This window comes from Thermobia domestica, chromosome 9 (genome assembly GCF_964235325.1).
Source record: "Thermobia domestica chromosome 9, izTheDome1.hap1.1, whole genome shotgun sequence".
Lineage (NCBI taxonomy): Eukaryota > Metazoa > Arthropoda > Insecta > Zygentoma > Lepismatidae > Thermobia > Thermobia domestica.
Window position 1 is genome coordinate 102,082,365 of NC_137462.1, and position 112,429 is coordinate 102,194,793.

Consider the following 112,429-nt stretch of genomic DNA (forward strand, 5'->3'; position numbering starts at 1 on the left):
TCGTCCGTACTTGCTTCTTCTGTTGGCGCGTACACACTGAATATTGTCGTATTGAAAAATTTTCCTCTTATTCTTAGACTACACATTCTGTCGTTGATTGGTGAGAATTTAATGACTTGTGGTTGAAGCGACTTTTGTAGCAAAAACCCTGTGCTTTTGGTATTCTTATTTCCTCCACTGTACATCAGTATATGATTCCCGGTCCTAATTATTCCATTTTCTTGCCAACGTACTTCCTGTAATGCAGTTATGTTCACTCTGTATTTATCCAGCTCTTCTCTTATTACTTTGAGTTTTCCGGGTTTGTTTAAGGTTCTAATGTTCCATGTGGCTAGTATTATATCCTTTTTCCTTCTCATTCTCCTCTTCCTCTTCCGTTCCGATTCCGAATTTCCATTCCAATTCCGAGGCTGGGTTAGGGTATCCGCAACAATATTCTTTTTACGAGGTAAGGTTGTTAGCCTTACGCTCAACCCCCAACCTGGAGGACCAGGATTTTCTGTCAGGGTTTTCTCCCTTAACCGTATTGTCCGCGACTGCTTATTCGTCAGGTCATTCCTGCTTATTTCGCAGCTAACCCCCATATCTGAGGGCCTTTCCACTATCCGCAACCCGTGGACACGCCCGTTCGCATCCGGCATGCGTGGACCTTTTTGGTCCCGGGCATTATTGGAACTACTTACTGTTAATCAATAGTTCTTAGAATTATTTTATTTCAACTGAAGTATAACACTGCTTCGTAACATGATATAAACTTGTTAAATAACCTTGAAGATGGATACTCAATAAATTTGCTCGAAATATTGGTGATCATTTGATGAATTACGGTCGTCACAGGAATATTTGAAGGTTAGTAATTTTGTTGTAAAATTAAAAATGTGTTTATTACATTTAATTAATAATTACATGTATAAATGTTTTGAGCTCTGTGAGCACGGCAGTTATAATCTTGAAAGATGGCAGTGTCTACTACATGTTCATCATGGAGATGTTAGATATGTTCAAATAAACATGTAGGTCCATGTTCACACTTACTTGTATAGTCATGGTACGAAAAACACTCCCACATCACCACAGCATTTCCCCAGTTTGAACCATATCCTCCATACATTACGCTGAATTGCTTCATTGGGCTTTCAGTGTAGTCAGCGCCTTGCATCATTGAAATAAAGATAAAAACATAACTTGTCGGACCACGCTATACGTTTTCGGTCCACTACAGCCTAGCATTCTTGAGCCCATTACAGACCTTCAGCCTTACATGCCTCAGTGAGAAGCGGTCTTTTCCAGGGTATATGACTCCAAATGCACATTGTGTAAAATTCCTTTTGCAATGTTCTCCCACATATAGGTTGAAAATTGTCCTGCATTCACGAATTGAAGCAATTCCTGTGTACTTTGGACTATCTTCCTTGACTAAAGAACTCATCGTCGGTCCCTCTGGATTAAGATCTTTGTGCGGCCAATTCTGACCTCATTTTGCGTTCTTTCGCACTTGTGGTAGACCAGTTCTTGTAGACACATTGATCAGTTCTCTTTGATACATCACCAAATTGGACAGTGTTTACTGTGTGCTCATGGAACGCCATAACATAATGGTCCCTTTTTGACAGTCTGTCCATCTTAGCTTCGACTCATCTTGAAAAGTTGTTTGCACACAACTGACTAGTATATTCACTCCAGTTAACTTGAATGGTTATGTGCAGTGGTCGAAGTAAGATGGTATGCAGTGATATGCCATACTGCCTCTGATTTTCAGTGATGAAGCCATACCGCCTCTGGTTTTTTAGTGATTAAGACATACCGTCACTGGAGAGTAGATGCTAAATACAGTACCTTTAATAAATCCATTTTTATACACAGTAATTGGCGAATTGCTTTGCACGTAAAAAGATTGTATTTCTTATGTAGAAATAATTTCTAAGTTGACAACACCGACATTTTTGTTATCATTTTCTTACCTTTTGTGTTTAAAATGAGGTGTCTTCAAAGAAATTCATCTAGTTTATATTTTGATGTGCCATATTGAATTTTCTTTCTTTTATATGTGTGTCGTTTTGCCTAAATGCATATTGTAATGCTTTGTAGGTAGAGACAAATAATGGTCCGAGTGTGTATTTCCCCTTCACCAATTTTATTACAAAATTCTAAATGCAAAATATCTTTGAATTACAAAGATTACTCTACTAATGTCTTTCCTTCCAAATGACCTGGATGAAGGAAAAAGGTGTTTTGCACGGTGCTCCTTCACTCAAAGCAGTCTCCAAAGCACTGCAGGGTTTTGGTGAATCTTGCAGGAAAACCCCCTCAGCCCAAAGTGGCTTCGTGAGATTTAGTTGTGGTGAGGATCAATAGTCCAAAGTGACCTCGGGTTAAGGTAAAGGTGTACTCCTAGTCCAAAGCGACCTCGGAGCAGGTGTAGGTTATTTGATCAGAGGTCAGACTGATAGCTGGTTCTCTTCAGGCTGCGCTTTTATAGGAGACCTCTTGGTGGTTCGTTTCTCCTTGGGCTCCGCCGTCCTGGTTTCGTGTCTTCCGTGTTGTGATTTCTCATCTGCTTTATTGTTTGTAATCAATAACACGTGTTGTATTGACATGTGCTTCTGCTGAAGGTGGGGATCCTTACAATATAAATGTCATGTTTCCAGCATGGGCGGATTTAAGGGTTGTCTGCTGTGGGGAGTCGGATCCTCCGGGGGTTTGGTTACTCCTCAGTTGAGTGAGAGATCCGGGAGTTTTTCCACAGGAAATTGTTAATATAAAACTCGGTTTTTGAGCCTTTTCGTGTATATAATACAGGAGATTTTTTTTTATTTTTGCCAGAAAGTTGTTGGCGAGGGATCAAAGTCTCTCCATGCCCCCTCCCCCATAACTAAGAAGCTCTCCAGTGGTTTTTAATTATTAAGTAAATAGAAATACAATCTTATAGGCAACATACCCTCATTGTATTTCAACGTTTAGATAGCCGGTATGTCGAGTCAAAATCGTAATAAAACATACAGCCCCTGTTTTTTTCTCTTCGAACACTGGTTATGCGTGAGAACTGATGTGTTCTTCCACTGATATGTCATATCATAACGATAGATATGGACCAATGTTAGACTATAATGTCCTTAAATTTGTTCTTACACACTTAAGTGATGAAGTATTACCATCCATAAACTTCGATATTTTTAAAAATATGCTTTATTTATTATCACAATGGAAATAATTAACTGTTTGATCTTTAGTTAATCCATTCTTAATAATTTTGTGATATAGGAAAGTATTGGAAAAAGTAGGAAAAGAGGTGAAATAAAGTTATATGTATATATGGAAACAGAAAAGAAAGATGGATAAATAATACATACTTTACAATTGAGGTTTTTCTCACTAATTTTCTTGTATCAGTGACATATAACATACAACTGCTTAAATTGAATGTCAGTGAAGAAAATACGGAACACAGTGAATTTAGCAAAGGCCTAAGGAAAATAAACACACTTTTGTGCTTCCCAGATAGCAACGAGCGGTGAATTTCAAAGTGGCATCATAATGGTGCTTCTTAGCAATTTTAGGAATGTGTCATGATTTTATTTTGTCACGTGGATAGAACCTGTTAAAGGTGTCTTCCCATCTATAGCCAAGCAGTGCTTGCATCATTCATATCACTAATCAACAAGGCTGCTCCTAAAGACAATCAGAAACTACCATAACAGAATAAAAATATACGTAGCAGTCGATCCTATCCTAATCAATGTAGCTTTTAATAGCAAATAAATATTCCATTCACCTCTTCATCTACCATTGTAAGTGACTTTTCAATATTGAATATTCATATTTCAAATTTATGTTGGATATGTTTTGCTACCCTTAATTTTAAAAATGTAACTGAAGAAGACAAAGTTATACTGTAAATGCTTGATTTGTACATCTTCTACTTCTAAATTATCCTTCATTTATCATTAGAGAAAGAAAATATGTAAGTAATAATTACAATGCTACCAAATATAAGAATTCGTAAAATTTTATTCAAATCATATAAAATATTCATTTAAATGTATTTTCTATTAAGCAGATTTAAAGGCATTTCCTCGAAAATGATGCTAAACTTTCGTTTTATATCCTTGAGAACTTCCGAGTGAGAAATGGCATCACCCGAGATACAGTATAAATGCAATTATCGCGTGCTAGTTGATTTAAATAAGTAGTTGCATCTTTCGGCGACATAAAGGTCATATGTTTATTTTGTTAAAAAATCAGTTCTGTGAAACAGTAAATGATAAAAAGTGATTCAGTAAACAGACAAATTAAGTAGCGAAGTTACCAACCATGCAGGTTTTCGAGTTTTGAATGGTGTTCTCCCACTACATCGCTTTCCATCTCATCGCTTCTTGAAAAGGGGTAGTGGTTTGGTCCACCTCATCGCTCGAAGGGAAGAAACCAGCTCGAGACAAATAAGGAGTTGCAAATAGAAAAACAAAGAAAAACAAATCAGCAGGTTCTCTGGAAACTAGTCCCGAACCTATGGAGCGATGACGTAGAATAGACCTGGAAACTTGTAAAGGATGATATCCTATCCAAGACAAACTCCTAGGCAGCTCCTACGTGAACCGTCGTCATGGTTTTACCATTGTCATGAAGTAAATCGTGATTGGAGGGGAAAAAAATGAGCACTCATTTACCGAAGGTATCTAAGAACTAGGTCTGTATGTTGTTTAAATTTATTCATGCGGCTACTATTCTTCTATCGTATATACTCATTGTTCTTCATGTTTACTTTTGCTCCTAATTGCAGTGTGTTGTAATGTAAAGCATCTTTCCTTAACACAGTAGCGAGTTCGACATCGTTCGGATGGCATTTTGGAACTTTGCGGATTAATCTATTGTGTCACCCTCCTGTCATATTTGTGGTCCTGTACTTCCGGCCAAACCAATTCCAAATGTCTTTAACAGTGTCATTTTCAAACTATTGCTGCACGAAATAGTCATTAAACTTTTGCACTAATTCTATAGCCGAGGACGTTTTCATTATTTTTAATCATCGATTATCGACACCCATAGAAATCAAAAATGCTAAAACTGTCGTCATCCATACATACTGCCTCACCTCCTGATTATCTTCGTGTGGCACAAGCACTTTTCTGCACTTTCCTCCACAAACATAAATTAAAGTAGAAGTTAAAACCTTGCAATTTACAAGCGGGAAATATTTCTCAAACAGCCGTTATCGTAGCAGTTTCAAAACCTATCATCATGACCTTGGGATCTCATGGAGGCAGAATCGATAAAATAATAATGTAGGAGCACAACCCGTAATGGTTACGTTTTTATAAAAGAAATGAAATCTCTCAGACGTACGAGCTATGATGTATACGAGCTATAATGGAAATATTTTTCATGTAATCAGTTTATTTGTGAATGTAGATTAAGATAGTGTGTTATTTCTATGTAAATATGTATCGTATGAGGAAAACAGTGACCTAATGAAAAAAATTGTTGATTTTCTCAGCAAATACGAATCGGGCTGGAACTTTATAAACGTGATATTAGAACCCAAAATTTTGTAAAGATTGCAAATACAATATGTAGTACGTTGTTTGTCACTAGCCATCCCTGGTACTGATTGTAATGACGGAGGCCAGGTGTAGCTTTAACGAAAGTTATCGCATAGGTACTCTACAAGATCTGTGATATACAGTACATGTAGTTAGGTAAATAACAGAAAATGCGAAATGTTAGTGGCTCTTAAGACAGTTTGTTAAGTTTTGTAGTATTTGACTCCAGCTTTGTTTTAAAAAAAATGAAACAACAAATTCAAAATATCAATCTATTTTACTTGTGCAAACCGTATAGTCATTTATGGAGCTATCTTCTACATAGAATTTGATTTGCATATAAGTATAGTAGTGTGAGATAGAGAAGCTAATCATTATTTAATCTGGAAATGAGATGTGATCAAACGAAGTAGATCTCGGTTGATCTACGGTTAGTGTGGCCATACATAAATGTCAACGTTCTTCTTTCTTTAGCTGTTTTTTTTTATTACGCTGCCATTTTTTTTATCCCTTTGATATTCAAAATTCCCCGAAAACTTTGGTTTCTTTTTCTTTCCTGGCGCAAACACTCTATCTTCAGATGGGATGTACATACGTCTTGAGTTCATATTTCTGGCTTCTGCTCGGTCTGCAGACTGAAGTTGAATATCAGGGGATGAGCTGGAGGTGTGACCACCTGCTACTGAGAAATAAGGGAGTTAGTGTCTCGTGTTTCCCTTTGAGCTTGTTTGAATTTTTTCTTCAACAATTTTCTGAAGGTTCAAGTACCAAGTCTGATTTGTACTTCGGTGTCAGTAATGGTCAATCTGGTTCGAAATGTAAATTAGACTAAAGAGTAGTATCATCATTACCATAATCGTTTCCCCGTAACCTATTATTATTAATATGTTCATTTTTATTTACTCGTGACGGAGTCAAATAGCCTCAATGTTGATGTCCTCATTGAACCCTAATCAATCAATCAATCAATCAATTTTATTTACCAAACACCATAGCAAATAATAATTACATTATTAACTAACATGAATGATCCATCCAAATTCTACAACCGTTATGATCAAACATTCTGAGATTCTAGTAAGGAGATCGATCAGGGGTGACCTATAGAGAAAAACAATTTAAACATATACTAGCAGTACTCATCTAAAAATGAGAAAAATCAAAAGAAAGGATATCAAAACAACTGAATAACAAGTTATCCTTTTAATTATGAGATTTAATTAGAATAACATGCTTCCGTTATTGATTATTTTCTGCTGCTAACAGAAGCTTATTTAATTGCCCTGATACTATGATGAGACGATTGATGTAAAATTCAAGTTCCATAATTTGAGTTTGATAGCGCTCTACTTTCAATGTTAACTCTGAAATTATTTTCTGATCAATTGAGTTTCCTATATGCAACTTGTTCTTCACGATTATTTGTACCATGGCTTCAACTTGGCTTGATCTTTTATGTAAAAAGTGAAGGGAATGTTCAACCAGTATTATTGCTGTGTCACGGAAGATAATAAGTAATGCAATTTTTTTAGGCAGTGATGGTTTCTTCTGCTTTCGCCAACAACTGGCTGTGATCTTTATTTCCGCCAATTTAGCATACAAAGTGTACAGACAAACAGCATACGTAAATGAGAAGAAAAGTATCTCACTCTTGCTAACATAGTTCCTTCTACATCCCAGGAGACATTTCGGGAACAAATAATAGCTCACATACTGAAACATCCAAGTAGGCGTATAGTCATTAATCCAGCTGAATGGAGCATCATTGAGCTGGAATAACGGTTTTCTAAAAGTTTGAAGCAATGTAACAGACACCAGAAGAAACATCGGAAGAAGAAGTGCACAAATAATTAAGTTGCCACTGAATGGATATTCTTTATTCACGTCAGTCAATATTATTTTCCCATTATGAACCGCTGAAATAATGTTTCTACGAATGTTAATCAATTGATGTCTTGCCTTGTACCTTGCTGCACAAACTTTGTCATGAATTCCCTCAGGTAATTCACCTGCTTTCTTTTCATCTGATGGTACTTGGTTATAAACATTAATCAGAAATTCTTTCACTTCATGCATATATTTCATTACGGTGTTGCTCAAATTAAGCCTTGCATCATTGTTTGTGGAATATACTTTATCATAAATTTCCTGAAGTGATTCATCTATTTCCTTTTCATCTGCAGATAGTTTGTTATGAACACCAATCAGAATTTGTTTGACTCTACGTATACATTTCTTTAATGTGCTCTTGACAAAGGAATTAATTAGTTTTAAGATAAGAAAGACTGATTTTACATATACATTAATAACAGTCATAATAGTGGCTTCAGATTTAGATTACTTTCGATAGACTATCCTTTAAAATTCTTTTAGAAATTTAGTCTCGAATTTACACGATAGCGACAAGTCTGTATATAGTATACAATAATGAAATTTATTATAAATGGGAAACCATGAAAATACTCATAATGCATTGTTATTGTTGATAAGAACATTCTAGCAATAATAAATAAGAGAGCCATCAGGAAAATGAAGACCGTTTAGTCATACAAAATGTAAAACACAATATTTATTTTAAAAAAAAGTATGTTACATACCCAAAGCTTCCTTTGCTTCTCTACTTAATCATCACCTTCATTTAAACATTTGTCGCAACTGTTTATGAGCTTCAGAATTCCAATGTTATACTCTTTCCCCGCCAGCTTATTTACATTCTTGACACGATATCATACAAATGGAGACGCCTTTCTTGATCGAATTTTTACTGGTGATATGACCTGATGTCTCACATTACCCCAAAGAGCAATAACCAATCACTTGAGTGGCATCATCCCTCATCAGCCAAAAAGCCAAGAAAATTCAAATAGGGTCTCTTACTACGAAAGATGGCAACCGTCTTTTCGAGTCGTAAAGGTGTTCTTTAGGTAGATTTCAAACTAAAAGGCATTACGATCAACGCAAATCGTTATTGTGAGACTTTAAGAAAACTAAGCCTGGTGATCCAAAACAGGAGGCTTTCTGGAGAAATTGTGCGTCTTCATGATAATGCCTACCTCCACACTGCTGCTGCAACTCAAAAAGTGCTGGATCAATTCGAGTGGGAAATTTTTGATCTCCACCCTATAATCCGGACCTTGCTGCTAGCGATTTCCATCTATTCCCTAAGCTGGAAAAGTTTCTGGGCGATAAACGTTTTGGAAGTGATGAAGAGTTGGGGAATGCAGTGACTGCCTGGCTTGAACTGGCGGCAGAAGAGTATAACATAGGAATCCTGAACTCATGACTAGATACGACAAATATTTAAAAATAGGAAGTGATTATGTAGAGAAATGAAGAAAGCTTCAGGTATGTAACAGAATTCTGCCATGTAACAGATGATAAACTGCTGACAAGAGTAAATGTAATTTGAGATATACAATAAAAGGTGTTTATGAAGATAAATTCTAAGTTTTAATGAAAGAAATACATGTATGTGAAACTAGACATTACAAAAACATCATTTACAAACTTATGTGTATATTGTTATTACGAATTCACATACAGGATGTTCCGGAAAAACTGACAAACTTCGCATATGTGTTACGGAGATAGGGATAATAAAAGGGTAAGAGGAATGACCAATTCCAGTAATTACTTTTAATTAGCTCTCTCTCCGTAATTAAGCCTTTCCGACCAAAATCGAAGAAAAACATTTTTCTTGTATTGAGATCCTGAACACATATGATAAGTTTGTCAGTTTATCCCTGTAACACTCTGCGTATTTACTTATAAGCTTGATTAAGGAAAATGATTAACGACAAAGACAGTTTCGAAAGATTTTCCTGTCTCTATGTTGTGGAGTTCTCTTCAAGGAGTTACTAACACTAATATCTCATCATGGACGGGTCCTACTTCTCTTTATAAGTTTTTCCATCTGTAAAATGTTCTGCTGAAAACGTGCATTCTGTTCATTACTTATAGTAGCTAATTTTTCAGAGATATAACTTAAATAGAAATGCAGACAGTTAATGAATTTTAAAATACATATTTCACCCTTGTGCTTCGCAGTTTTTCAGGAAGGTTCTGTACCAGTATTTTATAGTTTTCTACTCTTACAAGTAAACCTATCTATGTCGAAATATAGTTTATTGATCAAATTTGGCGGAGAAGTGTGGAATATCAACAAACGAGAGTAAGCAAAATTTAAAATGCTTCCGTCCATACAGACGGCCACAGTGGCCAAAAACCTGACTGATCAGAATAAGCAATAACAATGTGGTTCAAGTTGGAAAATTTCATTTTATTTGTAAAACGGATAAAGGGATAAAAAACCAAAGCACATTAACCGACACCGGGAGGAAATAGACATCTATTTGAGGGTATGCTTATCATGTCCGCCGTCTTGAAGTCGGTCGTCTTGTACCTCGCTCGACATTTTTATATAGGAAAGGAGTCAAAGGAATCATGTAATATACCAAATTGGACTAGGATTTTACGAGAAATAGAATGATGAAGTTTCCGTAAGTTTATGTGTGTAGGACATAATGAAATGTACATTGATATGAATTCGTTGGTTCAAATATTTCTTAATAGCTGTATCTTTTTGAGAAGAATTCAAGTCAAGAAAGCCTAATGTACGTTAGTGAGAACATCGTAGGTAGCTATTTATGAAAGGTATAATCAGCTTGAAATCGTTATCGACTGCAAACAAAATGAAATGGTGATGAGAGGATCACAAACCTTAAGGAACTGATGGAAGATGGATGACATATTTTCCATTGGATTATTCGAGTTAGAAAACAAACCTTCTTAAGCAGCCACCTATTCAGTACGCACTAGTATACATTCGGTTTTCCTGACTTGATTTAAAAAAATACAATCACGGGACTTTTCGCAGGAGAGGGCAAAATTTGTCCTCTGGTTTTATATTTTTAATGTAGTTATAATAAGAGAAAGGATATGTAAAAAAGTCGCACTGAACCTCATTTATGTGATACCAAACATACGGTAGTATCACAATAAGTAAAAACGTTAGGAACTTACTTAGTGGGGTGTTCAAAACAAAAGAGGGTGCGCACCCAGAATATTGATATACATTTTTACACTAACTCAAAGAAAACAATACTTTTACGCCCAGGGGTGTGTGTGCAAAATACTCCCTGGACATAACATATATATATATATTTACAACAGAAGTTGTAAACTAAAAACAAAAAAAAAAAAAAGAAAGAAAGAAAGAAAAAAAGAAAAAAGAAACTATTGCAGCATTAAATTCAGAAAATATTAGCTTATGCCCGGAAGCTTAATACAAACTATTCATTTACTTGTTAGGGAGAGGGCATATCCTCCCTTGTGGAATCCATGGATGTACCTGTATTGCAATATGTTGTTGCGTGTACTTGACAACCGAGAGTAGCAGAGCCATCTTAACAGTGCAATAGCCACTTGGCTGGGGACCCCGGGAGCAAAATGGCATGTATTAATTGTAGTAGGAGCAAAATTTAGTGATAGAGACCACAATACACTTGTTTGCTCTGCGGTCTAATATGCTGTTAAAACGGCACTGAAGAGTAGATTAGACTGGACAGTAGAATAGACGGCACTAGCACGGGGCCCTCTTAGGCGCGGGGCCCGATTGGGAGCAATCGGTTCAATAGGCTTAAGGCTGGTCCTGACAATGTGAGGTGAGAAATATGTTTATAGCTTCTTTGTTCTTATGATAGAAAACTGGATTTTTTTCGCACAATCTTATGTTTATTGTTTTCATTATTTCGTGTACCCTACTTACCTTGTGTATCTTTTACATTTTGCATAGTTCACTGAATTGCTTTTCTTTTTCTTGCCGTTATGAATGTTAATGGCATTTTTAATGGCAGCATTGCTAGGTAGTTAATTTTATCTGTTGGAATGTTCGAACCTTCGACCTATGGTTTAACACTTCCATTTCCACACATTTTGGCACTGGACTATTTTTTTTTTTTTTCGGTGAATAAAATCGTTCTATTGATAGTTCAAGTAGATAGACTGTAAGTAAAGCTTGCAGTTCTTTAATATCGGGTTCCATTTTTCCTTAGTTACTTTATTATGCAAATCCATGCTTAAATAGAACTATTCAGATTAAGAAGACACTGTATATATTTATGAGAGATGTTTAAGAACTCGTGAAAGAATGTTAAAATATTTTTCTGATTTATCTGTGAGCACAGGGTTGGAAATTATTAATAACACCAACTTCATACTGGAGAATGTATTGCATAAAGAAGTGCACACATGAATCCCGTGGGGCTTACATTAAACTTTCTGTATGAGCCGCAAATAAAAATGATTTACAAAAAATACAAATATATGCTTTCAGAAAACCTTTCCTCGGAGTCCCGTCGTTTTATTCTATTGGGAAAATTCACCAAGATCGACTAATGATCTTTTACAAAAATAGCAACATGTGGTAGATATGCAGGTCCCATGGGATATATGCGACCTTTAGTAGGTGGCTATTTGAAACGTTCGCAAAGCTTTTTTTTTATTGCTCATGCGTACGCTTGGAATACGCTGACCCGGTATTTAAATGTGGATGGCTAATCGCAGTGCGCTGCAAACGCGAAAGCAATAAAAGCGCGGAGAAAACGTCAGCTCGAGCGTATTTGGTGCGTTTCGGAACAATAGACCGCCTGCTGTTTAAAAGATATCTAAAGGAAGGAAAAAAAGAAAAGACGTGTTGCCAGGCAAGGGGATTTTAGCAAGAAACAGCTGCTTGGAAGATGCTTTGTACAGAGCATTGGAACTCTGCTATTATAGACCTGGATCTGTCAAAAGATACCTGGAAACCCTGACTGGCTCACAGTATGATTTATAACTCTGGCGAAAGTAAAATTACCGAGTAGCCACCTAGGTCGCGTTCGCTGCGGGGGGTAACGCTTCGAAAACGCATTCTTAAATAGCCACAGACCTATAGATATTTTGCTGTAGAACCCGGCTGTTCTCTTGTTAAAAAGAAAAAGAAAGTACACAGGGGTGGGTCCTCGAGCCTAAACCCTCCGAAATACCGACTTTTCTGCAAATTTTGGCTACTTGTAAGGGCGATTATACAAAGTTTAATACAATTTGACCTCATATTGCATTTGATCTCCCCGGAGAAGCTTTCGATCCCCCGAAATAAATTCCTGCGTACATCCATGGATAAGACGAATCACATGTTATCAGGAAAGAGCAGAATCTTTTCAAATATTCTTGCTTTTATCCTGCTGATTTCGACAGATATTTCATAAATTGCTCCTTAGTTTGGTTTCAATTAAGCTAACTGGGCAAGGTCATGCTTTCGGGAAACTCGAATTGGCGGTGAAACAAGAAACAAATCACGTGAAATAGATGGTTAATGATTGTAGTCTATTTGAAGATATTATGTTATCTCTATTTCTATGTCGCTCTTTTAATAGTTGTAGATTAAAAATATAAAGCATATATTAAATTTGCAACTTAACATAACTTAATATTTTCCTATATGGTAGTTATTTGTTATCTTCATATACAAGAAAGAAAATTACGTTCTGCGTTCAGTAATATTATCTTTCAATTTCCATCCTGTCTGCTACAGTAATCCTAAGCCAGTGATAGACAACTGGACTTTTTTCGCACAATCTTGTGTTTACTGTTTTCAATATTCCGTGTACCCTTCTTACCTTGTATATCCTTCCATTTTGTATAGTTCACCGGATTGCTTTTCTTTTTGCATGAAGGGAATTGTAAGGATTTAGGTTTATCTTTTGGACTTACGTTTTTATTGGCCTAGGTTTCTATGACTAAGATTGTACCAAATGGAATTATTGTATGTCAGTATACGAAATGGGAATATAGAAACATCAGTTTACCGATAAAAGTAGCGAAGATATTTAGGAAGAAGAAAAATATATTATAAAATAAGTTTCGAAAAAAATCGCCATATGTATATTGTGTTATATTGAACAGAGTAGAAACAGACATTTCGAAAGGGCGACGAGAAAGACTAAAATTTGTCCAAAACTTTTGTATCGAGAACAATATAGTCGTAACTGGGTGGAACGATAAACCAAATTGGGACATTGGAAACAATGGAGAAGAAAAGAACATAATTGAAGATAATTAAAATTAGTTTAGGATATTGTTGGGGAAGAAATTCTATTCTGAAAGATATAGTAGAAGTTATAGTGGAAGACAAACTAGAGACAGAGGAGAAAATACAAACGAACAAAATGGAATTTCTAGTTTAATTTCACAATTATAGATCAAGGCTAAAGGATGCTGTGATGAAGATAATGAATGAAATGGAAAAAGTGTGAGGTGTGAGAAAACCGGAGAACCCAGGGAATCCCCAAGTTCACGGTATTTGTGCACTACAATGTCTACTTGGTGGGAGTTGAGATCGAGCCAAGATCCCTTCACGCACTAGAAGTGACTTGGTCTGTGGGTCAATCAGAATTGTAGTTTAATAAGTCTTAATTCACTGTGGCATGGTCAAATGAGGAAATCAATAGTTACCTAAATATGATTAATTCTTGATCAACTGTTGTAGGTAAGTATCAGTTTATAACTTACTGCAATTTGGGCTTCTCAGACATCAAGCCATTGCTGTCGAGCTATTCCTCTGAGTCACGGCGGCGTCTCAATCCCAAAGCAGATAATTCATAACGTGTAAAATTCTTACATGTAATGATTTGTCCATTCGTTCATGCTATCGGACGGTTTCTATTTAGAAAAGAATAAAACCGAATCTTCAGCAATTTTTATGGAGTTTTGTTTACCAATACTCCTTAATATGTACACCTCCGGTGCTTGGGGTCCAGCTCTCGCCGTGTGGACTTTGTGGTGGACAAACATCGTACTCGTGGGTTTTCTCGGGGTTCTCTCGTTTCCTCCCACTTTCTTCATTCCACCATTTCACTCATCTCTCATCATCACCGCCTCCTTTAGCCTAACCGGCATAACGTGGGACGTAAAACTTAAAGATTTCATTTTTTAATTTTTTTCCTTTATATGTATAATCTGTCCGCGTGTTCGTCCGCCTGTCCAAAAGACAAAAACAAATCTCAAAAACTACTAAATGAAACACCGTCAATTTTGGCCAGGATTTAGGAATTAGATAAAAACATTTCAAAACTTCTGTACTAAATAGAACACCGCCAATTTTGGCCAGGATTTAGGAATTATACCAAAAATCTCAAAACTTCTGTACTAAATGAAACACCGTCAATTTTGGCCAGGATTTAGGAATTAGACAAAAAATCTCAAAAACTACTAAATGGAACACCGTCAATTTTGGCCAACATTTAGAAATTAGACAAAAAATCTCAAAAACTACTAAATGGAATACCGTCAATTTTGACCAGGATTTAGGAATTAGACAAAAAATCTCAAAAACTACTAAATGGAGCACCATTAATTTTTTCCAACATTTTGGAATTAGACAAAAAATCTCAAAAACTACTAAATGGAACACCGTCAATTTTGGCCAAGATTTAGAGATTTTACAAAAAATTCAAAACCTACTCAATTGAACAGCGTCAATTTTGGCCAGGATTTAGGAAGTTAAAAGTTATTACCGAATTTGTTCATGGAGGTGATATTCAAACCGGAAGTGGTGGAAATCAAACATTTCCAGTTTATACATTTGTTGGGTAAAGAGCAAAAGCGATATAGATGGGGAATCGATTGAGCGCCCTAAAAATACATTTAATCTCTACCCTTAACTCTCTACTAATGTCAGTTGTGGTAACGCATTACAACCTCCAGTTTCAATGTTGATTTACATAGAACAAAATCTATAAGCGATAGCGAGAGTTTTTTAAAATCAATTTAGCATTTAGAAAATATATCACATCTGTCTCTACCCTCTATTCAAACCGGAAATGCACAAATTAACCATTTCCGGTTTTAACGTTGATCACTATACAGTAAAAACTGTAATAAAGAGAGAAAAGCGGTTTCTTGCAATCAATTAAGCACCGCAATAATACATTCTACTTCCACTTAAATATTTCTATTAAAACTGGTAGTAGTAGAAATCTATCATCACTTGAGGTCTCAGTAATGATTGAGAAATTATTAAGTTATACTAACCAAACTTCTTCATACTCCATCCAAAAGGTAACTGTGCTACTTGTAAAGTATATCTCCCAAAATATTTTTGTGATAGGTGGTATAGACGTTTTTTTTTTTTTTTTTTTTTTTTTTTTTTTTTTTTTTTTTTTTTTTTTTTTAAGGAGGCTTTAGAATTGTGAATGTCGATAACCATAGAGCATTTTGTAAAAGATGGAACTTCATTTACCTTAACTTAAGTCATATACAAGGAAGGGAGACGGGGAAATATGAGGTCAGTCAAATCATTGAGTAAGTTTAAGAGTGCTGCTGATTTTAAGTGAGATGCGTAAGCAGAAGAATTTTGGATGTGTGTGATGGAGTATGGAAGAACGACTACATTTGTTCCATCATAATCTATACTAGAGTTGCTCATAGCCGGTTTTATGGAGGAGGTTGAAGCAATGTGATTATTTGGAAAGACATAATGTTTCATTAAAAATGGTACTGGAGAATGATCAATTTGGGTGGAAGAGAAATTAATTTGCGGAAAAATGGAAAATTTGAAGGGAAGAAAAATAAATCTGGGGAAGAAAGGTTAATTTGGGGGAAGAATAGTAAATTTAGAGGGAAGAAAAATATACTTGGGGAAGGAAGATTAATTTGAGGAAAGAATAGTAAATTTAGAGGGAAGAAAAATATATCTGGGGAAGAAAAGTTAATTTGGGGGAAGGATAGTAAATTTAGAGGGAAGAAAAATAAATCTGAGGAAGTCAGGTTAATTTGGGGGAAGAATAGTAAATTTAGAGGGAAGAAAAATATACTTGGGGAAGGAAGATTAATTTGAGGAAAGAATAGTAAATTTAGAGGGAAGAAAAGTAAATCTGGGAAAAAAGGTTAATTTGGGGGAAGAATAGTAAATTTAGAGGGAAGAAAATAAATATGGGAATAAAGATTAATTTGCGGGAAGAATAGTAAATTTAGAGGGAAGTAAAATATACGTGGGGAAGAAGGGTTAATTTTGGAGGAAGAATAGTAAATTTAGAGGAAAGAAAAATATACCTGGGACAGAAAAGTTAATTTGGAGGAAGAATAGTAAGTTGAAAGGGAAGAAAAATAAATCTTGGGAAGGATTAGTGAATTTAGAGGGAAGAAGAATATACTTGGGGAAGAAAGGTTGATTTGAGGGAAGAATAATAAAGTGAGGGGAAGAAAAATACATCTGGAGAAGAAAAGTTAATTTTGGGTGAAGACTAGTAAATTTGGAGGGAAGAAAAATAAATTTGGGGTAGAATGATAAGTTGAAGTGAAGACAAATACATTTCAAATATAATGGTAAATTCCGAGAAAAGGAAAATAAACTTGAAAAAATTATAAACTTTGGGGGAGAATGGTAAATTTCGAGAAAAAATAAATTTGAGAAAATTATAAATTTTGGGGAGAATGGTATGATATATGGAGGTAAGAATAATACATTTGGGAGGAAGGATGAAAAATTTGGGGGCTGCTCCTCAACTCTTGAGGGATAGGAAGTATTGATATATACTGTTATAGTATGTAACACACTTGTTCGTACAGTGTGAATATACTGGGAAAATTGCTCTGTAAACGCCAAAAAGTGAACTTTATGTACTAGCTTTGTTTTAGTTTGTTGTAAGGAAACATCACAGCACCACTATATGAAAACCACGAACCAAATGTAAAATGCAAACCCCAAAAATAATGAAAAGAATAAAAAGCTACCTTTTCATACAACATACTTTTTCGTACACCTACTATGCTTTCAGAACGGTTGCATCTTTTCTTGGCCTCTAGAGGCACAGGGTACATAACGAAAGTCGAGAGTGCACGGTAGTTTACGCTCTGAATCTGTTTTGAAGAAAATGGGACGTCGAAAGGAGTTAAATAGTGATTTGAAGAAAATGATTGCAAACCTTGTCTTAAAAGGTAAGTCACTTAGAAACATAGGAAAAATTGTAAACAAATCCCATTCAACTATTCAGTATATTGTGAACAAATTTAAATACACCTGAATGACAATCAGGAATTTTGGGATAGTGTCATCTGGTCAGATGAGACAAAAATAACTTCATTTGCCTCTGATGACATCACAAGAGTGTGGAGAAAAGCGATCTCCACACACGGGTCACTCAGATGCCTCTTAGGAAGCTCACGTCTAAGAGCACGATTTTTCTTGCTAACATATGGAATTTTCCTTTCTATTCTACCATGGCCATCATTTTCATGGTAGCCGTTTTTCCACAGCACTCTACGGATCGTCTGGTTGGATATTACTTTCCCACGCACACTTTCAACTACTGGATGAAGTTGTGGTACACTGATTTTAGGATTTCTTTTGATTTCATTCACAATCATTCGTTCATCTACAAAAGTGAAATTTGGACAGAAGCCTTCCTTTGCCACGAAAACAAAGCTTATAGAAGTTTTTTTTTTTTAATGCATGTCCTAAGTCGAGATAAAGGAGGATTCAACTTTTTTTTTGGCCAAAAATAGAGTATCTCACGAATCATTAATATTAGGAAGATATGACTAAAAACATTTTTGAAAATTCCTTCCTAAGAGGGAATAGTGTGGCTATTTCTATAGAAAATAAAATTTATCTTCCTTTATTCAGAAAGTGTCTAATTTGATGTCTTGCGTAAGTTGGAGATATGAAATTCATTGGAATAAGTGTTTCAGCGTTGAAAGAAAAAAAAAAAAAAAAAAAACAAGGTGTAAAAGGAATAAAAAGTACCTATAATTTTCAAATTTCCAATTGTTAATGCAGATGCCTAACAGGAGTATTCGCTTAAGTTTAATGTGGAGAATTCTATAAAAATTAAAACTGAGAGAACACATGCATTATCGCTTTCAAACATTCTACTTCTAAAGGGAGAAACGGAAAAAAATCTACATTATTCAAATGTGTAGTTTTATGTACATCAGGTCGCAAAATTTCTGGTCGCCAGATCGCCATTGGCGACTAGAAAATTAGAGCTGGCGACCAGTGTTCAGTAGGAATATTTTTTGCTTAAACTCACAGGGCTGCCAGTTTCTGTTTCACACGAAAATAATTGCCATTGAGTGAGATAAAACACGGAATGTGAAGTCTTCACAAGGGGCATGGGAAGTGAAGTATTGATAACGTTGTAATTCGTCCCTTCTTTCCCACCCTCAATCGAAAACTTCATTACGTGATTCCCAAATTTGCTTTCAATTGTCACATTTTGTAGTTTTACCTGTGAGTACTGGTTCAAGTGAGAGAGACTTCAGCAGTCTCAACAGATTTAAAACTGCCTACAGGAATTCACTGAAGACTGATACACTGGATGATTTGCTGACAATTTACATCAAAGGTTTTAGTACTTTGATCCGAAAACTGCAATCAACTGGTACTTCAGTGCAAAGAGAGCGCGTTACACAAACGTGAAGTCTTAAGGTAAGATATTTTTTACCATGTATTTTATATGAATTGTTCAATTCAAAATTGATTATCCTGAATCTAATCGTCTAGTTTTGAAATTTTAGGCTTTGATACAATAACTTTATTTGTCAAACCAATGGCCGTGTGTGTGTGTGGGGGGGGGGAAGGATCTCTCATAATTTGATGATACTGGCGAGGTGAAAGTTACTGGCGACCATCATTTTTGGGTAAGTGTCTGCGTCTGACTGAAATTTTGCGCCCTGATGTACAGTACATATTAAATACAATTCTTCCTGTGTAAAGATGGACTCTTCTGCCAGTCTTTTATAAAGCAATTTCAATACGTACATCGCACGTGTTAATAAGTTTAAGGATTATACTAATTATGCATAATATTGTTTCTTATATTTTCAGAAGGGCTTGAGTCTAATATTTGGCAATAACAGGATCAATCTCTGCGCGATTCACTATGAACCAAGGAGAGAGTGAGTATTTTAAAAACCTCCGTTAGTACATAGAGGATTAAGTGAAACTTCCTACGGAATAATATATATATATATATTTTTTTTTTCAGAGATGTAGAGCTTTTCGAGATACAATATAGGCCTTTGTGTTTTGGACTAATATATGATGCTGTTGTATTGACTTTTGCATTTGCTGCACTAAATGACAAAAAGTAGTAATATGCGATTTGGCCTTACATTATGGATTTAAAACATATAATCAGCTGGAATAATTTATATTTTTTGAAAATTATAACTTCGCATTATATTGATAACATAGTTTACCCAATGATATTACAAAATATATTGCACGCACCCCTTACTCATTTGTAGTAAGTATAAGCTTTTAATTCGCTTTCTTTATTGGTTCAGTAGACATAAAGGATGAACATCAAGGCTAAAAGGCCATAGTCAGAAAAGTAATGTCGGTGACTTCTTTTATAAGAATAAGGCCTTAGCTAAGATAAGGGCAAAATTCCTTTAGATGTTTTCAATAAAGGTTTGGTTTTGGACATTAGGTGGCAGATCTGTACCGAGCATAGATCGAAAAGATTGCGTCTCTAGACGCACTCCCGGCGATGATGCGAATTTGTTTTTATTATAGGTCTACGCATTTGTAGACTTTCTTCCCGATTTAACGTCATTTTATCCTTTATAAATTTGAGAATTCCAAAATAAAATGAATTTCCTAGTTTTATCCATAGGCGGCGCCAGGATTTTGGTAATATGGGTGCAGGCTAGGATGGGATAGGGTTGCCAGACGTCCCGGATTTCCGGGACAATCCCGGTTTTCAATGAAAGAATTAACTTTCCCGAAAAAGGCTTTCGGGACGCCTGTTTGTCCCGGTTTTCGTTTTTCAGATTGAGGAAAAAAAATCAACCTTCAAGCACTAGTATGTCTCACCTAAAAACGGAAGATTTGTGTAGCCAATTAGTTTTACTAAACAAACAAGGAATTTGAAAATCACATCCATTCTTTCGTCCTAGGGCTGTTTAGCTTCCAGAGGAGGAAATAAGTAGGTCTATTTAAAAAAATATTCAAGAGGAGGCATATGTTATGGTAAAAATTTCATTAATATCACTTTCAATAGAAAAGAATGTTTTTTTCCCAGTGACGGGCTTTAAAGAGATTTACTTTCCGTTTATCGTTCTAAATTTAGTGTAAGTGTACTTTTTCGTGCTACATGCTAAATTTGTATTTCTTTTAGGATAACGTTTCTGATTCAGATGATGACAGAACAAAGAAAAAACTATCTCTTCAATCATAAATGAAAGGATGTGTCATAATTGGTGCAATATTTACGACCTATTAAACACAAGTCGAAATTCGGATTAAACGACGTCAGGCAGCTCTTCTTATATTATGTTTTCACATTCTTTATACATCCCTTGTGGGGCTTCATTTGTGTTAACTATGTAGCTATAGAAAAAAATGGAAAATAATGAGCAGTAACTTGGAAAAGACAGGTAATTAATTGATTCTGACCAAATAAGTAGGAGCCCTGACCTTACATATAGCCTGAGATTGGTGTCCCGGTTTTTTGTTTACAAAATCTAGTAACCGTAGGATGGGACAACACATCCTAACATTATTACCAGAATGATCTCCACTACTGAGCCTTGAGATCTCAAAAATAATCCCTAAGTTTTACTCAAAAAAAAAAAAAAAAACTAGAAAAACACGGTATAATAACAAGTAACTTACAAGTATGAGAGACTTAAGACGTCACTCAAATATATCCAAACATAGGAAACAAGAAATATACAAAATAGAAAAGATTATTGTAGGAAATCTGAAAATCGAAGTTAATGTGGGTCCAGCTGCACCCACTGCACCCACTGTGGCGCCGCCTATGGTTTTATCTCCTACGATTTTGCTTTGTAGTCTAAAAGAGGTGGAAGATTAATGACAATGAATGACTGTGAAAGAATTGTTTGAATAAGAGTGTGGGAGAGCCTTGAGAAAACCCACAGATACGATGTTGGATACAAGCTTACCACCTGGTATCGAACGAGGAACCCATCGCAACATAGGTGATAACCAAGAAATTTTTGTTGGGGGGGGGTCAAGCTTTGGGAGGGTCCAATACTAGAAGCTGCTATGCGTATGTAGCACTGAATGGGTATTATTCTGCATGCGAAAAGACAATAAATAACTATAAAATACTTCCACCTATATTTTCAGAGAAAAATGAAAGAATCTAGATTGATTTTAAAAGAAGAATACTACAGATGAAATGTAAAATCAAATGTTCATTTTACATTAATCATTTCCCTGTTAAACAAATATAGTTTTATTAGACAAAGTGTACAAATGTATGTTGTGTTAGGCATTTGGAAGGGGGGGTACAGACCCGATGGACCCCACGTGGGTGCGCCCCTGGTGAGAGCTCTATTACGTAGCCACCATGCTTTTCATTGAAAATTTCGAGATGACGGCTCTGATGCCTCATATTCTTCCTACAAATGTTTTACAAATTACGATTTCTTTAGTTACCAGGAGGAATGCGAGCCTTTATGGGTGCACCACTACTCAATTTGTTTGTTAATTGAAGTTTAGTGTCCTTGATCAGCACCGAGTATGTGAGACGTTGACATGCAATTGTAGGTGGTATTTGAACCTCCGTAATTTGTTTAATATTCTCCCACCGAGAATCGAACCCGGGATCGTGTGTCAGTGGATATGAACACAACAGAAAAATTGAAGAAAAATTATGACACACAAAATATCCTGTCTGAAGTACTATATGTTATCAAATATTTCAACACTTTCTCGAACAAACGATTTCGATTCGTTTGATTTTCTCTAGGTTTTAAGAGCAATTGTCTTCGCTGATGGTTTGTAGAAATACGGATAAATGACCGACCAACCCACAACAATATTTTACGTCAGAACACGGAATAATCAATGTATGCTATTAGGCAAAAATATGCATTTCATATATATATACTTCGAACGTGTGTTGGTTGACCAGGCATGGAACACCAACTAGCAGCACAGCGCCTCCTTGTGGAAGACCGTGAACTTCGTGTAACGGAAACCTAGATTCCCGTTACCTCCATGATGTGGTTTCTCCAGTATTCGACACGGAACTAACTTTGTAAATACTGCGAACAGCGAGCTCAATAATCTTACATTCTCTTCGAAGAAACGCTGAATGAATCTACATTTGCAGTTAATTTTATTGTCTTCCTAAAACATTATATACGAGAAATTCACAAATTTGTATTCATTTTAAAGATAAAGTTCGTGGCACTTAATAAAGGAATGTTTTAATAGGCCTATAATATTCTTGCTTTCTTTCTATGAGGTCTCTATCTCCCTTTTTCTTCGTCCCTGCAATGATACATGAAGTACAGTTTCTTTATTTTAAATTATAAAAATTATTTTCAACCACATTCGGGGGGAGGGGGGGGGACTTTCAAATAGAGGTAAGATGAAAGTTGTACTGTGAAACTCCTGGTAATTCACGTTGAGTACAATCGGAAATTTGGCCCTGGAAGAATTTTCCTCTGGACTTCCCTGAAATCAGCACTGATATCCATGATAAGACCTGTCTTTTCATTTTATTTATTTTTTTAAGTGAGCGCACGGATATTTTTTTTGAGTATGAGTGATATTTTGATTGATCTGATTTGATTTTTTTTCAGTTTAGCATCCCTTTCAACAGTGAGGCTGTATGAAACGTGGACCTACAATTTAATGTGAAATCCGAACCACATAAGGTCCCTCCGGGAATCGAACCTCGCCTCCCACGAAAAGGCTTTTACGCTAACCGTTTAGCCACGAGGGAGCTCATGAGTGATATTTTACACTTGTTTTTATCATAGAGTTTCTCGTCAGAGAACCTAACACTATTTAATATAGTTATATAGTAATATGACTAAAGTGCACTGCCCTAGAGTGTAAAGTTTCATGTTTTTAGAGTATACTTTAGGCCATATTTGGAGATTTTAACGAATAAATGCATGTATATTTTCTAAGATTTCTAGCCCAGATCATGGAAATCTGAGCTACATTACCTATGTATCTTAGAAATCCATACAATGTTGTGTGAGCTTAGTCGTGAATTGGAAGCCCAATCGATGTCGGCTATTGAGAACTCTGAAGGTAGGATATATATATACTATATTATTAACTTTCAGGAAAACATAACTGAAACTGACACACTACATGACATGGCTATTTGTTGGGCTATCGTAGAAAAGATATGAAACTCCAATGGGTAAGATTTTACTTCAATACTGGCTTTTGGTTAGCTGAGGACTTAGTGCCCAGACCCAGCATTTGTTCGGCCTACGGCCTGGCACCAGTCTAAATACGAAATTTCAATTTCGTGTCTCTAACCATAAGGTATTCCGAGATATGCCCATCTAACTTTAACAATTACAACCCGCAATGTATTTTTCTACTCTTGTAGGAACAATATCTAAAAACGCTGAAACACAACTTTAATTGTTTTAAATAAAAAGTCTAAATACCAAATTTCATGTCCATAACCTTGAGGGATTTCGAGATAAGGCAATGTCTATAATCTTAAGAGATTCCGAGATATAGCCATCTTATTATAACAATTTCAACCCCATTCTTTTTTCTTCCCGCCTTTTTTCTTCCTTCTCGGTGAAACATTAAAAAAAAAAAAAAACGGTGAAACACATGTCCAGTTATTTTAAGTGAAAAGTCCATATAGCAAATTTTATATCTCTACCCTTCAGAGATTTGGAGAGATGGTCATTTTGCTATAATAATTGCCAATCTATTTCCCCTCTTACTCATCGAATTTCGGAAAATCCTTTCTTAGTGATACCTTACTAACAAATCCTATGCATTGTCAGAATTTCATACTTCTTCGTTAAGAGGTTTGGTGTGGTCATTGATCAGTCAGTTATGACTTCTTTTATGTATAAAGATTTCGAGCTATCTCAGAAGTGAAGACAGTTTTGTAATGGTAAAAAATATAAATTCAAAATTTCACACATTTACACGTTTTATGATCCCCTACATGACTTTTTTTTTTTTTTTTTAAATATGCTTTCCGATTTATGTTTTTCAAATCAATATTTCAGTAACAATCCTTCAAAATACAGAATTTATGTCTGTGGAAAAATAAAGATCATGAATTTTATTGACATTGCTACTCAGGCCGTATCCAAAGGGGTCTAGACCCCCTAACTTTTTACCAGCCCCCTAAAATTTTCATGGTAGGCTTGCAAATGAACTATAATATGGTGATGAACTATAGTATGGTTGGATCGGGAACCTCTAACTTCTACCGCCCCCCCCCCCTAAATTTTTGGGCTCGCTACCGGCCTGTGCTACTTCGGTTTGTTTTTCGTTTTTTTTAACAGTTAGGTTCTTTTCGTATTCCAAAAGCCATCTTCGTAAGTTTTCTGCCAACATTGAGAAGGATGGCTCAGTTGTTGCAAATCTAAGAATTTCCATGTTCATCAATCTCTTCGTTTTGACATAAGTATTGTGGTACTCACTATAATATCGTCCATCAATTGCAAACTTCTTTCCTGTCCGATCGTTTTTCTTTTTTCCCTAACTACCTATACTATTCTTTGTCTCGTCCCAAATTTTCATTGGCTTTTAGTTCCACCTAATTAAGTAATTTGTTTTCTCTATATATCTGTTCAGTTCGACACTTTCAATTGTTTTTAATCTGATTTTCGTAATGTTCATGCTTCTGCTTCCATACACTGAAATAGTTCACTCGAAGCTTCTAGTGAGTTAGTCCGTAACGCCAATATCTAATAGTAAACAGTCACTAATTGTAGGTGTTGCTACCCGTGCTGCCTACCTATCTTACGTCAAAAGATATCGCTAACGTGCACACCATTTGTCGATTTAAAATTTTGTGATGATTTAATTGGAACTCAAAAACAGTAATGTTTTAATTTAATTATTTTGAAATAGAATAATGGCCATCATCATGTTTTCATTTGAAAGCGTTATAATATTTATATCATTACATGTCGGTTGGAAGGCAAATTGTAAAAAAAAAAAAAAAAAAAAAAAAAAAGTAAAACGTAAACAATTAGTTTTTAATTAGGCACAATTATAACTTCTAATGTTCAGCGGGCCGAAGGCTGGGACGCAACAACTAATATTTCGTAATTGACTTTACCATCGATTACCCTGCCAATGCGTCATTATTCATCCGCATTTTTTAAATGTGAGTTGGTTTCGATTCAAAGTTGATTTGAATTGAATATCTAGTGTAGTCAGTGAGAAATTGGTGCAGAAGCCCCTACCTATTATGCATTACACAAATAAATGTAGAAAAACTGACAAGTTCTCGTATAAGATATAGTATTTACTGTTGATAGGGCTTTATTATATCTTCATTACTGAAAAAATTGATAACCAAAGTGCAAGCAACTTGTACGTTGTATTTGAGATTTAGACTACAAAGTTTACTTGCATTTAGGTAGTTAACGCATGGTTCGTTAATATTTTTAATAATTATCCAAAAATCTTTGTAATTTCATCTTGATATCTTGATGGTAAATATTATGCTTGTTTACAATAATTTGGAGAACTATGAACTAAATTCTAATATGAAATCATTGAAAAGAAATAAGACAATTTACATTTTACATTAGAAAATAATTTATTACGAACTTCAATTAGAATAACACACACATTTATTTACAAATCCTACAAATCAATATTGTCTCCGGTTAACATGAGAAGAACTATTCACACAAACAACGTAACCAAGAGAAAATAGATTTCCTACTTCTTCATTTATTTCTCATTTAAATGCTCTTTTCCAGTATTATAGCGTAAAAAATAATCTAATACTAGAAACGCAGGCAAACAACAATTGCCACCCTTAAGTTTGTCCTATTTCCGTGCCCGCTACTTTTTGTAATACCCAATATGTCGTTCTTCGACCAAAATATGTTTGAGAAGAAGTATAGATAATATCTTCTCATTCCCATCTAAAGATTATGACTACTGCATTTTTTTCCATATGATTTATACCTTGTACTGGCATGTGATAAAATTTTATTTAAAAATTTGTTAAGTATTAAGACTTAATAGCAGAATAAGTCTACAAAATGATGAAATTATTGAAACTTTCAAGATTCAGCTAACCTGGAATGAAACTTGTCTCTACGTTTCCAACGAACTTGTTCAAAAATTAATAGAATTTTGTAATTTTTGCGTACTTAAGATGTCACACTACTGTACAAAATTATTTTACAGTGGCTATCCAAAGTAAGAACACACCTAATTCAATGAATAAGCAGGTATCAGTCTAACTCAATATGAAAATTCAGGTATCAGGTTTGTGAAGTATACATGAAATTCTTTTGCTATTTGGAGCTACTTTTAGAGACTAAAATACATTTCTTAAAATAAACTTTTACTCCCCAGAAATTATTCTCTATATAATTCTGCACTGTCTTAAACCCTTGTACTTAAATATACCTCTTGCAACTTATCTTGAAATTCTCATAACTGAGCGATGCATCAAATGACGTCAGACAATGTTTTCACTTGTTCATAAACTGAAGACATTTGCATGCAATGTCACTACGAGTTTACACATTAAATTTTATTTGTTAAAATGCAGATAATATTATACATATAAAACAATATTTTCTGTGACTTTATTCAGAAATGTCTTAACGAAATTCTGCAATTATCCGGGTTTTATGCTGCAATTTTGTCCCTTTACTTAAGTAACTTAAAAAAATTTTATGACTATTTTCTTATGTTTTTTCGGTAATAAACGCTTTTCCAAGCTGTCACTTCATTTTTTATCTGACATCAAGTTTTATCGCGTCTAGTAAAGATTCGTTTACAAGTCAAAGACCTAACTATGCTGAGCTTTGGAAAATGAGGATTGGTACAATGATTAATTAGAGGGCACAAATGAAGACCCAACCTTTGTCAAAATAAAATTAAAATCCTAATTACTAGGAGAAGAAGAAGAAGATAAAATAACTACAATTTATTTTTGCTTACATACTACACGGAAAAGAAAAGAATCAGATATCAAAATGCCTGCTTATAACCAGAACAAAGTCACAGTTGTAGGCAACGGTACTCAGTTTCTGCATATCATGAAACACTAAAGAGTAAAGAAAGACGATAGATTTGTAACCTTTTTAATCAAGGAACAATTGCATCGACAACATTATCTCAATCTAAATTAAAATAAAAGCATTGCGTGGAAAATGAAAGCATTGCGTTTCATCAGCTTTATATTTACTTACTTAAGTTAAAAAAAAAAAAAAAAAAAAAAAATTAAGATAGACTGTGTTGTCAGAGTGGACTAACGCGGGAAGACACTAAGACACTTGTTTTTTTGTCATTTAAGTTTCACTTAATTACAAAGACAATTAACAGCATAATGTTGAAAATAACTTAAAATAATAACTTAATAAATAAATACGTTTTCTTTATCTAACAACTCATTTAGCGACGATATTTTCGTTACTATCAAAATTGAACAAATAAATTACGTAATTAGAATAAACATTAATATTTCTACGCAGTTGAGCAAGAAATAATTATCTGGTGGGGTTTTTATATAAAGTCTTTACGTGTATATTCAGCCTGTGAGAAAAAAGTCGAAAACTTAGGCAAAACTTCGTGATTTTGGTAGTTCATACTTATACATTTGGAATGCGACTTCCAAAAGTAATTGCCTGATAGTTTAATTCCAGAATCACGAAGCTATATATATTTGTATTTTTTTTCTTTTTTTTTTACCATATCACTTTCATCTTCATTTTAAGTGAAGTTTTATACATTGTCCTGAAATTCGAAAATATGAAGGAATAAATATTTCAACGCACATTGAAAGCTTTCTGATGTTTTCGTCTCTTTTTACTGACTTCACTAACGGGTATTGTTTCTTTGTGTCGTTGTTCTTTACTACGAGAGCTTCGTCTCCTTAAACGAGAACCTGCTTGATGAAACGATATAGGTATCGGTGGAACGTAACTTAGGTCCACAGATCGTTTGTGTACCTCATGCAGGTCTGGTTTGTCTGGCTGCAAGGCTTCTCTCACCTCTTTGACCTTCTCCAAATACCGGGAGAGAACGTCAGAGGTTGATCTGAGTAAACCAAGTCCAAATCTCAGCTTCATCTCAGCTAGTCTTGTGACAAGGCCGAAAAGAGAGAATTGCTGATTGGATGTCTGCGAAACATTATTATTGTTTAGAACTTCTGTTTTCATTGTAGATGTAGAAATTTGTGGCAATTCGCTCGTTGACATTTCAGGATATTGTTGTGAAGGCGATAAATCATGTTCAGGTACTTTACTATTTTCTTTGTTACTTTCTTCCGTGGGAGTTTCTTCAAATTGCGATAAAGACAGGTTTTCAGGAGCTATTTGTGGGGTTGACGTTGGAATCTCTTCTTGTTGGTTGCTAACTGGACTTTTCAGTTCCATTTTCACTTGTGATGGTTGGAAATCTGACATCTTGTTTGATAAATAAGGAGAAACTCCATAATCCAGAACTTCGTTACTAATTTCATTTTCGTCTTCATTTACAATGCTTCGTCTTGTTCGTTGAAGCGTTCTCGGTCCACGCTCGTACTGTGTTTGTCCGGTTAAAATTGCGGTTAACACTTTCTGAGCAAGAGAGAGGAAATCATTTTCTTGTTCTTCTTCTACATCGCTTCTTCTTCGTTTGAGACTCGGGAACGGATATAGGAACAAACCAGCTAATCCAGCAGTAACTACCAATCCTAGTAAACCTACCCCAAAATTAGGCATTACTTCTCGTGCTATAAAGTTGTATATTCTTGTGGAAAGATTAGAAGGGACAGTGGTATTGGCGATAGGCTCTTCAATCGTATCTGGCTCAGGAGTTGTAGTAATGGGGACAGTGGCGTTATTAGCTTTCGTAGAAGGTTTTGGCCTCCTTCGTCTTTTATTTTTCTTCTTTTTGCTTCCTGATGATGATGATGATGATGATGACCCTGGTCTTCTGTTTGGCCTTGGCCTTTTCCTTCTGCGCTTGACGGTGGTCGATGACGGGGCTGGAGCTTGTGTGACTGTTGTGGATGTGTCTTGTTCTATATCTGTCGATGTAGATACCTCTGGTTTTCGTGTTACTTTAGTTGTGGTTGCCACAGTGGTCGTAGACGTCTGAGACGGTTTAGCACTGGATGACGTCTTCTGGGAAGTACTTGATGCAGATTGAGGCCGAGTTCGAGGTGGATTTTGGGGTCTTCTCTTATTACCAGAAGGTCTGCGAGTAGGACGAATTGATGATGTCGAATTTCGTTTGGAAGTAGACCTTATAGTTGTAGTAGACGTAGTTTCAAGGGGAATGGGTGTATGGACTACTGTCACTGGTATAGGTGATGGTGTTTTCTTAACGGAAGTTGGTCTGGGTGTTTCTGTAGTAATTTTCTTGTTCGTAGTTGTAGTAGGTTGCTTTGTTGAGGCTACAGAACTTGTTGTTGAAGGCTTACGAGAAGGTAATTTTGTCTGAGGGTTTTTAGTTGATGCTGTTATGATCGGTGACACTGTAGTGCTTTTAACGATTGGCAATGCTTGTACCGTTGAAGGCTTTTTCTTTATTGTGGTCGTGAGAACTGAAGATGGTTTTGGTGTAGTAGTAGTAGTAGTTGTTGTTGTTGTTGTGGTGGTGGTGCTAGTTGTGGTGGGGGTTGTAGGTACAGATAAAGCTACTTCAGTAGGTGAAACAGATTTGGTACTCATCTCAGCAACAACTTCTACAGGAGTAGTTCCCCATATGGAGGTTGAAGGTCCTTTCGAAGATGCCTGATTTGATAGCATAGTCCAAGTTGAAAGACCACTTACAGTAGTAGGAGCACCTCCATTTGTTGAATGTGCGTTTGATATTAGTGCAGCTGCTGTTGGTGGATGTCTTCGAGAAGGAAATAAGGTGGCTGCTGGCATAGTACCAGTAACAGGCATTGCTGTACCGTGGTTCATTTTTGTGGTCGAAATACTCGGTTGAGGAGTAACTGAGTTTATTCTTTGAGTGGTGGAACTTACAGCAGCTATTGAAGATAGTGGTGCTGACGATATTTCTGTTTTTTGTGGTACTTGAATACTTATAGGTTCATAAATTATAGATTCTTCTGAACTAGACGCGCTTTCGTCATGATATGGCATATCTGATGTCACGTAATTAGCGTCAATGTCATCAAATGTTGTTGTTTCGTCATTAGAAACAACATCTGGCACTGAATTGAGCAATTGATTAGTAACAAGTGCTATTGAATCTCCCAAAGGAGGATCATTCTTAGTTTCTGAAGGTGTAAACTCTTCTGTATTTTGAGCTGCTGGATCGCGTGTTCTGGAATCATCTGCCCATCTGTGATACCAGACGGGTTGCCAAAGTCTGCGGCCGCTGTCCGAAACACCCATATCTCTTATAGTCCTTGGTTCGCTTGACAAGCGCGCTTGTTGACTTCTGAAAGGAGACAATGAGTAAAGAACAAAATCCTTAGTAATATTTGTATTGTCTTCCATTTTATTAACAATTAGGTTAGTTGAATAAAGATACTCATTTATTACCAATTAGTAATACATATACTCTTTTTTTGTTAACTCACATTTACGGACACATGATTATTACAATATATTAAGTTAGTATCAGAACATATTTAAAACAACAATTTAAGATTTTGGATACCAAAGCGAAAAGCTGTGATAAAGAAACAACACCTATCGGAATGACAAAGACATAAATAATTAATTATCCCACTGTTGTTGACTTTACGATACAATTTCTCCTCCCATGCTGTTTAAAGCTTTGTTTTGGTTTGTGCTACTACTTATCGTCTGTTGGCTGAAAATATTAGTCAAAATGCTGATATTATGCAATAAATAAAGGTGAAATTGTATCACGCCATACAGTAATATACAAAGCCCTTGTACCTCGTATATATACATAAATACCCTGTTTCCAAACCACCATCTTCAAAGCTCTATTATTTTAAATTTACTTGTAACTTTCAGTATATTATTACTAGAATACAACATTCAAGTATTAACATTCAATTTGTTAAGTTTATTTCTAATAGGAAATTGGGGCTACAATAAATTTTCCTCTTTTTTCTTCCTCCTTTTCCATACAGTCTGGAAACTTCTGTGCTTGTCTTCAAACGCCGCAATGGCATGAAGAGTTAACGTTGATCTTTCTAATTCTTCACCAACATTATATTCTCTAATATTCCTACGCCTTCTTCCGAAAATATTATTATTATTTCGCCTTGGGAATAGGGTCATCGCAACAGCTGCACCACCTGCCACAATAGCAGCCATTGGCACAATAAACAATGCCCAAAACCAAGGGTTAGTTACTGACATGGGTATCGACATAGTCATTTGAGGAGCAACCATACTAACTCCTCCGTTAGCAGTTAAAGCAGGGTTGGTAGGCACAGGTGGAGCTGTTACAATCTGTGACTGACTAATAGACGGTCGATTAGGACGATTGTTTACTAATGGTGTTCTAATTGTTGTTGGTACTTGAACTGGAGGATCTGTTACTGCCTCGTAATCGTCTTCGAAAGGAGGAGTTGATTCGCTTGTTCCATCAGAGTTAGATACAGTAGCTACTGCAGCATTGTTGATATTTATTGTCAGGTTAGAACAAGGCTGTTTGTCATCATCATTGTTATCATTACTATTACTATTAATATAAATTATAGTTGGTGGTGGCGTAGTTGTAGCGGGTGGTTGCGGAGTATATATTGGTCGTGGTGGAGGGAGATAATTCTGATTGGGTTTTACGTTTGTGACTGACGATCCATAACTTGGTGTTGGTTTTGAAACATAATCAGGCTTCACAGTAACAACTGAGCCATAGCTAGGGGAGGGATGTGAAACATATTCAGGTTTTGTTGTAGTCACTGAGCCATAGCTGGGTGAGGAATGTGAAACATATTCTGGTCTTACGGTAACAACTGAACCATAACTAGGATGAGGGTGTGAAATATGTTCTGGTGCTATGGTAACACTTGAGCCGTGAGTAGGAGGTGGATTTGACACATATTCAGGTTGTACATTAATGATTGGTCTTTTGTTAGGCGGTTTTATAGTAACGACAGATCCCTCATATCCCGGTTGATAGGTAGGTTTAGCGATAACAGAAACGTGTATAGGCTGTTGTTCCGGGCGATATTCAGGCTGTATAGGAGGAACGGAACCTGGATCTGGAGTGGGAGTTGGGGCCCGTATTGGTTTTATAGTAGATATTGTAACAGGGCTACCTTCGAAAGAGGACCACGTACTGACATAAGTATTTGGTGGACGTGGTGTTGGACGCGGTGTTGAAACTATCGGCCTTTGATTGAAGGGAGGGTGCTCAGGGAATTCTTGATAAGTCGATGTATATTGGGAGGATGATTGTGGTTTCTGAATTGAAATAGCTACCTTGGGAGGTTGAAGATTTGGATTATGATAACTAGGTGAAGCAATTATTACTGTTGGTTTATTTATCGACCAAGGGGTTGAAGAATAGGTGTTATCACCCCATTCAACTGAATAAGTAGGTTTTTTCATGATAGTAACGTGGCCCTGGGTAGATATGGGTCGTCTAGTTGCAAACCAGTTATTTCCTACTGAGGTGGGCTGTTCGTTTATGTAATAATTTTCGCTTCCAAACTTTTCCTCAAAGATCCTGTCTATAGTGTCAGTATGGAGATGTATTGATCCACCATTTAAATCTGAAATCGAAGTCATTACAGATGGTTTAGATTCAAAATCGAAATTTGTAACAATTGTTGATGGATTCCAGCTTGATTCTCTTTCGGTACTGGAATAACTTAGAGTGGGTATTTTTAAATCTTTTATTATGTTTGAAATGGAATGTTTGACAGGATCTATAGCATTATGTGAAAATTTGTTTTTGTGAGCTAGAAACCTATTTCCTATATCTATGATTGAGGTTCTTTTATTGGTGGAGGCCTCCAATGAGGAAGTCTTTTGAGGTGGAGACAAACGAACTGGTGTCCAGTTTTTTGTTTTGGAATTTGGTTTATAATTAATTAGACTATCACTTAATGAAGTATATAATCGATTTGCTAGTTCTTCAGCTGAGTCTGTACGGAGTTCGGAATTTTTACGCATGTTCTTCTCCGTACTTGAAACTACTTTCGGAATTTCTTTAATATGTTTATTTTTGGTTAATAACCTTTCAGTAACATTGCTATTTCCACTTAAATTCTTCCTATTTTCTGTACTAGATACCAGAATTAACTGTCTGCCATTGTTAAATCTATCTTTTACTATTTCTTTAAAACTTTCTAAAGATCTATGGCGTCGTTTCTTACGTTTTCTAGCTCCTATAGGATATGGTGGACTCCTAGGCCACAAAGGATCATATTGTGATGTGGAGAATGGTGTATCTGGTACTAATGATTCATTCAAATTTATTTTATTAACAAAGAAATGGTCAATTGTATTATTTCGTACCGTGGTAATTGTAGGAGAAGTGTTAAGTTCGATCACTTCGATCACCGAACTTGTTTCTTTAGATTCCTCAGCAAGTTGATCTGGTTCAGTGTTTTTGGTTTTATTAATACTATCTGAAGATAACAATTTTCGGTCTTCCCTTGTTGGAGAAATGGAAGGAACTAATGTTGTAAAGTGTTCTTGTTGTACTATCCAAGGGACTATAGAAGACATGGGTATTTTTGGATCCATGAGTATAGTATCTTTAAATTTGTTACTATACATATTGGAAATATGGTACATAGGTATTATACCAGTTTTTAAGGAATTGTTTGGGTTGATAGCTTTGTAGAATTTAGTGTTGTTATGATGAAGAAAAATGTGTTGTAGATGTTGTGGTGTGTGATGAAACTTATTGAATATTTGTGGAATTTGGGCATTGTTCTGTAAAATCGGTTTGGCTTGTTTCACATAATTAGAATGTACAAATCTAAGAAATTTATTTGAAGGTGGTGCACTAATATGACCACTAGGTCTTTTATTCTGGCTTTCTTTGAGAGAACTTAAAAACTTCAAAAATCCATGCGTTTTTTCCAAGAATCTTCTAAGTTTCTTGGCTTTCATGTCGGTTGTGGTCTCATTTTGCACTAGAGCGTCGTTGTATGGCATCACCGATAGTGTATGCAACTTTTGCTTTAAGAAGGCGTCCAGTAAAATCTGCCTTAGTATAGCTTTATGAGAATTTGGAGGATGTTTAAGCGGGAAGTTAGACTGGTGGATTTTGAAGACTTCATTTCCAAGAGCTTCTTGTGGTGTCAGAATTTTGTACGGATTCTGGAAAGAAGGTGACACTGGAAGAGGAGGAAACTGAGGTATAATAACGGTTGTTTCCGACATTTTCCTGAACCTTGGTTTTGTCGCCGCTGGTATGGCGAACTGGTTTGTTTCAAAAGCATTATTTGCCGGACCGTACACAGACTGCGGATGTACAAAATTAAGATAACTACTCCCTCCATACCTGTTTTGTTGAGTGATTTGTCGGGGACCTGGAGGTGGATCCCAGACGGGACGCCATGCTCCAGGTTGGAAGTAAGTATCCCTGTTGATCCACCCTCGATCGTCTGTTCTTCTCTCTGTCGGTGTCAATCGCACTTTATCATCCTGCGCCCTATATCGAGGGATAGAATCTGCAAAGGAAACGAAAGGACAAGTTATAGATAAATTATATTTACCCTGGTATTAACAACAACATCAAGATCACAAATAGAGTAAAAAATTCTTCTGAAAATATAATAATCCCACTGCTAGCTATGTGAGTCAAGTAAATACTCAGTAGATAGGAAAATAAAATAAGTAAATATCCTATGTCTTTTTAATTACCTCAAAATTGGATATTTTAGGAATGTTTACGATTAAGTTGAATACACTTTTAGTTGTATAAACGTTTCTTTATAGTATAAAAAGATAAAATCTTGTTTGCCATTCATACTATCTTCAAGTTAGTTGAGAAGTACATATGCAATCGAATACTTTCCACACTCTACCACATGTTTTTCACGAATGCATTTTAAGTTACTGGAACCACTGTCGTATGCCTCGAAGAAATACTGATTGTAATGTTATCCAGTAAATTATTTTTAGTCGGCACTGATACCAACAGCATGAGGAAAGAAATAAACTTGGAAAATTCAGTTTAACGTGCAATCGACTATACTTCATCAGAAGTATACAAGGTCTGTATGATAAGTAATGAGACTCGCCGCGCCGCGGCGCGCGTGTCGCTGGAGCGGGTTTGTCGGTGATGGAGGATGTAGGGGGGGGGTCCGAGCAAAGCAACGCACCGCGCGTCAGTTGGCTCCGAGCCTTAGTGGAGCGCGGACAAGCCTTGGACAAAGCCCTTGTGAACATTCTTGTCACGGCGGAAAATCAACAAACATGGAGGGTTCCATCGAACAGCGTTATGCGATCAAATTTTGCGTTCGTCTGGGGAAAACGGCTACTCAGACGCTTTCTCTCATCACGGAGGCCTACAAAGAGGAAGCCCTATCCAAAGCCCAGGTGTTTCGTTGGCACAGTGCGTTCCGGAACGGCCGGGAAAGCGTTGAGGATCTGGAGAGGGCTGGACGCCCGACAACAGTGACTACGGTCGAAACTGTGGCAAAAGTGAGGGATCTCCTGAACTCAGACCGTCGATTATCGTTGAGATTGATTGCTGATGAACTCGATATGAACCACACAACAGTGCACAAGATTGTGACGGAACAATTGGGAATGAGAAAAATCTGTGCGAAACTGGTGCCGCGAGTGTTGACTGACGAACAAAAGCAACGACGTGTTGATTGTTGTCAGGAACTGTTGAACCTCATGAACAGTGACCCTAACTTTGAAGATGACGTCATAACAGGTGACGAGTCGTGGGTGTTCCAGTACGACCCTGAAACGAAAAGTCAAAGCGCGGAGTGGCACACTCCTGCGTCCCCGCGCCCCAAGAAGGCCAGAATGTCGAAGTCAAAGGTGAAAACAATGTTGATTGTTTTTTTTGACAATGTGGGGGTGGTCCACAAGGAGTTTGTACCCCAAGGACAAGCCGTCAACGCCGCCTTCTACAAACAAGTCCTTGAGAGACTGCACAGGAGCGTCAAGCGGAAAAGACCGGCGATCGCTAGCCGGTGGAAGTTGCATCACGACAATGCCCCTGCCCACACCGCCTTCTTAGTGACCTCCTTTTTGACCCGGATTGGGGTGGAAGTCCTTCCACAACCACCCTACAGCCCAGATGTGAGCCCGGCCGACTTCTTCCTCTTCCCGAAGCTGAAGCCACGCTTGAAAGGAACCCGTTTTGCAGACGTCACAGCCATCCAAGCAGCCGTGACCACATTTCTAAAGGACATGCCGGCTGCTGACTTCCAGGGGGCGTTTGCAGCGTGGAAACATCAATTGCAGAAGTGCATCGACGCAAGAGGAGAGTACTTCGAAAGCTTTTAAGTCCCTGTACAGATCAGATCAATAAAACAATGTTTCCAGACCTGGTCTCATTACTTATCATACAAACCCTGTATATCATGATTTCAAATAAGAGTGTAACACACTGGCTGTTAGAAAGGCTAGAACAAAAGCGTTTTGAACAAAAGATTGCACTATTACATTTTACAGTATTTAATTAGTATATGAACTTACATAAATGAATATCGTAAAATGGGGTGGCTTAGATCAGTTTTTAAGTTTTTTTTCTGAAGGCAGAAATTAAGCTACTGACCGAAACATTTCAAAGTTGGTAATTTAAAAACATCTATTTCTCACCCTTCGCTATATGTGTTATATAAATTTAGGGGTTAAATTTATGGGAGTATCAAAATTCTGGGGCCAACAACCAACTCCGTTATAAGTAAAAATACGAAAAACGTGGAAAGAGAAGCAAGTTTGGGGAAACAGACGGTTTTTAACTTAAAATGGTTGAAATTTTCCAATCGCTCTAACCGCTTGGTCTTCATATTGGTAAGCACTCAATGTTAAATGGCAAAGTGAACAGTTGAAGTGAACGTTCTATTTACTTCAACTTGTGAAAGTTTCGTAATTATTTTCAATATATTTTATTGATATTTGATAAGCTACGTTCTTGATATGTCTTTTGGAGGGACAGAATTTACGTCTAAAAGGAAAGAAACTGTTTTGAGATTTCTGGAAGAAAGCTTTGTGAGTGAGAGAAGCCAGTCTGACAGGTACGTGTTAATAACAGCCCTTTCCCATGATATATAATCACACAAATTTTATTTAACATTTTTTAAAACTCCAAAATAACAGAGAATAAACTTTTGGTACATTTTAATATTTTTAAACAAATTTTTCTACTATTTGTTTTCGTGGATTCGTTTATGATTAAAGAAGAACGCATTCGATTTTTCATTCTCTGTTTAATTTTCTATTGCATTCCTGATATTTCAAAAGCAATGCTTCCAATTGTACTTTGAGGATATAGAGCAAAAATATTGTGTTTGACATATTAGAAAGGAAACAATACCGTAGTTGAAATATATTTTTTAAATCTACAATGAAATTTTTCACTTTATGACTTACAAGTACACACACACACACACACACACACACACACACATATATATATATATATATATATATATATATATATATATATATATATATATATATATATATATATATATATATATATATATATATATATATATATATATATATATATAGCGTGAGGCAGCTAAAAGTACCACCTGAAATAGCAAATAACTAAAAACACTAGCGATGTAAGGTTTGTGAGAAACAATAATAGCAGTATGGGGTGGTTCAAAAAAGAGCGGCGAATGGGGCATCTAGAGCAAAGTTATATTTTGTTAAACGGAACGATATACATTAATATGCATAATATAAAAGAGCACACGCAGAGAAACACAACGCCGTTGGTCCCATGTGTGTACTGCACATAGGAACGAAGATATGGCCATGTGAATAGGTGTAAACAAAATAACAAGTGGCCCACTTGACTGTCAGTACCACGGCATGTAAGACGTCTCAAGTGCCTGAGAGAACTGTCTTGACGCAGAGCAAGTTTTGATTGAAAGCCACGAGATCGTGTTAGTTCATAGCAGGCAGTGGTAATGGTAAGAGCGAAGAGTATGGTGTTTACGAACATATGTACCGTGTTATGCAAAAGTGAACTAAGCGCCAAATTTTGAAAATCCACGTAAATACGACGATTGGTTCCTGATAAGCATTAGAACGTTTTGCACAATCGAAAAGAGAGGAAAACCAACACCTTTCCAAAAAAAAAAAAAAAAAAAAAAGAAAAGAAAAAAAAAGAAAAAGAAAAAGAAACATAATTTCACTTTTGATTACGGCTACGGTTGGACAGCAACCTTTAAACGTAAATTTCTTAAAAGTATGAAAGTGGCGCTTAGTTCGTTTTCGCAGGACACGGTGTTCTGTCAGGCACCTGAGACATCTTACATGCCGTGGTACTGACGGTCAAGTAGGTCACTTGTTATTTTGTTTACACCTATTCACATGGCCATATCTTCGTTCTTATGTGCAGTACACACATGGGACTAACGGCATTGTGTTTCTCTTTTATATTATGCATGTTAATGTATATCGTTCCATTTAACAAAATATAACTTTGCTTCAGATGCCTAATTTGTCGCTCTTTTTCGAACCACCCCATACCTCCTCCATTTTACGAGCCCCTACTGCTATTATTGTTTCTCACAAACCTTACATCGCTAGTGTTTCTAGTTTCTTCGCTATTTCAGGTGGTACTTTTAGCTGCCTCACGCTCATATACTATGGTGTCCCTTATTTTGGGTAATTTAGTGTTGCGATACGCACACCCCCTAAATGTATTCTATGTGACCGTAAATACGCATTAGTGAAATAGCAGCTCTCTACGAGAATGTTAACCCTGCCGACATGACGGCAGAGAGACGAAATGACGTTTCCACATTATAATATAATTTAGAATTTCCAACCACGATAACGGAGAAACTAAACGAGACAGAGAAACGAAACTTTGCACGAGGCAACTAGATGTAGGGCGACATCTGCTCGTGTATTGAAGAACATCACTGGATGAATTGTGTTGCCAACCCAAGGTAAATTTATGTTTTTGTAAATTAAATTACCCAAATTGGATATCATCATTTGAAGCAACAATGAAAATAAAGACAAAAGAGATTCAGGTTCAGGTTCAGGTTCAGGTTCAAGGTATTTTCCTTCCTTCTCTACGCAGATCAGTGTTGCAAACTTTTCGAGAAATAACGAGAAACATGTGCAAATGCTGTTGCCGCATAAAGAGAGTCTAAGTCTAGAAGGGTCAGCTGAACAGTGTTGCTATCAACAGAAGAGAAAAGTTGAGTTTCGAAAAGGTACAATAACTCGAAAAAAGGTCACCAGTGCTGTATGGTTTAAAACCTATAATGCAAGCCGGTAGAGCATGAGGAGTAATACCGCTCGTACTGACAGAGATATTCGGTATCTTGTTAAAGCTGAGAAGTAAGATTTGTTAAAGGTGGCAACGCTGCACAGCTGCGGTTGTTCACTCTTGACGTCATCATCGTTATCAGCGACCTCAAAAACCTACGAGTACATAAACCCATGCAAATTGCATACTGTTTTCATATTTTAACCAGGTTGTTCGGATTCTAACCCACTGTGCAGCGTTGCCACCTCTTATAAACCTTACTTCTCAGCTTTAATAAGACACCGAATATCTCTGTCAGTACGTGACTTATCGATCTCACATAACCACGGTAGTACTCCTCATGTTTTAACGCCTTACATTATAGGTTTTAAACCATACAGCACTTGTGACCTTTCCTGAGTTATTGTACCTCTTCCAAACTCAACTTTTCTCTTCTGTTGATGGCAACACTGTTCAGCTGACCCATCTTGACTTAAACAGTTCTTGTCAGTATTTAATTTAAGGTACAAAATGTTAGTACCTCCCTCCCTGTATGGGCCAACGGCGTTTGCACATGTTTCATGTTATTTTTCGAAAAGTTAGCAACACTGATCTGCGTTTACCATCTCCTTTGCCTTTACTTTTATTGTTGCTTCCAATGATGATGCCCAATTTAGGTCATTTAATTTACAAAAAAAAAAAAACATAAGTTTCTCTTGGGTTGGCAACACTATTCGTCCGGTGATATTCTTCAATACACGGGCAGAAGATGTCGTCCTGTCTCTCGTTGCCTCGTGCAAAGTTTCGTTTCTCTAACTCTTTTAGTTTCTCCGTTATCACAGTTGGAAATTCTAAATTATATTATAATGTGGAAACGTTATTTCATAACTTTGTCGTCAAGTCGGCACGGGTTAACGTTCTCGTAGAGAGCTGCTATTTCACTAATGCTTGCTTACGGTCACATAGAATACATTTTGGAAGTGTGCGTATCGGAACACGAAATTACCCAAAATAAGGGACACTCTAAACCCTGCCTGTTAGAGTGTCCGTCCGTCTGGGAGACTGACCAGGATGTAGAGGGGTTAAAAATTAAGAACAGATTTCATTAATGGAGATAATATTCACACCGGAAGTGGCACAAATAAACCATTTCCGATTTTAACGTTGATCTCTAGAAAGCAAAAGAGAAAAAGTAATAGATAATAAGAAGCTGTTTCCAGCAGTTGATTAAATGTGCAAAGAATATGCTTCGTTTCTATCCTAAACTCTCTACTAAAACCGGGAGAGATAGAAACCTATTACAACTTCCGGTTTCAGTATTGATCTACATAGAGTAAATATTTATTTATTTAGTTAGTTTTATTTTACGTAGTGAAGGTACTTCCCACTTAACCTTCAAAGTATATAAATTATACAGTTACAAATACTAAAAACAAAATCAAATAATACACATCCACAGCGACACATACGTAAAAGATACATAATCAAATAATGACAGAATAGTAGTACTAATGCAATATAATCATAATACACATGCGCAACATACAAATAACTACAAATATGCATATAATGTATTAAGATACAATTGAATGGTTACAAAAACAAAGAAGAGGGAAGAGAGAGAGAGAAAGAAGGAAATTAACATTTTTGTCTTCAAGTTTCAATAAGTCTCGACTGAATCATGAAAAATTTGCTTAACTGACTTTTTAAATAGACGTTTGGAAGGTGATTGTCGTGTGTTAGGTGAAATACCATTCCATGCCTGGATAGTGGATGAAAAGAAAGATTTAGAATAATAATTTGACGAGTGTGAGGGAAAATAATTTTATTCATATCTGATATTCTATTGTGATCTTGACAAGTATTTAGTGGTTGCAACCGTTGAAATAGGTAGGAAGGTTGCTGAAATAATAAAGTCTTGAAGAGAAGTGTGAGTCTGTGCAAATAACGTCTGTATGAAGGTTTTTTTTTTTTTTTTTTTAGAAGAGCCAGTTTTTTTTTTTAATATGGAGATAAATGATTTGATTGTTAAAACCGAATAAGGTATTTTGTACACATTGCAAACGAAACACTAACTCTTCTTTTAATTCAGTTAAAGCGACACTGATGTTAGGGACTTTACAATAAGGAAATAGACCCTATTAGGGATTTTAGAAGTAGTAGCTTTTCTTTCTGTAGATAGAATTTTCTTTAATGTTGCAAGAGAGTACAATGACCAAAAATATTTCTTACAGATAGCTTTAATATGAGGTTTCTATTATCTCAAGAAACGTAACTGTTACCGAAAATGGTGTACCCTAATTGTTTAGTTTATCTACACGGATAGGTGTTGATTTATACGCGTTAAGAAGCTCTTTTTCGCCTGTAGCTAGTACTCAGACAAGGGAACCGAGATCATATTTGGTGGAGTTGACTTTTGATCTTACACTTCACATACCTACCAAATAACAACTAAAAATTTCAGGCGGGCTGAATGTGGTCATAGGGGATACGGGCTTGGGCCTTTGACCACCTTGCTCTACGCTGTGCATGCTTTCTCTTGAATGTATGGCACAAGGCTTATTAGTGCCATAGTTTACAACAGTGATGGTCAATTTCTATCACACCACGGGCAAGAACAAAATAAGAATCAAACTTGATGGCTATTTTTCGGATTACTCTCCCAATCTGAGGCCAGGGTTTGCTGAATGTGCGTAAGTTGGCTTGGCAAAACGCGAAAGAAAAAAAAAAAGTTTCTGCTCTGAAATCGAGCTTGCAACTTTCCAATAACAAGACATTATTTTTATCCGTGTATTAAATAAGCAGATAGGCTAAAGGGTTATAAAATATAGGACCTGCCCTTATGTATCTTCATCCTATTAAATCAATGAAGCCAAAAAACAACCGAGCATCGGCACTTCTGATTGGCTACTATCGTTTCCGCCTTCATCTAATTGGCTACTTTCGTTTCAACCATGATTGTTGGCTCAAAACATCGCGATCTTATTGGATGGAGTGGGCAGAGTAGGGGTGGCGAAACTGTGACGTATGGCTTCAAGATTTTGTTGTAAGGGCAGATCCTCTATTTTATAACATCCTTGGATAGGCTATCTATTTTCATTTTATTTGTCTTAAAGGGTACGTTATAAACAAGTAAGCGTTAAAAATTTAATATCTTCACTTCTTACAAATCTAATTTTAAAACAATTAGTGCTGAAATTAAAAAATGGATTTACTCTGAATTCATTTTTATGTATTTGTGTCTACAACCTTCATACTTTGTTGATTTTATTGTGTTTATGTGTGCCAGATCTTCGTTTTAAACCTACATGCTATCGGCATTGTCACACAAAGTAGCCCTCTTTTATTTGTTAGTCCATATCCTCGTTTTCTGAAAGCTTTTTTCAAGTTGGCCGGATGTTAAAAGGTTCTTCTTTAATAACATCTTGTAAAGAAACAGCATCATTTAGTATGTAAATTAGAAAAGAATAAACCAAAGAGAATGCCCTCTTCTTCAGGCGGCATTCTTCCTTTGAAAGAGAAGGAAGACTTCCTTGTTTACAGTCTGAATTACATCCTCATAGTCGTACAGGCCACTTCCCTCTAAAACATGATTTTGCTCGATATAGATGTGTGCATAGCATTCGACTGAATTTTAAGTTATAACTTGGCATTCTATGTTTTAAGGCCTCATCCTGTCTTGTTTGAAGGAACATTATCAGGAAGATACGCTTGGTTCGATAGAGTTTGACCCCCCCATTTTAGTAACGAGGCTATATGAGATATGAACTTACAGTTTAAGGTGTAATCAGAAGCACCATGAAGCGTTTAAGTTTCTCTTACAGGGAATCGAACCCGGGATCTCTAATTCTACCACCGGGAATCAAAGGTGCGCGCTAGTCACTAGCTGGCAGAAGGGGCAAGAAGATATGACAGTGTAGACCACACGGCTCAAAATCCTTGAAAAAAAGGCTACACCAAATGCTGGTCAATAAAATATTGTTTTATTGCAATGGTTCCCAACCGATGTGTCGCGACACTCTGGTGGTTCGCGCAGTCCGATAGAGTATATCGTGAAATTTTAGAAGTTAAAAAATTTTTGAAGCATTTAATAATTAATTAAAATTAATTTTGAAACAGACTATACTAGTCAATGCTTCCTTCGGGAGCTACAATGATCAGTGCTGCATAATCACTACTTTATAGATACTTATATTCTTATACTACAATATTATCAATTATATTATTATTAATAAAAATTAAAGTGTGTCGTAATATTGTGGGAGTTCAAGTATAAAGTGTGTCGTCAGTGAAAAAAGGTTGGGAACCACTGTTCTATTGATTAAAGCAGATATTTATTATTTTAAAAAATCTGTTAAGAAAATAATAAGTCCCCTTTTAGTCAACACTTGTAGATAGAGGTGTTATAAAGTATCAGTTCAGGAGTGTGTGTATTCTTCACGCGAGAATCAAGAACATATAATTGTATAACAGAATTGATTTCTTTCAATTACATATTTTCTGCGAATTGAATGCGATTCGATTCTGTACATTTAAATTAAGTTTTCTCCTCCAAGACATTGAAATTGATTTGCTAGTGAATATAAATAGTGTCCAGTATGTTCCACTGATTTCTATAGGGTTCAATCCCATCTCGCTTCAAATGATGAAGAGGGATTTTTTTTGTACTACAATAATAATTATCAGCACTACGGAATTGTGAAATCATAAACATATTTGAAAAATCCATCTACACTATTTATTTGTCTATATTAGAGATCATGCACATGAAAATCAATAACCTAATTTTAATATGTATTGGTATTTTCTGTCAGCTCAATTATCAGTATGAAAGATTGATTTCTAAAATGTAAATGAGGCTATTAGAGTGGATTTTGAGAAAAATCGAATCTGATTTTCATTTTACGATATGTTACCCTTATTTTGGGAGAAAGTGCTTAAAAGTCGAAATAAACACCCTATAGAATCTCATGAAGGTTTTAAAATTTAACATCTAGTCTTGTTAGCGTACCAATGGATGAACGGAAAAATAGATGGAAAATCTAGGGAAGTTTCGTAGGTAAATTTAGCAAAACGGAAAAAGGGAATTTTTCGGTAAAACACTGAAAATCCAGAGAAATTCTTCCCTGACTCTGCTTAAATTTTTCTTTGGTTTTCAGAAATAAACCAATACAATAGCAATAGTTTGTGTGTGTGTGTGTGAGAGTGCTCAAAGTAGCATAATTTCCACCCATTATTGACTTGGTGTATTTGTGTGTGTATTTTTTATAGAAAAAAGTAAAAAGTAAAAAAGAAATATAAGCAAAAAATAAATAAATAAAACAAATGTGGTTGGCACTTCCTTTAATATAGTTCAATTGATCTTATCACATAACTTTTGTCATAGGAATGGTACACTCAACAAACTAAGAACATTTTGATAAGAAAAGGGAAAATTGTGAGTAATTTGAGGGAAATTTTCATAAGGAAACCTACAAACACTGCTTATAACAGAGACGATGGACAAACCGTTCAAGACAGTCTTTCACTGTCTTTTAGCACTTATTAACTCTTTCTTGTTTTTTGTAACCTTTTGATTTTTTTAAATGATTGTTTTACCACTAGTGATGCGGTGCATTGCAGAAGCGAGCGATAGTTAAATTATTATTATTATTATTATTATTATTATTATTATTATTATTATTATTATTATTATTATTATTATTATTATTATTACTGGAGATTTTCATCACCTCACTCTTTACCAACCTCACTATGTTTCATATATGAAAGGGAGGGTAAATTCACTCACTCATTATTAACTAATTTTAAGTTCAAATAGGAATTGTGCGAAAGCGAATAAAACCATATTCTACCATATGCGCCATATGCTACCAAAGTTTATTTTTTTCGAAAGTTATTGAGAAAGATTTCCTAGATCGCGAGAGGGAGGGGTGAATTTGCTCTTATTTTCAACCGGTTTTAAACCCAAGCTGTAGGCATGGCTGAGAAGCCTCAGAGAAATATCATATAGCTATGCTATATTAAACAAATCGAATTTTATTTACGAAAACCAGTTATATTCTAGTTTATTTAGTCATATTTTGTTTTTGAGTTACGAAAATAGATTAAGTATATTAAGATGTTAGTATTAATGCAAGCTTTAGACGCAGGGGCGGATCCAGGAGGGATCGGGGCGATTACCCCCCCAAAAGAATAAAACTCCAAAGTTTGGAGCCCTTAAAAGTAACAGTATGACAAACCATCGCCCCCCTTCCCCCAGAAGTCAGTCTTGGATCTGCCCCTACTTAGACGTGGCCTTGAGGGTCTGTAGAATATAATCAGGACAATAAAAGAATGCCGTCCTGGGAGACATTCAATGGCTGGACACATAAGGTACAATGCAGAATAAGTTGGAACGCACCACCTCTTGAGTAACTCTACACGTTATAGGTTGTGAAGTTCATATCCTGGGGTATAACCTATTTAATATTTATGAAGTACTGATACTGGCAAAGGTTTTCGAAACTGAAACTTTGACCAAGAAAACAAGTGTTTCGAAAGAACAATATTGTTACAACGGTTTTGTTAGGTTAATTTTCGTCACTCATTGATTGTTTCCTGAAACTTCAAGGACAGCATTGTACAAATTTAGCCAAACTGATCCGATCTGTATCAAACTTGGCATGGTTGTAGAGTTTGACAAGCTAGTACGAATAATAAACATTGCGGTATGCAGGCCTTTAGTTCCATATAGAGTTATGGAAAATCATATTTGAAGTTTTACATTTTAAAAAAGTTCAGCCTAACTAATTCGATGTGGATCAAACTAAGAATGGTAATAGATTTTGACTTGTTGTGCAGGTGAGTGAAATATTATAATGTGTAGGCTTTTAGCTCCCGAGTTATGAGCCTTCAAATGTAGGGTTGAATATAGTCAAATTTTCGCAAAACTATTTTATTAAATATTTGCTTAAATATCACTGAATAACAATTTTTTCCGTCTTTGGGAAACTCACACTAATCTGTTTGTTTTTTGTTTGTTAGAGGTAAATCTTGTAACTTAAATTTCACGCACTTCTATAACTAGCTAGAGCTGTGAAATTTTGTACACATAGGTAAAACCGATGCCAATATAATATTTTCACATTATTTTTGCTCTACTTATTGGTTTACTGCAAAAATTATTCGTTACAAGTGAATTTAGATTGTGTTTAGGCAACGCGAGTTAATTAAATATTACTTCAATAGATAGAAGAGTGATTTAGTATTTATTCGACACCTTTATGTTGTGTCGTTAACGGAAAAGTTAAGAACTATTACCTTCTACAATTGAATTTTTTAAGGAGTAAATTACTGTAAAACTTGTAAAATATTCTTTGGAAATAAATTGCGGCACTGTGTGTCAGTGGTAGAGCGCTTACCTCTGGTGCGTGGGGTCTCTGGTTCGATGTCCGCCCAAGTAAGTTTGTGGTGAGTTTTCTAGGGGTACTCCCACTTTCTCATTCCACCAATTCTTCCATTATCATTCAGTTGCTTTAATCATCGTCTCCCTTAGTCTAACGGCATAATCGTGGGACGTTAACATCAAAAAATTCATTTTATTTCATTTTCTTTGGAAATAAACTATGCTCACTCACACATTAAAATATTTTTAGCATTTTCAAATTAAAGACTTTAGGAGTAAAGAATAGTTCGCTGGATATTGAGTAAAGTCTAGACTAGAAAATAAACATTTTTTAAAAAAATAATTGCCATGCTTTTATAAAATGGGCTAAAAAGGATATTTTGGGGAGGAGGTAAAATTAAGAAATGGAACCAAGACTACAACCATTGGGTACTTTTCCTAAGATTGAGGGCTACAGTTTTTATGGATATTAAGGGCATCATATCATCATCATCATCATAGGTATCCTGCCATTATTGGCAGGTCATTTGCCACAACTGAGAAGCTTCCATTCTTCATGGTCTTCCATTAACCTCTTCGTCTCCACGTACGATTTTTCTGTTTTGATATCGTCCATCAATTGTAGCCTCCTTCGCCCCCTCCCTCTTTTTCCTAATACCATACCCTCTAGCACGTCGCTCCCATGGTACTTGTTGATCTGTCTTACTCCCGTTCCTTCATATTACTCCTTTGAAAAAAGTATTTTCTTTCTTTCAGTATATTTTATAGAATCATGTTTTTAAAAATAAATAAATAAATAAATAGTAGTCAACTACTATTTCTAAATGGGGCAGGAGAAGAAAATAGCAAAAAAGAGACTGAGATACAGTATCTGTGGTCGCTTGATTATGAAATTTCCAGCTTAGCAAATCAAACACTATTTGGGTATTATAAATGTGAACAACGTATGACAAAGAACTGTTATAAAGGATATTGCTTACGTTATATTGGAAGATCGAAGGAACTAAAAAAAAAAAAAAAAAAAAAAAAAAGCTGAGACACGTGTTATTTCTTATTTGACCTTGAATTGCTTCGGTCAGTGACGATTTCAAATCTGTGTTTCATCGTCAAATGTTACCGTGTTATCTTCGAATCCAGTATTATAATCATTGTTTTACGTTTTGTTCATCATCTGAAATGATCCACTCTGGCAAGCTTCTAATCTCAATGAAAATTATACTGTTCCTCTGTATAATCTTCTTGCATGGTAGAGTCTCCTAATGTTACAATTATCTTCACTGCAATAGTTTCGTTGCCAACTGTGGCCACGATACATAGTGGAGGGTCGCATATATTTGCTTTCTACACAGATAGTGGTTACAAACTTCAAAATGCGTAAGAGTAATTCAAAAACAGATTGTTAAAATATTTAGAAACGTAATAACAATTTTATTTGATCATATGGATCGCTTGGATCCCAAGTGGTGTAGCTCCAAAATGGATTTTGTTTTCTAAACCTAAAAAGTAATGGTATTCGATAACCACACCACATATTTAGATCAAGCAAACAGTGTAGTATACCCATATCAAGTCTTTCATTATGACCCTAGCAACATTTTAGTGCATAGCATAGGTAATCATATATAGTCCAAAATTATAATTAAGTCTTAAACTTAAAATTTCTGTATAATTATAATGCTGTTCAAAGATGAATCAATACAGAAATCACATCAAGTTGAGCAAATGGCTTGGTTGAAGGTAAATTCTAATTATGTATGTTTTTAAGAAAATCAAGGGGGAAAAAGGTATATCGTACGTTCCCAATGACAATTAATGGTTTTATTATATTGGGATAGGTTATTTATTTGTTGTACTATTTATATGAAAATTATTATTATCATTAAGTATTCTGTCTTTTGGCAAGTTCTGGGACTCGTGAGTTTTTTTTTTTTTTTTTTTTTTTTTTTAATTTTAGGTTTGGGCCGGGAAATAATTCTTCCATGTTTCTCGATATTCAGCTTCCTCTTTTAATTCCGAAAGTAACATCTTTTAACTCCAAGAGTAACATCTTGGTTTGTTACTCTCTCTCTCTCTCTCTGTCATTTTATCTTCTCCATCTTCCTCCAACACCACATTTCGAAGCTCTCCAAATATTTCTTCTCTAACTTCCGTAATGTCCAAGTCTCTGATCCATATAGTCCAATGCTCCATATATAGCACTTGACCAACTTCTTCCTCAATATTGAGCCTGCTAGTTAAGAATGATCTTTCCTTGTTAAACGCTTCTTTGGCTATGGCAATTCTTGACTTGATTTCTTTGGTTCAGTAAGCGTCTCTCGTCAAAACACTTCCCAGATACTTGAAATTATCGACCTCCTCAAGTTTTCCTTGTTCTACTCTGATCCGTAAGGGTGTGTTTCCACAGGATATTCTCATGACTTTCGACTTTTCGATGTTAATTTCCATTCCATACAGTTTCCCAGTGTCAACTATTTTGTCAATCATCTCCTGTAGTCCTTTTCCGGTTCTACCTATAATAACCGTATCATCTACTCTACATATTTGATGTTGTTAATGATCTGCTCTCCAATCTTGAAATCCTCAATTTCCATTAATGGAGTATTGAATGAATATGAAAATGAGATGAAATATTTCAGTTCAACGTCTCTCGATTATGCCCTTTTAGACAAAGGAAATTTGATGATTGAAGCAAGTGAATGGCGAAGGAAGATTTGGTGAAATGAGAATGTGGGAGGAAACGAGAATATCTTGATAAACCCACGGACACAATGTTGTCCAGCACAAACTTACTTAGCCGGAGATCGAACCAGAGGTAAGCGTTCTACCACGAGCCACCGTGCCCCCACTAAAAATGCAGTGCTAATTAGCAGATTGTATTTAATGTTATCTTCTTCTAAGGATGGCACACATTAATCCTTACAACTTGAAATATTTCGTACATTTTATTTATTTTCATCAAAATAAGAAAATAATAATAAAACATTTGTGATTTTTTTTTATTTTTTGCTACACAGTGCAGTAATACCGTAGTAGTTGCATAAGCCTGACAGAAAATGGTTCTTATTTTTCAGGGTTTTCCTTAATACTAATGTATTACAATTTATTTTATAAACAGGGAGATAGGGAGTAGTAATATATATATATATATATATATATATATATATATATATATATATATATATATATATTACCAAGATTGTTAACGATAACGGAAGTGATAGGCGAAAATGAATTTCGGTTTCGGTTCCAGTTCCGTTTCCGATAAAATTATTCCGGAGATGGAATCTAAAGACATTTGGTTATCAATTTTTTTTTTCTGAAACGGTACCGAAAATGATTTTCTGAACCGAAACCGATATTTAAGTGAAAGTCAAATGATATTTAAGTGAGAAAAAGGTTTTGTAATAAACCCGCTCTAAGTAGTTCCCTCGACCTATCTATTTGACATTTTGTTCAATATTTGTTTCCAGCTTCAAAACAATGTTTAACTAAAGATGTTTGCAAATAATGATGTCAAAACGTACGTTACTTTTCTTTTCTGGAAACTCATTGAATTATGGTTTTCAGTTGTATGAACAGAATCAACATATCGAAACATATTTCGGTTTTCTTGACCTAAGCACACTGAATTAAAACGTTTATTGAGGTTCCGGGATCGAAACCCAAAACATTCTCGCGTCCGTTAACATTAACAATTATAATTTTGTCATTATATCAATACTCTGCTGTTGTGAACATTCCAACACACACACACACACACACACACACAAACACACACAATCTGAGTGAAATTAATTTTACACCACATACTCATTTGCAATACATTGGACATTTTCTCAATAAAGAAAGGGGAATTTGGATGTTACAGAAATTATCTCCCTTTTTGCTTCCTTCGAAGCGGAATTTCCTAAAAGCTTGAAAGAACTGTTAAGTTTTATTTATTAAGAGTTTATATGCCGAATTTCAGGTCTCAATTTAAGCGAATTCTCATTTTTGGTACATTGTGATTAAACAAAGGGAAATTCGAGTATTTCAGATATGTCTCCCTTTCCTCCTTTAAGGACAGAATTTTCGAAAATGCTGAAATTGCTTTCACGACAAAAGAAGCATTCTGTCCAAACTTCACGTTTCTATCTATAGTATTATAACCTTGGCGATAATGAGCCAGTCACGTCTACACTTTTATATGTATAATCGATTAATATTGATCTCTAATAAAACTATATATCCTATTTCGTTATGCAACCAAAAATACTTTGAATGTTGCATGTGCAGTATAACACACAGGGATCTCCGTAAATTACATTTCAGATTGTGAAAGTACGATACGATAGACTTCAAGAATTGATTAAATGTGAAAACATCTCATAACATAAAGTAAATAAATACGTATTAAGTGTAAAAAATAAATAATTTATGCTATTATAAAATACAGAAGAAGAAAGATTCTTTTGTGAATAGAATGAAGAAATGGATTTGAGACTATAAAATAAGTATTGGGCGCAGTTGATTATAATGGTTTATAGGGAACAAATAATTTAGGGTGCATAATAGTTTTCAACGAACTTTAAAAGTTCGTTACTGAATTCTCTATCTCTGTGTGTCTATTTGCGAATTTTTCAATTTTGAATTCTTCATTCGATAGAGCACCAAAAACTATCTGAAAGAAGCCATGGAATTTTTCACGTTACTCTTCCCGTTCCCGAGATATTGCCCAAAAAAGTTCCGATTTTGGGAGATTTAAGGAGCTATATCTCGGGAACCGAAAGTCATAGAGAGATGATATTTTGCCAATTTTTCAATTTTGAGTCCTCCATTTTGAGCATATGTCTTCGCAAAACAAGATATCGTAGAACGTTTTACAGAAATCTTACACAAAACGTGTAGAAAAAATGTAGTACTCAAGGAAATGATAAATGGATAGATCATTGTTTAATGAGTACAAAACAAAAATTGTTTAATGAGTATAATAAAAAAGTACATAGAGAATAAAGTACAGTAGAGCGTCGATTATCCGAAGTAATTGGGGGACATGGGTGTTCGGAAAACTGGTTTGTTCGGATAATCGAACTGTACATGTTTATTTGCCAAAAAGAAGTACTATACAGTAAATTTATTCATAAAAACAAGCATCTCTTTAAGTATTACAAAGTAACGTACAAAGGCAACTTTAGTAGGAATATATACTATGTGGTACAGTTTATTAAACAAAAATATGTACATATTACATACACATTTTGCATGAACAATACACACAGTACACAAAGTGTGCTGATTGTTGAAACACAGCGACTGGCGGCTTGGCCGGTCAGCAGCGCCTTATGAAGGCCCCATTAGAAGCAATGTTCCTCCAGCGGAGGCTCAGTGCGGCGACTACTGTGGGAAACTTGGTTTGGGAGTGAGGGGGATGATGGACGGTAGGGTGGGAGAGTAACAGGTGCGAGCGAGTACACAGTTCGGTTAAGCAGTCGTTCGGTTGACCGACGTTCGGATAATCGACGCTCTACTGTACATAAAAAAAGTTTTGTATAACTTTTGAATCTCTTCCTCAGATACACTATAATGTCGAAAGACTATAGATACTCCGAACTTTCAGATGATTAGTTATTCAGTACCTCATCTTATTCTTAATTTCATTCTCATCTTTTTCTCTTCAGTATTATTTCAAAGTTACATAATTGTTGAATTGTTGTATTTTCCTGTTCGGCAGACATGGCCAAATATTGATATCCCTGAATAAAGCAATGCACTAGGAATTACCTTTATTTTGTTTATTGAAGTTTAACATTTCTTTTCAGCACTGGGTAATATGACCTAGAGTCGAAGATGGAATTCGAACCACTGTAATGCATTCAAGGCTTTCTCACTGGGAATTGAACCCAGGACTTCGAGCACGAAAGACGTGTGGACTAGTCACAGACCAGTCCGGGGGTTATTCACTGCAAGAATACTACAATAAAACTCTCTTGGAAAATCTATTTATTTTCCACAATCATGGAATAATTCAATTCTTTTTTTCTGATATTATATTGATAAGAAATAACAATGTTATATATTGACATTTTGAATTGGGCTTTATCAGTTTACGTAGGACTCCTATTTATAATTTTCATTTGCTTGCTTACTTGATTGCGTGGAGTCTAACATTCGTCTTCAACATCGAGACTATATGAGACGCAATCTACTGTTCAAAATGGAATTCAAACCACTATTCGGGTGTATACCCGAGATAAATACCCCACTTTGAATCAAACCTGATATCATGTCACAGAAATTATGTGCATCAGCCAGTTAGTACAAAGTGGTACCTTTATTTATAATTATAATGCTAACGATGTCAGAAACAAGAAATACTCTTATACTTTGATCGCTCTTTTATATATATATATATATATATATATATATATATATATATATATATATATATATATATAATTCTCGTCTTTCATTGACTTTTTCCTAAAAAGTTAAGGACAGTATACATGATATATTGTGCGGATCTAGTCAGGATCAAACTTAGCATGGCGATAAATCTTGACAACCTTAGTACGAGTATGAAATATTATGATGTGCAAGATTTTGGTTTCCAAGATAAGGACCATCAAATTTGGATATTTTTTTAATAAGCCGAACTCGACCGCTCTAAATCAAATTTGCATGCTGGTAGACTTTGACCTGGTATGTAAACCTGTGAAATACTATTGTGTGCAGACTTCTAGTTTCTGACATCGAGTATAAGGCATGGCATAAGTGAAATTTGCGCTAAGCAATTTTAATAAAGACATGCTTAAAAACTCAATAAAGAACGTCTTTTTTTTAACGTAATTAAGAACTTTATAATAGTTAAAATGTCATATGAAATATAAAAATAAATTGAAACTTTAATTTGTTTAATTCCGTTATTAAAAAAAAACTTCAGTGTTACTATGTAATTTTAAGAAAGAAGTAATGATACTATTAAAAATCACCTAAGACTAATAACATTTCGCTAATGAAGAAGCTAAAATGAAACCTAAGGGGAAAAGTCCTGCCAAGTTCATTGTACTGTGTAAAAACTATAGAGCGTAACTTCTTTTAACAGGAAAAGTTACGCTATCGGTGTAAAGAAATGAATGAAAAAAAAAATCAAATGAACGTTATTTTCGTTCAAGATCAACAGGAACCAGAAAGCGATTTCTACTGAATGAAATGACAACAACGGAAAGTATTTTAATTATTTCACGGATATCAGTCGCTAATTTTTATGCGGGCGTCGTCATTCCGTTATACAAATAAAAGTTGTAACGTGAATTCCATCATATTTTTTTTTTGCAATGTTTTTGTTTTTATCTACTTTCTATAAATTGGGTGTAGTTGCAAGAAAGCTTGTATTCACTTGTGCGTGTATATGTTTTTTTTTTTTTTGTACTTCTTTATCATGTGAATGATCGAAAATAATATAAAATAATATATAATACAGAGCCAAGTCAGTGGGACTAAAACTTTCTTTCTCTTTTGAAACTAATCTTGATGAACACTACCGTGTCAAGTGTAAATAGGGTTCCCAACGTTTGAAAACGGAAATACCGGGCATCCTCCTGGAGTACGTATACTCTGAAAGATTGTGACATCAACGCTCGTCAAAAGTATGAACAACATCAAAGTGGTTACTTCACTTGAAATTGATTGATTCGGAGTTCGAATTTAATAACTTTAGTTACTTTTGAAGCATTTATTAAACTCACTTATTTTAGTTTTGATTGAGTCGGCACATGTAATTTCTGTAAGCTACCATCAATAATACATCGTCCTTAAAACAGAAAAGCAAATATAATTGGCAATATAATTACAGCATGCACAAAATGTACTTGAAAAATAAGTCTTACCAGCTTTTCTGGGGCTGATAATGTCTCATAATGCCTACATACTTTTACTGGATCTGAATGCATTATTTAATTGGAAAATGTAGCTGAGGATGACGCAGTGCTCTTGAAAACGTACTTTTGTTGGCCTTTAGCAGTTTTGATAAGTTCAGTAAATCTTCCTGCCTTCAACTTCTCAGTAAATTCCGCGCACGACAGATTGATGCCAAACAGAATTCTTAGCTCTGCTTTACCCATGTTCATCGACAAACAATTCGTTTTGTCACTCCAAACTAATCTGAATAGAATAGAGAATAGGACTAGTAAGAGGAAAAATTACTGAACATTTAACGTCCGGTTTTGAGGTAGTACCGGATACCGGAAAAGGAAGTCAAAACAGAACTGTCCGGTAAAATACCAGACGGTTGGCAACCCTAAGAGTAAATTAGAATCTTATTTCCAAAATATAACATGTTTATCTATAAGTGCATTCTGAATTATTGTTTAGGGGGTCACCTGATTTAAACATAATTTAATTTTGTTTGATGTCACTCGACTGCATTTAAAATTATGTACTGACGCGAATCTTTTAAATGTACGGTAGAATATACAAGGATTCTTTTAAATGTACGAAGAATCACAAATACAAAATAAAAAGTTTGAGATGTTATCTCAATGTTTACCCCATAAATTTTACCGTGTAACTATTATTTGTATCGCAAACTATTATTCTTCTGTTTTTTTTTTTTTTTCTTTCGAGGGAGTTTTAGTATCTGTATGAGTGCACCACTGTGTTCATTCATACACTTTTCTATCTCCCAAAACATGAAAACTTGATAAATCTTCTAAAAAAACAAACTGCTCTCAGACTGTTGAAATTACCAATCATTACCAGCGACTATGATACTTCTATTTATCCTGTGTGTGAAGGGTTGAGGGCTCTACTGCCTATTTACGCTTGCACGAAAATCGAAAAATTAAAGATTTTCTCCCTGTGAAGTTATGGTTTTATGGTTTCATAAAAATGTAATCTAAATTATAATCAATTGTGTCAAAGAATTATAAACCTTAACAGTTATAATTTTGAATACAGGGTTGACTATAGGAACATACAGCAACTTCTGGGGTGGTAATACCGGATACCGGTCGAAGGAGTTGGAAAATGTAAGCACTGATTTACATGCATGTTACATGAGATGCTGAAAGTGGCATCTATGAACATCAAGGAATATTTCCTGCAAATATATTTAATTAGCATTTCAAGCCAAGATAATTCGCTATATTGCTCAAAACTAAATCGGCGAACCTCCAAGCGGTGAATTTGTTTCCCAATACAACTCACTTGAAATTATAATTTGCTTAGGTCTAATTTGTACTACGCAACAGAGATCATTGAAATCTCCCTTTTTATTCAATTACCTATATAAAGATTTTACAAATAGTAAGGTAAAATAAAAGCAGGAAATGAACTTTACAAACTGTGATATGGGTTTGGGAATTCTAGTGATAGATGCGAAATTATACACACAAATTAGATACACGCATATCTAGTTAAAACCAAAGTTTTTAAAAATGAAAGTATCACATATTTATATTGAGCACGTCTAAACAAGGTCAGTTATTAAGAACTTTTAGAATATATTTATGTAGGTAAACATGTGTGGTTGTATTATTCTTCATTTGGACAAATTTGAAAGTAGAATAAATTGTTTCGAGTATTCATGAGCCAATCTGAGTTAAATTATTAATATTAAAATATTTTAATGGGCATTTTAAAGGTGTGCTGCTTTTTAAATATTAAGTAGCTTCAAAGTCAATATTTGTTTTACTTTCGATAACGTAGTTTTTGATGTTAGTTGTAAATATATTAACGATTACGATAATATATTAACGATTATTAACATGCGCCGTATGATGTGTATAAGCAATAATCATAGTAGTATTCATTGAGTTATATCGTGGAATACCGGTATTATGAATTGTACTAACAGTCGGAGTAAAATAATTAAGCCTGTAATATCATACATCATTCTGTATTAGTCATATATATGTTTGTAGAGAGTCACCGATAATTTCAGAACTACTTACATATGATCATTTAACTCTACAGTAGTTAAACTTTCCAAATTCACACAGTATTTAGGTTATAATTTATGGCAAATAAAAGTAAATTACTGTCAAGCACGATGCACGAATATGCATGAAAATCACAAAGTACGGAAGTGTTACGATGTACCGTACTTGTTCAATAATTTTCAGTCTAAATCAAGAAAATGAAGAGTAATAAACTGTTATCAGTTCTTAACAAGACCAGAGAAGACATAAAATTCGTATAAACTAAACTAACAGTTAAACAAAGGAGGTAAACAGAAACTTTATTATCACTCATGCCTTTCGGTAATGCTTTCATAATCAATTACTTTTTCATTTATTTCAGTACTTATTACAAGAGAAAGTTTTCTTATTTTATTATCCCAGTATAAATTTCAATTTACGTTCTGGAAGTAATTTTATACTTTTGAAATAGCAATTCACAAATGATTGTGCCTTTGGCAAGAAAATTTGTGTGTACAATGTAGAGGACAGCATTGGGTCCGTGTGTGTGTCCTCCCACATTCTCATTCCTCCAATTATTTCATAGTCATTCACTTTCTATAATCATTCTTATTTAGCCTAAAGACCATAACGATGGAACGTGAAATTGAAGGTTTCATTTATTTTTAATTTATTTTACGTATACGAAGCAATAAGCAAACAAAGTATTATTATCATAATTTTGTGGTAAATTTTTGAATGTCAGGTCATTTGATGTGTATAATAAGTATTTTAATAGGTTAATAAACAATCCATCTATTTTAGCTGTTTACTTAATTGCGATGAAATTCAAATGGTAATAAGTTTTTCTCACGTCTAAATATACGGAACATTAACAATTTCTTTGATCGCACATAGTAAACGATTTGATGGAATTTAACATTTGAGATATTGACACGTTTGTCATTATCTTAGAAATGGCACTGAGGGTATTACGTTAGGTAAAGTTCAATCTGATATACTCTGCCATATTGTTTAAAACTTTTCATCAAATGTTACTGAAATATTGGGTATCAAACATTTAAGAGTTTACCAAAAGGATTGATGAGGTTTTGTTATGTATAGCAAAAGAAATAAATCACTATTTTATTAACCAACTTGTTGATTGCCTCAGGTCAATCAATTGTCAGTATTGATTTCTTAGAATCCCTAGCTATTCTAACAAATATAATTCTGGACAACAGAAAAAGTTTGCAGTCGAATTCACTGTCTTTGAATACAATATCAGAGCATGGCTTTAATATTTCATCATATCTTTTCATTCATCATATGTACTATATGTTAGATAAGTCACAACGGAAGGATGTATGTGCCTTCTTCACTTGGTTATTTTTACAATCATATATATTCAATGTTCTAGAACCATCACACCTAATACTCATAGATACATAATAAATAAGAAATATTTGTAATTTCTATATGCATTACTAATCACTTATTACTTGAACTATTGAATATCTTAGAATGTATGTAAAAAAAATACAGGTTTTTTAAAAGTAAATTTAAAATGAATTGTTGCTATACTGTTATGTCATTGTTAAATTAAATATAAGCCAAATAATATTACCGATAAAAAATAAAATTATTGAAAGTTATTTTAATATCAACCAATATCATTTAATGTTAATCACATTTTTCGTTTATGTGATTGTAATGTATACCTAGGTAAGTGAGATACCATGGTAGCATGTTTCAGTGATACGTTGTAATTTATCTAAAACATATCTTACTGATATATTTCATATTAGCTTACAAATTCTGTATTTAATATTATTTGAATGTATTTATTTATTTTTTCATAAAATACAGTTAATTCTCATTATTCTTCATTCTGCACTTAAAGGTAATTTGACACATATCTAAGCATCTAAAATCATAAAGTTCGTATAAATTATCATAAATGTGACGACATAAAAACAATGAAAACACGGTGACCGCTATTAGTTATGCGTAATTGAGGCAAAGCTTTGAAAACAAGTACTATTTACAATTCATTTTCTTCAAACTATAACATAAGAACAAAAGATAAAATAACTGATTTGACCATAGTATTGTTAATAATATGCCATATAAAGTGGGATCTGAAAGGATGTCAGATTTGTAAATGTAAGTATGTTGTAATGAGACAAAAGGTACAGTAAAATGTAAAAATGTTGCCTGTGTATGTTCATCATAACTGTTAGTTAGCTGATTTGATGCATTATATTAGCTATGCAATAAATCAGATCTATTTGACCTGCTATTTATTTGTTTATTTACTTTGACTTCCCAAATATACATGTATCACTATAAGCACTAATGAAGATCATATTGTCAGAGGGAACCCCACACTCGAGATATGCGCACCAAAGGCAAACTCGGAACCCAACGATTTGGCTCTGCTCCTTCTTTCTTTCTTTTACTTTTGTAAAACAGTAACTATTTATTTTCTTCCAATTTTGATACCAACGACATATTAATGTCAATTAAATAAAGGGAGTTAGTGCTGACGTATTTCTGTTTGAAATACATACATGCATTATTCAATAAAATATTCCATTAGATGTCAAAGTCCATCATTTGATATATTTCAAATAACTTCCTGTAGTTCTGCATTACTGCATTTAAACGATTCACATGAAACAAGTTAATGTTTTGTTGATTTTACGCAAATTAAAGAATCATTGGGTTCCAAATATAACACTGTAACCCCGTATAAAAGATTTTCTGAAGGTTTACAAAGATGCAAAAGTGCTTGAAATTGAATAGTCGAAAAGTTAACAGCCTACTTTCGAAAATTTGTGTTTTAGGTTGAATGATAGTGGCGTCTTTCCCTGCGGATTAAAACCAAAGTACGTTAGACCAAATATTTTTCTTAATTTTACTTCAAAGACAGTGCCTACGTTAAATGTGTTCTGAAAGTCAGTTCAATAGTAATGGATATTGCAAAGTTATTATCTATTAAAAACTGTATATTCATCATCATTTAGTATATTTTAAAGTTGTGTTAATTTACAACTTACTCTATCATATTAGAAAAGGCATATCTTCTTCAGAATTGATAGGGGGACAGTAACACCAACTAGAAGAGGACATAGTATGTTTGCTTATCCAATATTTGGTTGTGGGTACACCCTCTCCCCCATCACTTTCGAAATGTATTTTGAAAGTGAAGTGTTCTATATCTTAACATTGACAAACCAAAATGCTTAAAAGTACTTTTCGCGAAAATGGGATGTCTTCTTCATATGCAACTAAATTAGATAATATTGCCTTACTAACGTTTTCTGATATATGTTACCTGTGAGAACGTTATATCTCAAGAACTACTTTGTACAGATATCGTAAAATATAAAAACTAAGATACGAATATATATATATATATATATATATATATATATATAGGGCCGGATCCAGGATTTTCTGACGGGGATGCACCAATAACTATAAATACATTTGAATTAAATTTGAACTGTTTAAATGTCTTTAGATACCTGTGGTGTGAATGAGGAATTGCTCTGGAAATGCTAAATGTCTGCTCTCGGTGAATCCTTTTCTTTCAATCTTCAGAAAATTGACTTGATTTTACAAAACTTCCCTTTCCTTCAAGCCCAAACGGAAACATGACAGCAGCAATTTTCGGAAAGTGTTGATATTTTCACTGATACACAAACACACACACACAAACATACATACATACATATATATATATATATATATATATATATATATATATATATATATATATATATATATATATATATATATATATATATATATATATATATATCATCAAATGAAATCTCTGAGTTTTACGTCCCACGATTATGCAGGTTAGGCTAAAGGAGACAGTGATGATGAGGAATGAATGAAATGGTGGAATGAAGAAAGTGGGAGGAAACGGGAGAACCCCGAGGAAACCCACGCACACGGTGTTTGTCCACCACAAAGTTCACTTGGCGGGGGCTGGGATTGAACCCGGAACCCCAAGCACCAGAGATGAACGCTCTACCACTGGGCCACCGCGGCCCTTCACACACACACACACACACACACACATACATACATATATATATATATATATATATATATATATATATATATATATATATATATATATATATGTATGTGTGTGTGTGTGTGTGTGTGTGTGTGTGTACTCGTATATTATATGGCTACTGTTGAAAATTAGAGCTGGTTATTTCTAAACGAGATATCAATTTTACTGTAACTTGTAATTATCAGTATATTTTGTATTACCTATTTTTGTCAAATGTTAAAAGTATTTTGCAACTCCCAAGTAAACTAAATCTCTTGGAAGTGCTTTACTGGATTACAATTTCTTCTAAATTTCACTAATCTATTTTTCTCATGACAGAAGAACCATTGTTTTCTTTCTTTTCCTTCTCTCTCTCTCTCTTTCCTTTTTTCCTTTCTTTCTTTTCTTTTTTTTTACAATTTTTCATTTACTCATTGATATTTCATATTGATGATTAATCTCCTCTTAACTCATTACTGTTAGTGATTATTCGTTTAATCAGATTGATTTTGAAGGACATGGTTTTCACTTTATATCTTTCACAATATTTAGTCCTCTCCCTTTCAAAATTAGTAATAAATCCAGGCTCCTGTATGGCGATATGCTTTTTCCAAAATGAGTGATTGAATTATTGTTTACAATTTAGAGTTTTATAATATGTGTTAAATATTTTCGAGGAAATTAAGCAAAGTAAGCTTCTTCGATTTTCCGAGTAAAATTGCACATTCTTCGAGAATAAAATTTTAGGTGACTTGGTGATTAGGTGTCATCAGGTAGGTGTCCTAAAGAATTATTTCTACAGTTCAAGTAAGGGTTTGTAGCATAAGTTTATAAATTAATATAACGTAACAGTGTTATTGTTATTAAAACGTAGGATGGAGATCAAAAGACAGTTCCTTGCCAAATCTATGAAATGTTTAGGTCATGAATATCTATTAATTACGACTACTGCGACAATGAAATAATCATATCGCCTGACGCTAAGTCAAGCTATGAAAGGATTCACGCCGACCTTATAATCTTTTCTAATTACTTTATTTCTCCACAATATAACTCTCCAAAATTCACATTTGCATTTACTTCATTAAGCTGATATCTCCGATAAATCGTAACTTAATTAATCTAATACTTTTCCATTCACAAATTCTGTAATCTCAAAAACTGATCCGATCTAATCATCTTTCTCATTTAGAGACAATTCCTCTGCAAATTCTGGCAGCTCCTGCATATTAAGTATGTTACGATAACTCAAAACTATTTCTGTTCAAGATACCGTAACAATAATATTATGTGAACGTATTTTTTTGTAAGAATAATAGTAGTATGTAGTTAATAAATAAATAAAATTAATAATGTACTCACCTAAAATAGCTGGTCGCAATTGTACTTCGTGGGCCCCGGCGATGCTTAACAGCAGCAGGAAGCTGGGGACCCAGCGGGGGCAGCTCATGGCTTCCTGCAACAACAAAACAAGAATATAAAATGGTCACTTGAACATTGCTTTTGACTTATTCCTCTCCTCTCCCACCACCTCTCTCACTTTATAATGCTTGGTTATTTCTTTTTTACACACGCTCGTGGAACTGAAGCGTGGCATCTGACGACTCGACCTGGTTCAACACCAAGAAGTTTCCCTCCTACCCTTCTCTTCATTTCATCATGTCATGTCGTGACCACTCACACTACCACTACATAAAAACAAGTATGATTGTACTTTAATTTTTGAAAAGGAGACACATCTTGGATTGAAGTAAGAACAGTGTATATTTAAGTTATTCTCAAAACATTAAAATCTAAAGGATAAATTATTTCAATGTTGTCCGTTCTACTTATTGTTCAAAATTGCAAAAGTCATTTTGTTTAGCTGCATTACTATAATTTTTGATGAAAGACTGCGACAACGGGGTAACTTAAGTCTGCCCCAATTTCTGTCAACTGATTCAGAGAAACACTCATATACTTCTCTTTAAAACTTAGCAAAGATCAAACGTCTTTTTTCCTTCTTTTTTGTTAACACAAGCAAAGTTCAGGCACGTTTAAAAACATGACATAGTTGCCAGATTCAACCATTAGTCATGAATTCACCATTATTCATCATCAATCATTAATATTCGATTTTTGTAACGAGGTCGTTGTTACTTACAAATTTGGCTTCTGATCTGTATTCTTTGTGATATAGCAATCGGAACAATCGGAGAATAAAAATTCTCTCTTTCGAAAAATGTTAATATGTATTTAACAAATTTCCACATACCGCCTATGAAGCCAATTTACACGGGAATAATCAACAACCAATAATATGAATAACAGTAGAAAGGAAGTGAAAGGAAGTTGGTCAGGGCCTATGTTTAAAGATATCAACCCAACATTTATCTAGTGGAACTGAAGAAAAACCTCAATCAGAATGTCCGCCCAACGGATTCAAACCTAGAATCTTCCGGTTGCGAAGCAAGAACGTTCATCACTAGGTGAAGATAACCCTGGGATTTAGTGGTCAAAGAATTGATAAACGCATTCCAAATAACCTGTGCCGTTTTCATAGCCACCAAGAAATTCTGATTTTATCACACCAATGGGAAATTACTAAAAGACAAGTATCTGCACGTCACTATATATAAATATCATAAATGAATAATTGCATAATGCTGTTGGTAATACACAGACGGAAAAGCCTCAAAGAATAAGCATCGATATGATAGGTGGATATATACGTATAATTTTATGCACTGTAATATTTTTCGACAAAAATTGCTCTTGATGTCAAAAATGGTCTGAATGCTCAAAGTAGAGAGAGAGAGAGAGAGAGGGAGAGAGAGAAGATGGGAAAAATATGATACACAAAGGTTAATATTTCTTGAGAGTATTTTGTTATGCGTCCTTACTAATGAGAATACTTGTCACGCCATACTTTACTTAGCTTGTCAAGCATTTTGTTGTTAAGTGGGTGAGAGAACAATTACATTAAATCCCAAACGCTGGATGACTACAGCCATGCGTACTATAGGGAAAATGTCTCCTTTCAAAACTTCAGGTATGTAGTAATTAAGGCTTTAAAAATGTTAAAGTAAGGCTTTAAAAAGCTAAATAAAGTTATAAATTTTCGAAATTTAGGTTTCACTACGCAAATAGCCTATAAATCAAAGACAATGAAATTTCTCTACCTACCAATAAGTATCCCACCCCGCAGAGGGTAGGTATAACATTATTAGCCAATACCCTTTGTCAGTAATTTAAGATTATGATAATAATAATAAGTAGTTTTAATGGACTCCTTAGTGGGACTAAAAAAATGACCTCGCTGATATAACCACCATCATCATAGGTATTCTGCCATTATTGGAAGAAACTTGTCGCAAATGAGAAGCTTCTATGCCAAACGGTCTCCCGCTAACCTCTTCATCTTCACGTACGATATTTCTGTTTTGATATCGTCCATTAATTGTGGTCTCCTTCGCCCTCTCCCTCTCTTTCCTGCCACCATACCCTCTAGCATGTCCCTCATGACACAGTTCCTTCCTAGCCATTGCTCCAACCAGTTTCTCTTCCTCTTCTTAGTAATACCTAAAATTGTTCTTTCCTCCCCTCATCATTTCTAAGACCCACTCATTCGTTTTGCGCTCGACCCAGCCAACTCTCCACATCCACATTTCGAAAGTTTCCAGACGTTTTTAATCATTTTTGCGTAATGTCTATGTTTCTGACCCATACAATACAATATTCCACACGAAGCATTTTGTGAGTTCTTTTCTCAACTCTTTATTCAAGATGCCACAAAATAGTATTCCCTTTCTCTTAAAGGCTTCTTTCGCCATTCCTATCCTTTCTTTTATTTCACGTTCACCGGTGATATAAAGATTATTTTACGTTGAAGGAAGGCCGTAAGTAACACGTAGTCGACTTTACCACTTATTTTCATAAGAACATGAGAAAATGTACCGTATTTTTTCGTACCGTCTTGTCGAAAGAATAGTGAATAAACTAAAGTATTTTTTTTAAAAAAAATATGTTTAATGTAGTAGTGTATTTCACGGCACTTTTGCTATTAGAAGCTGCTATTTCAATGTGGTTAATTACCCAGGAGAGCGAAACTTTTCGCATTGGGGTATATGCGATTTAAATTCAGTGTTAAATTGTAGGACCTGATGCAAAAAAGGCACTGAAGTAAAAACAAACAAATCAGTACTTCTATATGTGCATTTCTTGCTTCTAAATTAAGTATGTGTGTACGGACTTCATAAGACGTCCCGGTTTTATATAGTATGTTCAATCCTCCCCAAAATTGTTCAAAATTCCAAATGTCTTGGCTTTTCTCCAAAACATAAGTTAATAACTTATCATTCGTGATATATATATATATATATATATATATATATATATATATATATATATATATATATATATATATATATATATATATATATATATATATATATATTCTAATTTTATTAGTCATTGATAGTCAACTAGTAGGAATAATCTACTTTCTGTCACTCAGTTTTGAAGAGAAGTAAACTGTTATATAGTTAATTATGATACTTCAACAAAAATCAAGTGGTTATGTTGCTACAGTGTAAATTTGAACATGAATATAATATAAATTTTTATAGGGTGTTCTACTTTCTGGTGTAAATTTTCATAGAACGTATTGCTTTTTAGACTAAAAATCTGGGAGTCCTAACTTTAAAATGTGTTTTTTCCAGCAGACGGAAGATATTTTTTTTTTTTCAAAAAGCAGTATAAAACATTTTGTCTAAGTTTTTTTATTATTATTTTAAAGGCATTTATGAAAACTACAAAACTTGCTCAAAACATATATGACTAGCTATAATCACAATACTTCTTCTAACATTTGAAAATTTTCTTTTAACATTTTTTGGGGAAAAATAAGATATTGTATTATAAGTTATTGTACAGGAATTGACAATAATAATACATAAAAAAAATTATGCAAAATCTTAAAAATTGAGTATACCTTTCCTGGATATTAGAAAATTATTTGACTCTAATATTCATGAAAAAGTTTCAAAACCTGATCAGGATCTAAGTTTCTCGATTCCATTCTCAACAGCATAAACGTGAACTCGATACGTGTTCAAATAAGCTTCCTCTGTGGAAAAACAATGCATTTGTGATATCTAGCTGTTCAAATTTGAACAAAGTGAAGCCAATAAATGTGCATAAAAAACATGCTGCGAATATAACTGGTAGTTCATTCGCAATAAAAATGTAAAGCAAAGGGCGGTCTTCGTCCTCTGGACATTAGATCCGCGACGGGTGTAGTCCGTAGCTCATCAGACAGTGTTACATCTCTGCAAAGTTATATTTGTGTAATTTATGGAGGAATATATGGTAAGTTTATCGTCTCTTCTCAGCACCGAGACTATATAAAATGTGGTCCTACAGTTTAAGGTGGAATCCCAACCAGTGTGATGCATTCAATACTCCCCTACCGGAAATCGAACTCGGGACCTCGTGAATATGTGAATAATATAATCTTTACTCTGTTATATTGAAAACTATATTTATTGAAAACTATATTTATTTTCAATTTTTGTTCGATAGTTCTGCCTTGTAAAGTCACTATTTCAATCAACTGAGTGAAGAGGACTTGACAGAATTATTACCAGACAAAGAACGACGTTAACCCGTTAGTAAGTCTCCTAGACGTGGGCTCAGACTCTAGAAATTAATGCCATCCCAAACAACGACCCAGCGCCAACGTTCTAAATTCAAATTCAAGTTTTTAGCTATGAACATAGGAAATTCCTCTGTCGGTTATGTTGATTCTAATACCTGAGATAAAACTTGACTAGTACATAATAATAATAATAATAATAATAATAATAATAATAATAATAATAATAATAATAATAATAATAATAATAATAATAATAATAATAATAATGTGATAATTTTATATAAGAATTTAGGACTGAGTAATTATCTTTGAATTTCTACATGGAAATTATTACTATTATATTGAAAATAGACAGAATAATCTTTTAAGTTCTTTTGGAAGATTTTGCTTCTATGATTCTTTGGGGAATTATTGTATTCTTAAGTTTTTGTCTTCACTAACTTAAAATGTTTTAAAAAGAACAAAATGATTAAGAAATTAAATAATACTTCATCTTGACAAATTATAATCGGTTGTATCATTTACCAGCTTACTTCTTACGATGTACCGTGCATTCTGATTTTGCCCTAAGGATGGTTATTTTGTGCTAACTATTCATGAATTTCTTGGTACGTCCAATTAATTTATTATGTTAACGACTCATGTTAACCACATAGCGCCAGTTTTTTTTTTCGAACCTTGCATTCCATGGTACATTGAGCCTGTAATGTCACTCTTAGAAACAGTTATGCGAGCACACAAGACTATTTTTACTTGCGTAGTTGCCGTTGTTTCATGTTGTTTGTCCAGGTGAGTTACCGAGGTTTTTATGTTTTACTTTTTTATTTTTTTAATTATTGAGGTGTTGAAGAACGTGTTTTGATTTAGTAAAATCTCTGAGGCATGTGATTGATTTCAACAGCGTCTTCGGTGAAGTCCCTTGCTTCTAACGACGAGTATCTCCCATGTTTTTATTTTCCCTCTCTCCTTCTCTTTGTAGTATTTCGGAAGCACATCAAGCGAAAATTGAAACAAACAACAAACATAGGCGTGTACATGGGAAAGAAATTTACAGTTTATATATATATATATATATATATATATATATATATATATATATATATATATATATATATATATATATATATATATATATCTTTTAAAGATAAGTCCACGAAACAGCAAGACAATGCTGGTTTTTAGTTTTCAGCCCTTAAAAATGTAGTATACGATATAAAGAAGAATAAAATTATATAGTTTCTGTTTGCCTGGACATAGTAGAACTGTTCAAAAGTATTTCTTACTAAATAGATTCCTTAATTGAGACAATTAAAAGTAGTGCAAATGAAAATGAAATCTTTAAGCTTTACGTCCCATGATTATGCCGGCAAGGCAAAAGGAGACGGGGATGATGAGAAATGGATTAAATGGTGGAATGAAAAAAAAGTTGCCGAGAAAACCTACGCACACAGTGTTTGTCCACCACAAAGTTCACTTCGCGCGAGCTGGGATCGAACCAAGGACCCCATGCACCCGAGGCGAACTCTCTACTACTGAGCCACCGTGGCCCTAAAAGTAATAAATGTGTTATTGTCAGGTCTATTTGTCACAGTTAAGATAAATAAACACCAATAGATTCTATGTATTTCTTAACAGTGCATTTTTTACATATGCAGTGTGTAAATAAACAATCAAATTAGCAAAATAAAAAAAAAACTATCAATTATTATATCTTTTACCGCCATAAAAATTCGTTTTTCTCGAAAATTAAGCATGAGGATTTGCACTCACTCATATAATTTTGTCAGTTCAATGACAGCCATCGATTGGTGTGTCTTATCTTTGGACTTTTTTGTGTTTCGTTAAACGTTAGCGAAATTTAATAAAACCTTCATAAGCTATAATATTCGAATGGCTGATTATCATGAAGCAATTTGAGGCGTTACTTGAGTTAACAGATTGCAAATATTTGTCTAAAAAGCCAAAAATTACGACGACAGGAGTGCTGGCGACACTTCGCCCAACTGAAATCTTCAGCAGCGTACAGTTTGGGTTCTGTCGCTTAGTTTTGTTCAGACCATAAGTAAGAATTGACCAAGTTCCTCTCAGAGATTAACATCCTCCTTAACCCTTTCACAGAGGAAGTCGACTTTTGTCGACAGAACCAAATTTCCTTAACATGCGAATGTCGACTATAGTCGACGTGTTAAAATTTGTTTGTCCGTATCTTGGCTTTGTCGAGAGTAGTCGCCAAAGTTGTACCGTTCATTTTTGTTTGTGTTCTATTGTTTTCGATAAACAATAGAAATCACACAGAAAACCTTTGGCGACTACAATCGACAAACCCAAGACACAGACAAATTTTAACACGTCGACTATAATCGACATTCGCAGGATAGGGAAATTTCTTTCCGTCGCCTTCCACAGTGAAAGGGTTAAAAGAAAAAAAAATAATAACAAGGAGGAAGAATGAACCAGTAAAAACCGTAGAAGGAGGAAACAAAAAAGAAGAGGTGACTAGTTTTTTGGTGTAGTTATTATTCAGAACTGAAATGTCAAGGGAAATAAAAACAAGAATAAACTATGTATGATGACTTGTGTCAGTGCACAGTTTTCTTGATTTCCTTTTCAGCATGGTCACCCACTACCTTTGACGTAGATTTCGCTCTTCTCCCCCCCCCCCCGATTTACAGTAATTTACATTATTTCTAGGAACATGTCGACATTTGTTGGTTTCGACTTTGACCAGATTGAACCAAATTTAGAAGGCCACTAAAGTAGGTCATCAATTATCTCGATACCAATTTTGGTTGAATTTTGTCAAACCGCTCATAGGAAATAAAAATTCACACAGATTGATGACATGTTAATAAAAAAAAAAGTATAATGGCTCATCGTGAGAATGAACAATAGGAATGGTGAAAGAAAAAATTAAACCTTTCAGTTTTACGTCCCACGTTATGCCATGTAGGGTAAAGGAGACGGTGATGATGGGAAATTAATGAAATGGTGAAATAATGAAAGTGGGAAGACTCCGAGGAAACCCACGCACACGGTGTTTGTCCAGTATAAAGATTACTTGGCACGAACTGGGATCGAACCAAGGACCTCACGCAACAAAAATGAACACTCTAGCACTGATCCACCACGGCCCCCAATAGTGAAGGAAGTCTTAGGAAGAAGGCAAATCTGCCAATGATTGCAAAATAATTATTACAACAATTTCTATATAGTTTTTCACTTAATATATTTTATGTTGCATTTCTGAAATAAGAAATAAAGAAAAATATGCATTGAAAGAGATCCAAATGAACCACGTATGTGTTCGTTTCAGTAAACATTGATTCAAGAGTAAACAAGTTCCAATTTATACATATATTAGGCATAATTTTCACGATTTTTGTAATTCAATAAATAAAATTTCTGACATTGTATATGTGTTTAAGTCTACAATTTTACAATTCCCCGTATCAGTACAATCCTGAATATATACTTAGTCAGTGCGTTTGAAATCTCAGTCATATAAAATAAACACGGATAGAATATCTAAATTCTTATTTATTGAAGTTCCAGATCACTCTGAACACTCCTTTTCTGTCTGCCTAGTATATATATATGGAAAGAAAGTTATGTTATTTGCTACTACAATATACTTTCCACTGGGTCAATATTGTTCTCACAAATTTGAAGACAATATCTTTAATTACGATAATAGAAACAATAATAAAACCCATAAAACAATAATAATTTATTTCCTGCTTCATAACAAAAGCCACTAACGAGCAATAACTCATGTTAAAGATGCTTGTGCTGAGTAAATAATTGGTTAATGTTGTTTTAACCTTTTACTCTTTCAACTTAATAGTAATTTCATGGACATTTACAAGCTATTGTTCGGAAAGATTCAACATCAAATTTCCATCATTTACATCTCAGAAGATCTGTTCTTCTTAGATGATCAATAATATATATTTTATATGCTTCTTTATGTTTTAAGTAATGTCTCGTTATTTGCCGTTATAACTACGACTAATTAGCTAACCAAACAAGCAATATAAAAATCAGAAAGAAACCATTTATGTGAGTGTACATAAAACATTGGTTGATTGATTAAGGGTTTTATGTCAGTTTTCAGCATCCAGGCAATATTATATGATTGGACCTACTGATGTAAGTAGATATCCAAACCACTGCTCGAGTTTGTATTTTAAGAGAAGCACCCACCTGGCAACTGAAAACGGGAGAACATGAACAGAAAGTACTCATGTTGGCGCCTTCGTTATGAAGCGGCACTCTTGATAAAATACAGTATTTAAAAATGTCATAATTACAAGAAAGAAAAAAAAAGGGACAAGAAATTCAAAGTAATTTAAAAAATATATTTTCCGCTACTGGATGCTAATTAAATTTACTTTTCTCGCCTCCCTTTGCGATCCCCATGTATTCCTCTTGCGTCCCGAAGTTGAGAAATTCCACTTTAGGGGATTTTTATTTAAGGAGCGTGCTTCAACAATAATGAACCCGTAACGATTAAGTCTGTTATCTTATCAATGGAAAATCTTATTCATAACCATGATCATCTTTTGGAAAAGGATAGCAGTTGCGGGAGACATAATAACTGAAACAATTATTTCATCCGAGGTGTCGAAGGAATTATAAAGGTTAAACAGCAATTCGCAATAGTTGTGTTGTGTACACTTTCAAATGTTTAACAAGTTAGTGTGAGAAATAATATGTTTAAAAAATAGAGAAATTTATTGGTGACACACTGTTAACAACGCAACCCAACAATATAATTTAGTATTCTGAGATAAAATGAAATAGATTGCGCTTGTATCTTCTAACCTAACCGATATCTCAACCTATGGTCATAAATAATTTGGTTTTAACATCTTAGCCTTCGTCTCTTAACAACATCTCTATCATACCACATCCCAGCTCGCGCCGTATGGACTTTGTGGTGGACAAACACCGTGCTCGTGGGTTTTCTCGGGATTCTCCCGTTTCCTACCACTTTCTTCATTTCACCATTTCACTCATTTCTCATTATCACCGTCTCCTTTAGCCTAACCAGCATAACCATGGGACGTTAAACTTAAAGACTTCATTTTCAATCACATCGCAGTTTCGATTTAACGTGATACACTGATGTCAGGAACTAGTATAAACTAACAATAGCAGAACTTCAAGTCATTATGAATTTCCATATATTTCGCAAAGGTATTTTGAGTGTGTAAAAGAAAGGGTGTGGAACTAATAAATTCTTCTGCAAATTCTTCATTTAAAAAATACAATTAAAAAGCAACAAAGATTTGTGTAAAACGATTGCATTTGAGTTTAGCGTCCCTTTTCAGCACCAAGCCTATATGAGAGGGGTAAAAGTGAGGAGGACGCTGGGTGACGCCGTCCTCTCACCTTCAAAAAATATGTAAGTTCCTAAAAAATTACAATGGGCAAAGTTAAACAGGAGGACGGTGTGATGTTATGTTGTTACCTACCGTCGCCCTACCTTTTCTGATCTACTTTTACTCCTGCTATATGAGATAAGTACCTACAGCTTAGCATAGGATCTGAGTTCTCGCTGAAAGTTGTAATATATATTTTTTCTATTCCATAGCTAGTAATTACAAATAGTATGTACGTTACTGTTAGAAGGAATCAAACAACAATAAATACAACTTGCTACTCAACGGTTCGAATGTTTCTTATACAGTATACTACATAAATAAATAATTTTAAAAATATTTCAGCAGAATTAAAAAAATATCAACTGCATCAGATTGACAACAAACAAATATTTTAAAACGTTAAAAAATTAATATATTTCGATTTTTTTCAAACACTACGCATGAGATGAAAAGAAAAATGACTTTTTTATATATAGTTTAACGTCCTACAGTTATGCCCTTTAGGATCAAGAAGACGGATGATTAATGAAAGTGAACGATTGTTAAATTAATTTTTCTACTGCTGGGAATCGAACCCAGGTCTTGTGCACGAAAGCAATGGAGCACTAGCAGTACACTACACCAGCGAGGATGCGTAAAATGTAGTACGCATGATAATTCAAATTAAAGCATGGCATTTGATTTATTTCACTGATTGATATATGTATTATATATATATATATATATATATATATATATATATATATATATATATATATATATATATATATATATTATAGTTAAGTAAAAATTGAACTTGAAGATTTGACCATAACTATAGACTGTATCTCATTAACCATGCAATGTATTGTCGTCCTGCTAATGGAAAAATGAAAGCTAATGGAAATGAATAAAGAATGAATACTTTATTTCCAGTTTCATCTTAATAGATGATATAGATCATACAAAATTAAATTTTTAGATTTACAAAAAAAAAAAAAAAAAAAAAAACTTGTTTTTATCATTTTTTCCGAAACCTACGGCTTATGATTTACACTCATTCAACTCATTTTGTTTAATTCAATGAAATGTATCGAATGTTATATGTTTCATTTTTGGACACTTTTCTGTTTCGTTAAACAGTAATAATATTTTGTAATAACCAGTATTAATTGTGCGATGGTTCCTTTGCTTTTAAATGTACCAAACGAATCTTAACTTCTATTTCGTCATTATCTAGAAAATATCTTTTGCTTCTGATAAGCCCCACTTCATTATTAACTCATTTTGTGTGAATCAGAATCTAAAATTGTACAGTTCAGCTCAGAAATTAGAGTAATTGGAGAAAAATAAACCGTAAAGCATATATAGATAATTTCTTACTTTTACACAAAACGGTAGTAATTTTTGTAATCGGTTGTCAAAATTAAAGAAAACTTGAGGATTCCGTATGTAAAGACCTGTTCCGTTACACAGGCTTTCTCCCTGAAATGCTACCTCTTTAAAGTTCTACACCTATCTCTGTTTAATTATTTTGGACATCTATCTAATAATTTATTGTTTTGAGTACACTTTATGTTGTCATATGATATATATATATATATATATATATATATATATATATATATATATATATATATATATATATATATATATATATACCTTTAAACTAATCAAAATGGTGGATATTATGGTTGTTAAGAACATTATGGTATTCTAATTGCTCTGTAAATTTTTATCTTTAGTTTTTAGTTTCGGAAAAAATTAGGAACATTAGTGAAAATCGAATAAATATAACCAAATGTTCTAATATAATAAAGTAGTATGTTCCTAATTGTTAGGAGCATATTTGTCACTGTTAAGAATGGGTATATTACTGTCAAGAGAAGACGCGATATGATATTTAACAGAATTTTTTCATATACACTACATAAATATAGCAATAAGCAATCTGTACCAGCAAAACTGTTAGTTGTTATTGGCAATGGAAGGCGCATTTTTTCAACGCCAATAAAGTTCGTTTTGTCGATTTTTTCGAAAACTGTGCCTATATCTATGCCGTCTTGGTAGTGTCAGAATGATGAGTTTCCTCAGAGTATACTTTAACAGGTGCGTGGTTTTCGTTAAGCACATTTTTTAGATTTATAAAAAGATTTGTTTTTCTTAATATTTCTCAAAAACTACGCATGAAGTTTTACACTAACGCATATCATTTTGCTCTCCTGAATGAGATCTATCTATTGGTGTATGTCTCATCTTTTGACTTTTTTTGTTGTTAAACGCTAATAACATTGTAAAATTTTTAATGAAACTGCCCCAGTTTCTAATTAAAATCATTCTCCGTTACTATGTGAAACCATATACAATATATTATTATATGTAAATTCTAAATACCACATACCTTCCTTACTTTCCTAAAATCGTAGTCCTCTTGTTTTCTCTCTAAAACACTGTATCCGTTCCTTTTCTGTCCTTCTTAAATTTTTCCTTTTCTTTCTTTCTTTGAACTAAATATGGGTTAAAGTGACCGTCCTTGTATTTAATTTGTGGTGTATTTGAGGGGTTGTCTCTTGTTTGTTTCTACTCTTAACAATCTATTTATCCTAAAGGGCATTAAACACACAACACTAAAACTAGAAAGTTTAATTTTGAGATTTATAAATTTTGTGACAGAAATAATTTCGTCGTAGGTAGCAAAACGAATGGTTTCTGTAGAAATATATATATATACAGTAAAATCCCTCTAGTCCGCCCTCGGCTGTTCCGCCACTCCAGTTGATCCGACCATGCTCGAGCCGAACTTGTCCCGACTCGTCAGTGACCCACGAGGCCCATTGTCGTTTACTGCCGTCGTGGGATCGTTGTTTACTTGCTGTTACCGCTTGTCCGTTTAAGTGCTACGTCATCGCTTTTATCGTTTCTTTTGTTGTTCCTGTTTTCTGTAATGTACTGTGCAATTTTTAGTGCTTACTGTTCGTTTGGTGCTGAAAATCCCTACTTTTTTTCTGTATTTTCTGCGTTCCAACCATAACCCCAGTCCCAAAGTTGACGGATTAGAGGGGTACTACTGTCTTCTCATTTAAATTCTCCTACTGGAAGGATCACGTCCCCAATATCCTGCCATGCCTCCCGACTTTCCTTGCGACACTTCCCACTTGCGACAGTCCTATTAGCGACAGGAACTGTTAACTGTCCTATGAGCGACCGATTCGATCTGTTACTGCCCTATGAGTCACTGATTCGTTCATACTAAAATAATGGAAGAAGATAAGGTTCTCTCTTCTAAAATTTGTTTCATGCTAATGTGATTTAGAACCTAACAAAATGTACTATGAAAAATTTCGCTCTACCTGAATTTAATACGTGAGAATGCTCTCATTACATTATCAATCTTTTATAGGTTTTTCCTAATATTATATTTTTGAATTAATTTCTATGAATACATTGACTATATCAAGGGGAAAACTAACTAAATACTTAGAGTAGCTCCGTCTTTGTCTATGATTATAATATAATTAAAAAATTCATGTTAAAATTATACGGAGCATAAGTTTAGATTGAGTATGTTTGTGGCATAAGAAAGAAATCAGATATCTGATATTTAATATATGTGGTTTGCTATATTACGTATACATTTTTGTGAGCCAGGGAGGCAACCCCTGCCTTCCAATCGGCGCCCATGAAAAGAGGCTACCACCTGGGGATATCAAAGAAATCAAGAAACACGGCGTGTTCGAAGAAATTATTACACAAGTTACAAATCTCTCGCAGGACTTAACAGTTCGTCTAGTTATAAGGTACTATTTCAGATTGCTACACGATAAGCTTTTATGTATAAGTCAAAACAAGGGAGGAAGGCAAATTAAGCAATTAGTTTATGTTTTAGTAGCTTACAATAGGGAAGAAGGTAGTTAAAAGACTTTGTTTACCTTTTGGATTGTTTAGAGTGAACTGCATTGTAATTGGTGGGATTGGTTGAGAATAGCCAATCAGATCTGGGATCTCAAAAGCTGTCTTTTGTCATTTACTTTTTTTTTTTTTATTCACGGCGAAACTGTTACACGTTTAAGATTTTCAAAATAAAATATATTACTGGGCTTAGTGAGTAATAATTTGAATCAAATTAAGTACAGGAAACAGAGCTTTTGAAGAAAGGGAATATTACAACTGGATTTTCAATAATACTTTTCATGGAAATATCCCTGTTGTCTCGTTAAATTGTTTGATATGTTTTATGTCAAATCTAACTCAAAATTAAAATAAGTTTTATTTGCACTCACAGTGGAGGAAAAATATATTTGACGAATAGTATCACTGGCACGTACATATTTCATACCAAGGTTATTCGGGCGCTAATAACGCCAGAGGCAAACATACTTTACGAGATGGAATCATATCATCTTCCATCATCTCAATGTAAATTAATCGTTCGCTCATAGAACAGATAACAGTTCCTGTCGCTAATAGGACTGTCGCTTCTGGGACTAATTCGACACCCATGTCTCCATTCAATAATTGCTCAATAAGTAAAAATAAATTATAAATTGTCTTCAGTTTATAAACATTTTCTTCTGTTTCTTCTCATGAACTCTTAAGATTAATTTAAACTTTGTGTTACTCTGGACATATTTAAGTTATGTTAGAATGTTTTGTGTAGCACATACAACATACATGTCTGCTGCACTAGATTCATTGCTGTAATACTTCTGGCTATTTAAACTGGAATTCCCTAATTCTTTATCGGCCATCTACGAAATTGCCGCCTTACGATTATTTTAAATTTATTAATAAATAATATCCCCTGCTTGAAATAGATTGACCAATTTTCACTTGTATCAGGAGAGCACTGTGGTCATTCGACTCTGTATAGGAAATTGGTCTATTGGTTAAATAGGAGATTGACATATTTCCTGGTTTGTTCATTTGATAGTAAAAAGCAAGGTATTGAATATACGACACAATCCTAAATAACATTTGAGACAAAAGAGCATTGTAAATAAGAAGATTCAAATAAACCTAGCTGGAAGGCGTTGTTCGGTCAACACCTAATAGGGAACTTGTTTTTGATAGAGGTTTGCTCGTCTGGTTCACTGTGTAACGTCCTACATTTAAAAGAATGAGTTAGGGTTATAACGTTTACTGGTTCATGCATTGTTAAGATGCGATTTTATGTCATTTCCTGGAATAAGTATGAGAGTCTTTTCGTGTTTGTTGTATGTGAATGGCTGAGCCTTACTTGGTACTAGAGATACTATATCCTGTTTCCTTCTTTCTGAAAGAAACTTAACGAAAAAAGAAAAAAAAAAGCCAAGTTTGTATTTTACATAGTCTCACACAGCATGACGACTGCAAGCAAAAGTGGTCATTAGTTAGGTAGTAGATAAAACAAGTCATGGACACTGAACTTCTCGGTGTATGCGCTCAGACTATAAAGAGTATTTTTGCTTGCGTGTGTATTCCGGGTGTTTGCGTCCTTAAGAAATAAGTCTTGTTCTAATAAAAAAATAATTAGAATTCCAATATTGACATATAAGTGACAATTTTTCCATTTGGACCGCTTGGATATCTAATGGTGCAACTCCAAATTAGAAATTTCTCAGGAGAGAACTTTGAAGTTAAAAATATAATGAAAAGTACATGTTTATTTTTGGCACCCAAGCTGTCCATTTGGAGGTAGCAATAAATAGTTTATTTCCCTACAATTGAAACTAAAGAAATAGACATTACGAAGTTGCTTATTCATTTAAAAATACAATGCAATATATATCCTTTCAATTTTTAAGTCCTAATTTAACGCTGATTCTTTTTCATCTAGTTGTTGAATATTATTGCTTGTACTTGACATGAACGTTTTTACAATGAAAGTTACGCAAACTTATTAGTGACTAGGGTCAGGAATTTTACTTTTCTGTTGTAATCTCAAACTCATTAACCTGCAGTTACTGATTCATATATTATTGTTCATATATTATTGTTAGTAGTAGTAATAGCAGTAGTAGCAGCAGCAGTAGTAGTAGTATCTACGTGACCTTTCCCTTTGAACCATGAACCATGTCTCATATAGCTTCAGTGCTGAAAGGAACGCTAAAATCAAATGAATCTTAACACACACGCCAACACAAATATAGAATATAATATTGAATTCAACATCAGATCAATTAATTGCTCCGAACCCTTGCCCGTAGCTTATGTAGTACAATCTTTCAAGGTTTGCGCCCAACTACATGGTTTACCACGTTTCCCAGTTTGAAAACAACTGCTTTCAAGGTTAACGGGATCTTCTACTAGAACAAGTGAGTAGATTGTAAAGAATCAAGTAGCATCAAATAAATTCTATAAAACTACAATATAAAAGTAATGCTGAATTACTAAGTTGTAAAATAGTGAAAGTCAACGATAAATTAGTTCAAAGTGCATATAATCTTGGGAATTAAGCTGAAGAGAGGATTTTGATTGAAAATTTCACAATCTGAAATTGAGTTCATATTCTCATTAGGATTTAAAAAATACGCTAAAACGAGACTACGATTAATTTAAAATAATTCTAAATTATGTTTTCAAAAAAATAGGTCAACGTATATAATGGAATTTGTCTTCTTGGATTTTAATGACTTTTTTGCAAAAGCATCCTTTATTGATTTAATAAATTGTTTGTGCCCTGAATGTGTGAACTCAAATTTTTCTACTCTGAAAAGAAGTTTTGGTAAACAAACAATTCAACATTTCATCTTTGATGCTTCCTAACCACTCATTTCATTTCTAAGTTTATATTTAGTTTTGTGTTATTTCAGAAGTAAAACCTAGATGGAATCAGCTATAAAGATTTAATTTTCACTTTAATCGTCTAGGTATATTTTATTGTAGGCTTATTAAACTTCAGATGTTATTTTAGAAACAGATGTATTATTATTATTATTATTATTATTATTATTATTATTATTATTATTATTATTATTATTATTATTATTATTATTATTATTATTATTATTATTATTATTAAAGAGTTGTAATTGTAGAAGATGAGCATTAGTTATGTATAGAATTGACAGTACTGTACAAAATTTGTGTACTATCTTTACCGGAAATCATTATCGATTATTTCATTTATGAAAGAAAAAATGTCTAACTAAACTAATTGGTCGCTATGATGAATTGTAGGCTGTGTATAAAAAGTATTAATTATTCACATAATTTTAAGAAAGCAATGTTTTTAGAAATTTAAATATTTTTTATTTATTATAGTTATAGTGCCTAGATTTTTTTAAAAAAAAGTATCGTGAACAGTTACTGAAAACAGACAATAAAAAGTTAAAGAATATCAGAATTTAGCAGAAAATAGTAGTGCTTCTAGATTGCTGAAAAGTCATCCTTTATTGACGTTAGCAATTCTTCATTATAAATATACACTGCTGAATAAATATATTTACTGAAAATGTTTAATCTCAGATTATTTTGGAGTTTAAGGCCCCACGATTATGTGGATAATGAGGCTAAGGTGGATAATGATGATGAGATTAATGATATTAGTGGAATGACGGAAGTGGGAGGAAACGGGAGTACCCTGAGAAAACTCACTCGATGTTTGTCCACCATAAATCCCCCCTTGGCGGGAGCTAATATCAGATTAACATCAATCAAGTTTGTTCTATGTATTTCCCCCTAATTCTTCTTAAGAATGGCAATTAGTGATTTTTTTTTTTTTTTTTTTTTTTGAAAATACGAGACGTGATTTTGGTTGTCAATAACACAAGAACCAAAAGCTTGCACAGAAAAATTTCACATTTATACCAAGCAAGTGAAGGCCAAGTTTCACAGAAAGCTTGGAAAGATCGGATGATCTATGAAGGTAGCATACGATATTATATTCTGTATTTGTGATTGATTTTTTTTTCACAAAAATCAAGTGGTTTTAATGGACAAACATACTTGTATAATGTTTAAATAGTTACAACATAATCTTTCATATGCTATAGCCTTACAGTTAAGGTTAATTTAAGGGATACAAATATGTGTTATAAAATCATCGAATTATATGAGTAACTGCTGTGCGTATAAGAGTTTAAATTGAAGCTGACCGTTAAGAAGATTCAACCGAAAGGGCTAATTTTTTTTAAAGTTTAAACGATTAACATAATTATAGAGAAACAAAGACATTAGGGAAAAATTCCTTCCAGTTATACGATCCATTTCCGCATTCTTTCGAAGGACATCACGTAGATGAAAGGGTTTGGAGAAAGAAGAATAGACGGCAAATATTATTGGTTAGAAGCCTCCTCTCATCACTACCGAACTAAAAGAAAAAAAATGCTGACATCATGTAAATAAACCACAAATGATAAAGTGCACTCAAAGACGCAAGTAATTTACTTTTTTTCCCTGAATGGAAGTTCTATTTCTTTTTTTTTTTTTTTCATATACTACAAAAAGAGATGTAGGCTGACTATTTCAAATATTTGTCTCCCAAATATTGTCTTACTTTGTTTCTTTTTTACGTTAAATAGAAATGGCGAAAAATCATTTGACCGAATTATTATTACTGTTACCAGCAATATATACAAAACACAATGTGTTACTTCAACGACATTTAACCTACAAATATGAGCATCTTGATAGATCTCAGGTCAAACTCTTTTTACCATTTCTTGAATGACAATTACGTTGATTTTGTTGTTGTTGATTTTAGTTTAGCGTCCCTTTCAGCAGCGAGGCTATATGAGACGTGGACCTACTGATTAACGTGGAATCCGAACCACGTGAGCTCCCGCCGGGAATCGAACCCGGGTCTCCCACGCCAAAGGCGTGTACGCTAACCGCTTAGCCACGGAGGAGCTCTGAATGACAATTACCTACATCAAATAATATCTTTTAATGTTCCATTAAAAGCATTAACATACACATCTCGTATTGTTTATAAGCCTTTTTTGTTTGTTTGTTGTTAGATTGTGTTTCTTTCAAACATGGAGCTACAGTTTAATACATGATCCGAATGCAAGTATTCTACATTAAATGCCAAAACGTTAACGCCAAGGTAGTGTATGTACAAATTAAAAGAAAAAGTAGTTATACTGAATATCCTTGGAAGGTTAATATTGCAGCTATTTGAATGCATGTTTTAAAATGTTTACTTTGTTTCAAAAAGACTGAAATAAATGAACTATAAAATCATTTTTAAAAAATTAAAAGTAGAAAGTATAGTAAAATCTGTTGAGTTGACTATTTGTTTAACTTGATCTCCTGCGTTATTTGGTCACACATCTTTAGAGCCATATATATCATGGCATGATATTAAATTAACTGTGTCATTTGCCATAAACATGTGAAGTGGCTACTTGTATAGATAGAACATTTTCTATAAAACTAATGGTGTTCTATTTCGACAATTCCACTGTTTATTTCACTTTTTTAAAGATATATTTTATATTACCCAGTATTGCACGGAGACATGGGAAATTAGAAATAGAACACTCGATTCTGGTACAAGAAACTCCAAGTTCCATCCCAGGCCATTTGAGTTTGTGGTGCACAACATCATATACGCCGGTTTTCTCGTAGTTCTCTCGTTTCCTCCCACCTCGTGATTCACTTTCATTCATCAACCGTCTCCTTTAGCCTAAAGGACATAGCGTGGAACGTTAAATTAAATATTTCATTTCATTTATTAAAGTATTATGCACAAGAGATCGAATAAATGTTTGAAATGATCGTCATTTCCATGGCAACAAACATCTCGAAAGTTTGTTGAACGTCCATCAACTTTATCTTTGTCCCCTTCGCTAAACTTTTTTCACAAATTATAAATGTATTTAGATTTTAAAAAAATAAAAGCGTAAGTAACCAAGTATTGTATGCTATGGCTGTTTTAAGCTCTTGATAATTAAACTTTTCTACTGTCTTACAACTCAAGAGATCAATAACGCAAACAAACATAAGCGTTGTAGGATTTTCCTTCAATAGGCGAATTAAAGAAAGTAAACAAGATTAATCACGAGTTTTAAAGTAACAAAGGGATACCTGGCCATTCTGTATTAATTTATCAATATAGCTGTTTTATCTCTCTTTGCAGAATATCTTATTAGGCCTAGTTTAATTATCTCAATCTGTAAAGTTAAATGGGGTAATAATGTTTTCAGTCTAAACACCAACTTTGAATATCGTATTCACTGTTTGCAGAATTATTGCCTCAGTAACCCAAGTATCCAAATCAATAACCACAGACCCTACTCTCTGCAACAAATATTCTTGTCTAATAATATGTTAATTACTTTAAGGCTTTTCAACTTCTTTCCAGCAACCCTAGGAAAGACACGTTTCATTCATGAAAAAACCTCCATTGCTTAGAGTTCAGCAAATTGTTGCCATTATTACAGTGTTTAGTATTATTTCCACAAATTACACACAGTTCCCTCAGGTGCCTATATTTACTTGTTTGCAATTTTATTCTCAATTTTCACCGTGGCATTGTTTTCCTGAGAGATGTTCAGGTATATAAAATTCCTCATTATACCATCCATGTGACTCGTTATATTATCTCTCTCATACGGAAAATGACCTCAGCATTCTTTGGAAGAAGGTCGCAATAACAAACCGTCTGACCTCTTGCTCTTTTTTACTCCCCCTATCCTATCTCCCCCTTCATGACCTGTGACACATATTTGGCATCCCACTGAGTTTTTTCTGTTTTGTTTTTACGAAACAATGTAATCATGTAATCATGTAATCACTACAATAAGTTTATTGTTATTATTATTATTGATGATGTGATTTTGATGTAGGTTTTAAATCAAACAGTACAATTCAAAATAGAGTATATATATTTAACCATTTAATGACGGAAGAGACTTCATACTTAGTGGGGAACAAAATATCATACAAGATACTCTGAAATACATATAATCTCAAGTTATCACATAAGCGAATAAAATCCTTTAGAGGCGGAAAATGAATTCGAGAATAACATACATTAATACGTTTCATAATATTTATCCATCAAATAATCGAGTTTCAAATGTTTATCTATCTATTTGTTTCTCAATTCGTCCATCTGAATACAAGAGGAGTGCAAATGCACTTGCAGTCGCTCAGAATCAGATTTTAAACTTGATGTTTCCACAACATTCCTTACTTGTTCTTACGAAAAAAAAAAAAAATACGTTCAACTCGGAAAACATTAATTGAAATATATATAAAACTAGATTTAAGAGTAATGATAATTTAGGCTACTATATCTCATTAACTATAGTTTGTACATGTCCTTTTGCTAGTGTTATAACGAAAGGGCAGTATGTGGGGAAACATAGTTTGAGTTATGTTTTAGTATCAATTTCATGTTAAAAGATGGTGTGTTATAGCATATGTCGTTATTGGTCACTAACATTGTTTTAGCGCAATAAAAATATGCTTTTATCTATTTTGTCGAACACTACACATGAGTATTTCTTCTCACGCATGTCATTTTGTTTATATCAATGAGATCCTGTCTCGTCTTTGTATAATTTTACACTAATACCGCTATAGAATTTTAGTTTCTCTTCTCTTGTAAATAAATAGGCTTGCGCCAAGTGAACTTTTTGTGGTAGACAAACATCGTATGCGTGGCTTTTTTCAAGGTTCTCCCGTTTTTCCTCCCACTTTCTTCATTCCACCATTTCTTATCATCACCGTCTTCTTTAGCCTAGTCGGTAGAACCGTGGGACGTAAAATTTAAAGATTTCATTTCATTTTTGTACATAAATAATGCATTTATGAAAGAAAATAAAAAAAATAATATTTCTAAAACATATGTGACTAATTTTTTTATATAATAAACAAACAATATGACTCAGTAGTAAAGCTTTTACTTCATGTTCAGTAGATGCCAGATTCAATCTCAGGCAATTGGTAGACTTGTAGTAGACAACATTGTGACCGTAAACTATCTTGGGGGTCTCCTATTTCCTCCGAAATCCCCATTCCACTAACTCTCCAATAATCATTTACTTTCAAACCATAAATTATGATCATGGTTAAATTAAAGATTTTATTTCGTTTTTTATTTATGATTTTTATTGTAGCTCCTTATGTAAAAATGTCATTAATGACTATAGTTAGAATATAATTTTGTCAGTTTTTTTTAAAGGGAGAATCAAATTCAAAATTCTATACGCTACTTTTTGTTAAGACCATAACATATAGAGGAGTGAATATTGTTCTAAAACACCCAATCAATCGGAGTTCATCGAATTACGAGATTAATCTGCTAACTTTACTAACTCATATTATCTTAGTCCTTTGAACGTGATGGGAGTAAATGATCTTGCTACTGAAGTCACCACGAAACACTCAATTAGACAATCAATTATTACTTGAAACTTTAAATCGCATAATTTCATTTTAAGATACACTAGACAGTTTGATAATAATATCGTTCTGTGTTTCGTGTTCCATAACATCGTAGAATAAAATTAAAATTAAGTAAAGTAACTTAATTGAATTATCCGCATAGATAAATTATATTAATATTGCAATTTTTATAGAGTTAAACAACTTTAAATTTACTTTCAACCATTGTCAAAATTCTTTCATTGATTTGTTTTAATAATTTTGAAATCTTGCAAGAATTAAGTAATTTTCTTTTGTTGAACGGGTATATTATCTAATAGAAACGACAAATAGTATCTAAATTTAAATATATTAATTTTCATGCATGATTAGTGTGTGGCTATAGTTGGGGAAAAGAGAGTACAAACAAACACATTTCTGAATTGGCAGGAAATAGAATACTCGTTTTCCGTTTGTGGGGGATCTGTATTACTACTAAATTACCAGTATGAGATTTGTAATTTTTCCAAGAACAAGTGTCTTCTTATTTATACTTTTTAAACTAATATTTTGTAATAGAAAAGCAAAAGTTTCAAATTTGTTTATATTGAAACAGAAAGACTGTACAAAACTGTAGTAACCTAGAATAATGTTCCCTTCCTCTCTGAATCAATACTCCTAATTTTGATTTATATTTGTACTCACACAATAGAAAAAGATGGTATTGAAATGCTAGATGGAGTCATAAGCAAGTTTCATCACCTGTAGGTTGACCAGTTTCTTTCCCCTGTGATTCAAAAGAGTATACGAAAAAACGGAAATTAGGTAATTCGTGTAAAAGGATAAGATTTGTGAATTAAATTTTAGAAAAAATTATGGCTCCATTATACAATGTTCACCTACACACATCATTTAACATTATTCCGTTATAAGACGATTTCCTTTCTTATATTATTAAGAAACTAGACCTTTCGAGAAAGTGTTATTGTGTAAATGAAGGAAGCGTAAGTACTCCGAGAAAAATATGTTCGTAACGTACTGACATGACTTGAAATCGAATCTATTTTCCAAAGGACGCGCGCTCTATCATAAACCATTTTGTTCGTACTTCAGTAGGAATTGGGATACAACATACACAGTAAAAAACTTATAATATCGAAACATCCAACAGACAGGTGGAAAGGCTAAAAAATAGATTTCACCCAATTCGAAACATCAATTTTTCTATATTTCTCACTCAAATAAAGTAATTAAACAGGTAGATAGGTGTTAACCAATTAAATTATGCTGATTGTAAATGCAAACACATCGATAACAAATTTGTTAACACACTATGCCATCGCAAGTCTGTGTTTCTACGTACACTTATTATTCTGAAGATGTTAACATTTGTTAAAACACTACTTGTTTATAATCAATAAACAATGTTTACTGTCTGACGCCATCACAAATGCTTTATTAACTGGATCACGAGGTCAAATTGTATGACGAGAGATAGTAGACAGTCGGTCACTGGTGTCTCTTCCGAGTAACTACAGAGAAAACCACATAATACGCGGTGGGAAATTCCGGGTCGTTGTTCCTTAATGGAAGTCTCTCAATGATGTAACCAACTCTCCTGCAAGGTGGAGTGTTACGAAGTGGAACTTTGTCATATAACAGTGCTGTTGCACGCATAGAAACGCAAATACGCAATTTTCTTCCTGGCAATGCTGTTTTTTTATTATTTATTTTTTCCCTACATAATGAGAACATCAAGCTTTAAAGAAACTGTGTTGAATTAGGAAAGCTATGTCGCAAAGCTAATTCTTCTCATTATATTCAATTAAATATAAGAAAACTGTAAATCTGTACTAATTAGAGCATAATTGCGAACCGTAAATGTTGTCAAGTTGAAATCTTAAACTTATAAAGAAAACTAAGATAACATTAAAATCGAGATTTGACGCAACGTCATTTTTGACATTTCCTTTAATTTTGTAATAACGTCTTAAATATGAGTATCATGCTATGGCTATATTAACAGTTATAATGTGTGACATGATGCTTGAGGATTAATAGACACAAGCTTAACCCGTAACATAAAAATTAAAAAACTTAAAAATAGAGATCATAATTTTATTTTTTAATTCATAAAGTTCCAGATATGGCTGTTTTGAAGATAACTTACACTAAAAAAATATTAATAATGTATATTCAGTAGAAAGTATTACAGAGTCTCTATATAAAAGTGATATATCGGTATTCTCCCCGTGGGAGTAAGTTAAAAAAAAACTAGTATGGATGGTAGATTGAAGTGTCCGAACCTATGTATCCAAATGAAACGTTAGGAGTCGCTTGATCACCTACGTTCGTGCACATTCCTAGCTAACTATCATATTTTTATATGAAGTTTCTACATGTTGATTCACGAATTAATATAGTTTCTAAGTTTAATTCAACAAATATTAAGTTAATATATTCTGAGAAATCCTATAAAGTCTTCTTGGAAATTTGACAAAAGTAATAGCAAAGTTTCATCGGCAACGAAAATGTTCAAAACCCAGATAATTTAATTAAAACTAACTATATTCCCCTACTCTTTTCATTAAATTATATGTAGGTCTAAAGCAACCAAAAACTTTAAATCCTATTGAACCTCAGACGTAATTAACAAGGAATATAGTCACGCTGAAAATATATGTAAGAATTATAACGCTATACCTTTGACCTTTGACCTGATTTGTACCTTTATTCAAAATCCTTATTAAAAGTGCGAAATATATTGATTGCAAGAACGAAAAAAGAATCTCCGTTTTAGTTTACGTATAAATAACCCAATTATAGCACCGTAAAAGAAACTTGAGAAATAAGTAAAGTATCACTGCAATCATTTCTGAAAGGATAAAGGCTTTCTTTCTTCTTTAAGTTTGTTTTACCTCCTTACAACTTGTTAAATTTATTAAAATCTTCTTAGATATAAAAACATTACATTTACACTGAAACGATTATGCTACCACACGATACAGTTCATAGATTTTGCAACTGTTATGGATTGCCACTCGTAAAGTCTGTTTCTATTAAAAAGTGCCTTATTTATTTATTCATTCATTTTACTAAAATTTCAAGTTACGTACTTTTGAAAACAAAAATAAGTCTTCTTAACAAGAGCTTGGCTACAAGTTGTGATTATTGAACAATTCGCAAGAGAACTCATTATAACAAATCTAGCAGTGGAATTTAAGGTTAATTAAGTATTGTGAACACTGACAATTTGCGAGAATAATTCTTAAGAAAGTAGCAAAGTGCTTATCACTTAATATCATATATATTTTTTTTAATTTTCTTCAGAAGTAAGGCCAAGTTAACTCGAAATGGCTTCAAGTTATAACCAAGAGTACGCACTTCATCCCAGAGATGACCTTTTTGCAATCATAACTCTCTCAAACTCCTGCAGCCTTATTCTCATTATCTCATATGAAGCCCGCGTTCACTAACTCTAATGAAGCTCACGATAGCTCAGACTACAATTCGCTCGAGCTTCTGTTCGCTATTATCAATGAGACTAACTATTCGCAATGGGGTTCGCGATCGCACGCTACTCTCGCAATTACTTGCCTCACTGAGGTTCGCGTTCATTTGGACACGGGCTGTGGCTCGTTATTCATTTTTATAGGACTCACCCTCACACGGGCTATCGGTCAATTATTGAGTTCGAAAGAAAGACTCGCTAGTTTGGACATCAGAATTCAATGTGGTCCATGGTCAGCATGAAAGTCATGAGTTCACTTTTTCATTACCTTGGCACACAGTGGTTATGTCTATATACACGAATGACAAAACATGATATGTGCATTTGTAAAGGGATGCAAATTACAACCGTATGGATCAAATTTATACGAGGATGGCGAAACATATGATGTAACTTTTTCGCCATTATCTGATTTTTCGTTCCGGTAGTTTGGTCGCATTTAGATCTATATGACAGAGAGAGTTGAGAATAGCTTAATTAAAAAATTCCCTATTTAGAAGTCTGCATACCTAGGTATACACAGTATGTCATTTTCATTAGTGAATTGAAAGTATTTTGAATTTAATTCATAAGGCAGCAATTTGCTTGCCTGTACAGACGTAATCAGCACCATCCTCTGGCAGCTTTTACCCTCAGGTTCTCAAAGTGTTCTTTTAACAGAGTTAGTTACGCCTGTGGGAGCTGCATTTGAACAAGAAAAGAACGCTCACCTAGAGATCAAACTCGGACCTTAAGATTGATAGGTGTACCTTACCAACTATGTTACAGCAGGGTTCTCCCAAAATTAGAGAGCTCATTTAAAAAATATTTCTTATATGGTAGACTAGAATGTAAATAGGTGCTGGTTTCCAAATATAAATTGTATACTTAATATTGTGGTGTAGCAGACAGCATGTTCCAAAGATTAACCGAAGTAACCATTTTCCTTTGTAATTTGTAGCATATATATATATATTATGTTATGCACTTAACAATCTTTACATACGTAACCGTAGTCCATTTTTGGATCTGGAAATCGCATAGACTTTATTTTCTTTGGTCATTATAGAGCTTTGATATTTTAAATAAGGAGTATGTCCAATATAAAGCTAATGACTATTCTACAGTAGGTGCTCTTAAATACGGAATTCTACGGTTTGGCACACTCTGTAATCCGGCTCCGCTCGAGCCGCTCAATTGAATAAATATCCAATGTTTGAATTTAATTTGGTGCTCCATTGAATTATGAATAAGAAGAATATTTTAAAATCCCCAGTTCCCAAAATGATTAAATAATTTGTAGAACATTTATATCGTTTGTGCGTAAAACACATAAAATGCATATTTTAATCGCATGCACTTTTATCTGGAATGATTTGTCTGGTTTTCCCGTTAAAACACTATTGATGTTCGATAATCCGGCAAAATTGCTAATCTAGCGCAGCCATGGTCCCTACTGAACCATATTAAAGAGCACCTACTGTATCAAATGGTACCAATATCTACTAAATTAAAACATGTGCAATTAATGGTATGCAACTAGGTTCTTTAAAAAAAATGATAAAATTAGTGTTATATGCGTTTAATACATAAATCATAGAGCATAGATTCGACGAAGTTTAAAAAAAAACTTTCTACGAAAGGAAGTTGATGCCAGTTTTTTGTTTATATCATTGACATTTAGTCATTTTCATGCTTCTCCTATCTTTAAGTAACAGTAATCACGAAACTTTTTTTCTTTCTTTCCTTTAGTGCAAGACTGGCTTCATCCCTTTAAAGTTTGCAACCCACCTTACCAATCTGGTTTGCAGGGTTGAATAGGCAGAAAGGGTGATTGCAAGCAAACAAAGAAAAGAACTTGTATCTGTTGAATTGAGGAATTAGTAACAAATCCAAGAAACTTGTCAGTTAGAGATTCCGCTCAGCAAGCAGGAAATTGAGATTCGGAATTCCACCCTCCTGCCTAGCTATCAACGTTTTCATGCTTTGTCTAGGAATTATTTTCGAATTTCCTACATAATAATTTTAATTATGAGACTTGAAGAAAAGGGTTTCTTTCTCTTTCTTTCAGTGTACTGAGAGGTCTTACCTTTAATCTTTTATCCTACCTTCATTCATCACTTTTAAGCATTAACTTCGTAAATTATCATAATATATTGTAACCACCCGTATGAACATAAATTATCTTCTTAACAAAGAACTAGGAAAAAAGAAGCTGAAAACTATTCTATTTGTCTATTTTGTAACAGAATACAATAATGAACTAGTGTGAATATAATGCATAACATTAGGTCAGAAAATGAAAAGAGTCAAATTATTTTAGTACTTATAATGCATTTCAATATTGCTTGATAAATTAATTAATCTAATACTTAGTGAAAGTTATAAACTATTGCTGGAATTTTTTTCGTTTGCAAGATATTGGGAACTGAAGTTTTTAAATCATATTGGTCAAAATATTGTAGAAATTTGGATTTTCTTTGCAACAAATTTCATCCAAAATAAACATGTAATATTTTTCTTTTATGCAAGTATTCATTTAAGGCACATTGTCTTCTTTATTGTTTAAAAAAAGTGTACTGGTAAACTCTTAATATTTTTGCTTCATAGTTCGGAGATCCTCAGTTCGAATCACGCCTTTGGCCCGTTTTGACTTGGATTTTCCAAGAATGTCCTCAGCCTAAGTAAGAGAATGTCGAGATAATGTCTTTAAACATATAAACTATTTATTATCCTTTGACTTCCTTGCTATAGCTGAGGAAAATTCTTGGAAAATGCTATCCAGGACGGCAAACAACATAGTTCGAGCCGAGGACCTCCGAAATTACGATGCAAGATTATTAAGAGTTCACCTGTACCTTTTAAAATGATATTTCGTTCACCTTTTTTATGATATTCCGTTCCAATCTCCCCTGTTATATATAATGTACTTTTAATGACCTTGCACTTGCTGTATTTGGAATTTTAATAGTAATACTACAAGGCATTTAAATCATCTATAAAAATAAATTGTTATTTGTTAATTGATGCTAAATGTATTGACTAATCACCTAAGAAGACAAGAAATATTAAAGTTTCTTCCTAATTAAAACAATAGTAAGAAAAAATTAGGTTATCAAAAAGTAAGGAGGTTAATGTTGTGTACAATCTGTGCTGCAAGAGAGAGAAAAAATCCTGGTTTTCCTCTTTGTTGACATTCTTAAGTTCATGACCGTTATACAAGTATTTCCCTTTGTTTGCCTACTGTGACGTATATGGGTACTATTTTCCTTTTCTCCAAATGCATTTCATTTCCGGTGGTGTGTTTCTGATCAAACGTGTTCAATTCCAGTTCAAAGAAATTTAATGTCAATGCTTCAGCGTAATAATTAGATGATACTGAAAAAAAAGTTGCAGCTCAAATGTCCTATTTGAGTGTCTTTTTGTAGTAAATTATTAGTATTGGAATATAAAAGATTACAAAAAGTTAATTCGCCTGTAGACTACTTGAAATGCATTTTACGACAGGCAACACACATGTTGCTCTCATGCAATTAAAGTGATTGTAGAAAGTATTTTGATGTGCAAGCTTTCGGGGTCGAATGCTTGTCGGAGCACTGGATTTTCGGTGATGACTCAGCGTCTTGAGCTAATAGGGATAATTTTTTAAATTAAAAAGTTGCGAACTGTGGGTCAAGAGGAGAAAAGGTACATAGTTATTATTATTATTATTATTATTATTATTATTATTATTATTATTATTATTAACAATAATAATAAGTGAGTTTCGTTTCACAGTGTGAGAATACGGTAGACTTCCAAACTATATGAATTCAATACTCAAACTTGAAGTAGTGTATCTATAACTACTCGTAGCAGAGGATTAATAAGATAAAAGATAGAAGCTGTTCCTCGAACGCGGAATCGATATATATATGGATCCAGGAGGAGGGGCTAAGGGGCTATAGTCACCCCCTTGACACTCAGGTTTACACTGCATAAAATGGGCTTCAATTCTGCTTTACACTGGATAAAACGGCAAACTATGGTTTAGCCCCTCCCTTGATCATATCCTGGATCCGCCACTGTATATATAAACATATATATATATAAAGCCATTACTCGCTATCCCTTACTGTTTTCGTTCAATGGTAATAAATTATAAAACCGCAAATGATAATTTCAACCACTTCTGGTTTGAACAGAGGGTAACGAAGAAGATAAAACCTGTTTTTAGGACGCTCAATCAATTGAAAAAAAAAAAAGATTGCTCAATACGTATTGAAACTAGAAGTACTTAACTTCCAGTATTGTCAGAGTGTTATGCTTTGTGATGCCTTGTTCTCTTGAGACGCTGAATCGATTGCTACTACCGACACTCAGTAGTAGAACATTCACATCTGGTGCGTGGAATCTCTGGTTCGACACCAGGCTCCCTATGTGTGCTTTGTTATGGACAAACGCTGCGTGCGTGGGTTTCCTAAGGATTATCCCGTTTCCTCCCACTTTCTCGATTCCACCATTTCATTCATTTTCATCATCACCGTCTCCTTTAGTCTACATCATAACCGTAGGACGTAAAACTGAAATATTTCATTTCATTAATCACTAATGCGTACCGCCCAAGTGAGTTGATTTACAAGTCATGGAGACCGTTGGACAAAGTCATGGTTTTACTGTGCTTGCTTAGCTTCTAATGAAAAAAAAATGTCGTTTAGCAAAACGTGAGGTAATTGAAAATGACCATTAAATTATAGCTCTCTAAATTCATTACAGTGAATCCCATCTATTGGAATGTGTATAAACTTTAAATTCACTTCACTCTTCTTGTCAAAACATCTGCTTTAACCTGTAATTAGAATAATATGATACATATTAATCTCTTCCGTGTTCTTACTAAATCATTATTAATACTAGTAAAATTAGACTTAATAAATCTCTGCCATTTATATCGTGAATACAGAACTAAAGCAATGACTAGTCAGGTAGTTGTAACCACGGGTGTACGTTTTTTTCTTTTAGTTTTACTTTGTACATGCTTCTTCCTTAACGTAATATCTTCCTTATTATTTAATTACTGTGCTTGTATTTTCTGAAGTATTGCGGTAACTAAGCGTAGAATGGCGCCGAGAGCAAGGCATTTGGAAATGAGAGATGTTAACGGTATATTCTTGAAACCTGTCAAACAGCTGTGCTTTGCATGAATATCTGAATTAAACACTAAACCTGTGGGAGCAGTGACTGAAATGAAATGTGTATCAAGTAAAGTGCCTATACCATTAAAGAATTTTAATTAATACAAACCTTTTGGGAACTAGGGTCAATTTTGTTTACATACAAACAATGTGCCTTATAAATTTTGGCCTTCTCAGGAAGAATACCGAGATGTCATAGTTTGAATTAGTTAAGAAAAGTTACAATGAAATACAGCATATCCTTGATTCGTGCAGTGTTAAACCCGAGTATATCTCCGATATATTTCCCTACTCATGCCCTGCTCTATTATTCTTCTGCTAAGCAAGTAAGTTAATGTAGTTTTTACTTTACATTTACGTGTTAGCTTATATTATTGTAGCACTAGAACCCTGTGAATTTTGAAATAAACCATCCATTTCTCACATTTGCTTTTAAGAAGCAAGTGTGAATTTAACATTAGGTGCATGCTGCATAAAGAAGTGGCACGTCCCACACTTACTGATCCAGACCGTCCATTCTAATTCTTTACTCTAAAGGAATTTACGATTATGCTAAGGGAGACGGATGGTTAAAGCAAACGAATGATGAGGGAAGAATTTGTGGAATGTGTGACGAAACGGGAATAACCCGAGAAAACCCACGGACACGATGTTGTCCACCACAAACTTACTTGACCGGGGATTGACCCGGGACCCCACGCACCAGAGGTAAACGTTTTACTAATAAGACACTGTGCCCCCTCTTTATCTTACAAAAAAAATAGTATGCAATCTACATAACTCATGTAATTATGAAGAAGTAGACCTTGATTTACTTAGCACGCATATGATATTTTCTTGTACAGTCCTTTGGTGCCTGAATTATGTGCAATCGAACTTAGGATTTAGACTTAGTCAAACTTTCGTACAAAAAGTACTCACTATCTAGAGAGAACAAACCTGTTAAACGTTAGTAAATATAGTGTCTACTTACAAGAGATTTTGTAAAATCAATGAAGGAAAATACTTTCCATAATCGGGAAACTGTCCTACAGTTTCCAAAACAAGTACAAAACGAAGAACAAATTATTAATATTAGGTGAGCATGGACCTTTAGAACATAGGAAATACTAGGAAATTGAATGACAGAAGCCTTGAACAAAGTATATTTATGTTTAAAATCTTTCATAAACATATTATGGCGGCTTAGAGATATCACGTTGTTCTCGTATTTCCCAGTTGATAATATGATGTTCAAAAAACTCTTACTCCTAACTTAAAGTACTTTCTGTGTTCTGTGATGCTACGCCATTCCTCAAATTTTTATATTGACATTTCTTTTACAGATGTTTCGAAAAACGTTATCACAGCGTCAAAACAAATCATTAAAATTAGAACACTTTTTCAACGACTTGGTCCAGCATGGTCTAGTCTGCTTCTTTTAAAATAATTTTAGTTCAAGATGTGTTCATAGGCGAAAACAAATGCAACGTGAAATAAACAAAAACATTAAGTGATTATAATTTGATTTAAATAAAGTAATTGCCATTTGTGAAAGGAAGTATATCAAATCCTAACAATATCTAGACTGCGCGGGAGAAACAACTTAATATCAGAAATTGTCCAAAATGAGATAAGTCAACATTGGAGATCTATGTGTCATGCTCCATCTCCGATTAACTTGGTATAAGTCAATTCTAAACGCGAGTTGAATAATCGCGTCTTGGTACTGTTAGTATAAGTGATTCATACTTATGCTTTGTAAAATAAATCATCGCCTCCTGAAAACTTTTTTTTTATGTTTCACCCGCGCAGTCTAGTCTTCTTGATATAAAACTACATGAACTGACAAAATAACTGGGTACTTCCGGTCAACGTGGGAAGTTGACATTTGGCATGATTCTAATTTTCTGAGACTAACCCACAGGAAAATTGCCAAAAGTGAATATTTGTAATTTTTAGAGGGTCTAAAGGGGTGACGAAGAAATTTCGCACGTTATTTAAATGGGCCTTTTTTTCGACATATAATCTCAAATTTTAGGCACTCGGAATTGGAATAAAAATTTTGAAACTCGGTATGCTTGTACGCTTTCGTTAGCGTTACCCAAGTAATTCACCAAAAATAAAAAAAATAACTGTAGAGTGGTTTTATGTGGGACATCTTCTACACCCCAAAATGTTTAAAAACTTAGATGATGAATTTTGGCATGATTGTAACCTTTTGGAACTAACCTACAGAAAAATTACCAAAAGTGAATATTATTAGTTTTTAAGGTGTCTAAAGTGGGCATTAAGAAATTCCCATGTTATTTAAATGGGCGTTTTCTTGGGATACAAAATGCTATCTTTTAGGTAGTTGTAATACAAAAACAAAATTGAAATTTGGTAGAATTGTGGGTTTAAGAGGTGTGAGGCCGCAGGCCGAGTAAACGTGAGGGGTCAGGGGGCGAAGCCCCTAGCTGGGCCAAATTGAGGAACTCTTAAAGGAAATGCACGAAATTCATTCTTGAAGCAAAGGCTGATACATAAGAGAGCGAGGCCGTAGGCCGAGCAAACATGGGGATCTGGGGGCGGAGCCCTCAGCTAGTCAAAGGCCTGTCATACGTTATAAAGCCCTTAAAGAGATACATAGCGAATCAGTTTGATGCTGAATATTAATTCATAAATGCTATTTTCTATTCTAAAAGTCTTTTTGGTTTCAAAAGGCATCATCTCATTATTAAATACATTTTATGATATAGGTATCCTTTTCTAACCAAAATGCTTGTGGTTTCTGTGCGTGGGTCCCAGATTCGATCTCCTGTAGGGTTGTTTGCCTCGGATATAAACCCGAGTAGTGTCACGGCTCGCACTTTAAGCAGTAAGTCTTGTCTCATATGACCTGAGCGCCCAAAAGAGATGTTAAAACTTCAATCAAAATTCTATAACATCCGCTTAGTAACTTCTTAAAAAAAAGAAAAAGAAAAAGAAAGAAAAATAACAGTCTACAATATTTAAATGGGAGTGGCTCTTAATACTCGATAATAATACGTCGTGCGAATCTTATTATAAACGTGGTGATGTGTAAAATCGTTTCGTGAACTATCACCAAAGATTATTTTCTAGACATTTTTGTTCTACTACTTCGAATGTGGACAGAAGTAGAGGTTACACTAACTCAATAGTAGAAAGTTCAGCTACGTTATGAAGGGTTCGTGGTTTGATTCTAAGCCATGTGAGTGTATATTGAACAACACTGTGCTCTTGATGTGGTTCCGTTTGCTCTCATATTACATGGCACCAATCCAATATATGCCACTGAAAGTTCGATGGTATAAAAGTTTCTACTTTTACGTCCCACGTATATGCCTTTGATGCTAAAGGAGAGAGAAGATTAATGAAAGTGAATGCTTATGAAAGAACCGATGGAATGAAAATGTAGGAAGAAACAAGAAAATCTCGAAAAACCACACGGACACAATGTTGTCCACTATTTTCCAAACAGGGACCTCGTATACCAGAGGTGAGCGCTCTACCACTGCCCTCAAATCTAGTAGTTAAAAGTTTGGTAATTGGGTTATAGTAAAGAATTAAAAGTAAGTTTGAACAAAACGACCTTGAATTCTACTAAATTGAAAGAAAAGAAAAGAAAAATAACGTCCTTTATACAAAACGAAGAAGACAAGAATAGAAGGTAAGAAAAGTACCTATATACTGGACAACAGTAACAATAATAAAGAAAAGTGAATTTGAAAGGAATAAAGTGATGAAAGTAACATTAGTTTGAAAAATGTTTTCATATATATATTTCTTTTCAAAACAAAACTTGCGTGTTCATGGTACATCGTGCTTTACAAAAAGGTATTCAATTCGTTCATTACAACAGCGTGAAGAAGGCCATTGAACACAATACATAAATTGTCTGTTAACAACGCAAAGTTCAATAAATAAAGGAAGAAAGGGAATATGACACTTCAAATATCATTAACAATGTAAATAAACCAGGAACATGAAGAAAGCGAAAGTGTTGTTGGTCTTCTACAAAGCCAAGGTTAGCCGGAGAAAGCAGTGGCAATGGACACCGAACGCTATTTTCATGCGAACTTGACCTCTACATTTTACATGCATTGTGCACACGCGGCTATCATTTCATGCAGGCTACCATAAACACTTTCACTTCCATCTATGGTGACATAATACTTAGTAATTTGAACATGCATCTAAGCGTAAATTATACGGAATTTGTCACATTTTTTTATATGATGTAAAACGTGTGTACCGTACATATGAAGTGGAGACTGAATAAAAGGTTATCATAAATACTTATTAGAAGAGATAGAAAGTAAGAATCCTTACTTTCACAGAACTCGAGAGCTCCAGAGTTTGATTCCCAATATCGACCATCGTAATTATGATTTATTGATAAGTCTCTTAGTTATTCGAACAAATATAGAGATGATACATTTAAGAGAAAGTTTAATTTTCCACTGAAAGACCAAGTCTAAAAATATACATCTTAGGGTATAATAATCATGAGTCCTTCCTGATAATAAGAACGGACTCAACATCGGGTTACTTTTAATTTTCTTTAGTCAAAGTGATATGTGTCAGCAACCACATTTACACAATAATTAATTGACAAAAGAATGTTTTGTCCAGTTCGCCCTTATGAAGAAAGTTTAAAATCTCTCTCTCTTTTTTTTTCTTTTTTAAAACAAGCCTTTGTTGAGTTCGTCCTTAGTTCCTGGGACACTTCAGGTCCCCAATTTTAAGATACGAATTCCTTTGGCTATCAGGAAGAAAAATCCGATGAAAATAAAGCCACATAAACCTTCCAATGGTTTTAATCTTAGTCCGTCATTCACAATCAAAAGAGGAGTTCTACGTGAGATTATTTTCAGGAAACGATATGGAAAGAGTTAGTAGAACTTTTAAATATCCATTAAGGTCATTGAATGCAAATTGAACTGGGAATTAAATTTCGTCGTTTCTTTGATTATATTGAGACATATGAAATAAAGTACTATTCAAACAGTTTCCATGTTTCGAAAAATGAACCTTTGTGTTACGTGTTAACTTATTGTGTGTTTGTGTAATACGAAAATTACCAATCATAGTAGTACACACGTTTATGTAGGGAATGTTCCGAATTTCCGACTAATCAATATGAGTCTTTATCCTAAGAAGATTACTCTAATTATTGTAAAGTTTTTTTTTTTTTGTACTTTCTTAAAAGAAGAATAGAAACTTGAGTGAACGAGAAGTCTCTTCAAGATGAAACTTACTTTTAAGACACGCAAACATTTCTTTACATGTACATATTGCAGTTCTAAATGAGCCCGCTGTCAGGTTTTATCAAGCGGTTGTCAGCAATAAAATTACAGGATTTTTTCAGAAGAAATTGGTGAGACACTTAGATTGGAAATTACAGAAGATCCTGCAAGTTATTCCCCCAAAATGATTGCAATTTCTACAGAAGCAAGATATAACGTGAAGTTTTCAAACCAATAATTCGAGGAAATGTAGAACAGGCCATTGCCTCCAGTTAAGCAGAGACGAATAAAGAAAAGAAAATAAAACATTCTTATGAAGAATACTTCTTGAAACAAAACTGGAAAGTAGGTCGGAAATTGTCCAGGTCAGCCATCTTGTTCTGTACTTAGATTAAGGCAAAAATTCATCACTTGGAGTGGTTGTCAAGAAGAAACAGCTTGTATTTGGTCTTCTTTTCTTAATCAACAGTTCAATATGCAAAAATAAACAAACTACGGCAATCCCCTTTAATAGTTGTTTATGTTTAACAAAGAGGCGGGTACCTACTTGACACGTCTTTAAAACAGATTGTAGAAAAAAAAAACCGTGAGAAGCAATCGTCAATAAGTCGAACGCTTGTCACGTAGCTGCTTGTTCATCCAACTAACGACACATACTTCCAATTACTATATGTTATTCATGATCTACTAGTATATTTCGTCCCTGTCTTTTCACATTGTTGCCTTGTTGTTAAAAAAAGCCTACAGTTAAAATGTAATTGAGTTTTCAAGTCATTCACGAAGCATGAAAATATTTCAATTGCAATTTACTTCCTGGCAAATCGTTCCTGCCGTAAAGCAAAAAACAATTTCAAAATGACGAAGTTAAAAAAGAAAGAAAAAAAGAAAATAGATGAAAGGAGTAAATTACTACTTAAGAATGTTCAGTATCGACGCCATCTTTGATTGTAGCTAGTGGCGGATCTAGAAAGTAAAAAACTAGGGGTCCCAGACTATGATAGGTATATCATGAGTTTACGCAAAACATTTTAATTTGAAATTCGTTTACACACTTCGTTAACCGGAACTAGGAATAAAAAATTAATAATTCCTTTCACCAGTCACAGTTAAACATCAAGTACTAATTAGTAATTAATAAGTTGTAGGCATTTACAGGTACGGTAGCTAATCAGATTAGTCACAAGATGTTACTCTTTATATGGCAAAAAGAGATTGTGATTAACATTCAAGTTAGAAATTGACGGAGAAAGACTATAAATATACAACTCACCAATACTAATGTTATCCTAGAAGTGTCATATGAACCTCTATTGATAGAAGACTATTTTTGTCACTCAAAAAACGGGGGACCTAGGCCCCCCGACCTCGGGCTGGATCCGCCATTGTTTTTAGCCTATTGATTTATATGGAGAAGAATATTTCCTTTGATTTTTAAGATTTCTCTTTTAATGTCTTTTGTTTTGTTTCTGTGCTGCATAATTTTAATATTTATAAATTAATTTGAGAGCTGTTTTTACAACTCTATTTCTCTTTAATTTATTATCATTACTCCATATCAAATAGATGTCTGTATTAAAATGTAAATAAAGTTTTGGAACACAGCACTACAGTAAAACGTCATTAATACGGAATCCGATAAGCTGGAGTTCTCTTAATCCGGATAAGCAGAAAAAAACCGAAAGAAAACAAAACTAAAGAAAACAAAACAAAAAAACAGAATATAAGGTTTTAAATGTGACTAGAAGTTAGGGATGGTACCTCTCGTCTCGTATGAAATTTCGAGACAAGACCGACATGGAGACGAGCGTTTATAAATCAAGATCATACAGAGACTCAACATACCAAGACTTACGTGAGACAAGACCGAGATAAACTCTTGTAATTTGAGATGAAACTCGGTCTTGAAAGTCTTGGTCTCGTCTCGAATATTGACAAAAAATTACTGAAATTAGCTTGATTCAAAATTCTTATGTTCTTAAGTTATAAGTACAATAGTGGAACTGTTGCAGTGGCAGCAGTAATAAACGTATTCACAGGAGAAAAAGGGCCAAATAACACCTTTGATAATGTGGTTTATCGAAACTGTTTTGAACAACACGCAATTTTGAGTTGGGATATTATATATATATATATATATTCTTTTTAGTCATTTTAATTACTCAAAGAACACGTTGAAGACATATTCCGAAACCTAATTTTGCAAAGCAAACACATAAAATTTACACCTTCCAACACTATTTTCTCACACAATTCAGGAATTATCCAGAGAAAGATGAATTTAAAATTTTCTCTTGTTTGAGGATAAAATCTTCAGATTGAAGATGAGTAGAAGCAGAAATTTCGGAATAGGATAGGACAAAATCATGAAAACGGAAAGAGCATCAAATTAAACCAGAGAATTGGTTAGAGCTATCATCCAGCATTTTACATGAAAAGTGTGTAACACTGTATATCAATATTTCTAATATATATATACTAACAATATATATATTAATATATATACTAATATATATACTAATAATAATATTCTCATATATATACTAACTAATATATGTATACTAACAATGAAAGTGCTACAAACATATTGCTCCCTCTCTCTCTCTCTGTTTTCTTTATTTCTACTCAGACTATAGTTTGGGATACAATCCCATATTTGTAGTGAATTTACGAATTTATTGGGTTACCTGATATGTAGGACTGAGTAATATTGATTGGACAAGAAGGAAATAAACTATTGTATTGGAGGTGATAGATTAGAGTTTAATTGAAAGTAGCCAGTACTGGGGGTATTTGAGACAGAATCTATTGCTTAAATTGGGATCTAAATCAATACTCAGGGTTTATTCAAGGCTTGATACACCCCAAACTCACACACAGAAAACACAAGCATTAGACACTTTATCTACAAAGTGATATGCTGCCTACAATAATGCTCCAGTCAAGAATAAAGTGAGAAAGCAGAAAAGAGGAAACGAGATACTTTAAAATGATACTACTTATACACTATAAAAATTCACATAATTTATTTCGAGACTATCGAGACTAGATTGAGATTTAGCTCTCTAGACTGAGACCGAGATCAAGATAAACATATATTAATCGAGACGGCGATTTTCGACTCGAGATAAATCCAAAGTGGCTATTTGTCATTCGAACGAGGCCCGAAGTCAGTCTGAAGTCTCGTCTCGTCTACTAGAATCAAGCAATTGCATTTGTCAAATTGCTCCGTGGTGGTTAAGATTTTACTGTAATGTACAGTTGCGCAATGTTGACCAATACAGTATACTACAGCACATGCATATACAATAGTATATGCATATACAGCAGTACTATATATACTTGGGCCTACATTTTCTAAATGTACCATAATAAATGTGTTTTGTTGCTTTAAACAGAGTTTTTAGGTGCTTTCTACTGTTCTTTTAGGTTATTTCAGTTAATCCGGACTTTCGTTAATCCGGTCAACTCATTCCTACCCCCAATTAATCCGGATTAACGAGTTTTTACTATTGTTTTTTTTTTAAATAATCTGTTATTAGGGTCTACAGACAACGTATTTACTTAATCAATTTCAAATGACTATTGTGTGTTTTCAAATATTGTTATCGCATAAATCCTTATAAGTCAGGTTAGACTTCCTCCTTCTCTTCCGAATTAAATTATGAGATTTAAGTCATTTGGAAACTTTAACTTATGTCTTAGCGTTCATTAAGTATTGAGGACAAGTATCAAACTACATTCAGTGGTAATTATCCGAGTACTTGTAAATCTAAAGGTGTTAGAAAAGGATCTCTCATTCAATCTAATGCTAGGGGGGCACGGTGGCTCAGTGGCACAGGGCTTACCTCTGGAGCATGGGCTCCCTGGTTCGATCTCTGTCCTAGTAAGTTTGTGGTAGGTAACATCGTGTTCTGGGTTTTCTCGGGGTACTCCCGTTTACTCCTACTTTCTCATTCCATCAATTCTTCCATCATTATTCACTTGCTTTACTCATCGTCTCCCTTAGCCTAAAGGGCATAATCATTGAAAGATTTCATTCCAACCTAAATGCTGCCGGAACAGTGATTTGGTATTATTCTGCTCATAAACACTAAACTTCTCAATATTCTTTTGATATCAATTGTGTGGAATATCTGTGCTATCCTTACTTTTAAGCGCACTGTTTTTTATGAAGATTATTTTTCTATTTCTTTTCAAATGAACTGGAAGTTTAGTTTGATTTTACCAATCTTTTCTTAGTTTTCTCTTGGCTAAGTGGTTAGCGTACGATTCTTTGACGTGGGAGACCTGGATTCGATTCCCGGAAGGAGCTCATGTGGTTTGGATCTCAGGTCAAGTTGTAGGTCCACGTCTCATATAGTTGAAAGGGACGAAAAACTCAAAATTAACAACTGATCTCTTCTTTAAATTTATTTAAATGTTTCTTTCTTCGAAAAAATTAAATTTTGCAATATACAATTTTAATATTTAATAATAAAATGCAATTTAAGTGATATATATTAAATTAAATTATATAACGCAAACTCATTTCGGGAAAGGAAGAGATTTTGAGATTTAACTAGATTTGAAGAAGAGTTAAGTAAAATTAGACAACTAAAATTGGGTTCCTTTGAACAAAAACACACAAAAAATAATTTCTCATATAAATCAATGGGCTTAAAATCAAAGATATAAAAGAATGAAAATAATTTATATTCATTCAGATTTTGTTCCTATATATAATATATACATACAAATTTTGTGGTATTGGATTGGATTTTCAAAGTCAATTTGCGGGAAAAACCTAGGGTGATGAGAAAAAGCGGACTTCTTCTTCGGAATCAGCGAGTCAAGAACTATTAAATTCATCTATCAAAATGAAAACAACTTTCAGATGGTTTTCATTTGCAGCCCCATGTTATTGGCTAAGATCACAATCTTTTGGTCCGTTGTTAGGTTTGCTAAAATTCTTGTTTTTATCTTTTTATTACTGTAAATGAAATGAAATCTTTGAGTTTTACGTCCCACGGTTATGCCGGTTAGGCTAAAGGAGACGGTGATAATGAGAAATGAATGAAATGGTGGAATGAAGAAAGTGGGAGGAAACGGGAGAACCCCGAGAAAACCCACACACATGGTGTTTGTCCACCACAAAGTTCACTTGGCGGGGGATGGGATCGAACCCGGCACCCCAAGCACCAGAGGTGAACGCTCTACCACTGAGCCACCGCGGCCCCCTGTTTATTACTGTAAAGTAGTATTACAATACATATCGTTGTGCCTTTCTCACAGAAAGTTGTGATTTTCTTTCTTTTTCTTTTCTTTCTTTCTTTCTTTCTTTTTTTTTTTTTGTTTGTTTAGCAGTCACGAAATACAACAACTGAATAAAACTATTTTTGTCCTAAATTCGACGTTTAGTACTGAGATTTTTAAAGTTAATGAATAATATTTCAGTTTTTTAATACTTTAACATTCTACTATTATATTCTATAGGCTAATGGGGAAATATAGTTTCATCTAAAATGGAAAACTTGAAAATCAATATAGAAAATATATGTCTCAAGTACATGTCGAAGTGAAATAGTATACTGTAATTGCTAGTAGAAACGGACACTCACTCATCATTTTTTTTCTATCCGCAGCTTTGGATCGAATGAACCGATTTGAAAATCTTTTGCTGTAACTTGGAGATAACTATGTCTTCTTCAAGGTACAACATACATAGTCAAAATAGTTAATTTGTCTTCTTGTTGAGGTTACTGAGAAATACATGTGTGTGCAGACCTAGTTCTAAGTCAATATATCACTGAGTTTTGTTATAAATGATTTGATGTATAATGATTTTAATGCAAAAAAATGATTAAAATGATGATGATGATGATAAAAGATGGCAGATGACTCAGTTTAATTCAGTTGAGTATACAATAGGACTCAATAATAATAGGACTCAAAATCATATCAATTAGTAACTACTAGTAACTTGTATTTTTGTTTATAACAATATATAACTTGTTTTGTTAGAAGTTTTATTCACAATTTGTATATAACACTAAAGATCTAGTTGCTACAAATAGTGGTAACAAGCAAATTATAGTCTTGTTTACTTCTGTGTACATTTCAAAAACTGACATCAGAAAAACAGGCGCGTAAAATAGCTTTATTTTATGATCTCAGCGACATTTCAACGGTTCTGTCTTCGAAACAGGTCATTTAAGTTTAACATCAAGTATTGAGTTGTTGCGGCACAACTTAATGTTTTGTCTCATATGCGAGTTTGATGCGCTTTATCCAGTACTCAAAAAGGAAAGACTCCTCTTTCCTCTTACACAACAAAAAACCAGATCTAATCCTATATTCTAATCACATATCGAAATGTAGAATGCCTACAGGAAGTACATTAGCATCAGGGCAAATACCGTGAAACTTATATAAGGACTTGGTACTTGTTACGGCTAATATATGCATACAAAATGCCTTGAAGTTACTGATCCAGTCAATCTTCACATTGCTGATGATGATTCATTTTAATTTGTCATACATTAGCATCTCTGTTCTTCGTCGTTAATATCCTACAGAACAATACATAAACCGTAGAAGAGAGAAATAAAACAAAACGTGTAATTATGCTCATACTCAAAATTCAATAGTTAGTTTATTTAAATTACCCTTGCTGTAAATTTGCCGATTTTGAAATATTATTTGATATTTTAAGATACTGTTTGGTTTCAAAGTTACATTAAAAGCTTAAGAGTTACTAAACTAATGAGTTGTTCCAATCCAACCTAAGAAAAGTATTAACATGAAGAGGTGTGTTCCATACTTTTAACTTTTAAGCTAATGGAGATCTCACATGATAAAATGCAAATGAATAATGATAATACCCTAATGATATTCTAAATTAAAAGAGACTGGAAATACTCCATGACAAACCTTATACGTAGAAATATAATAATATTTTTGAGTCCATCTATGGCAAACAGTCTACCTCAATGCCAGTACACATTGGTCTTATCTAAAATAAATAAATAAAAGTGGCTAAGTTTAAAGGCGCTATACTCCTGAGCATAAAATGAGATATTATCATAAAAGAATACTTTTTATGATATTGCCTTGCAATAAAGACATCTGTAAAGAGCGAAATATTTTTTTTAATGTGTTGAACTGTGTTTAACTGTCAGTAGGTAGTGATACCTCTGTCTGGATTGACAGTGATCATCCAATCTGATCTTATGGGATAATGGTATACCTGAAAATTGTAGAAACAAACATCGGCCAACCCAACAGATTAACAATAATTAAGATTCTCGTTAAATATTGAAACGTATCAATTATTTAAAATTACATTGTTCTATAAAGATGTAGTCTCGGACCTAAACCAAAGAGTGTACTACTTAAAATTGTTGAGCTATAAATTGCATCATAAACTACTTGTCTTATCTGAGAGTTTCATTCAAAGTCGTTTTAGACCATTATCTAAGACAGCTAGTGAGACCTCTAAGCCAATAGAACAGGGTAGGATTTTTTCTATGGTTGAAAATCGTTTAAAAATTACAGAACTGAAGTGAAAATATTAATTGAGATTAGGATTAGAGATACCACGCTTACAAGAACTGGATAATTATGGATTCATTACACTAATATTCGCTTGTACATGGCAAGTAATATTCCTTCGATATAGTACAATCTGACTTCTTATTATATCTAGGAGCCAGAAATTCATAATAGTAATAATATACATAAGGAAGAGAACACAAGGATAGTCTGCGAATAATTTTGAACATAGAAAATTGGTTAATCGAAAAATGAATGAATGAGTTAGTAACACCCAGCAGAAGTGATTGCGTAACTCACGACCGTCTTAGTGTCATTACCAAAATAAAGACAGAAATTTTGTAATTTTCTCACAAGTAGCTACTCATAATACAAATGATGATCATTATATTTATATCCTTAATTGCTTAGTGAACAATATGTTGCACAAAGTTGGTATTCCAGAGCTTTCAACCGTAATGTGGCATTTTACGTAATTAGTATATAAAAATAAACGAATTCACATTTTTCTCTTATAATTAACAGTGGTAAGCTAAAGTACTGTATTACAACCAGGCGTTGGTGTTCAGCGTCTATAAGTACATTAGTGAAACAAAATAAAGTATAATCTGTTTTGGCATCATCAGCTTATCTTGAAATCATCTCAGAAGAAAAACGTATTCCGTAATAAAAGCAATACAAACAAGACAAAAAAGTACCGTTTTCCGTACTTCAGGCCAGATATGCAAGAGAACGAAGAATCGAGGTTAAAACAATTCGTAATGCATTTTGCAACACAATACGATTGTTTGATGTTGTCAAGAGATAGTACGTCACATTAATTGACCGTGAACGTTTGTGTTTTAAAGTGAAATATGATCTTGGGATCAAAGAGAAGATCCCGGATACGAATACGAAGATTAACATTGAAAACTATCAAGATCAACCACAAGAAGAACGTTATCAGAATAAACAAGATATAAAGAATAAATCTTAGAACAAATAAGATAAATATTCTAGAGGGTTATTTAACTATAAGAAGCTTCAGTTGTAGAGTAAATTTTAGTAGACAGTGTGCCAACTAACGAGATTGATTTTTTTCTGATTTTTGCAGAATACTGGAATAATACTGAAGTGATCGTTTTTAACACGTTAACTCGTTCGAATAATACCTAAGTGGTTAGCACAATTATCTCTGGTGTATCACTTCCTCGATACACTGAGGGTATAAGCTGTTCCAGTATTTTAGAATGCGACTCACAAAACCTGAGATTCAAATCTCGCGTGTGACTTCAAGTACATACAGCTACAAGGAATTTGCATAAATACACACACACACACTTTCAGGGAATAAATTCATATTAATATTTATTTCCAGCATTTCTTTAATTTTTATTTGTATGAAGCATTGAAAGACAAATTCGAGATATTTGTAGAATTAGTTTGTATGACAATCATTAACTGATTCTGTTTAAATGTTTATGAAATATATTAATTAGCAAGTATGCTTATTATGGTATCTTTTGACTAAATCAAACAGGAGAAATATACAAACTTTTCACCTTGTCTTGAAACGTCTATGACTGTAGGAATTCCATCTCTATTAGCAAGCCAAGTATTTCTATTATCAACAAGACAAGGAATGTTGAACTGAAGGGTCCTTTTTCGTAATTAGGACAATCTGTCCAAAATTTTAATCAAACTTTTTAAGTTTCTCGCAAATTTAGTATTAGGAAAAAATCTTTCAGTTTAACATCCTGCGTTATCCCCTTCAGGCTAAGGAGGTTTAGGCAAATGAATGATAATAGAAGAATTGGTGGAATGAAATGTGAGAGTATCCCGAGAAAACTCACGGACACGACGTTGTCCATCACAAACTTACTTGGCCGAGGCTCGAACCAGGCACCCCACGCACTAGAGGGTAAGCGCTCTACCAATGAGCCCTTACCCTACGCGCCCTTAGTATTACGAGAATTATACTGTAATATTAGTTGTGGTGATCCTAATGTTAGTTAAAGTTTTCAGCTAAGTAATTGTCACGGAGTTAAGTTTGTTTCTACTTCACCGTGTGTGTATATTTTTTTATTTATATTTCATCAATTGAATGTATTGCAACCCAAATTTTGTTGTTGCATTTCATCATCCGTATTATCAAATGCATCTACGACACTTTATACTATAAACATTACATTATTTGCTTATTTATATAAAGCAATAAATATAATTCAAGTCCAGTATGTATGCAAAAAATACAACAAATATTATTAGCGTTTGTATATCCAAATATCTGATATATCCCAATTGATATATCGCATTCAACTGAACAAAATGAGATACCAATGAGTGTAAACCCTCATGAATAGTTTCGGAGAAAATCTAGTAAAACGTTTTCTTTTTTTATAAATCTAATTGATGCATCACACCATCTACTAAGTTGAAACTCATATTGAAGTACGCACTAATTATGCTTTTTATTATGACACTAGCAAAATGACATTATTCAGTATGGTTAATGAAACATAGTCGAAACTTATGATTAACTTTTAGACTTTAATTTTTGTTTAACTTGTTCATATTTAACATACTATATATATATATATATATATATATATATATAGATAGATAGATAGATAGATAGATAGATAGATAGATAGATAGATAGATAGATAGATATATCAATCGATAGATCATGTCTGGCTGAACAAAATGATAAACATGAGGATAAATTCTCATAAGTAGTTTTCGGGATATTAAAAACTAATTTTATGACTTAAATAAGTTGCCAATTTTTTGCAGCTAATACTCATAGTTTTTATTTAACTGTGATAAATTATTTATTTGACACATGAAATATATGTAGCACATTAGATTTATCCTAACAGTGACATTCATAGTCCTAACAGTAATGTATATACTCTTTACAGAGGCACACATACTCTTAACAGAAACATACATAAGCTTAACAGTGACGCCTATGAAATGAATTGAAATCTCTAAGTTTTACGTTCCACAGTTATGCCGGCTAGGCTAAAAGAGACGGTGATGATGAGAAATGAATAAAATGGTGAAATGAATAAAGTGGGAGGAAACTGGAGAACTCCGAGAAAACGCACAACACGGTGTTTGTTTATCTCAAAGCTCACTTGGCGCGAGCTGAGATCGAATCAAGGACCTCATGACGCACTAGAGGTAAACGCTCTCCCACTGAACTACCGCGACCCCTTGTAATTCCTTGTTTGATATTAAAATCCATATTGTACATATAGAAAAGAGTATATGACTCTGCACATTCATATAGAGAACACTGAGACCGTTGGAATTAAATAGTAGTATTTTTTTCGAATACAGTCGTAATTTCGATTCGAGATCATACTAATCAATTGGCTAATATATGTTGTTTATATATTTCCAACTATTTATCCAACTTTAACATCCCTAGTTATCATTCTTTGTCACGTGGAACACAAATATGAGACGATAAATTAAAGTAAATTATTTACTGATCCTGATATCTATTTTAATCTGATTCATTTGAACACAAAATATTCAAATAAAACTACTCTGCATTTTTGTTTTCAGAACAAACTTCCAACATCCATCTTACTTTAGGAAGTTTATACTTATACCAATAGTACGTATATGGTTTAATCCATATCTTTGGAATAAATCCTTCGTAAGGAAAGAATATAAGCCTTTGTTTCAATTCAATTCTAATAGTTCTACTAAGAAACAGAAGAATGTTTAATTTTCTTAATATGACTGACCATTTTCATGCATCTTATAGTAAACTTTCGATTCTAAATTTATCAATTGATATGCTTTGTTTAGTTTTAGTCATTCATAAGTGTGTTATTTAGTAAAGAAAGCGATATGACCGGAAGGCTACTACTCAATACATATAAGGGTTATTCTGAGAAGAGGATAAATGAAGATAATAGTTATACACCATTTGTGACTGATAACACATCAGAGATGACGGAATACTTGCAATAATAATGAACTTGATGATTGAGAGCGTCACTTTCTCATATTTTTAATTTAAAACGTGGCAAAGAAAGAAATGAAAATACTAGTTAAACCTGCATTTTTCATGTTATACATTTTTGCACTAAAATGTATTTTCTTGAGTTCAGTTTATTTATCTTCTCTTTCTTAAAAAATACACATTGTGGTAATACTTTTTGAGCTAACCAAACATGTATCTTAAAAATCCAGAAAGATCATTACTGCAGAACCAAAATTTCGTCATTATATCCTTTCTGTGCTAAGCCAATCCAGTTAAACTAATATTACCCATTCTTCTAAGATTATGCTTTACATTAACTTCCCGCCCTCTTGGTATATCCAAAAGATTATATTCCGAAATCTTCCCAATCCAACACACCCCAAAGTATTTCCCATGCCAATGAGATCTCTCTATTCGATAAGGTCAAATAAACCTTAATATGTGTGAGATCTGCCTGTAAAAACATACTGTGTGATTCTGAAATGCGTATACTCTTTTGATCATCTCTTTTTGTCCAAAATATTTTCAATTTTAAATATTATTTTTTCGAAAACCTTGAGCCTCTGATCTTCTCTGTGCTTTAGCAACATCTTTCGTATTCATACAAAAGAACGGATGTAATATGTTTTCATAGATGTTTAATTTTAATTTCTCCCGTATTAGTCGAGCAATCATGACTTACTATTGAGCTACATTTGCAAAAGTTTTGGTAAAAATTTTAGTAACGGTAGTAATAAATCGAATCAGTGACTTAGTAGCTTAAGGGCATTTTTCGGTATGGAAAGTGTATGATTTTTGTATTAAATTTTTAATCCATTGAGACATTAATTTGAATTAAAACGATATGAAATCCATCAAATGTGCTTTTCAAATATTTCCAGCGGAACCAGGTAAATTTTTTAATGAATAAAAGTGATTCGCTTTTTAATCACAGATAAAATTTGATGCATTACCTAAATGAAGCAAATTGTGACAGCTTTATTATTTGTTTGATTAATCGTGTTTTAGCTGCACAATCGTATTTCGATCGTATTGCGAGGAGTGAATTCTTATTTCAATTTTCGGTGCTTTATGCTTGCATTATTTTCGAGAGGTTAACATATAATTGATAAAATTACTTCTTGCGTACTTAATAAGTAATTAGCAACAGTGATCAAACGAAACAAACTCAGCTACGGAGCGTATTAAGTGTTGAAGCATCGGTAAACAATATTTCAATTTGCTATTACTATTACTATAAAACTAATATTGACTATTTCTTACATAAGATCAGAGTACTTGATTGTAGTTATTTCAATGAGAACATTTCAATCTTAAATGGGATCCAACTGTCAAAAGGGGCCCCGAGTCATTAAATTGTTAGGGTTCCTCTTTTACGGAAACTCGAGTTCAATTCACGGTGGGAGTGTGTCTTGTTCTGGTCACACCTGATATGATCTCGGTGTTGTAAAACAACATTCTAGTCTAAATTAACAAATTACCAAAGGATAAAGGATGTCTTAAAATATTTGAATACAAAATTTAAAATGAGACATACCTGGAATCAATGCGTATAGGTATGAATAATGTATGTGCCACACACACGTCCAAAAACAAAGAGATTTAGTGAGTAGAGTATAATAAATCCTGTAGACGAACAAGTGCACACAGACAGAACGTTGAGATTGACACACTTGAGTTCACAAACAAACTACCCAGCAGAAGGTAAAGGAATGATTCCACCTGTTGCTGCTTTTCCAAGAGTATAGGCCTAACTGGCGAACCGGGTGCAACTTGGGCAGAGCAAAGAGGTAGGCTGATGAGCCGAGGAACTGTAATGTGACGTCACTGACCTCATCTCTAGACGTAGGTCAGAACGGTGAAGAAAAAAGCCACAAAAGGGGGGAAGGGGGGTGGAGGAAGATTTCGGGAAAGAATATACTGATACTCGTAGTACACAGTGCACATACACATGTACGTACGAATACACATACTCACATGAGGTAGGTACACGCACTTACACGCGACTCTTTCTCTCTCTCTCTCTCTCTCTCTCTTTCTTTCTTTCTTTCTTTCTTTCTTTCTTTATCTCTTTCTTTCTTTCTTTCTTTCTCTCTCTCTCTCCCGAAAGAGAGAAGAAAACAGCACAAATATTGAACTTATATTTGCCATTCCAATACATTATTAATGTGTTATACCACATTTTGGTTTTAGTTTAACATTTCTTTTCAGGATCAATGATAAGACCTGCAGAACATAAGATCCGATTTAAATATACACGCATCTCACGCATCGGAAATCGGCTTCACATGCTTGCTATTTGACTATTTCCGAGTTTTGCTCTATGTTTGGCTAGAATTTTATTTATGGTTTCATTCCATTTAGTAAAAAGTCAAAATACTGCTCTGCAATATTAAGATCTGGTGGTTGTGGTAAAGAATAGGCGCCTGTTCTTAAAGTATATTTAAGTGGTACGTGAGGCCGCAGTGGCTCATTGATAGAGATACACCTTTGATACGTGGGGGTCCCTGGTTCGATTCCAGTTTGTGCCAAGACGGCTTTGTGGTGGACAAACAC

General features: G+C 34.0%; 1 protein-coding gene across 1 annotated transcript; it reads right to left on the reverse strand.

Annotated features, from left to right (window-relative positions):
- Positions 1–26,088: 26,088 nt before the first annotated feature.
- LOC145694894 (uncharacterized) lies at positions 26,089–111,640 on the reverse strand. The gene is made up of 4 exons (XM_081771619.1): positions 111,411–111,640; positions 62,525–62,618; positions 34,918–35,086; positions 26,089–30,912 (listed from the first exon to the last, which is right to left on the reverse strand). Exons 2-4 carry the CDS (start codon positions 62,610–62,612, stop codon positions 28,302–28,304), a joined length of 2,868 nt encoding a protein of 955 aa, XP_081627745.1. The 5' UTR covers positions 62,613–62,618; positions 111,411–111,640; the 3' UTR covers positions 26,089–28,301.
- Positions 111,641–112,429: the final 789 nt, after the last annotated feature.

What these genes read in the sequence shown, in the direction of transcription:
- LOC145694894 (XM_081771619.1), bottom strand. Translation starts at nt 62,612, where the DNA reads ATGAGCTGCCCCCGCTGGGTCCCCAGCTTCCTGCTGCTGTTAAGCATC. An exon ending in ATTGCGACCAGCTATTTTAG is followed by an intron (nt 35,087 to 62,524) that starts GTGAGTACATTA and finishes TTTCCTTTGCAG; the next exon opens with ATTCTATCCCTCGATATAGG. An exon ending in CAAATCACTCAACAAAACAG is followed by an intron (nt 30,913 to 34,917) that starts GTATGGAGGGAG and finishes GTCTCCTTTCAG; the next exon opens with AAGTCAACAAGCGCGCTTGT.